Below are 144,179 nucleotides of genomic sequence, written 5' to 3'. Positions count from 1 at the left end.
TATAGGCGTAATGATGATGATGAGGTGTGTAGAGGTGTAGTGTCGATGATGATGATGATGAGGTGTGTATAGGCATAGTGATTATGATGATGATGTGTGTATAGGTGTAGTGAAGATGATGATGATGATGATATGTGTAGAGGTGTAGTGATGATGATGACGTGTGTATAGGCATAGTGATGATGATGATGATGATGAGGTGTGTATAGGCATAGTGATGATGATGATGATGATGAGGTGTGTATAGGCATAGTGATGATGATGATGATGATGAGGTGTGTGGAGGTCATACCTTGTTGTGATCAGCCTGCATTCCGAAGTCTGCACAGCGATGTTCCACAAACATGTCATACTCAACAAACGAGTCTGGATCCAGCAGCAGAACGATTCGCTCTCGAGCCGTCAGCTTCCCCTGAGGACAGATTCAAATTCACTAAACTTTATTAACATCACCAACGAAGCTCAAATCTGACACGAGTCCGTGGCGCGATCGGAGGCTCCGCCCAGGTCTCTCACACGCTCATGTCCTAAATAAGAGCCCTGAGAACATCATAGTGCCCCTCAGACTGCTTCCTGCCTACTGACCTCCTCCTGGTGGGAATATTTTGGTCAATACGACAGTGTTGTGTGTTTAAAGTCTAAAGTCATACAGTTACACATCGGATTGTAATAAAAACCTGCATAAGAACATCGTTTATACTCAAAACGTTTAGTCAATAAAAAGTTGTCAGTTTCACTGAAATGTTTCTGTTATAAAGTGAAAATGTATTTTTGTTTATTTCAGTTTTATTCATTTTACCTGCAGACTAAAGACTTCTGACAAGTGCAGAATAAACTAATATTAAAAGCCATCTTATTCTCTCCACATTGTGTTTATTAAGTGTTATGTTGCCCCTCTGTCCTGTTCTGCCCTCCCCCCTGTAGTGTGTGTGTTATTACCCGTTTATGTTGCCCCTCTGTCCTGTTCTGCCCTACCCCCTGTGGTGTGTGTGTGTTATTTCCCGGTTATGTTGCCCCTCTGTCCTGCCCCCCCAGTGTGTGTGTGTGTTATTGTGTGTGTTATTACCCGTTTATGTTGCCCCTCTGTCCTGTTCTGCCCTACCCCCTGTGGTGTGTGTGTGTGTTATTTCCCGGTTATGTTGCCCCTCTGTCCTGCCCCCCCCCCAGTGTGTGTGTGTCTGTGTGTGTGTGTTATTGTGTGTGTTATTACCCGTTTATGTTGCCCCTCTGTCCTGTTCTGCCCTACCCCCTGTGGTGTGTGTGTGTTATTACCCGTTTATGTTGCCCCTCTGTCCTGCCCCCCCCCAGTGTGTGTGTGTTATTGTGTGTGTGTTATTACCCGTTTATGTTGCCCCTCTGTCCTGTTCTGTCCTCCCCCCTGTAACGCTGCTCTCCTTTTACCCTCGATTCTGTCCTGCACAGAGAGATGTCCTGAACTCCTCCACTGTGTGATCAGTAAAGATTTACCCCCTGATAAAGCGGCACATGTCTGAGGAACACGAGCGAAAGTGTTTAAAGCTCTCAGAGCGTTTAAAAAGCCGCCGCTCCTCAGCACTGTGTACGCCGCCATTTTGACCGGCCGTCACTCGCGTCCTTCCCGAGCCGAGACTAACTGCGCACGCGCAATACGCTTCCTTATTCGGAGCCAATCAGAGTCGGGGGCGGTGTTTAACCAGCCAATCGCAGGAGCGGCGTTTAATAGCAAGAGCGCAGAAGAGACGTGTTATTACCATCTCCAGTCGCCAGAGGGAGCAATTCAGTCAGTTTCTACAATTAGTGAGTTAAGTTTATATATATATATATATATATATATATATAAAATATATATATTATTGTAAATATAGACACAAAACCTAAAAGTAAGAAGTGATGGGCTTGAATATGGAATTGTGTTGTGAATGTAAATGCATTAATTTAACAGCTCTAGTGAAACACAAGTAGAATAAAAAGTCATGGTTGTATAATGTAATATAAAAATTACTAAAAAAAGTCAGCTCCATGTCCAACATTCGCCTACCAATATACTCACTCTCCCTCCTCTGAACATGTCCAAACCATCTTAATCTGCCCACCCTAAATTTGTCCCCCAAACGTCCAACATGAGCTGTCCCCCTGATGTACTCGTTCCTAATCCTGTCCAATCTTGTCCCTCCCAAAGAGAACCTCAACATCTTTAGCTCGGCTACCTCTAGCTCTGACTCCTGTCTCTTCTTCAGTGACACTGTCTCTAAACCATACAGCATGGCCGGTCTCAGCACTGTACTGCACTCGCTTCTTTACCTCTTTCCCACTCTCCCCATTACTCTGGACTGTTGTACAGTACTTAAACTCCTGTACCTTCTTCACCTCTTTACCCTGTAACTTTACTGTTCCACTTCCCCTCCCTTTCATTCACACACATGTACTCAGTTTTACCACGACTGACTTTCATTCCTCTTCTCTCCAACGCAAACCTCCACCTCTCACTACAGATCACAATGTCCTCCACCTGCTCCCTGCTCTCACCACAGATCACAACGTCATGTAGAAAAAAAAATCAATAAATATACATTCAATCATTTTCTACCGCTTATCCGAACTTCTCGGGTCACGGGGAGCCTGTGCCTATCTCAGGCGTCATCGGGCATCAAGGCAGGATAATCAATATATATTATTAATAAATTTTTTTACTCAATTAAAAGTAGGTTACATTGCTGAAATGATACTTAATCACAAAAAAAGTGCTGGTGATAAAAATGTTATTAAGGAAAAGTACAAACTACTCAGAGTACTAGTTACTTTTTAGCAGTGTTGTATAAAGTACTAGAAAGCAATACTTGAGTAAAAGTACATGTATCGTACTAGAAAAAGACTTTAGTAGAAGTGAAAGTTACCTTTTAGAATATTACTCAAGTAAAAGTCCTAAAGTATCTGATATTTACTGTAATTATCAAAAGTCATTTTCTGATATTGAATGTAGTATTTGAAGTAAAAGTAAAAAGTAAAATTTCAGTGATTTTTGGTAGGTATAAGAGGCACTTCATCTGGTAGGCAGAATCTTTCATTCCAATGTACAGAAACATTTCTTGAAAATACGGCCACGGGTGTATAACCTTATTTTTTTTCACTCTTTTCACCGAGTTCACCACTACCCCCGGGGTGGTTGTCTACACCGTGTGGCCAACCCGCAGCTCCCTGCGGTTTCATGTAGCTCTTACGTTCATATCAAAGTTTGTATTTGTGTCTTTTTATCGTGCGTGTTCGCTTCGCTTGAGTTCAATACGGTATTTTCGTCAAACACGCATGTGAGTGGGATGAAAATACCTCAAAGTTTCCCAGTAGGAGAAAGATCATTTGAGTAAACAATTTGTGTCAAGTTCGCTCTCAAAATGGCAGGTAAAAAAGGTGTTCATGTGTGCCCATGTGTATGATGTGGCTCTTTGCGGTAACACGGTAAAAAATGTGGCTCTTGGTCTCTGACAGGTTGGCCACCCCTGGTCTACGGTAACAGGAGGTCCTCCAGTATGTGCTTCCATGGTGGTTTCAGTTGTGCTTCCGCCTCCTTTCAAAGGAGTCCTTTGGCAACATTACAGTAAAATAGAGCATGCGGAGCTGTGTAATGCAATCTAGGGGCAGTAATTCGCCAAACCTCCCTTATTACCGTCACACACATTTCTTCTGATTTTATTTTGTAGTAACGAGTAACAAAGACGCTTAGTGGGAAATATAACGGAGTAAAAGTGTACATTTTACCTAGGAAATGTAGTGGAGTAAAAGTGAAAGTTGACTTAAATAACAAAGTAAATTACAGATACATGAAATTTCTACTTAAGTACAGTAACAAAGTATTTGTACTCTGTTACATTACAACACTGCTTTTTAGCTGGTGATATTTGTTGAATTATCAGTAACTGCTAAATCAGACAAGATCCAGAAAACAGAAGGCATTTTATAAAAGACACTAAAACACTTCTGAAACTTTGTAAACAGTATTAACTCGCTATCAATCTTGTCGTGCTATTCGCATGAACCAAACTGTGGGGCGTGGTTTATATACTAATCACAGAACAGCAATAATAAATAAAACATCACACAAATAGTGTTGTATGTCTTCTTACAATAATGTGTTTTTTTAGATTAGAGGCTGAAGTTTTATAAGCCGATATCACAGCAGATAACAGACAGTGTTTACACTGCATCAGCACACTGTCACCTTTCCTCCCTCTATAGGTGAACAGCTCTATATTGTGACCCTGGACACTCCATCCTCTGTCTCGTCCACATTACTGCACTCTTTACATTCATCATCGTTGTTGTCTTGAATCTCCACGTGTCCCAAACCACCTGTCAAAAAGGTGGCAATAACCTCTTCATATCACACGCTCATATCCTCTCGCCTCCAAAAGTATTGGCACCCCAGCATACCAGGCTTTTGTTATGACAACATCAAAGTTTGTCACGACAAACTTTTCAAATCTAGATAAATTGCATTCGTACTCAGTTAAAACTCATGTTAAAAATAATGAATCAAATTATTTAGTGTAAATGTACTCATAAATATACAAATACCCCAAAAATGTACCCCAAAAATTACAGTAACGTGAGTAGATGTAATTCGTTACCTCCATCACTGTTAATAACTGCCAACTTGAAGGATTTAGGGACGTGACCAAAAGATAACGAGGAGTTAATAATATTAAGAAGAGGCTCACCAGCTTTATGTAACACTTTGTCAGAAATTTTGGAGAGCCCCCCTCCAAGTGGACATATGCCAGGGGTGAATTACAGCCAAATTAATAGTCAATAATAGTGTTTCACACTTAATGCTAATTAATTAATACAGTAAATTCTTAATTATTAATACTTAATAATACTTATTAATATTTTAATACCAATTTGTACTTAATACTATTTGAATTGGAATAATAAGGAAACTTTCCAGACCTGGATGAGAATGAGCAAAACTCTTTATTGGTGCTGAAAAAAAAAAGCAAGCAAGCAGGAGCAAGAGCGCGCCCTCCAAAGGAACCTCCTCAATATATACCCTGGCACCTCTAGATGCGTCTATACCTTCTTACGTCAATCCACCTGACCTGTCTGGGTTTTTTCCCTGACTCTACAGAATCACTCCGTGACCCCCCTCATTTCCCCGAAAACAAGTCTGCCTTTTACCGAAAATCAAGTCTGGCCTTTTGTTTTTTTCTGTTGCAGTACTTCTTCCTTATTATTAAAAAACATGCTGCATTGTCAAAACTGTTGTTAATAATGAATGTGCTCCAGAGAACGTCTTGTACTCTTCCCTGTCACGTATCACACAGAAGACACGTCCCGTGGACCAATCTCCCAATCTCACTTTATACAATTACAATGAGTGAGTTATTCTTTTTCTATGTTTTGTCTGTATATGATTTCCACTGATCATACACCTATATACGTATACACATACATACACATGAATACGACAACCGTGACATACACAAAAACCTATGTATGAGATATCCACCTATATTAATACCTACATTAATCACATCTCTACATATAAAATGATCAATGATGATACTCTATCACCTACAATCACCTATGGTATAGGAGTTCTGATTTAGTCTGATTTAGAATATGATTATGAGATACGTTTATGATCATATGTTAGGATATGGGTTTTTTGATTACAATAACATCTGGTTCAGAATCAACTGAATCAACTGGTTCAGAATCAACTAATTATATATCAGTGGTATTCGACTTATGATTATGTTTTTTATCTGATTAGTAGAAGTACTGCACTATTACTTAAGCTAAGCTTTTGCATTTTATAATATTGTTTTGCATATATGTGGAGATCTGTTTATGCTGACTCCTTAAGTTTGCTAGACTATGATCTCAATCTGTCTTGTTTGTCCAGACTGGGCCTGCACATGCATTTTATTTTAAGACTTAGTTCCTCTGTTCTCTCCTAAAGGACAGGTTCCCTTTTTTCTTGTTTTTCTCAAATTCTCAGAGTTCTGAGTACTGAGTTTTATAACTTCAATTGAGCTATATGAGTTATATGATTATAATATAATATGTGTATGTATGTATGTATGTATGTATATATATATATATATATATATATATATATATATATATATATATATATATATATATATATATATACATACATACATGCACATATATTATAATATTATCATATAACTCATATAGCTCAACACTATTAAAATATCTGGCCTACCCCCATATGTCCTACAACATCAATTGTAATAGTTCATATAATAAGAGCACATATCGAGATTTTTTCCAACAACTTCTTTCAGTAATTTAGTTGGAATGGGGTCTAGTGAACAAGTTGTTGATGTAGCTGTTAGTAATAAGTTTATTTAACTCTTCCTGTCCTGTACCTGTAAAGCTCTGTAGTTGTGAGTGTAGAGCTTTAGGTGAGACTGGGACACAAGGTGCCATCATATGTTAAACATCAACTATTTTTTTCCTGATACTTTAAATTTTATCAGTAAAGAATCTCATAAAGTCCTCACTACTGAACTGTGATGGAATAATTGTGTGTTCACATTTCTGGTTTTTAGTTAATCTAGCCACTGTGCTAAATAAAAACATGGGATTGTTCTGATTATTTTCTATGAGTTTGCTCAGGTGCTTAGCCTGATGTCTATAGCTGGACATACTGTCCTTATACGCAATTCTAGAAACCTCTAATTTAGTTTTTCTCCACTTTCGCTCGAGGTTACAGGTTTCTCTCTTGAGGGTGTGAGTATGACTATAATACCATGGTGCAGGGGTCTCATTTATAAAACTGTGCGTAGGATCCCTACTAAAAGTTTACATGTGCCCAAAAGCCAAAAATGGCGTACGGCAAAAAAAATTCTGATTTATAAAACCGTGCGTACGCACACCTGTAATTAATGTTCCCACAGATGTGCATACGTGAACCAGCCTCATATCCCACCCTCCACACACCCATTTTACACGCCCATTACACGGTCCACAAATGCACGGACACGAGAGTGGACCTCGTTATAATGAGTTTCCTCTGCGCTCTGCGGGTTTAAAAATGGGGTGAGGAGCCAGCGTCTCAGGGGTAGCCACTGTCGCCTGCAGGTTATAATTATATTAAAAGCAAAATTTTTACAGTTTATACTTTTTAATATTGTTAAACATAAGCAAATTCATTCAGATGGTGCCCTTATAGCAACATGAGTGCAGTCAATTGCGGGAAACCAGACATTGCTGGAAATTGCATTTTAATTTCGGCCTGTTCTCGCACAGTGTAGGGGAACCTGATGTATTGACTACCCATATTAAGTATACCATTCAAAACGACAGATATTATGGCACTCAGGGACGGCTGTGACATCTCAGACATATAGGGTGAGATGATAGATTCCAATAGAATTATTTCATATACAAAAAGGTCTTAGAGACAAAGTTGAGGATTACTTATAAGTTTTTTTTAATATAAATAACTTACCTATCTGCCAATTCCCGCTGGAAACAGCCGGTTGCCAAGAACCCCAGAGTGGTGAGGATTTGTATTTGGACTGTAATGGAATGGTGTGTTGCCCCCAACAGTCCCAGCAGTGCCATCATGAAGCATTACATACACGGGTCACCGGAGGATTTATATGTTTCTAGAATTAATTTGTGGGTGAAAATTTAAGACGAAAATGTTATAGTGAACACATGCTTCTTCATGACGGTTTTGTAATGAACACCGTAATAGTTAGGACCGGTGATGAGTAGCGATTGTGCTTCATGACTGTATTTGCAGACTTTGACATTTTATGATATATGTACATTAAGGAAAATATTTCGTTTTTACACTGTGTTCTGCAGTTCTCTAATAAAAGGATATTTCATGCTATTGTGAGGTTGCTTGTTTAATGTTCATTGTATTTTATCGGTTTTATTGTTTTACGTTATTTTCTATCAAGGACTTTTATTGTGATATTGAGTCCTCGAAGAGGAGGGGTTTGTTGGGGCGCGAAGTGAGGTGCTGTTTGTTCCAGTTCTAACTCGCTGCTCAATAAAAGTTATTAGCCGGTAATATTTCAAGTCCATCGTCTTTATTGCAATCAACCCATGAACAGTTAAACCCCCACGCCTTACACTATTCTGTATCACATGTAGTCGCGCCATCTCCTCCTGCGCTCCCGTTGTGGACAATGTGACTGTAAGGCAGCGCTGAGTATTATTATTATTATTTTGAATACATTTTAAATTACGTTTGGATTTTACTAGATGTATGTAGCCTAAAATAATCGGCACAAACAACACTGTTGGATTTAATCTTCATGATAATGTGGATATAACGTATTAAATGGAGCGATATTTAAATGTGATTAATTCTTATAATCTGCGATGGGTTGGCACTCCGTCCAGGGTGTATCCTGCCTCGATGCCCGATGACGCCTGAGATAGACACAGGCTCCCCGTGACCCGAGAAGTTCAGACAAGCGGTAGAAAATGAATGAATGAATGAATAATTCTTATAATTGTTCTTCTCACATTTATTTTCTATGATCTAACTACAGTTCACGACCTCTCCATCTCTGTCGCCAATTCCCTTTGTCTCCAGAATGTGCATAGGCACAGCTCAATGTTTGCTTATAGGTGCGCACGTTCTCCCGTCAAGTTTGTTTTTTATAGATCACAACCTTTGCGTGGGAACTGGCGTACGTACATTTCCAGCCCCGTTTTGTGCGTACGCACACTTTATAAATGAGACCCCAGGTGTTTTGTGTCTAACCTTCTTTAAACTGATGGGACAACAGTGTCTAATGTGCAAGTGAATATAGTGTCTATGCTGTCAGTCATTACATGTACATCTAGATTGTTTGTGTTTTAAGTATCTGAATCTGTCTTTAGTGCTCAGAATAATAGTTCTACCGAGTCGATAACGTGGTGAGACACAGTTAGTCTGTTCTACAGGTAGTGTGTACAGTATGAGGTAATGGTCTGTGATGTCATCACTTTGAGGTATGATTTCTATATCAGTGACATCTACTCTGTGTGATATTATTATATTACAATGTACTTTCTGAAAGTACATAAAGTCAACTAAAGTTTGATAGAAAACAAATAAAAAAAAGAAATAAAATTTTATAGACTGAAGTACATGAACAAATCATTAAGTAATAATTGTGGTTAACGCTTTCCAATAAATATGTACAAAACCTAACGGTAGGTGCTGCATTCGTTCAGGTGAAGAACACACAGATTTGACTATTGTAATGGAATTGTGGTCATATTTAACATTGTGGAATAATAACATTAACAATATGGAATAAAACACTTGGGACAATAGGATGCAAGGAAGAGTTACAATCCCAAATCTTTCTTTAATCCTACTTACTTTACATATTTCCTGCCTTCACAGTGTGGGCCAGGACAATATTGGCCATGAATTCTCTCATAATCAGTGTCTATAGATTATAAACATCAAATCGATTTAGAATGTATAAATATCCTGTCTAATGTATCTTGGCACAGTTGGGTAAGGCTATGGGATGTTGAATGGAGGATTGGGATTCAAGACCCAGTGTTGCCAAGATGCCACTGTTGGGCCCTTAAACAAAGCCTATGAACTTCACTACACAAGGGTTTCTATATTAAGGTTGACCCTGCACTTTGACTCCAACTTCCAAAGCTGGGATATGCAAAGAAAAGTATTTCATACGAATGATCTCTGTTCTCACCTCTTTACCCACTAACACCATTCATCACAATATACTGTAAATCTTACAGTGTAAAAAAGGATTTACAGGACAAGTGTAGATTTAAAGAGTCAGATTCATTAAAGTCTGATTTTTACAAATATCTTTCCTGTGTATTTAAATATAAAATATTTAATTGTATTGTTTCAATACAATTTTACAATTTTACAACACCAATGAATATAATATAAAGAAAAGAAAGTAAAGAAAACTCGGTTTACAAACTTTATGCCCGATTCACAGACAATATCAACCATCCTCTTCAACTTAATTCTATATAAACTATATAAAAGCATCGGCCTATTAGTTATTAGTCTAAACTGGACAGAGATACGGAGCGCCCTGTAACTCACTGACCTGCCTGAGTTCACAATTCACACGGTGCAGATGGGAGAACATCTGACTACACAGTTTATGGGAATAAATTGTGTATTTCCTCACAATTGTCACAAAAAACTCACTACACTGTCTATCTGGTCTCTCTGTGTGTTGCTTTGTGAGATCATGCAGCGCGATTTTTTTCCCTCACTGCTGCACGAGTCTGCGTGAGAATATGGGGGTGTGGACTGAGAATATGGGGGTGTGGCGTGAGACTATGGGGGTGTGGCGTGAGACTATGGGGGTGTGGACTGAGAATATGGGGGTGTGGCGTGAGACTATAGGGGAGTGGACTGAGAATATGGGGGTGTGGCATGAGACTATGGGGGGTGTGGACTGAGAATATGGGGGTGTGGCGTGAGAATATGGGGGTGTGGCTTGAGACTATGGGGGTGTGGAGTGAGAATATGGGGGTGTGGCGTGAGACTATGGGGGTGTGGAGTGAGAATATGGGGGTGTGGAGTGAGACTATTAGGGTGTGGAAAGAGAATATGGGGGTGTGGAGTGAGACTATGGGGGTGTGGCGTGAGAATATGGGGGTGTGGCATGAGAATTGGGTGAATTGCGTGAGTGATTACTATTTTATAGAAACTCCTTCATCAATCCATGAAGGAGCAAAATGAACAAAAATGTATGAATGAACAAAGAAGTACCTTTAAGAAGTAAAGAAAAAAAAACAGAAAAACAATTTAAGATGGCTTAAAAAGATCTTTATGTTCAATCACAAAAACGACTCTTCTGCTTGGTGAATCGGTTCCAAACGTTCAAGAGATGTTTTGAGCCGAATCAAAGAATCGACAATTTGCTGCTTGTATTACAATTTTTTTTTCCCGGAAGCCTTCATAACATATTACGATGTTATACCTTTTTTAAAATCCCAGGGCAAGATCAGAGGCCCCCTTGGTGGTTGATGTAGGAGACCACCGCAGTATTGTCCGTGCGGACCAATACATGGCGATCTCTCAGGTCCGGGAGGAAGTGTTTTAACCCCAAAAACACCGCCATCATCTCCAGGCAATTTATGTGCCACGAGAGACGTGGGCTGCTCCACAGACCTTGGGCGGAGTGGCCACTCATGACCGCACCCCACCCCATGAGGGAGGTGTCCATCGTTAGCGTCATGCGGCGACATGGAGCCCCCAACACGGGGCCTTGGGACAGAAAGGTTTGGTCTTTCCAAACATCCAAGGCATGCCATGAGACCTTGATGGAACGATATGGGTTTCCCCTAAGAAAAAACCCCCTGCCCTGGAGCCACCACTGGAGGGGCCTCATGTGCAGGAGGCCAAGCGGAATTACGCTGGACGCCGCAGCCATGAGCCCTAGCAGCCTCTGGAACCGCTTCACAGTGAGTGACTGGCCTTCCCGCACTCTCCTGACTGAGGTGAGGATGACTTCGACCCGAGCAGGTGACAACCGTGCCTGCATCCGGGCCGAGTCCCAGATCACCCCCAAAAAGGTGGTTCTCTGTGCTGGAGAGAGCACGCTTTTGCTGGCGTTTAGCCGAAACCCAAGCACCTTCATGCAGGCGAGGACGACATCTCGATGACGCAATGCCTGGCACTCCGACTGAGCCAGAATCAACCAGTCGTCGAGGTAGTTTAAAATGCGGATGCCCTGGAGCCGCAGCGGGGTCAGTGCTGCGTCGACGCATTTCGTGAAGGTGCGGGGCGAGAGTGCTAGGCCGAACGGGAGGACCCGATATTGGTAAGCCTCGCCCCCGAAAGCAAACCTCAGGAACCTCCTGTGTGCAGGAAGGATGGAAACGTGAAAGTATGCGTCTTCCAGATCTATTGTGACAAACCAGTCCCCTGACCTGATCTGAGCCACGACCTCCCTGAGGGTGAGCATCCTGAACCTGAGCCTCCTGAGAGAGCGGTTCAAGGAGTGTAGATCTAGAATGGGACGCAACCCGCCATCCTTCTTCGGAACGATGAAGTATGGGCTATAAAAGCCTGACTCTCGAACCGAGGGGGGGACCACCTCGATGGCTCCTTTCCTCAGGAGTGTGTGCACTTCTTGTTCCAGGACCAGAGCCTGCTCAGGTCCCACCAGGGTGGGACACATCCCGTTGAAACGGGGAGGAGAGGACACGAACTGAATCGTGTAGCCGTCGTCTATGGTCCGCAGGACCCACCGGGAGACTCCTGGCAGCTCCTCCCAAACTGACAGAAAGTTCCTCAGGGGAACTAGCCCCTCAGGGCTGGCCTCTGACCCACTCAGAGCAGCTGGGGCCAAGCCCTGCAGCTGATGGTGCCTTGCGAGAGGCGGCGGACCCTCCCCCTCCACAACGAACCTTCGGGTGGAAAGGTGGGGAGCGAACCGCTGGAGGGAAGCCGTGCCCTGAAGCACATCTTGTGGCAGGGCAGACAGCCCGGCCTCCATGACCCGAACAGCCGGAGCCACGTACTGCGGCGATTGAGACCTCCTGAGAGGCGGTGGGCCTCCCCCATCCATACAGAGACTTTGGGCGGAAGTGGAGGGAGGTGCCCGCTGGAGGGGGGCCGTGCTCTGAAGCACATCCTGTGGCAGAGCCAACGGCCTAGCGCCCCGGTGGTGCAGGGGAGGGATGGGCACAGTCACGTGAGGCATGCCCCATCCCCCCAACCGTAGATCGTCAGGATCTACGCACCACTGCCTGTTTGTCGGAGGCGAGGCCTTCCTGGGCCTAGAGCATTGCCTTGAGCCCTTAGGCCCTGCCCGCGGAGATCGGGTGGCCACGCTCTGTCTCTGGGCTTCGCGGTGCCCGGAAGGACCCGATGACGTCACGTTCCAAAGCCTATTGGTCAGATTACACACGTGGTTCAGAGCGCGGTCACGCAGAGGGCATTCCCATAGCGTTTCGACGCAGCTCGAGTTCTGAAAGGGAACTCTAAGTCAGGGCTATTCAATTAGTTTGTCATGTGGGTCAGTTCATGAAAAGCGTCCCAAAGAGGCCCGTGTTGTATTTTGAAATTGCATTAGAACATGAACTGACATTTAAATGCAAATTAATTTATTCTGAAGTCTGTCACCATATTATAAAGCATTGAGGAAGGAGTCTGAATAATTCCAGGATGCACTGTATGTTAAGTGGACTGTTAAGCATAAAATTGTTAAAGATATAAGATAATAAAGGTCTTTCACACACAGTAGGTTGTGTTTCCATCAGCAAGCAGCACAGAAAGACAGAGCAGTTTGAGTAAAGTTTATTATTTCTGAGGAGACATTGAACATTTTTATATCAACTATAATAAACCCATCCTAATAGTGCATACAGTTAAATAGTCTGTTTCTACATTCTGCATTCATTACTGTTCCAGTTTCTGGACACAAAATGTCCAGTGTAGCTCAGGGACAAATTAAATCTCACACCTCACTTATAGTTTTTATAAACACTTTTACTAACATTTTATTTTGGATCACAAATCCTCACAGATGACTTATTACTCCACATCCTAAATCCAGCGTATAGAGGCTGAGTGAATGTGGTGTGGACTCTGTGGAGGAGCCTCATGGTGTCAGAGACGCTGTAGAAGGACAGAGTTCCTGCGCTGTGATCCACATACACTCCTATTCTGGAGGATGATGGACCTTGGAGCTCAGTCTCAATGTTGTTGTGATAGAAAGAGACAGAGGAAGAAGAACACTCCAGACTCCAGGACTGACTGTTGCATCCAAACACACACTCATCGCCCCGTCCTTTCCTGCCGATCTCTTTATATGACACTGATATGTCTACATCACCACTCCTCTCCAACTCCCAGTAAAAGCGATCACACACACTATCCTTACACAACACCTGAGCACAGAAGTCAAATCTCTCTGGATGATCAAAGTATCGCTGTTTTGTCTCACTCCGTCTCACCACTCTGTTCTTCTCAGACAGAATGAGGTGATGATGTACTGTGTTTGGATCCAGAGACAGATCACAGAAATCTACAGTAATAAAATTTCCACATGTTAGATGTTAATCACAGGATTTATAATAAGTGTGTGTGAGACACCTGTCTGTGTTTCTGTCCTCCTAATGCAGCTCTATAAACATGGATCAGATAATAGATCAACAATACAGACATTTTAACTCTGTGTGTGTGTGTGTGTGTGTGTGTGTGTGTGTGTGTGTGTGTGTGTGTGTGTGTGTGTGTGTGTGTGTGTGTTTGTGTGTGTGTTTGTGTGTCTGTATGTACAGTATGTGTTTGTGTCTGTGTGTGTATGTGTGTGTGTGTTTGTCTGTGTGTGTCTTTGTGTGTCTTTTTGTATTTGTGTGTGTCTCTGTGTGTGTGTGTATGTATGTATGTGTGTTTGTGTATGTGTGTGTGTGTGTGTGTGTGTGTGTGTGTAAAACCTACATTGCAGAAAATCTTCTCTGGTCTTTGGTTCTGAAGGTAAAATCATCTGAACTGCTGCAGCTTTGAGACACAGAGACAAAATGGAGTCAGAAAAATGAGGTGGAAACAGTTTAAAGTGTGAATGTGAAAAATTTGCTTCCTCACGTTTATTTCAGACGTCAACAACGTCACCATCTCAATTTATTCATCAGCTACGATTTTCTCCACAAATGTAAAATTTGTACTTTGTTTATCTGCTAAATTGATCTTGATGTCATTTACAAGACTGATGCTAATACTGTGTGATTTTATCAAGCATCGTGTTAGTTCTGGCAGGCCACGTCGTCAAGCGTACATCAGCTGTTAATCAGCAGTCCACGACGCGCACCGATCCGGTTACAACATCCATATTACACGACCATTTAAATTCCCAATCATAGAGCCGTTCTAGCGCTTCGCTGCTGCCACAATCTAAACTCCCTCCTCCAACCCCGACTCTACCATGCCGGAACCCGTGTTCGCTGTACCAGTTTACGTCTTAAATCTCCACATATTTTTCTGTCTCTCTCTCCCTCTCTCTCTAATTATTTAATTATCTATCCATTCATTTATTACTTTCCAAAAACGCTATGCATGCTTAGTGGTTCTGTTATACAGGGAGTCTATTCTATTTTCTAGTCGCTGCTCTCCCCGCTCTGTCCATGTATGCGCATGGACGGCACGTGGATTCTTGCCCAGAACAGAACCATACCGCCAACATTGTATGCATATCATCTAATAAATTCCCTTGTGACAAAGTGGTCCTGACAGAACTGCAGTCTTGTTCCTGCTTACTTCTTATTTCTGTTAGATGAATTTTATGGCTCTTTTTACTGTGATACAGAAACAATGTTTGTTTGTTCACCTTGTGGTCTGATTTTGTTGAATTCCTCCTCACAGATTTGTTCGACTCGTTTTTTCAGATCTGAGAGAGATTTCCTCACTCCATCAAATGAGAAACGTTGATTGACAGTGAAGCTGGGTGAGTCGTCACATCCAGGAGAAACACAGAGAGACGGGAAACTCTACAGAGAGGAAACACATCATAGAGAAGAAGAAAAGTGGACGAGAGGAACGAATGAATCTCAGACTGAATCAGAACAAAGACACACTTGTGATCTCAGACAGGAACATTTCTTGTTGCTGTAATGAGATTTTAGGAGGAAACTTTGTGAGGAACAGCGCCCTCTGTAGATCAGATAGTGAATGTTACCTGGAGGAAGTGGACATCATCGTGTGTGTGTGAAAGCTGCTCCAGCCCAGTGACTCTCCTCTGAAGATCAGCAATCTCCTGCTCCAGTTGATTCAGGAGTCGTTCAACTCGACTCACTTCATCTTTCTCCTGAGCTCTGATCAGCTCCGTCACCTCTGAGCGCTTTTTCTCCATAGATCTGATCATCTCAGTAAAGATCCTCTCACTGTCATATACTGCTGCCTGTGAACGTATCTGTAAGGACACACACATACACACACACACACACACACACACACACACACACACACACACACACACACACACACACACACACACACACACAGACACATAGATCCATTTACAGATCAACTCTTCATCTCACAGTGACTCTATAATGTGTGTGTTTATGTGAATCTCTCAGTTTCCTCCTCACCTTAATAATGTTCACAGTCAGTTTCAGCTCCTGCACCTTCTTCTGCTTCTCCTGGATCCTCTGCTGGGATTTTATCTGATCCTCCTTTAACTCATTCTGAGACCAAATACAACGTGTTTAATTAATAGAAATAAAACTAAAATACAAAGAATTGTAGCTGTAATTAAATAAGAAACTACAATCATTGTCCCCAGCACACATCATCACACTCATCACCCTCTCCTTTCCTGCAGATCTCTTTATATCACACTGCTCTTAACATGGTGTCCTGTGATGATGTGGAGTCCAACCAGGGTGAACTCTCCTGGTTACCACCAGAGGCTCCTCGACCTGGATCAGGACAAATATATCTAGACCAAACTATGAGCAGAAGCTTCCCAGATCTCCGGCTCAGGGTTCTTTTTACATTTCCACAATCACTTTCACTCACTCGTTTAGTTGAAGGTGTTGTTTGTACTTGAAAATGACCTTAAACATCTTCCACTGGTATTACACCATATGTTATATGTAGATATATAGTATTTTACATTTTAAATTAATATTTTCAAATTAATTTTAAATTTAATTGTATGTGTATTCATTTATTTGTTTTTATTCTTATTTTTCTTCTTCTTTTATATATTAATTTCTTATTTTCATTTACTCTGTTTCTATACTTCTGTAAAGTTGCTTTGAGACAATATGAATTGTTAAAAGCACGATACAAATAAACTGAATTAGAATTTATATTTGAATTTGTAGTGTGTCCGCAAATCCAAATTGACGGTCATATAACCAATCAGATCACCTCAATAGAAAATAGATTAGCAATAGAATCTGTAGGTATTGACTTAAAAAAGAATAATAATATCCAGTTCTCACCTGTTTTTTAGTTCTTTCTGCTTTAGCTGAAACTGTATCATGACCTTTGTGTTCTTCCATCATACACAAGTAACAGATGAGGCTTTGGTCAGTACGACAGTAGATCTCCAACAGTTTGTCATGTTCAGAGCAGATCTTCTCTTGGAGCTCCTCACAGGCTTCAACTAACTTGTGCTTCTTAAAGGCAGGAGACAGATAGTGAGGTTTAAGATGATCTTCACAATAGGAGGCCAGACAAACCAGACAGGACTTGACGGCTTTGTGTTTTCTCCCTGTGCAGGAATCACACTCCACATCTCCAGGTCCAGCGTAACAGTGAGCAGCAGAAGCAGCTTGGAGTTCAGTCTTCTTCAGTTTCTCCACCACTTCAGCCAGCATGTTGTTTCTGCGTAGAACAGGCCTTGGAGTGAAAGTCTCTCTACACTGAGGACAGCTGTAGATGCCCTTCACATCCTCCTGATCCCAGCAGCCATTAATACACACCTTACAGAAACTGTGACCACAGGGAGTAGTCACTGGATCATTCAGGAGATCCAGACACACTGGACAGCTGAACTGATGCACAGAAAAATTATCTACTGAAATACTGGCCTCTGCCATTTTCCTGCACAGAGGGGGAGAGAGAGAGAGAGAGAGAGAGAGAGAGAGAGAGAGAGAGAGAGAGAGAGAGAGAGATCTATAAGTTTTGTTTTCTCTGAAATGAACTTCCTGGTTCAGTGTTTTATTGTGTAACAGAGAAAGGAAGTGTGGCTTTACAGAGAAAGGGAGATCAGACTTTAATCACACACACACACACACACACACACACACACACACACACACACACACACACACACACACACACACACACACACACGCGCATGCATGTGCGGGCGCGCAGATTGGGCATAGCTTTTTTTTCTGGAATCACAATGAAATGCATTGTGATTCCAGAAAAAAAAAGCTACTCCTTTGTAAATAATTCACACTTGTAACATGCCTTTGTCCAGCAAGGGGCAAAATATGATCTACCAACAAGCCACACACACACACACACACACACACACACACACACACACACACACACACACACACACACACACACACACACACACACACACGCACACACACAGAACTACACGTCATGTTTTCATATAAATTTTTTTAGGGAGTTACTTCACTGCCTTGTAGTATTGGGAAGTAAACAATACTGGGACAGACTCTTTAAGAATATTAATTGGAAATTCGACTTGCAACAATAACTATTGAATTAACAATAAAATTAGTGAAGTATATTTTAAAATTATACACCTAATTTATCCAACAAACCAATTTCTACAAAAATGTAAAAATGATATATCATATTCTGGTGCAATCTGTAATATAAATATAGAATCTGCACCTTTCTTTTGATTGTTTGTGCACTTGTTTTTTTTTTTTGTTTTTTTTTTGATTGATGTCAAACATGTTTTTGAATCATTATGTGGGACAAAAATAAATATACAGAAAAAATATGGTGCTGTGAGGTTGGCTGCCATCGCGACTGCTCTGGTTATACTTTGACTTTTTTTTGTTTATTTTATATTAGTATATATAATAAACAAAAAATATAATATAATTAGTATTATATTATATTAATTTATATTTTCTATATTGTTTATTTTACATTATTGTTTATTAGATATGACAGAGACACTCTCATATCTATTGGTGTACAACACACTTACCCTTCGCCATTTTTAACTTGGACCCATGCTGGCTGAGCGAGATCATGAGGGGGAACAAAGGACGCGACCCGCACCGGCATCCGTGAGGGAAACAAACCGGCGTCAGGAACAGGCTAAGGGGATGCGCACAACATGCTCCCTTACCCAGTATCCTGTTAGCCAATGTCCAGTCTCTGGAAAATAAGCTTGATTACCTTAGGGCAAGGGTCAAGTTCCAGAGGGACAGTCGGGACTGCAACCTTCTGTGCTTCACCGAGACATGGCTGAACCCAGCGGTACCACACCATTCACGGACACGGACACTGCAGTATGGGTCTTACACGACACACTAACGCTACACCAAACATAGCATCAGGATGCTGTGCTCATTCTGGTGGGAGACTTTAATAGTGTCAACCTCAAACCCGCTCAACCGAACTTTCAGCAGCACATCACCTGCCCACCAGGAGCGAAAGGACACTGGACCACTGCTACACACTGTTCAAAAACAGCTACAAGGCTCAATCACGTCCACCGTTTGGGAAATCGGACCATGCCGCCATCTTCCTCATGCCTGTTTACAAACAAAGGCTGAAATAGGAAGCTCCAGTTCCGAGGGAGGTCGCAGACTGAGACATGTTCTGGCGCAGCTCTGATGACGTGTTTACGGAACATGTTTATGGAAGCGGTTGTGGGATTCGTAGGGAAACTAGTGGATGATACGGTGCAGAAAACCACCATCAGAAGGTTTCCCAACCAGAAGCCATGGGTAGATAAAACCATCCTCGACGCTCTGAGATCCCGCTCCATTACCTACAACACGGATCTCGCCACCGGGGACATGTATGGGTACAAGGCTGCGTCCTACAGTGTGTGCAGAGCGGTGAAGGAAGCAAAGCGGTGCTACGGAAGGAAATTAGAGTCACAGTTCCAACATGGTGGCTCTAGGAGCCTGTGGCAGGGACTAAGGAACATTTCGGACTATAGAACACCTGGTTCTAGAATGGGGAATGCGGACGCTTCTCTAGCAGATGAGCTAAACGTCTTTTACGCTCGCTTCAAGGCTGCAGCTAACCACGCTAGTGGTGCTAACGGCACAAACAGCATGCATGCTGAGAGAACTGGAGTCGTAAACACGTTCGCCATCTCGGAGTATGTCGTGAGGAGGGCATTCAAGAGAGTGAATACCAGGAAGGCAGCAGGACCAGACAGCATCACAGGTCGGGTTCTGAAAGCCTGTGCTCACCAGCTAGCACCGGTGTTCACTGAGATATTCAACCTCTCACTGGCACAGTCTATTGTCCCCTCATGCTTCAAACAGTCCACCATTGTTCCTGACCCAAAGAAACCCCAGCCTGCCAGCCTCAACGGCTATTGCCCTGTAGCTCTTACCCCAGTAGTGATGAAGTGCTTCGAGAGACTTGTCAGAGACTTCATCACTGCATCACTACCAGACACACTAGATCTCACTGCATGCTTATGACCGTGTGGCCACTTCCAGCTCCACCACCATCATCAAGTTTGCTGATGACACTGTTGTGGTGGGCCTGATCTCCAACAATGATGAGACGGTCTTCCTACAGGAGACTAAAAACCTGGGGAGATGGTGCCAGAAGAATGGTCTTCTCCTGAATGTCAGCAAGACTAAGGAGTCGATAGTGGTCTTCAGCACAAAGCAGGAGTGGTCATACCAACCGCTAAACATCAATGGGACCCCAGTGGAGAGAGTTGACAGTTTCCGGTACCCAGGTGTTCACATCACACAGGACCTGTCTTGGTCCTGTCAAATCAACACCCTGGTGAAGAAGGCCCAGCAGTGATTGTACCTTCTAAGACGCTTAAGGGACTTCAGACTATCCTCTCAGGTGCAAAAGACCTTCTACACCTGCACCATTGAGAGCGTCCTGACGGGTAGCATCACTTCCTGGTTCAGGAACTGCACCATGCAGGACAGGCGAGCCCTCCAGTGGGTGGTGGGGTCAACAGAATGTACAATCCACACTGAGCTCCCTGACCTGCAGGATAGCTACAGCACTTGGTGCTTGACCAGAGCCAGGAAGATTGTAAAAGATTGTAAAAGATCTCAGCCATCCCAACAATGGACTCTTTTCTTTGTTGCATTCTGGGAAACGCTTCTGCTCCCTTAAAGCAAACACAGAGAGGATGAGACGAAGCTTCTTCCCACAGGCCATTTGGATCTTAAACCAGGATACACCCAGGATCTAGCACTGGACCTCTCCCTCCATTCGCACTGTTCTATGCACCCCCCCTTTTTTGGACTGTTTAATTCTGGACTGTCACTTCAAATCTGGACTTGCACAGCACAGTGCCACTTTATACACTTTATACACTATTTACACATCATACTTCACCTGAACACTTTAAGGACAATCTTTAAAAACCATACATATTTTGTAATATGTATATTTCTGTATATGTATATACATTATTTCTCCATCTTTATTTTCATATTTTTATATAGTTTTTTATATAGTTTTCTTATATAGTTTATACTTTTTATTATTCTATTTTTTTATTTTTTGCTTTTTTATACTTTTTATTCTGATACCGGACAGTTTCATAAAGCATTTCACTGCATGTCGTACCATGTATGTATATGTATGTGACAAATAAAATTTGATTTGATTTGATTTGGAACAGCACCCTCTGTAGCTCAGACAGTGAATGTTACCTGGAGGAAGTGGATGTCATATAAATATAAAAACAAATTTAAATTTGCCTTAAAGAAGCTTCAACACTTTAAGAAGTAAAACAAAATAGACTTTGAAATCAGAAAAAAGTTGCACATGACCATGATAAATATCTTCTTCATCATCATCATCATCATCATCATCATCATCATCATCATCATCATCATCATCATCATCATCATTGTCATGTCGTTGGCTGTTTAAAGTACACTGGCTGGTCTGGGGTCTCATTTATAAAACTGTCTCTAATAAAAGTTTACGTGCGCTCAAAAGCCAAAAATGCCGTACGGCAAAAAATATTTTGATTTATACAACCGTGCGTACACACACCTGTAAGCAATGTTCCCTTTATAAATCACAGATCACCCGCAGATGTGTGCACGTGAACCAGCCTCATATCCCGCCCTGTACACGCCCATTTTTAACCATAAATAGTCAATGCAAATCACTGCATGGGCATGAGAGTGGACCTCGTTATAATGAGTTTCCTCTGCACTCTGGGGGTTTAAAAATAGGGTGAGGAGCCAGCGTCTCAGGGGGTAGCCACTGTCGCCTGCAGGTTATAATTATATTAAAAGCAACATTGTTATAATTACTGTATATTAAAAACAAAATTGTTACAGTTTCTACTTTTTAGTATTGTTAAACTCAACAAGAAGCCAGCCATCATTTAGTCTGTTCCCTACACTGCTATGTGTCAAGATAAAGGAATCATGTGTTGAACCAGGCCAGCATGCCACAATGTTTGTGAGGGTCATGTTGGAGTCACATATGGTTTGCACATTAATATAATGCACATGCAGGTTTGCCGTATCATGGCTGACCCTGCACATTGACCCCTACTGCCTAAGCTGGGATATGCAAAGAAAAGTATTTCATACGAATGATCTCTGTTCTCACTTCTTTACCCACTAACACCATTCATCACAATATACAGTAAATCTTACAGTGTCAAAAGGACAAGTGTAGATTTAGAGTCAGATTCATTAAAGTCTGATTTTTACAAATATCTTTCTTGTGTATTTAAATGTATAGTTTAAAGGAACACATTCATTAAAAAAAAAACTTTTAAATGAAATTTAAATGACAGAAAGAATCCACAAAAGACTAAAGTTACTTCAGAAGGCAGTCAGTACAGACATTACTGTGAAGCAGCTCTATAGCTCTAAAAGCTTAACAAGAAGGGATTAAAGAAAGAAAGAGTAAGATCAGTCTTTATATCAGACTTTCTATCAGTCTTTATATCAGTCTTTATATCAGTTTTTGAAGGCACTGTGAATCTCAGCTAATGGATAGAAATCTATTAGAAAAAGGAGACAACACAGAGTATAAGTTTTGCTCTTTTGCTTTACTGCTTTAAAATAAAGTGCATTGATCATAAACATCTCACATACAAAAACTGTTGAAACTAGTACACTAAAATCAGGGCTGTCAGCTTGTGAGTTCAGCTTAAAGTGAGGCAAAATCCTTGCATTAGCAGAAGTGTATTAAGTATATATTGATTGTCAAAGTATTTGGTATCTGCATGAGAGTTGGCAGCCTTGCTAACATTACTATTTTATAGAAACTCCTTCATCAATCGATTATTGACCTTTTCAATAGAATGAACAAAAAAGTACAGAGTTATTTTCAAGAGTAAAGAAAAAAAGAAAGAAAACATTTTAAGATCTTTCAAAAAAAGATCTTTCTCTTCAATCACAAAAACGACTCTTCAGTTTGGTGAATCGGTTCCAAACGTTCAAGAGATGTTTTGAGCCGATCAAAGAATCAGCTTGTACTACAATATTTTTTTCCGGAAGCCTTTATAACATATTACGATGCTATACCTTTTTTTAAATCCCAGCCCACAAAAATTCCCCTGTTTAAGAACCTAAATGACTCCAAAGGTTCCAAAACTTTCTAGAGCCGATTTGAAAAATGGATTCAAAGAATCGATTCATTCCCAAACGACACACCAACACTATTTACCTCAGCAAAATCTCTAAGTCAGGGCTATTCAATTAGTTTGTCCTGTGGGTCAGTTCATGAAAAGCGTCCCAAACGAGGCATTTGTTGTATTTTGAAACTGCATTAGAACATGAACTGAAATTTAAGTGCAAATAAAATAAGTTCACAATATGGAAAATATCATTGTTTCATGGTGTTTTTCTCTCTCACAGGAGCGCGTGCTCGCGTCACTCGAACAAAGTCACGTGACTCCTGCTCTGTACTGCGACCGCGCAGAAGACTGAACTGAGAGAAAATACAGTTTATTAACAGTTTATTCTTCCACTTCTGAAGTCTGTCACCATATTATAAAGGATTGAGGAAGGAGTCTGAATAATTCCAGAGTGCACTGTATGTTACGTGGACTGTTAAGCAGAAAATTGTTAAAGATATAAGATAACAAAGGTCTTTTACACACAGTAGGTTGTGTTTCCATCAGCAAGCAGCACAGAAAGACAGAGCAGTTTGAGTAAAGTTTATTATTTCTGAGGAGACATTGAACATTTTTATATCAACTATAATAAACCCATCCTAATAGTGCATACAGTTAAATAGTCTGTTTCTACATTCTGCATTCATTACTGTTCCAGTTTCTGCACACAAAATGTCCAGTGTAGCTCAGGGACAAATTAAATCTCACACCTCACTTATAGTTTTTATAAACACTTTTACTAACATTTTATTTTGGATCACAAAACCTCACAGATGACTTATTACTCGACATCCTGAATCCAGCATATAGAGGCTGATTGAATGTTGTGTGGACTCTGTGGAGGAGCCTCATGGTGTCAGAGACGCTGTAGAAGGACAGTGTAGCGATTTTGGCTCGTGAAATAAGGTAAATATTTATAAGTAATTATAACATGTTATAGTGACTCCTAAATATTTTAACCTAAGTTGAAATTAACGGTAATGGAATTAACGTTACACTTATTTGGTCTGTTCGTCCGCCGAACAGACCGAGTAATCTTTATTAATTCTATGAAGGAGGTATCTTCCTGGACAAGAAAGATTCACTTCCCTTTTACTATATACCGTAATTGAAATTAAATTAACTTGATAGAGCATGTAGTTCAGACCAGATGTTGCAGGTACCTTAAGTTTGTGAGCGATACTAAGAGACAATCACTTGTGGCACAAAAATATGGCGTTTAATGAATGAGACAAACACAACATGAAACTAACTACACAAACAAACAAAAGAAATAGGGAAAACAAAGATGAATATAAAAATTAATATAAAAAAGGTCGCGAACTCCACCGATCTTTGAGGAGAAAATACACCATTGTTTGAAAAATTAGTAACCGATAATTTTGTGGTCATTTGGATACTAAACATGAAGGGAATGATGGTATAAAGGCAGCGGTATATTACATACACAGATCAGTAATCAAAGTGTAACTGATGTTAATACAGTGTTGTGTTCTGACACATGAATAAAATACACCCTTGTCAGGAAAGTAAGGAGCAAATAATTTTAAGTCAGGCAAGTCTTAAAGACGAAACACATTACAACAGGGTTACAAGAATAAGAATCTTTGAGTATCAGTATAATTGGGGAGGAGATACATACGAGTATGGCTTAATGCTGTGGGATGTGGGGCATCTTATTCACTCATTTTATTAGTAAAAAGAATGTCCCATTGTGTTTTGTGTGTGTGTGTGTGTGTGTGTGTGTGTGTGTGTGTGTGTGTGTGTGTGTGTGTGTGTGTGTGTGTGTGTGTGTGGGCATGGGCTTATCTGGTCTTTGTGTAGGCTCCAGTCATTCTGGAGCCAGTTGTGTGTTTGTAAAACTGGGTTGCTTATCGGTTGATTGAAGATTAGATGTCGAAGTTTAGGGTGCCTGGGACCTCAAAATCTAAATGACCTGTACCAGATGCTACAGAAGCTTCAACACTTTTAGAAGTAAAACAAAATAGACTTTGAAATCAAAATAAAGTGGCACATGACCGTGTTAAATATCATCATCATCATCATCATCATCATCATCATCATCGTTATGCCGTTGGCTGTTTAAAATAAACTGACTGGTCTGAGCTGTTCCACAAGTGTTTACAAAACACACTTTAAAAATCCACCTTACACTGAATGGCAGTAATATAACCAATCAGATCACTCACTCATTTTCTACCGAGCTACCTCGGGTCACGGGGAGCCTGTGCCTATCTCAGGCGTCATCGGGCATCAAGGCAGGATACACCGTGGATGGAGTGCCAACCCATCGCAGGGCACACACACACTCTCATACACTACAGACAATTTTCCAGAGATGCCAATCAACCTACCACGCATGTCTTTGGACCGGGGGAGGAACGGTCCAAAGAGGCACGGGGAGAACATGCAAACTCCGCACACACAAGGCGGAGGCGGGAATCGAACCCTGACCCTGGAGTTGTGAGGTGAACGCGCTACCCACTAAGCCACTGTGCCCCCCTCAATCAGATCACCTCAATAGAAATTAGATTAGAAATAGAATTTGTAGAAATTGTAGAATAATGATATCCAGTTCTCACCTGTTTTTCCATTCTTCCTGCTTTAGCTGAAACTGCATGACCTTTGTGTTCTTCCATCATACACAAGTAACAGATGAGGCTTTGGTCAGTTCGACAGTAGATCTCCATCGGTTTGTCATGTTCAGAGCAGATCTTCTCTTGGCTTCTGCACAGGCTTCAACTAACTTGTGCTTCTTAAAGGCAGGAGACTGATAGTGAGGTTTAAAATGATCTTCACAATAGGAGGCCAGACAACCCAGACAGGACTTGACGGCTTTGTGTTTTCTCCCTGTGCAGGAATCACACTCCACATCTCCAGGTCCAGTATAACAGTGCAGTTTCTCCACCACTTCAGTTAGTATGTTGTTCCTGTATAAAACAGGCCTTGGAGTGAAAGTCTCTCTACATTGAGGACACCTGTAGACACCCTTCACATCCTCCTGATCCCATTGAGCATTAATACACACCTTACAGATACTGTGACCACAGGGAATAATCACTGGATCATTCAGGAGATCCAGACACACTGGACAGCTGAAGTGATCCTGATCTGCTGAAATACTGGCCTCTGCCATTTTCCTGCACTCACACTGTGTGTGTGTGTGTGTGTGTGTGTGTGTGTGTGTGTGTGTGTGTGTGTGTGTGTGTGAGAGAAAGATTTCTATAAGTTTTGTTTTCTCTGAAATGAACTTCCTGGTTCCAGAGAGAAGGTAAATGTAAATGTAAATGTAGAGAGAAGGTGTGGGTTTACAGAGAAAAGAAGCTCAGACTTTCAAGATAAAGTGAAGTTACAGAACGGGAGATGTTTTTAATGTAAAGAAGCTCCTCTGTGATTTAAAGAGCTTTTATTAATTGAAATGATTTTTTCATGTATTTGAATAAGGTAAATCATTAAATTAGATTTAGAATATTCAGACACTTTTTACTCAGTACATTACATCTCATCACATTACATCACCTCAGTCTTGTTCATTAGGGATCGATTTTAGGGATAAATAGTAACTTAACTTAAAACTTTGTAATTATTATTATGTTTCAATACATTATTATTATATGTTTCTATACTAAAACATTATTGTCTCATTATTGGATATTGTCTCAAAGCAGCTTTACAGAAGTATGGAAATATAGAATAAAGATGATAAAGTTTGAGTTACTATTTCTCTCTAACATTTATCCCTAATGATCAAGGCTGATGTGGCGGTGGCAAGGAAAAAACTCCCTGAGAGGAACCAGGCTCTAAAGGGAACCCATCCTCATTCGGGTGACACTGGACAGTAAATGACGTAAATGTAAATAATGTCCTTTCGTCAAGTGGAATTGTACAACCAAGTCCTTCTGATGAACTAACGGTCAGCGTTATTTCTGAGTTATTATTGATGTTCCAAGATGGCGGCATGGCAGTAGCAGTCAGAGGCCACTCCGGATCCAAAATCAGGTCAAGTCACAAAGTCAAGAAGCTTTTATTGCTATTTCAGTCATATATATCTGACACAGTACACAGTGAAATGAGTGTGTGTGAGAGGTGTGTGCGGTGAAGAGTGTGTGTGAGAGGTGTGTGCGGTGAAGAGTGCAGTCAGACACAGTGGATCCACTTCAGTTCGCGTACCACCAGAACCGCTCTACTGAGGATACCATTGTTCATTTTCTCCACACTACGATGAGCCACCTGGACTGCAGAAAATGGAATTATGCAAAAATGCTGTTTGTGGACTACAGTTCAGCGTTTAAGACTATAATTCCCTCCACGCTCACCTCTAAGTTGGAGGTCCTGGGACTCAGCCTGCCGCCGTGTCAATGGATCTCCAACTTCCTGACAGACAGACCACAAGTCACACACCTCATCCACCCTCAACTTCTGCACTGGACCTCCCCAGGGTTGTGTTTTGAGCCCCCTGCTGTACTCACTGTACAGGTATGACTGTGTGGCCACTTCAAACTCCACCACCATCATCAAGTTTGCTGACGACACCATTGTGGTGGGCCTGATCTCCAACAAGAACTAGTGAAGACTAAGGAGTTGATTTTGGACTTCAGCACAAAGCAGGAGCGGTCATACCAACCGCTAAACATCAACGGGACCCCAGTGGAGAGAGTGGACAGTTTCCAGTACCTAGGTGTTCACATCACACAGGACCCGTCTTAGTCCTGTCACATAAACACCCTGGTGAAGAAGGCCCAGCAGCGTCTGTACCATCTGAGATGCTTAAGGGACTTCAGACTACCCTCTCAGGTGGTAAAGACTTTCTACACCTGCACCATTGAGAGTTACCTGAAGGGTAGCATCACTTCCTGGATCGGGAACAGCATCATGCAGGACAGGCGAACCCTCTAGAGGGTGGTGCGGTCAGGTGAACATACCATCCACACCGAGCTCCCTGACCTGCAAGACATCTAATGCAAGCGGTGCCGGACCAGAGCCAAAAAGATTGTAAAGGATCTCAGCCATCCCAACAATGGACTCTTTTCTTTGTTGCGTTCAGGGAAATGCTTCCGCTCCTTGAAAGCAAACATAGAGAGTTTGAGGAGAAGCTTCTTCCCGCAGGCCATTCAGAGTTTAAACCAGGAAACACCCAGGATCTAGTACTAGACCACTCCCTCCATCTTCACTGTTTTTCCTCACACCTTTTTTTTTGCATTGACACTTTAACTCTGGACTTGCACAACACAGTGCCACTTTATAAACTCTATACACACCATACAGCACATAGACATTTTAAGGACAATCATTAAAACCATGCACATTTAGGTATATGCATATATTTTCATATATTATATACTTTTATATAGTTTATACTTTTTTTATTTATCTACCTCCTTTTGGTTTTATTTTTATCCTTAATTCCATTCCTTTTTATGGTTGAATACCGGACAGATGTAAAAAGCATTACACTGCATGTCGTATCTGTATGTATGTGACAAATAAAAGTTGATTTGATTTTTGAATGATCTCGCACCATAGTTCCTGAGAGATCTGTTGTTTTTTTACGATCCTTCATGACTACTTTGATCAAAAGGGGCAGGCTATTTGTTGGTACCTCAAGTACAAAAGGCTACACAAAGGGGTAGAACTTTTTCTTACAGAACCCCACAGTTATGGAACAGACCTCCAATTAGTGTTCGGGATTCAGACAGTCTCAGAGTTTAAGTTCAGGCTAAAAACACATTTGTTTAGTTTAGATTTTTATGAATAGCTTTTCTTAGGTAAAGGAGTAGATCTGGAGGGTTCATGGGTATAAAGAGTTTGGTGAACTGGGATGTCTGGATTTTGTCTCCTAACCACTGTGGAGTGGTGGGACACTTTACATCCCAGGAAGCCCTCATGTCTGTCACACCTTCTGGTTCTAGCCTTTTAGTTATGATGTCATAACTAGTCAGAGTCTCTGTCTGCACTTTATACATTATTTACATTGTCCATAACCTGAACACAGTCATACCTAACAATCTCTCTCTCTCTCTCTCTCTCTCTCTCTCTCTCTCTCTCTCTCTCTCTCTCTCTCTCTCTTTATCTATACGTCTCTCCTTACGGGACTACTTCGTCAATCCTGATGTTCTACCGCTGGCTAGAGTTTCGTCGCCCGGTGGTCACCTTGCCAGGGATTGATCTGCATGGTCAGCCAGTGTCTCATGGGATTGATTTGAATGAAGCCACCCAGAAACTGTCATGCCTTCTTTTGAACCAATGTTGTGTCAGTCAGCTGTATTATCTGGTCTTTATCAGCAATTAGGTCTGTGCTGAACTCAGAGTTTACAATTTTTTACAAAAATCGTTTTACGGAAGTTTTACAAAAAACTTCCGGTTCCGGTGAGAGTACGCTGTGCACACGTTGCTGCTGCTTCTCGCTGGAACATCTTTATGAATGTAACATTGTGTCGTCTCTTCCAGCTTGTCTACTAAACTTGGAATTGAAACTGGATTATACATACCAAAGAAAACTTTCGTACAATTCTGGACGTTTCTGAGAATGCATCTCTGTTCATCGGATGCTACGCTACTGCTAGCTACTGAACGTCTGCATGGCTTCATTGAACCTCTCTACAAAGTTGACAGGTGAGTCTCCACTCCCTCGTTATCTTTTGTGGACAGTACAGTTTATTGATTGGTTACCTCCACCACTCAAGCTGAACTGATGAGGTTTTTCTCTATGCTACTGGCCACACATCACAGAAGGGATTATGATGCATTAATTGCCATCTCATGCAGTTCTGATCTTATGACCAAATGTATACAAAATTGCAGCAAGCATTTTACATTCATCATCATCATCATCATCATCAGTCAGCTGCAAATATTAGTGGTTTGCGGGTGTCAACAATCTTCTTCCATTCTGTTCTGTTTCTTGCTGCTGTTCTCATTTCGTCAACTGTTGGTGGTATATCACTGTTGATCAATTTGCCTATGTACTGTGGGTAGAGAAGCTTTGGTTTACCACACTTTCTTCGCCTGTGTCTTTCCAATGGTTGATAGAGAACGTACTTGTTGATCAGCTCGAACTCTGGTTTGCGTAGTCAATGACCGACATATCTAAGTTGCCTCCTTTGTATCTGGAGGTATAGCAGGTCAATACCGATCGTATATTATAATCACTGCATTTGAGACTTTGACCAAGCGCTGGATGTTAAGCATTAGTATGTAGCAGTTGGTGGTGAAACTGTTGAGGCTTTGTTTGAGCTTCTCTGTTATAATCCAGCTTTCGCATCCATACAGAGGTATTGGTAAACATGCTGCTTGGAAAATATTTGTTTTGAGATGGATGGGAAGGTTCTTTGAACGAAATATATCCTTCATTTTCCAGAAGGCTGCCCACGCAAGGGCCTTTCTTGTGCTGATGTCATTTTCACTCGACTTGACCATTGACCCCAGGTACTTGAAGTTGTTAACCCACTCAATCCTTTGGCTACCTAGCTTTAAGTTTTTACTCTTATCCTGGTTAGTGAATGCTTCTGTTTTCTTCACATTCACCATGAGCCCCAACTGTTCTGCTTGTTTGGCAGTTTCATTAAGTTGGGATTGAGCTCTTTCTAGGCTACCTTCCAGTATTGCGAGATCGTCTCAAAATCAAGATCAAAAATTGCCATTGCTAGTTCTCGTTGACTTTGTCTTGGTTGAGTAACAAAGCCGTTTTCGCCTTTGTTGATGCCATGGGAAAGGGTGCAAGAGGGTCTCCTTGTAGGACTCCAGTTGTTATGTCAAATTCATCTGTTAGTTTTCCTTTGACTATTACTGCGCTTTTAGAGTTGTTGTATATGGTCTTGATTGTGTTGACCAACTTGACTGGGATTCCATAATGATGCAGGATCTCAAACATTTTCCTTCTATCTATTGAGTCAAATGCCTTCTTGAAATCTAAGAAGGTTATATAGAGAGGCATGTTTTTGTCATCGGCACTTTCTATCAATCTGCGTATGATGTGTACTTGATCGGTTCAACTTCTTCCTCAACAAAAACCCACCTGATTGGGTCTTAAGATCTTATCTATAGACTATCTTATTCGGTTGAGTAGAATTTTGTTGTAGACTTTTGTTGCCAAACGACATAAGACTGATTCCTCTGTAGTTGGTCATAAGAGTATGATCACCTTTCTTGGCAAGAGGAACTATGATGTTAGTTGTTAGTTGCCTTGGTGCAGTCTCTTAGTTGTATACATCATTGCAGATTTGATGGAGAAGTTCAATTATCATGGACCTCCATATTTGAGTGCTTCAGGAGTAATTGAGAGGTCGCATCCTGGTGCTTTGCCATTTTTAAGCTGTTGTACGGCATCGAAGGTCTCTTGATATGTAATAGGACCAACGTTTATGTCCAGGTCACTTATGTGCCAGGAGTATTGACACGGCGTTCGATAAATTGGAATGAACATTGAGAAGATCTCTAAAGTAGTTACTCCACTCATCTCATAGATCCTTTTTGCTGTTAATACTACTTCCGTCTGCTCTTTTCATTTTGTGTTGATGTTTTGACATGTTCTTCTCGCCAAGTTCATTAACGATCTCCCATGTTGTTCTACGGTGACCAGAGGCTGCTGCTGATTTGAGTTGTTGTAGCTTGCCTTCGAGATGTTGAACTTGGTCTTTGCATAAGCCGATTCCAATTCTTGATTAAGGTTTTGCCAGATTTCCTTATCTCTCTCCACACGACTAGTTTTGAAGGCCTTTTTCGTTCGGTTTCTCTTCTCTATTATTCTAGTTGTTGCTTTTGAGACCCAATGCTTGGCTTTCCGAGCAGTTCGCTTGCTGTCTCCTCGATGGACCTTTCAAAGATGTCGTATTTGGTTTGTAATTCTTGACTTTGTTTTCTTCGTAGAAAGCATCAAATAGATTTCTCAAGGTTATGTTGAACTGGGCTTGAAGCTCTTGACTCGTTTTGAGCTTCTCCCAATGAAATTTAGTCCTTATACACCTGTTCTGTCGTTCAACTCGTAGTTTGATCTTGATACGAGCACTGACAATTCTGTGATCTGACCCACATTTGACCATGCTGTAAGCTCTTGTATTCTCGACTGAATTGATCCATTTCCCGTTGATTAGGATATGGTCCAACTGCGCTCTATTTCCTTCATCCTTATCTCTGTTGCTTGGATGTTGCCAAGTCCATATTCTAGATTTGGGATGCGGAAATCTTGCTTGTGTTGGTCTCATGTTGGCCATTTCAGAGAAATCGACTAGCCTCTTGCCATTATCATTACTTTCTTCATGGAAAGTGTGAGGCCCGATTGATTTTGGGTTGGTCAAGAGTCGGTCCTTGCCGATACAAGCGTTGAAATCTCCTAGTATCGGAAGGACATTGTGGATTGGGACATCTTTCTCCGAGTCGCATTTATCCTCGGTTGGTGCATAGGCTATTACTATTGTTGTTGCTGGATTGCCTACGAAGTTTGCCACCATTATTCGTTCAGAAATCTTCACCATGGAGTGTTCATTAGGATGCCTATTCCACCTTGACCCTCTGATGTTGCTGAGGAATAGTCAAAACGCCAGGTGTTTCCGTCTTCGAGCGTCTCCGTGTGCATGTAAACTTGTTGATTAGTTTGCCATCTGTCATGACTCAGCCCGGACTTTGGCCACGTGCACTTGTTTGTTTATGTTCCTCGTCACATGTCTGCCCTGCCCTCGTCTGTTCCTCCCTGTTTCCACACCTGTTCCTAATTGTATCTGATTGTCTTTTGTATTTAAGTGTGCCGCGTTGCCGATGGCAGTGCGGATTCTACTGTTGTCTTGTCCTGTCTTCAGTTCGTGTTTTGGTTTTGCTATCCTGCGTTTGGGTCCACTTTTATCCCACGTCATGACACCACCGATGTTCTTGTATAGTGACGATTTCTATTCCATTTTTGATACACCTGTGAATTATCTGATGTAGCTTGCCGATCTTCTTGAGTGTTTGAACGTTGTAAGTTGATATTATTGTGGCCAACCTTGGTGAAAACGGGGCCTTCGGGTTTGTGCTTCGTGGATGTTGATATTGTTGGTTTTGTCTTTGAATGACCGTTGCATTATCGAGAGTCTTTGCAAGCCCTGTCATAGACTGAGATCTCTGGTGGGATTTCAAGCAGCGACCAAACGAAAACGAGTTTTCTTCTTTTGTTGATTTGGGAATCGTTGCAGGTTTTTACTCAAATTCGGTTGATTAGCCCTGTGTTTGAAACCTGGTGTCAGGTGAGAACAGGGCTGTACCGGTTGCACCAACGGAAGCAGATGTAGTTCTTTAAAAATCCGACCAGACCATGAGCATTCTACATTAGCTCTGTTTAACTGTCGGTTTAACTGTCGGTCAAAGACAAAGTAACTATAATCTCCACGCTTAATAACTGAGAAAAATGTAGACGTTACTATTAACTGAAACATCGCAACTCCCAAAGGACTATTTTCATCTCAATCTCCTCACATCCTCTGGATATAGTTACCTGGCTAAACCTTGCTTAACATCTAGGAGTGGATGCCTGGCTATTATTTTTCGAAACAGCATTAAAGGGTGGGTGTACGTTGTTTGAAAGCCAATGTTGACATTTGAAATCACCAAAAGAAACACGCCCCTAACCCAAATGGGTCCCACCCCTGTATTGATAGCTCCGCCCACACATATACATACGTAAACCCAGGCAACTAATGGAAAGAAATGTGTCTATCATAGCTGAAGGAAAGAACAATACAATTGCAGATAAACAAACTAGTAAAAATGACACACAAGCATAATCATGCAAAGGATGGCATATATTAGTTCTGTGAAACAAAGCAAAACCAACGTTACTCACCTATCGAGAAGGAAAAAAGCAACCTCGGCGTCTTGGCCGCATATTCACAGATTGGAGTTTCCAGAGTCAATAACTCCTGAGCTCAATGATGTTACTTCACAAATAACACTTCTTTTCTATCGTAGTGTTGTACAGAGGCAGCTACAACCCAATTTTCCTCAAAATCAGCTTTCCTCCATGGTGGACAAAATACACAATTCTCTATGTGTGGACGACTGTTAGACAGATTCCAACCCGAAAAGCAAATACTAAAAAAAACAGTCAATAACCACTGTAATACACTGTATTGTCACCAAATTCAGCTCATACATCACTGATGTCCTGATAGTTATATTACAACATATTTGTAGGGGGAACAAACTTACAATAAGTACAACCTATTTGGGGGAAATGTCTATTTGTATCATTTTTATGATTTTTTTTATATGAAAATATGAAACTCAAATCTGTGAATATGCGGCCAACTTTACTTAAGTCCCTCGGCGTCCCATCGCAGGCCTTCCTGCTCCTTCAGTTCTCTCCAGTGCTGGAAAGCTGATCCTATATTTACATGGGTCCTACTCTTGCCTTATCGTAAGCCTTTCTTCACTTTCTTTCTTTGTTTTTTATGTCAGTGTATGAATTGGTTTCTGCTAATTTCACACATGCGCACTGAACACTCTCTCCACCCATATTGACAAGACACGCCCATTTCTGCTCATTGGCTACATGTTTGTTTTGTCTTTGATTTGTTTGGCAACCCACGTTAGTTTTATGAAGCATCTCTCAAACAACATACACCCCACCTTTAATGTTAAACCTGTCAAATTTCATGATACTGTTACTTTTGAATATATGGTTCTCAAATTTTGTGTCTCAAATACACTGATTGCGATTCTTCTGTACTGTCCGCCAAAACCATTTACCAACTTCAGTGAATCAAATGAACTACTAACACTTGCTTGTGCTATGTCCCGCTCTGTTATACTGCTTGGTGATTTCAATATACATGTTGATACTGATTGTGCAAAATAATGCAAACTTTTGTCAGTACTCCAGTGTTTAAACTGTGAACAACATGTAAAGTTTCCCACTCAATCAAAGGGTCATACACTTGAGTTGTTATGCACTGCTGGTCTACGTAATGTTTCTGTGATTGGCGCTCAAATAGGATTGTCTGACCTTTCATTTATTGATAGTAAATTGCGATTTGCCTGCTTCTAATTTGAAACGAAAATCCACAATTACATACCAAAACCTAACCTCTGTGAATCCATTACTGTTTGCTACCACCTTACAGGATAACTTGTCTGTTATTGCTGAAGACGCTAGCCCTATGGACATTCCAGCTAAATATAACATGTCGGCTACAGATACAGCTTTAGATATGCATGTCCCTATGAAAAGACGAGTATCTTCTTTGCGTACATCTCCCTGGTTCACACCTGCCCTTCGTATTATGAAGGCTACTGGTTGACGCTTTGAGCGTCTTTATAAGAAAGCTGGTTTAACTGTGCATATTCTATAACTGAACCATATTCATCTTTACAAATCTGCTCTACAGACTGCTCGTACAACCTATTACTCTGGCCTTATTAATTCTGCTATATCTCGGCCTAAAACACTGTATTCAATATTTAAGAAGCTCACCCATCAACCTCCAGCTGACATCAATAGCTCAGCTGAGCACTGCGAGTTATTTTTGCAAACTTTTCAAAATAAAATTAATAGTAAATATAATCAATTCACCTCCAGCATTTCCCCTACCCCCTCTGATGAATTTGCTTCTACTCAACATACCTTTGATAACTTTGTAATGATTTACTCATGGCTGTTGATCGTGGTTCGGTTTGTTTCTTGATTCTCCTCGACATAGCTTCAGCCTTTTACACAATATCTCACTCCATTCTCATCTCACGACTATCTGCTCTGGGCGTCTCTGCCACCGTTTTGTCATGATTTATTTCATACCTATCTGATCGTCAGGCAAAGGTGACTATTGCTCCAGTCACACATGGTGTTCCTCAGGGATCTGTTCTTGGGTCTTTACTTTTTATTATTTACATGCTTCCATTAGGTCACATCATCCGTCATCATGGGCTTATTTATCACTTATACGTGGATGACACACAACTATACATGAGCTTTAAACACACTGATCCCTTTCCTATAGATGTTATAAACTCCTTGTATCAATGAAATAAACACATGGATGACCAAGAACTAAATACTGATAATACAGTTCTGCTCTTAGTTGGCCCTCCTAAATGTACTTCATCTCTTAATATTCATAAAATTAATATCACTGGCTGTCATGTAAAACTCTTAACCACTATCAAAAACCTGGGCATAGTGTTTTCAAAGTTTTCGCATACCACCCCGCTGCTGCGATCCCTCCACTGGCTTCCGGTAGCTGCACGCATCAGATTCAAAACACTGATGCTGGCCTACAAAGTCAAAAATGGACCAGCTCTCTCTTACCTCAAAGCTCTCATCATTCCTCGCACTGCACCCCGCACCCCGCACCCTCCGATCTACCAGCACTGCTCGACTGGTCCCACCATCTCTCAGGGTAAGAGGCAAGTATACTACAAGACTCTTCTCTGTTTTTTCACCAAGGTGGTGGAATGAACTTCCCCTAGAGGTCCGGACAGCTGAGTCACTGGCTATTTTCAAGCGGCGGTTGAAGACCTATTTATTCAGGAAACACTTCAACTAGCACTTCTTTCCTTATCTTTTGCATTTAAAAAAAAAGATAAACACAACCTTTGACACTTTTACATTGTAACTTTGAACAAATGTTTTAAACTAAGTATGTAACCTAGTGAGCCAGCATTAATGATTCAACGTTAGAGATTTAAGCACTTATGTACGTCGCTCTGGATAAAGGCATCTGCCACATGCTGTAAATGTAAATGTAAATGCTTGATTCTTCTCTGTCTTTCTCTTCTCACATCTCATCTCTCACGAAATCTGCCTTCTTTCATTTACGAAATCTTGCCCGATTATGCCCAGGTTTAAATATCAATGATGCCGAGACCCTTTAACCATGGTTTCATTACTTCCTGTCTAGATTAATGCACCTTTTTATGGTTTACCATAAACTTCTTTAAAGAAACTCCAATATATCCAGAATTCAGCAGCAAGAGTGCTAACACACACAAAGAAAGACTGAACTGAGAGAAAATACAGTTTATTAACAGTTTATTCTTCCACTTCTGAAGTCTGTCACCATATTATAAAGGATTGAGGAAGGAGTCTGAATAATTCCAGAGTGCACTCTATGTTAAGTGGACTGTTAAGCAGAACATTGTTAAAGATATAAGATAATAAAAGTCTTTTACACACAGTAGGTTGTGTTTCCACCAGCAAGCAGCAGAGAAAGACAGAGCAGTTTGAGTAAAGTTTATTATTTCTGAGGAGACATTGAACATTTTTATATCAACTATAATAAACCCATCCTAATAGTGCATACAGTTAAATAGTCTGTTTCTACATTCTGCATTCATTACTGTTCCAGTTTCTGCACACAAAATGTCCAGTGTAGCTCAGGGACAAATAAAATCTCACACCTCACTTATAGTTTTTATAAACACTTTTACTAACATTTTATTTTGGATCACAAAACCTCACAGATGAGTTATTATCCATCCAGAATCCAGCGTATAGAGGCTGAGTGAATGTAGTGTGGACTCTGTGGAGGAGCCTCATGGTGTCAGAGACGCTGTAGAAGGACAGAGTTCCTGCGCTGTGATCCACATACACTCCTATTCTGGAGGATGATGGACCTCGGAGCTTAGTCTTATTGTTGTTGTGACAGAAAGAGACAGATGATGAAGAACACCACAGACTCCAGGACTGACTGCTGAGTCCAAACACACACTCATAACCCTCTCCTTTCCTGTTTATCTCTTTATATGACACTGATATGTCTACATAACCGCTCCTCTCCACCTCCCAGTAACAGCGTCCACACACACTCTCCTTACACAACACCTGAGACCAGGAGTCAAATCTCTCTGGATGATCAGAGTATCGCTGTTGTGTCTCACTCCGTGTCACCGCTCTGTTCTTCTCAGACAGAATGAGATGATTATGTACTGTGTTTGGATCCAGAGTCAGATAACAGAAATCTACAGTAATAAAATATCCACATGTTAGATGTTAATCACAGGATTTATAATAAGTGTGTGTGAGACACCTGTCTGTGTTTCTATCCTCCTAATGCAGCTCTATAAACATGGATCAGATTTAGAAAAACAAGACATTTTAAAAATGTGTGTATATGTGTGTCTGTGTGTTTTTAGGTGTGTCTGTGTGTCTCTCTGTGTGTACAGTATGTGTGTGTGTCTGTGTCTCTGTGTTTGTGTGTGTGTGTACGTCTGTGTGTATTTGTGTGTCTGTGTGTGTGTGTGTGTGTCTGTGTGTATGTGTGTGTGTGTAAAACCTACACTGCACAAAATCTTCTCTGTTCTTTGGTTCTGAAGGTAAACTCATCTGAACTCCTGCAGCTTTGGAGACACATAGACAAAATTGAGACAGAAAAATGAGGTGGAAACAGTTTAAAGTGTGAATGTGAAAAATTTGCTTCCTCACGTTTCTTTCAGATGTCAACAACGTCACCATCTCAATTTATTCATCAGCTACGATTTTCTCCACAAATGTAAGATTTGTACTTTGTTTGTCTGCTAAATTGATCTTGATGTCATTTACAAGACTGATGCTAATACTGTGTGATTTTCTGCAGTCTTGTTCCTGCTTACTTCTTATTTCTGTTAGATGAATTTTATGACTCTTTTTACTGTGATACAGAAACAATGTTTGTTTGTTCACCTTGTGGTCTGATTATGTTGAATTCCTCCTCACAGATTTGTTCAACTTGTTTTTTCAGATCTGAGAGAGATTTCCTCACTCCATCAAATGAGAGATGTTGATTGACAGTGAAGCTGGGTGAGTCGTCACATCCAGGAGAAACACAGAGAGACGGGAAACTCTACAGAGAGGAAACACATCATAGAAGAGAAGGAGAAAAGTGGACGAGAGGAACGAATGAATCTCAGACTGAATCAGACCAAAGACACACTTTTGATCTCAGACAGGAACATTTCTTGTTGCTGTAATGAGCTTTTAGGAGGAAACTTTGTGAGGAACAGCGCCCTCTGTAGATCAGACAGTGAGTGTTACCTGGAGGAAGTGGACATCATCGTGTGTGTGTGAAAGCTGCTCCAGCCCAGTGACTCTCCTCTGAAGATCAGCAATCTCCTGCTCCAGTTGATTCAGGAGTCGTTCAGCTCGACTCGCTTCATCTTTCTCCTGAGCTCTGATCAGCTCCGTCACCTCCGAGCGCTTTTTCTCCATGGAGCTGATCATCTCAGTAAAGATCCTCTCACTGTCATCTACTGCTGCCTGTGAACGTATCTGTAAGGACACACACACACACACACACACACACACACACACACACACACACACACACACACACACACACACATCCATTTAAAGATCAACTCTTTCTGTCACAGTGACTCTATAATGTGTGTTTTTATGTGAATCTCAGTTTCCTCCTCACCTTAATAATGTCCACAGTCTGTTTCAGCTCCTGCACCTTCTTCAGGTTCTCCTGGATCCTCTGCTGGGATTTTATCTGATCCTCCTTTAACTCATTCTGAGACCAAATAAAATATGTTTACTTAATAGAAATAAAAGTAAAATACAAAGAATTGTAGCTGTAATTAAATAAGAAACTACAATAATTGTCCCCAGCACACATCATCACACTCATCACCCTCTCCTTTCCTGCTGATCTCTTTATATCAGACTGCTCTTAACATGGTGCCCTGTGATGATGTGGAGTCCCACCAGGGTGAACTGTTCTGGTTACCACCAGAGGCTCCTCAACCTGGATCAGGACAAATATAACTAGACCAAACTATGAGCAGAAGCTTCCCAGATCTCCAGCTCAGGGTTCTTTTTACATTTCCACAATCACTTTCACTCACTCGTTTAGTTAAAGGTGTTTTTTGTACTCGAAAATGACCTTAAACATCTTTCACTGGTATTACAATCAATCAATCAATTTGGCTCCTGCGATGGGTAGGGGGGTGTCCCATCCCTGTGCGTTGAGCCGACCAGATGAACTAGTTGTTTCCAGCACTGACGGTCTTGTGCCAGCTGCTCTGCTTCCGCTATAGCAACTCCTTGTTGTTGAAGGTCGCCCGCAAGGACGTTGAGGCAGTCTGCTTCAGTTGCTATAAGGTTGCCATCAGAATCTTTCACCAGGGCTGTCTTAATGCGGGGGCCATTACGGGCTTGGCGCAGCAGACTGAAAACACGGCTCATGTTGTTATTATTGGCCGCGGACTCTAGGTGTTTAGCTTCTGCTTGCCAGAACTTCTCTTTATCCTCGGCTATAGCCACATTGCGTTGGCAGTTCATTCGCCGATACTCTGTCAGGTCACCTCTGAGATGGGCCTCACGTCGCCAGTCGATGATGTTAAGTGTCCTCTCCGATATCCAGGGCTTTTTCGTGGGAGGTCAAAAGTGTCCGAAGACATTGTGAGCTGACTGGATAATACTTTCCTTGAAGGTCTGCCAGTCGTTCACCTTGTCTTTAGCCAGGTTATCAAAGGTGTGGCGTATGGCGCAACTGAAGTCTGTGGCGATGTTTGGGTCACTGAGTAGGGAGAAGTCCGGGCGAGGCAGAGTCTTGGTGTGCTGGTTGGCTCGCAGCTTTAAGGCGATGGTCTGTGTTGCCAAGCTCTGCTCCTCTGTACACACGACAGTCGGTGACAATCAACTTCCAGCGTCGAGAGATGAGGATATGGTCCAGCGCTTTCCTGGTTCTATCATCTGGGCTGTACCATGTCCAGTAACGGATAAGCTTCCGGGGGAACCAGGTATCAGCGACACAGAGGTTATTATGGTGGCAGAGAAGGAGAAGGCGGTTACCGTTGTCGTTTGTGGACTTGTCAGCAAAAATTGTGCCTACAGGTGAGCCTGTGGACCGATCACTGATGGACAAAGTGGCGTTGGTATCGGTGAGGATGATGGTGATGTCATGTGGTGAGGCTAGGCCAACAGCCTGGTGGAGTTGGTCAAAGAAAGCATCCTTCGCATCCTCATCAGCAACATCGGTGGGAGCATAAGTGACGATTAATGTCATCTTGCCGTGTTGGTGGAGATAGCGGGCCGACAGTAATCTGTCGCTCAGGGGTGTCCAGCTGATTAAGGACTTGCGGAGGTTCTTTGAGATAGCAAGGGCCACACCATAAAGGCCTGTTCGTCTCTCGGGGCCACTCCAGAAGTAGCAATGGTCGCCTGCTGTTATTTCGCCATTGCCAAGCCATCGAACTTCACAGTGCCCTGGCAAGGAGATGTTATAGCGGCAGAGCTCTCGGGACAGCAGGGTGGCAGCTCCAGGGAGAGAGTGTCTGGACATTCTGGTATTACACCATATGTTATATGTAGATATATAGTATTTTACATTTTACATTAATAATTTTAAATTCATTTTAAACTTTAATTATATGTGTATTGGCCTCGATGCCCGATGATGCCTGAGATAGGCACAGGCTCCCAGTAACCCGAGAAGTTTGGATAAGCGGTAGGAAATGAGTGAGAGTGAGTGTATGTGTATTCATTAATTTATTTTTATTCTTATTCTTTTTTTCTTCTATATATTTATTTCTTTTTTCTCTCTTCTGTTTCTATACTTCTGTAAAGTTGCTTTGAGACAATATGAATTGTTAAAAGCGCGATACAAATAAACTGAATTAAAATTTATATTTGAATTTTAGTATGTGTGCAAATATAACTATAAAGTACATTTAAATGTATCTTAAAGAAGCTTCAACACTTTTAAAAGTAAAACAAAATAGACTTTGAAATCAGAATAAAGTGGCACATGATCGTGTTAAATATCATCATCATCATCATCATCATCATCATCATCATCCCGTTGGCTGTTTAAAGTACACTGACTGGTCTGAGCTGTTTCACACGTCGTTACAAAACACACTTTACAAATCCACTTTACACTGAATGACAGTCATATAACCAATCAGATCACCTCAATAGAAATTAGATTAGAAATAGAATTTGTAGAAATTGACTTAAAAAGGAATAATAATATCCAGTTCTCACCTGTTTTTTAGTTCTTTCTGCTTTAGCTGAAACTGTATCATGACCTTTGTGTTCTTCCATTGGACACAAGTAACAGATGAAGCTTTGGTCAGTACGACAGTAGATCTCCATAAGTTTGTTATGTTCAGAGCAGATCTTCTCTTGGAGATCTGCATAGGCTTTAAGTAACTTGTGCTTCTTAAAGACAGGAAACTGATAGTGAGGTTTAAGATGATCTTCACAATAGGAGGCCTGACAAACCAGACAGGACTTGACGGCTTTGTGTTTTCTCCCTGTGCAGAAATCACACTCCACATCTCCAGGTCCGGCGTAACAGTGCAGATTCCCCACCACTTCAGCCAGCATGTTGTTCCTGTATAGAACAGGCCTTGGAGTGAAAGTCTCTTTACACTGAGGACAGCTGTAGATGCCCTTCACATCCTCCTGATCCCAGTGAGCATTAATACACACCTTACAGATACTGTGACCACAGGGAATAGCCACTGGGTCATTCAGGAGATCCAGACACACTGGACAGCTGAACTGATGCACAGAAAAATGATCTACTGAAATACTGGCCTCTGCCATTTTCCTGCACTCACACTGAGAATAGAGAGAGAGAGAGAGAGAGAGAGAGAGAGAGAGAGAGAGAGAGATTTCTAAGTTTTGTGAGAGAGAGAGAGAGAGAGAGAGAGAGAGATTTCTAAGTTTTGTTTTCTCTGAAATGAACAAGAAGGTACATGTAAATGTAAATGTAAATGTAGAGAGGAGGTGTGGCTTTACAGTGAAAAGGAACTTAGACTTTCAAGATAAAGTGAAGTTACACAACAGGCGAGAGACTTGTTTTTAATGTAAAGAAGCGTGAAAAAAGTGATTTTAAAAAAGTGATTTAAAGAGCTTTAATTAATTGAAATTATTTTTTCATGTATTTGAATAAGGTAAATCATCACATTATATTTATAATATTCAGACACTTTTTACTCAGTACATTACATCTCGTCACATTGCATCACCTCAGTCTGGTTCATTAGGGATCAATTTTAGGGATAACTTATCATAGTAACTTATAATAATAATTACAAAGTTTTAAATTATGTTTTTATACTTTATTATTATTATATATATATATATATATATACTATACAAAAAACACACACTATACTTAACAATGGACATTGTCTCAAAGCAGCTTTACAGATGTATAGAAATATAGAGTAAAGATGATAAAGTTTGAGTTACTATTTCTCTCTGACATTTATCCCTAATGATCAAGGCTGATGTGACGGTGGTAAGGAAAAAACTCCTTGAGAGGAACCAGGCTCTAAAGGGAACCCATCCTCATTTGGATGACACTGGACAGTAAATGATGTAAATGTAAATAATGTCCTTTCTTCACAAGATTATAGTCAAGTGGAATTGTACAACCAAGTCCTTCTGATGAACTAACGGTCAGCATTATTTATCAGCTCATTATTGATGTTCCAAGATGGCGGCATGGCAGTAGCAGTCAGCGGCCACTCCGGATCCAAAATCAGGTCAAGTCAAGAAGTCAAGAAGCTTTTATTGTTATTTCAACCATATATATCTGACACAGTACACAGTGAAATGAGACAACGTTTCTCCAAGACTATGGAGCTACATAAAACAAAGACAAAGATAAGGAGTTAAAGTAAGTTAGTCCTATACACTGTTGAGAGCCAGTTGCATGCACAAAATGTTATCAGGCACTGGCATGTACGAGATGGAGTTACAGGACTCTACATACCTGATACTGGTTTTCTTAATACTGGTACTCAGCAAATAAATAATAATAAATATAAAGGTACACCACAACCAATTACTAACTTTTCCTTCAGTAGACAGACGGACATAGATAATACAAAGAGAAGGAGAAATAGGGAAAGAAAAGAGAAACGTAAGGTGAATAAACAAAGAAAGATTGATGTAAAAATACAAAAGGTTGAAGAGTTGGTTGAAGAGTTGAAATACTTGAATATGAGTGTTTAGAAGAAGACATCAAGCGATCAGATGCTGTACCTAGAAAGCTGGAAGAAGATTCCAAATGAAAAGATTATAATGCATTGTGTTATAATGTTTCATTTTCAGAATTTTCAAGAAAATTCTGAAATGCTTTTCTTTTTCTTATAATCATGTATTCTCATGTAATAGAGTTGATTAGATTAATATTGTTTATTTTACTGTAAACTTTCTTGTAGTGAATGCTTATAAAGCCTACTGTGTATTACTGGGAGTATCTGCACGCAAAGTGTCTCAAGGCCTGTTGTTGAAATGAAGCCTTCTGTATATTCGCAGGGAGTAATCTGTACCCGCAATATTTTATAGCTCGCTGTCAAACTCCACGGCAAGAGAAAGCTTCAGTTCTATATAATCACAGCCTGAGAAGTCGCAGGAAGTATGACTATATATAGAAATGTTAACCTTGAGAATAGAGGAAAACAGACAGTAGTAGCACACACAGAGTCGCTGGCAAGATATGTTCGGGAAACTGAGAAGTGTTTATGAAATAAGATGGTAGCCGTCTAAAAGGCACAAATAAAACCAAACCTGACAGCCAAATTCTGGCCACAGTAAAAAGTATAAAAACCCGCCTTGAATCACATTGTGCGTGCATTCTATTGTAAGCAGCATTAGTGCAAGTTATACTTTAGGTGCATCATAGGACAAACGCAGGTTTACACTTGGAGAGTGTTTCTTGGTTTGTTATAATCTTTGCATCTTAATACCTTTTACCTATTCTAGTACTGTTTGATTATTTGAAGGAGTTTTTATGTGTAATTTTCTTTTTATTTGACATATATTACACACACCTATTTGTATTACACTACTTTTAATAAAAAAGAAGACCTCCAATTGTGAGGATCCTAAAAAGACAAAAAGGTCTAAGTCTTCCTCCTTCATTTAAAGATTCAAACAATAGATAAAGTAGATTAAGTAGAAGACCTTGGAGAGGAGCCATCCATCCATCTTCTACCGCTTTGGAGAGGAGCCTTTGTTAGAAAACCGAGGGGACACCTGGTTCAAGGTAAGACCAACTTTGATCTTGTGTTTCCAACACGAACTCGTGCCAATTAAGAAACACACCTTAGCGGGAGTGTGGAAGGGTTTCCTACGCAATCCGAAAACATGTCGCTAAGGGACAAGCATGTCAGTATAATTATTTCAACACATAAAGTGCATCTGTACAACCTGATGTACACAGTGTGAGACAGAAGACAGTGCACACAAACAATACAAAACACTAAAAGACAATACACAAAAGCAGCACAGACCAGAGCACATACTATACATTCTAAAGTGCAAAATACCTTAATGAACACTTATGAGGTATTGTAATGAATTGTGCAAAACAGCAATTGACTGAAATGTGAAAGAACAGAATGTGCAAAAAGCAAAAATAGTGTCCAGAACATCATGTAAACAGTTTAGAAATGGGTGGTGCTGTAGACATGGATGTATATTTGAAGGGTGTGTATTTGGTGCAGATTAGTGCAGTCCCCACAGTTGAGTGTGTGTGTGTGCGTGCATGTGTGTGTGCATTGTGCTCGGTTGGGTTCAGTTCAATTATTGAGGGGTGATGGTTTGTAGAAAGTAACTGTTACACAGTCTGGTCATGAGGCCCGAATGCTTTGGTACTTTAGCATTCGGAGGGTAAAGAATGTGTGTGAGGGGTGTGTGGGTTGAAGAGTGTGTGTGAGGGGTGTGTGGGGTAAAGAGTGTGTGTGATGAGTGTGTGCAGTGAAGAGTGTGTCTGAGGGGTTTGTGTGGGGTGAAGAATGTGTGTGAAGGGTGTGTGGTGAAGAATGTGTGTGAGGGGTGTGTGCGGTGAAGAATGTGTGTGAGGGGTGTGTGCGGTGAAGAGTGTGTGTGAGAGGTGTGTGTGGTGAAGAGTGTGTGTGAAGGGTGTGTGTGCAGAAAAGGGAATCATGCAAAAATGCTGTTTGTGGACTACATTTCAGCGTTTAACACCTTACGTCCCTCCATGCTCACCTCTAAGTTGGAGGTCCTGGGACTCAGCCTGCCGCTGTGTCAATGGATCTCCAACTTCCTGACAGACAGACCACAAGCCATATAGGTGGGCAAACACACCTCATCCACCCTCACCCTCAATACTGGACCTCCCCAGGGTTGTGTTTTGAGCCTCCTGCTGTACTCACTGTACACGTATGACTGCGTTGCCACTTCCAACTCCACCACCATCATCAAGTTTGCTGATGACACCGTTGTGCTTGGCCTGATCTCCAACAACAACTAGGGAAGACTAAGGAATTGATTGTGGACTTCAGCAAAAAGCAGAAGTGGTCATACCAACTGCTAAATATCAACGGGACCCCAGTGGAGAGAGTGGACAGTTTCCGATACCTAGGTGTTCACATCACACAGGACCTGGCTTGGTCTTGTCACATAAACACCCTGGTGAAGAAGGCCCAGAAGCATCTGTACCATCTGAGATGCTTAAGGGACTTCAAACTACCCTCTCAGGTGATAAAGACTTTCTACACCTGCACCATTGAGAGCGTCCTGACGGGTAGCATCACTTCCTGGATTGGGAACAGCATCATGCAGGACAGGCGAACCCTCTAGTGGGTGGTGCGGTCATCCACAACGAGCTCCCTGACCTGCAAGACATCTAATGCAAGCGGTGCCGGACCAGAGCCAAAAAGATTGTAAAGGATCTCAGCCATCCCAGCAATGGACTCTTTTCTTTGTTGCATTCAGGTAAATGCTTCCGCTCCTTGTAAGCAAATATAGAGAGAATGAGGAGAAGCTTCTTCCCGCAGGCCATTCAGAGTTTAAACCAGGAAACACCCAGGATCTAGTACTAGACCACTCCCTCCATCTCCACTGTTTTTCCTCACACCTTTTTTTGCACTGACACTTTAACTCTGGACTTGCACAACACAATGCCACTTTATACACTCTATAAACACCATACAGCACATAGACAATCATTAAAACCAAAATCAAGATCAAAAAATGCTATTGCTAGTTCTCGTTGACTTTGTCTTGGTTGAGTAACAAAGCCGTTTTCGCCTTTGTTGATGCCATGGGAAAGGGTGCAAGAGTGTCTCCTTGTAGGACTCCGGTTGTTATGTCAAATTCGTCTGTTAGTTCTCCTTTGACTAAGACTGCACTTTTAGAGTTGTTGTATATGGTCTTGATTGTGTTGACCAACTTGATTGGGATTCCATAATGATGCAGGATCTCAAACATTTTCCTTCTATCTTTTGAGTCAAATGCCTTCTTGAAATCTAAGAAGGTTATATAGAGAGGCAGGTTTTTGTCATCGGCACTTTCTATCAATCTGCGTATGATGTGTACTTGATCGGTGCAACTTCTTCCTCGACGAAAGCCCACCTGATTGGGTCTTAAGATCTTATCTATAGGCTATCTTATTCGGTTGAGTAGAATTTTGTTGTAGACTTTTGTTGCCATCGACATAAGACTGATTCCTCTGTAGTTGGTCATAAGAGTATGATGTTAGTTGTTAGTTGCCTTGGTGCAGTCTCTTGGTTGTATACATCGTTGCAGATTTGATGGTGAAGTTCAATTATCACCTGGCCTCCATATTTGAGTGCTTCGGGAGTAATTGAGAGGTCGCATCCTGGTGCTTTGCCATTTTTAAGCTGTTGTACGGCATCGAAGGTCTCTTGATATGTAATAGGACCAACGTTTATGTCCAGGTCACTTGGTGCCAGGAGTATTGACTCAGCGTTCGATAAATTGGAATGAACATTGAGAAGATCTCTAAAGTAGTTACTCCACTCATCTCGTAGATCCTTTTTGTTGTTAATACTACTTCCGTCTGCTCTTTTCATTTTATGTTGATGTTTTGACATGTTCTTCTCGCCAGGTTCATTAACGATCTCCCATGTTGTTCTACGGTGACCAGAGGCTGCTGCTGATTTGAGTTGTTGTAGCTTGCCTTCGAGATGTTGAACTTGGTCTTTGCATAAGCCGATTCCAATTCTTGATTAAGGTTTTGCCAGATTTCCTTATCTCTCCACACGACTAGTTTTGAAGGCCTTTTTCGTTCGGTTTCTCTTCTCTATTATTCTAGTTGTTGCTTTTGAGACCCAATTCTTGGCTTTTCGAGCAGTTCGCTTGCTGTCTCCTCGATGGACCTTTCGAAGATGTCGTATTTGGTTTGTAAGTTGTTGACTTTGTTTTCTTCGTAGAGAGCATCGAATCGATTTCTCAATGTTATGTTGAACTGGGCTTGAAGCTCTTGACTCGTTTTGAGCTTCTCCCAATGAAATTTAGTCCTGATACACCTGTTCTGTCGTTCAACTCGTAGTTTGATCTTGATACGAGCACTGACAATTCTGTGATCTGACCCACATTCGACCATGCTGTAAGCTCTTGTATTCTCAACTGAATTGATCCATTTCCCGTTGATTAGGATATGGTCCAACTGCGCTCTATTTCCTTCATCCTTATCTCTGTTGCTTGGATGTTGCCAAGACCATATTCTAGATTTGGGATGCGGAAATCTTGCTTGTGTTGGTCTCATGTTGGCCATTTCAGAGAAATCGACTAGCCTCTTGCCATTATCATTACTTTCTTCATGGAAAGTGTGAGGCCCGATTGATTTTGGGTTGGTCAAGAGTCGGTCCTTGCCGATACAAGCGTTGAAATCTCCTAGTATCAGAAGGACATTGTGGATTGGGACATCTTTCTCTGAGTCGCATTTATCCTCGGTTGGTGCATAGGCTATTACTATTGTTGTTGCTGGATTGCCTACGAAGTTTGCCACCATTATTCGTTCAGAAATCTTCACCATGGAGCGAAACTTTTCGAAAGTCTAGTGTTCATTAGGATGCCTATTCCACCTTGACCCTCTGATGTTGCTGAGGAATAGTCAAAACGCCAGGTGTTTCCGTCTTCGAGCATCTCCGTGTGCGTGTAAACTTGTTGATTAGTTTGCCACCTGTCACGACTCAGCCCGGACTTTGGCCACGTGCACTTGTTTGTTTATGTTCCTCGTCACATGTCTGCCCTGCCCTCGTCTGTTCCTCCCTGTTTCCACACCTGTTCCTAATTGTATCTGATTGTCTTTTGTATTTAAGTGTGCCGCGTTGCTGATGGCAGTGCGGATTCTACTGTTGTCTTGTCCTGTCTTCAGTTCGTGTTTTGGTTTTGCTATCCTGCGTTTGGGTCCGCTTTTATCCCGCGTCATGACACCACCGATGTTCTTGTATGGTGACGATTTCTATTCCATTTTTGATACACCTGTGAATTATCTGATGTAGCTTGCCGATCTTCTTGAGTGTTCGAACATTGTAAGTTGATATTATTATGGCCAACCTAGGTGAAAACGGGGCCTTCGGGTTTGTGCTTTGTAGATGTTGACGTTGTTGTTTTTGTCTTCAAATGACCGTTGCGTTATCAAGAGTGTTTGCATGCCCTGTCATAGACTGAGATCTCTGGTGAGATTTCAAGCAGCGACCAAACGAAAACGAGTCTTTGTTACCCGGAATGGGTACTTCTTTTGTTGATTTCGTTGCGGGTTTTTACTCAAATTCAGTTGATTAGCCCTGTGTTTGAAACCTGGTGCGAGTTGAGAACTGGCTGTACTGGTTGCACCAAGGGAAGTGGATGTAGTTCTTTAAAAATCCGACCAGACCATGAGCATTCTACATTAGCTCTGTTTAACTGTCGGTCTTTAACAAAGACAAAGCAACTATAATCTCCACGTTTAACAACTGAGAAAAATGTAGACGGTTACTATTAACTGAAACATGGCAACTCCCAAATGACTATTTTCATCTCAATCTCCTCACTCCTTCTGGATATAGTTACCTGGCTAAACCTTGCTTAACATCTAGGAGTGGAGGCCTGGCTATTATTTTTCAAAACAGCATTAAAGGGTGGGTGTACGTTGTTTGAAATCCAATGTTGACATTTGAAATCACCAAAACAAACATGCCCCTAACCCAAATGGGTCCCACCCCTGTATTGATACCTCCGCCCACACATATACATACATAAACCCAGGCAACTAATGGAAAGAAATGTGTCTATCATAGCTGAAGGAAAGAACAATACAATTGCAGATAAACAAACTAGTAAAAATGACACACAAGCATAATCATGTAAAGGACAAAGGCATATATTAGTTCTGTATAACAAAGCAAAACCAACGTTACTCACCTATCGAGAAGGAAAAAAGCGCCTCGGCGTCTTAAGTAAAGTTGGCCAAATATTCACAGGCTGGAGTTTCCCGAGTCAATAACTCCTGAGCTAAACGCTGTTACTACACAAATAACACTTCTTTTCTATCGTAGTATTGTACAGAGGCAGCTACAACCCAATTTTCCTCAAAATCAGCTTTCCTCCATGGTGGACAAAATACACAATTCTCTATGTGTGGACGACTGTTAGACAGATTCCAACCCGAAAAGCAAATACTAAAAAAACAGTCAATAACTTCATTGTAATACACTGTACTGTCACCAAATTCAGCTCACACATCACTGATGTCCTGATAGTTATATTACAACATATTTGTAGGGGGAACAAACTTACAATAAGTAAAACCTATTTGGGGGAAATGTCTATTTGTATCATTTTTATGATTTTTTTTATATGAAAATATGAAACTCAAATCTGTGAATATGCGGGCAACTTTACTTAAGTCCCTCGGCGTCCCATTGCAGGCCTTCCTGCTCCTTCAGTTCTCTCCAGTGCTGGAAAGCTGATCCTATATTTACATGGGTCCTACTCTTGCCTTATCGTAAGCCTTTCTTCGCTTTCTTTCTTTGTTTTTATGTCAATGTATCAATCGCTTTCTGCTAATGTCACACATGCGCGCTGAGCACTCTCTCCGCCCATATTGACAAGACTTGCCCATTTCTGCTCATTGGCTACATGTTTGTTTTGTTTTTTATTTGTTTGGCAGCCCAAGTTAGTTTTATGAAGCATCTCTCAAACAACGTACACCCCACCTTTAATGATAATGATAAAAACCTGTCGAATTTCATGATACTGTTACTTTTGAATATATGGTCTCAAATACACTGATTGCGATTCTTCAGTACTGTCCGCCAAAACCATTTGCCAACTTCAAATGAACTACTAACACTTGCTTGTGCTATGTCTTGCTCTGTTATACTGCTTGGTGATTTCAATATACATGTTGATACAGAATCATGCAAACTGGAGTCTTTCACCATATTATAAAGGATTGAGGAAGGAGTCTGAATAATTCCAGAGTGCACTCTATGTTAAGTGAACAGTTTAGCAGAACATTGTTAAAGATATAAGATAATAAAAGTCTTTTACACACAGTAGGTTGTGTTTCCACCAGCAAGCAGCAGAGAAAGACAGAGCAGTTTGAGTAAAGTTTATTATTTCTGAGGAGACATTGAACATTTTTATATCAACTATAATAAACCCATCCTAATAGTGCATACAGTTAAATAGTCTGTTTCTACATTCTGTATTCATTACTGTTCCAGTTTCTGCACACAAAATGTCCAGTGTAGCTCAGGGACAAATTAAATCTCACACCTCACTTATAGTTTTTATAAACACTTTTACTAACTTTTTATTTTGGATCACAAAACCTCACAAATGAGTTATTATCTATCCAGAATCCAGCGTATAGAGGCTGAGTGAATGTGGTGTGGACTCTGTGGAGGAGCCTCATGGTATCAGAGACGCTGTAGAAGGACAGAGTTCCTGCACTGTGATCCACATACACTCCTATTCTGGAGGATGATGGACCTCGGAGCTCAGTCTGAATGCTGTTGTGCCAGACAAAGACAGAGGAAGAAGAACACTGCAGACTCCAGGACTGACTGTTGTGTCCAAACCAACTCTTCCATTCTTTCCTGCTGAAGTCTTTATATGACACTGATATGAACACACCATCACTGCTCCACTCCACCTCCCAGTAACAGCGTCCACACACACTCTCTTAACACAACACCTGAGGCCAGAAGTCAAATCTCTCTGCATGATCAGAGTATTGCTGTTGTGTCTCACTGCATGTGACCACTCTGTTCTTCTTAGACAGAATGAGTTGACAATGTGCTGAGTTTGTATCCAGAGTCAGATAACAGAAATCTACAGTAATAAAATGTCCAAATGTTAGAGGTTCAAAACAGGATTTATAATAAGTGTGTGTGAGACACCTGTCTGTGTTTCTATCCTCCTAATGCAGCTCTAAAAACATGGATCAGATCTAGATCAACAATACAGACATTTTAGCACAGTGTGTGTATGTGTGTGTGCATGTGTTTTTCTGTCTGTGTGTAAGTGTGTGTCTATGTGTGTGTGCATGTGTGTGTCTGTCTGTGTGTATGTGTGTCTGTTTGTGTGTCTCTGTATGTGTGTGTGTGTGTGTGTGTGTGTGTGTGTGTGTGTGTGTGTGTGTGTGTGTGTGTGTAAAACCTACACTGCAGAAAATCTTCTCTGGTCTTTGGTTCTGAAGGTAAAATCATCTGAACTGTTGCAGCTTTGGAGACACAGAGACAAAATGGAGACAGAAAAATGAGGTGGAAACAGTTTAAAGTGTGAATGTGAAAAATTTGCTTCCTCACGTTTATTTCAGACGTCAACAACGTCACCATCTCAAATTATTCATCAGCTACAATTTTCTCCAAAAATGTAAGATTTGTACTTTGTTTGTCTGCTAAATTGATCTTGATGTCATTTACAAGACTGATGCTAATACTGTGTGATTTTCTGCAGTCTTGTTCCTGCTTACTTCTTATTTCTGTTAGATGAATTTTATGGCTCTTTTTACTGTGATACAGAAACAATGTTTGTTTGTTCACCTTGTGGTCTGATTTTGTTGAATTCCTCCTCACAGATTTGTTCGACTCGTTTTTTCAGATCTGCGAGAGATTTCCTCACTCCATGAAATGAGAGATGTTGATTGACAGTGAAGCTGGGTGAGTCGTCACATCCAGGAGAAACACAGAGAGACGGGAAACTCTACAGAGAGGAAACACATCATAGAGAAGGAGAAAAGTGGACGAGAGGAACGAATGAATCTCAGACTGAATCAAAGAACAAAGACACATTTGTGATCTCAGACAGGAACATTTCTTGTTGCTGTAATGAGCTGTTAGGAGGAAACTTGTGAGGAACAGCGCCCTCTGTAGATCAGACAGTGAGTGTTACCTGGAGGAAGTGGATGTCATCGTGTGTGTGTGAAAGCTGCTCCAGCTCAGTGACTCTCCTCTTAAGATCAGCAATCTCCTGCTCCAGTTGATTCAGGAGTCGTTCAGCTCGACTCACTTCATCTTTCTCCTGAGCTCTGATCAGGACAAATATATCTAGACCAAACTATGAGCAGAAGCTTCCTAGATCTCCAGCTCAGGGTTCTTTTTACATTTCCACAATCACTTTCACTCACTCGTTTAGTTGAAGGTGTTTTTTCGTACTGGAAAATGAGACCTTAAACATCTTCCACTGGTATTACACCATATGTTATATATGTTGATATATTCATTGATTCATTGATTCATTCATTTTCTACCGCTTATCCGAACTTGTGAGGCACACGTGCTAACCACTAAGCCACCGTGCCCCCCTACATTATAAATTGGTATTTTAAAATTAATTTTAAACTTTAATTGTATGTATTAATTTATTTATTTTTATTCTTGTTTTTCTTCTTCTTATATATATTTATTTGTTATTTTTCTCTGTTCTGTTTCTATATTTCTGTAAAGTTGCTTTGAGACAATGGGAATTGATAAAAGCACGATACAAATAAATTGAAATAGAATTTATATTTGAATTTGTAGTGTGTGAATATATAAATATAAAGTAAATATAAATGTGTCTTAAAGAAGCTTCAACACTTTTAGACATAAAACAAAGTAGACTTTGAAATCAGAATAATCAGCTTAGAGTTCGGTCTTCTTCAGTTTCTCCACCACTTCAGCCAGCATGTTGTTCCTGCATAGAACAGGCCTTGGAGTGAAAGTCTCTCTACACTGAGGACAGCTGTAGATGCCGTTCACATCCTCCTGATCCCAGTGAGTATTAATACACACCTTACAGAAACTGTGACCACAAGGAGTAGTCACTGGATCATTCAGGAGATCTAGACACACTGGACAGCTGAACTGATCCTGATCTACTGAAATATTGGCCTCTGCCATTTTCCTGAGATGAGAGAGAGAGAGATAGAGAGAGAGAGAGAGAGAGAGAGAGAGAGAGAGAGAGAGAGAGAGAGAGACCTATAAGTTTTGTTTTCTCTGAAATGAACTTCCTGGTTCAGTGTGTTATAGTGTAACAGAGAGAGAAGGTAAATGTAAATGTAAATGTAGAGAGAAGGTGTGGCTTGACAGAGAAAAGTAGCTCAGACTTTTAAGATAAAAATAAAGTTACACAACAGTAGAGATAACTGAATTTAATGTAAAGAAAGCTCCTCTGTGATTTAAGTTTTTATTAATTGAAATGATTTTTTTTCATGTATTTGATTTTTTTCATGTTTTCATGTCCTTTCTTCAGAAGTTTATAGTCAAGTGGAATTGTACAACCATGTCCTTCTGATGAACTAACGGTCAGCGTTATTTCTGAGTTCATTATTGACGTTCCAGGTTGGCGGCATGGCAGTAGCAGTCAGCGGCCACTCCGGATCCAAAATCCAAAAGGTCAAGTCAAGAAGTCAAGAAGCTTTTATTGTTATTTAACCATATATATCTGTACAGTACACAGTGAAATGAGACAACGTTTCTCCAGGAATTTGGAGCTACATAAAACAAGAACAGAGATAAGGACTTAAAGTAAGTTATTCTTAGACACATAAAGTGCATCTGTACAACCTGGTGTACACAGTGTGAGACAGAAGTCAGAGCACACAAACAATACAAAGCACTACAAGACAATACACAAAAGCAGCACAGACCAGAGTACATACTATACATTCTATAGTACATGTGCAAAATACTTTAATGAACACGTTTGAAGTATTGTAATGACTTTTGCAAAACAGCAATTGACTGAAATGTGAAAGACAGAATGTGCAACATGCAGCAGTGTGCAGAACATCATGTAAACAGTTTGAAATGGGTGGTGCTGTAGACATGGATGTAGATCAGTGCCATCTCTACAGTTGAGTGTGTTTGTATTTGTGTGTGTGTGTGTGTGTGTGTGTGTGTGTGTATTGTTCTCAGTGCAGGTCAGTTCAGTTATTGAGGAGACTGATGGCTTGTGGAAAGAAACTGATACACAGTCTGGTTCTTCGTTCCCAGCCGATAGGACAGCGCGAACCTTCCATAGAAGAGTGCCCAACGAGACTGTCAGCTTTCAGCCTCTTGTCAGTCCAGAGATACTTCAGATTCTTAAAGTCCGTCCAGACCAGAAATGGTTGTTCCACACCCTCCAACCAGTGACACCATTCCTCCAAGGCGAGTTTGACTGTGTGAGAATTATTGTATAAAACAATCTTTTTTGATTATGTTGCAGACTTTCTTTATAGAGCACATTGTTCTCTCTCTCTCTCTCTCTCTCTCTCTCTCTCTCTCTCTCTCTCTCTCTCTCTCTCTCTCTCACACACACACACACACACACACACACACACACACACACACACACACACATACACCCCCAACACACAGACACACTCTTGTCCCTACCATAATTAGACTTACAACAGATGGCCCTGCCATAATCATTCTTTATGTTACCAGCCATGGGAACTAAAGGAAGTATAGGTTCATTTCCCTGATAAGATCTGAGAGGTCACCTAAACACAGATGCACACACATACCAACACATACACCCACAAAACCCTCCCTCTTCTTGTACAACTATATATTCCTGCTTTTCCTAATAAACTTTTGAACTTCTCTTTGAAAGACTGACGTGTGTGTGTTTCATTGAGATTTCCCCAAGTGCTTGTGGAGAACAGAAATCGAGCAGAGGTTCGAGAGGCTGAATTTTAGGTTATCCTGAACCAAGAGGAGATGAAAGAATGGTTAGCCTGTCCAGGCGGCAGATGAGAATTCCTTATAATTCTTGGGGGTTCGTCCGGGATACCAGTGTTCGGGTAAGTGCTGATTAGGTATCTTGTCATACCGATTAAAGTATAGGCACTTACTTCGTGTACTGGTATTTATATTGGGGAATATCAGAAGGATGGGCAAGTGCTGATTGGTATCTAGTCATAACGTTCAAAGTGTAGGCACTACTGTGCTGATATCCATATCCGTGTATAGCTAAATTGATATTGTCGGATGTATGCATGATGTGTAAGGGAATTCGTCACTGGTTATTGAACCAGTGAAATAGTGTGCACAGAAAACGTCTCTAGGGTTAAAGGCTATAAATTTATTTGATCGCCCTCTCTGTCTCGATCGCTGGTCTCCAATTGTGTTGTGTTAATTGTGTTGTGTTGTTTGTGTTGTGTAAATTGTGTTGTGTTAATTGTATTGTGTTGATTGTGTTGTGTTGCTTGTGTGTAATAATATTGGTTGTACCTGTAGTTGGACATGGGTAATTCAGGAATGAAATATCCTAAGCCAGACCATGAGGAAACTCCTCGTGACTGGATGAACCATTGTGGTCTAGGTTGTTATACTACCCCCTGGCTAGACAATTTAGCAGGGTGGACCGAATCACAACCTCAGATTTTGACATATCCTGGCGGTGGTATTTTTAAACATTAATATTTGGCATCTGCTTACATTCAAATTTATGACAGCTTTGGGGACCCTGATTAGGATTTTCAGTACATGACAGACGGTTATATGAAATGGCTAGAAATGAAACTGATCTGGGATAAATATCCCTCTATTCCAAACTCAAAAAAAAAAGTATTAAAATCTCTGCCGAAGTTTGATCCTGAAATTAAACCGAAATCACTAATCCTTTGTTCCTCACAACCTTCATGCATAATTGTAGATTTGAGGTGCAGAAGGTTCTTCAAGATCAGTTCACAGATCATGGCAATATGAACGTTAAAACTCTAGGGGAGAGAGTGTGCACCATAGAAGGCAAATGTATTTTAAAAAGTAGATAAGTAGAATGCCTCGCTGTGGGAGTGGCCGAGGGAGAGGCCGGGGAAGAGGAGGAATTCATACTCCCGAAGCCCTGGCGCCTGTTTTTATTGTGGTAGGAATGGGCATTGGATGAATGAATGCAAGAGAAGACTTAGAGAGATGGGAGATGTTCCCATAGGCCCCCTTCCAGCACTGCCTACCCAACCACCCAAGGCTGCACCCCGCCCTTTAACCGGGATTTACTAGACACTCTACCACCCTCATTGTGGGCTGATCATAAGAATGACATGGGTCTCGTGCAGTGTACTCCATGAGGCTAAGTTAAAACATTTAGACGCTGTGTTTGTTAAACAATATCCTTTGTCTGAAGCTAAATTGCAGGGCGTGGATGGAATTTTACAATCTCTTCTACAACAGGGAGTAGTCAAACTATGTGTAAGTTCATACAACACTTTTGTCAACTGGGACCTAAACCAGATAGTTCCTGGTGCTTCACACAAGATGTGAGGAAAATAAATGACATCATCATCCCCGTGGCACCTGTAGTGCCAGATGGGGCCTCAATTCTCACCTCAATTCCAGGTGAACATACTTTCTTTTCTGTTATTGACTTATGTTCTGCCATTTTCAGTGTTCCTGTCAAAGCCTTCAAACACAGGGTATACATGGACATGCTTACCACAAGGGTATATTGATTCCCGGCTGTGTTTTCTGCCGTTTTAAGGGATGCTTTATGTGATCTTGTTCTGCCCACTGGTTCTGTTGTCTTACAGTATGCAGATGACCTCTTAGTCTCTGCAGCCTCTGAAAAACTCCTGAACGATCCTCCCTCCACCTCCTGCGCCATCTAGCTTCAAAAGGCTTCAAGATTTTAAAACTCAAGTTGCAGTTCTGTCTGCCCATGGTGAAGTATCTGGGGTTTGAACTCTCACAAGGCAGAAAAAACTCTCTCAAGACCGTGTACAGGTAATCCTCAACACACGTCGTCCTGACACAAAACACACTCTCGTGGCTTTCCTGGGGCTGATAAACTACTGCCATCAATGGATACCTGACTGTTCTTACTATGACAAATGCCTCCATGTTCAACCAGTAATCTAGAAATTAAAGCCACCTCTTCATTAGATACGTTAGGTATTGCTGTGCTGAAATCATTCACTCTACTAGCATTCACCCTGATTTAGAGTCCACTCCATTAAATACAGGCGATTCACTATTTGTTGATGGCTCTTAAGCCACATGATGGTCACTTTCTGTGTGGGTATTCTGTGTGTGCTCTGTGTGCGTTATGCTTTTAGCGTCGCCCATGATTTCGGATGAATTTGGCAAACACGTGGCTTTTGCTCTGCAGAGGGGAAACTTATTTCCCACTCTTCACTGGTGCAGGTCGTGCACGAGTTTCACGGTTTCACATCGTGCCCGAAGAGGGGTATGGGAAGATATGAATAAACTTTATTGTGTAGGTAATTGAAAAGGTACAATAGACTCAATACTATCTAGATGTCTGACCTGTGCTCAAAATAATCCCACTAAAAGCGCAGCTAAACATGAAAATCTTTCAATACCAACTGCACCATTTTACACATATGCCACCACAGGGGCCTTCCAAATATCTCCTGGTGAAGGTAGATAAGTTCTCAAGGAGGGTAGAGGCTTTCCCCTGTCAGCAAGAAAATTCTAAGGTTGTTGCTCGTATTCTGGCCAAAGAAATCTTGCCGAGGTATGGTGTCCCACACGCTATTGACTCAGATAAACAAACACGATTTACTTGTAAAAAAAACACAAGATCTGTGTAAGTACCTGTCTCTGTCATGGTGCTTTCATATACCTTATCATCCCCAATCCTCAGGGATAGTGGAAAGAACTATTTGAACAATTAAGGATAAGTTGAATAAAGCTATGCAGGTGACAGGTAACAAAAAATGGGTCGATTTCTGTTCTAGAAGAAATGATAATTACACCGCGAAAAGATGTAAATTGGTCACCACATGAAATTATTTTTGGTCATCCCACACCCTGGAAGAAGGGTAAGCCAGCTATAGGTACAACTAATTTTTATGTGCATATCACTGAGTATTCTGCGGCCTTGATTGACTCTTTATCAAAACACTATGAAGAAATTTTAGCAGCTATACCTGTCATGTCCAAGGCGCCGACACATCCCTTTCAAGTGGGAGATATGGTCTTAATTAAATAATTAAAACCTAAACCATTGGGCGAAAGTAAATACGATGGGCCAGCGGAAATAGTTACGACTACGCGCACAGGTGTACTAACTGATCTTTTTCCACAGTGGATCCATGCTACCAGGGTGAAGGGATGTCCTTCTGTGTTCGACTCCGCTGTGAATGTATAAAAGTGTACTCTGTGTGATACCATTTTCTTTATGTTACAGAGATACAGCCTTTTAACCCTTCCATGAGTTTTCTAGAAGGTGCTTTCAATCTCCTGGCTTCTCCCACCAACACTCCACGATGCTTAGCAGTGACCCCACAGACCCTTCTATGCCGGTTCTTCGGACATCATTAAAGCTGCAGGAGGTGACAGGAAAGGCTACAGAGAACTGAACGACCACCTCTAATTGAGTACATTACACACAACCAGTGACCAATATGGCTGTCATTCTCCTCATCTTGATCATCTGCCTTGGGACAGGCTTACCCGTCCAAGCGCATCCTCATGACAACGAATTCTGAGAAGTGACTGAGGGTCTGGCCAAGGCCAGGCAACATACTAATAGTGATTACTTGTTCAGCACGGCTTCCAGAGAAAGATAGATAACCATATATGAGTTGTTTATCCATTATAAGGTTATCATGGATAAAAGAGGTAATGTTGCAGATTTTCTGTATAGAGCACATTGTTCTTTCTCTCTCTCTCTCTCTCTCTCTCTCTCTCTCTCTCTCTCTCTCTCTCTCTCTCACACACACACACACACACCCCACACAAAGCCCTTATAGTGACGTATATATGTGTTAAATCTCTAACATGGAATACATTAATGCTGCTCACTAGGTTACATATTTAAGATACCATGAGTTTAAAACATTTGTTCAAAGTTATAATGAAAAAGTGTCAAAGGTTGTATTTTTTTTATTTAAATGCAAAGGATAAGGAAAGAAGTGCTAGTTGAAGTGTTTCCTGAATAAGTAGGTCTTCAGATGCCGCTTGAAAATAGCCAGTGACTCAGCTGTCCGGACCTCTAGGGGAAGTTCATTCCACCACCTTGGTGCCAGAACAGAGAAGAGTCTTGTAGTATACTTGCCTCTTACCCTGAGAGATGGTGGAACCAGTCGAGCAGTGCTGGTAGATCGGAGGTTGCGGTGTGCAGTGTGAGGAATGATGAGAGCTTTGAGGTAAGAGGGAGATGGTCCATTTTTGGCTTTGTAGACCAGCATCAGTGTTTGGAATCTGACGCGTGCAGCTACCGGAAGCCAGTGGAGGGATCGCAGCAGCGGGGTGGTATGCGAGAACTTTGGAAGGTTGAAAACAAGCTGGGCAGCTGCATTTTAGATCATTTGCAGAGGACGGATTGCGTTCATAGGTGGACCTGCCAGCAGTGCATTGCAGTAATCCAGTCTAGAAATGACAAGAGACTGAACAAGTACCTGAGCAGCCTGTGTGGACAAAATGGCCGAATCCTTCTAATGTTGTAGAGAAGAAACCGACATGAGCGAGTCACATTAGCAACATGAGAGGAAAAGGACAGTTGATTGTCCATGGTTACCCCAAGGTTGCAAGCTGTGGCTGAAGGGGAGATCTGATCGTTGTGCAAGGATATAGCAAGATCATGACCTGGGGATGAATCACCTGGGATGAACAGCAGTTCAGTTTTGCTAGGATTGAGCTTTAACTGATGAGCAGTCATCCATGATGAAATTTCTGCCAGACATGCTGAGATCCGGTCAGAAGCTGTGGCATCTGAGGGTGGGAAAGAGATGATTAGTTGTGTATCATCAGCATAGTAGTGGTAAGAGAACCCATGTGATGAAATAACTTCACCAAGAGAGTGAGTATACAGGGAGAAAAGAAGAGGACCAAGTACTGAGCCCTGTGGGACACCAGTGGAGAGTCTGCGTGGAGCAGATGTCACTCCCCTCCATGTTACCTGATATGAGCGTCCTTCCAGGTAAGATGCAAACCATTCCCAAGCTGATCTGCAAATCCCAAGACTCTTGAGGGTGGATAAGAGAGTCTTGTGGTTGACCGTATCAAACGTTGCTGAAAGGTCAAGGAAGATAAGGACGGATGACAATTTGGCTGATCTAGCAGCATGTAGCTTCTCAGAGACATCTAAAAGGGCTGTCTCTGTGGAATGAGCTGCTTTAAAGCCAGACTGGTTGGGGTCTTGGAGGTTGTTCTGTGAGATAGACAGACAATTGATTATAGACAATGCGTTCAAGAATTTTTTAAAGAAATGAGAGAAGTGAAACCGGTCTGTAGTTACTGATGTCTGATGGATCCAGAGCAGGTTTCTTTAGGATGGGAATGACCCTTGCTCTCTTGAAAGTAGTTGGTACCTGACCAGATACTATGGATCTATTGACGATAGCGGAAATGAAGGGCAGATGGTCTTGCGAGATGGTCTGGAGCATAGTGGAAGGGAGTGGATCCAATGGGCAGGTGGTAGGATTGCAAGACTGGATGAGTTGTAAAATCTTTTCTGCTGCCACAGTTGAGAAATATGAGAATGAAGGTGTAGGGCAGGGGTCGGCAACCCGTGGCTCCGGAGCCGCAAGTGGCTCTTTCATCCCTCTGATGCGGCTCCCTGTAGATTTGGAAAATAAATATTTAATTTAAATTTTTTATTTTTGTTAGTTAGTTTTTTAAAAATGTCATTCGAATCCATCCTCTGCACCTCAGTAACTGTTTGGTTCAGCTCAGCCACCAAATTCGACCTCAGAAGACTACAGAGGGTAGTCCGGACTGCTGAGCGAATCATTGGCACAACTCTCCCCACTCTCCAAGACCTGTACTCCTCCAGAGTGAGCAAAAGAGCAAAGAAAAGCACTCTGGACCCCTCACATCCAGCACACTCCCTCTTTGAACTGTTACCATCTGGTCGGCGCTACAGAGCTCCTGAACGACCAGACATAGGAACAGTTTCTTCCCTCAAGCAATCCATCTGATGAACAATTAACACCATGGAACACACAACTCCTAATATTTGCACTATGTATACCTCAATAGCACATTTCATACTTGCACTCTGTACATACATGCATACATATCGTCTGTACTGTTTACTTCAACTGCACACTTCACAATTGCACATGTGTACATACAAATTGTGTATATTGTATACTTATTTGCATATGTATATTTCATATGTTTATTTAAACTGCACATTTTCACACCAGTAAATGTGTACATACAATTTCTTCTATACTGCATATGACATCCTGTTACACTGTGGAGATTATGTCACTAAAACAAATTCCTCGCATGTGTAAACATGCCTGGCAATAAAGCTGATTCTGATTCTGATTCTGATTCTAAGATCATGATGCTCTTGTAACGTTAAAATAAACCGTGTTTAATTTTTTTTTTGGTCGCTCAAAATATGCGTCATAACTGCCGACTTGCGAAATCTGACACACAGAAGCAGGCGCATTTTTGGTTTGCTGCAGCCGGCAAGTTAAATTTTTGATGTCATGCATGGCTGTCAAGTGTCACACATTGAGAGTGACAGTCACACATTTCGGTCTTTTCTCACACTCTCCCACCGCACATCGTATTCTCACGCAGAAAAACTATCATATATTTAATAAGCCGCAGCGCCCAAAATGTATCAGTCCGCATTGCTGTCTCTGTGGAACCGGGCAGGAATCAAGCGCATCTCAGTTCTTAGTCGAGCCTGACACTTATCAGCCAATCAAAAAGAGGCTACACAATAGCCAATCAGAAAATAGCACTATCTGGGAAAGATTTAACGCAACATCCAATGAAAAAAAGCGAGGGGTTGGAGATGTCATGCTTGCCTGTCTTCAAAATTTGAGAGCCCTGGTCATGAGGGCCCACCATTTTCTGTTTTTCTGTTTTGAATTTTCTGTGGGAAACGGGTCCAAATGGCTCTTTGAGTGTTTAAGGTTGCCGACCCCTGGTGTAGGGGAATCCATACTCTGAGATGTAAGTGAAATCGGGGCTGAAGTTAGTTAGTCTTACAACAGATGGCCCTGCCATAATCATTCTTTATGTTAAGAGAACTTGTAGAGCTTGTAGAGAATGGAAATCAAGCAGATGTTTGAGAGGCTGAATTTTAGGTTATCCTGCACCAAAAGCAAATGAAAGAATGGTTAGCCTGTCCCGGCGGCAGATGAGAATTCTTTACAGACTGCCAGTATCTTGCGTTCGCCAATAGTGTAGTTCCGTTCGGACGAGGAGAGACAATGGGAAAAGAAGGCACACAAGTGAAGTTTATTGTCCTTGGTGTCCCTTTGAGACAAAACATCCCCAACACCGGTATCTGATGCATCAACTTCCACCACAAATTGTCGAGTGGAATCCGGCAAGGTGAGGATGGGGGCAGAGGTTAAAAGCTGCTTCAGCTTCTTGAAGGCTTGCTCGGCTTGAGGTACCCAAGACTAGGGTTGGCAGGGGGAAGTTAGCGGGTTCAAGGTTGCAGCGACAGAGCTGTTGCCCCGTATGAATCACCGATAAAAATTGGCAAATCCCAAGAACTGTTGAAGCTGCCTATGTGTCCCAGGGCGGGGCCAATCTCTAACAGCTTTGATTCTGTCGGGATCCTTCCGTACACTCCCTGCTGCCAGAATGAAGCACAAGAAAGTGGTCTTGGACATGGAACTCACATTTCTCAGCTTTCACGTATAATTGGTTCTGAAAAAGCATCTGGAGCACTGTACGGACGTGACGGGTGTGTTCCTCGGATATGCAGGAAAAGATGAAGATGTCGTCAAGGTAAACAAACATGAACAGATTTAACATGTCCCGTAAAACATCATTTACCAGCACCCGGAACACCGCTGGGGCATTAGTGAGCCCTAATGGCATCACCAGATACTCATAATGACCAGTGGGGGTGTGGAATGCGGTCTTCCATTCGTCACCCTCCCGGATACAAACTAGGTGATAGGTGTTCCGAAAGATCTAGCTTGGTGAAAATGGTGGCTTCTTGGAAGAGCTCAAAAGCGGAGGCTATAAGTGGCAACGGGTAGCGATTCTTAACGTGATGGCATTAAGACCCCAATAGTCGATACAGGGCCGTAGTGTACCATCCTTCTTTTCCACAAAGAAAAATCCAGCACCGGCTGGGGATGACGATGGGCGGATAATACCTGACTCCACGGACTCTTGCATATACTTGGTCATGGTCTCCCTTTCAGGCTTGGATAGGTGGTATAAGCATCTGATGGCAGGTCCTCCTTGACTAATAATGGGCAGGGTGTCAATGTGGTCAGGCAGTGAGCCTGGCAGTAGATCCCCCAACCCAGGACCCGGCCGCTGGACCAATCCAGATGAGGGTTATGCTTCTGAAGCCAAGGCAGTCCGAACATGACTGGAGCGTTGGGTGAGGGGATAACGAAGAAGGAGCTCCACTCCGTGTTTTCATCGGTGATAGACACCAACAGGGGCTTGGTATGGAAACAAGCTTGGTGGAGGATATGGCCATCCAGGGCCCACACCTGGAGAAGAGTGGGTAGTGGTTCGGTCTTGATCCCCAGTTGACGCACTAACTCCTCATCGAGGAACTCCATGTTAGCTCCAGAGTCAACGAAAACTGCAAGATCATGTCCTTGGCTCTTGATCTGTAAACGTGCTTTGAGAAGTGGCATAGGGGAGGCTAAGCACCAGAGGAGAGCCCTGTCTTTTGCTGGACATGCGAAGGCAAAGTGTCCTGCTTTCCCACAGTACAGACAGAGGTCCTGGGCCCGACGTCGCTCCTTCTCTGCTGAGGACAGGAGATGCCATCCTATCTCCATGGGCTGAGGAGATGGAGGCATGCGTGATCTGCTAGGTTCCGAGTGGGGCCTGGCATACGGGTTTCTGGGAGGCAGGCATGATCTGCCAGGTTGTGGACGAGGCTTGGTGTACAAGGTTCTGGGAGGCCAGGAACGGGTTGGGTGTCCCTCCCCTCTTAGTTCCTGGATTTGGCGATCAAACCTTAGTTCCTGGATTCGGTGATCAAACCTTTGTTGTGCAAACACACCCATTCCCTGTGAGGTCTGGCACATTTGCATTTGTTAGCTTAAACCAAGGCAGGCCGAACCTTTGCGTGTGACATGGAAACCTTCAGAAATGCCTGCCGTATTTATACAAAAGACACACATTCACAATATATGGATACACAAGTGTTTCAAACTTTACAGCGTTTGCAGACCCAGTGTCCAACGTCCCTGCATTTGGCACAGGTGAATTTCTGTGCACAGGTAAACCTGCTGCGATTTCTGTTACAGCTGTCTTACACCTGGCACTGCGTTGTCTGTACAGTCCCTGGCACAGCAGCTGCAGCAGCTTCAACAGCCTGCCCCGTGCCAATATTTCCTTGTGCTGCATGAATCGGCAACAAAGTTCCTTAGCTAGAAGTCTCAGAAACAATCTTTTTGCCTGTTCACCCTGTACATGCCTGGTAGGTCTGCATTCACCCCGCCAGGTCCAGCATATTGTAAAAAACTGCTACTGGCCACCTGCGTGTTGCTGCTCTCACGGAATACATCTCCGCCAACACGTCTACACCACACTGTAAAAGCAGAGAGAGAGAGTCATGAGTATATGTGCTTTTTTCTATAGGCCTGTCCTGTATAGTATACATCAGAAAACATTGTAGCACTTGTGTAAAATTATACACACATTCACATACCTTCGTGTGGTTATAGTCTGTTATCGTGTTGGGTTTCCTCTTTCTGCCATCACCGATCATCATGTCTTGGTGCATGGAACTTAGAACACACACAGTCTTGTTTTTTTTAGGTGCATAAATTGTCAAGGAGACACTGTCACTTCTAAGCACCGAAGTGGAGAATACCTCTCGCTGTGCAGTGTCTTTTGCAAGTTTTGCAACTCCCCTTCTGACGACTGGGGTCCTTTCCCAAGTAAGGAGATGGATTGCAGACAAATTTGTCTGGCTTGGTTGCGATATACTGAGTGAATGGACAACGAACCTTGGTAGGGAACAGCTGTTCATCTATGGTCATGTGTTCTCCTGGAGTGAAACTCTCAGCACAGTTCTTGTTGAAGCGTATCCAGATGTCAGAGATCGCAGCAAATTTGTCTGTTTTCACCCGTTCTACCTTCGAGTCCTTGTCATCAAATCGAAGGTGTTGCATAATTGAAATGAATCCATCTTGGGGCATTGTCTCTTTGATTACTGGCACCAGAAAGCTTTCTGACCAGCAATCCACAATGGCACCAATGGGACACATGATTGCTCTTACAAACAGAATTGAAATGAATGCCATCAGTTCATGAATTGCCAAATTCCAGTTCGGCTCTGTTCTGCAGGCTTTGATGGACCGTGCACTCCCTGATGGTCTGCAGCATTCCCATAATGTGAAGAAGAAATGATTCTCTCGCCTGGGTTGGTCTGCTTTTATGCAAAGTACTGTGCTGTAGTTATGTAATGCCACTCCCTTACATACACAGCCACAATGGACAGAATCACACCTTGCAAAGCTGGAGAGATCACACGAAAACAAAATCCACTTTTGGTGTTATAATTCAGTGATGGCCAATGAAAATGAAATGACACCATTTTATTCTGTATGTGTACGAACATGTCAAAAACCATGGACCATAACTTCACTCAGCTTATGCCATTTGTGTACAAACATACATTGGAGACTGAAGTGTTAGCAAGTTTTCATTTTATTCATGTCATAGTATTAGCAACTTTTCATTTTGTTTTCACACAATTATTTATGAATAAAACAGACTATTTTGTTTAGATACAGCAGACATTTCTGAAGGTCTCCATGTCACACACAGAGGTTTGGCCTGCCTTGAGTCTGAGCTACTCTGAGTAAACAAATGCAAATGTGCCAGGCCTCATAGGTGATGGGTGTATTTGCATAACAAAAGCAGGAGGAGAATCGAGCTGAAGAATTGTGAAAATCTCATCAGGGGGGAAAAACACCTCAAGACTTAAAACGAAAATAAAAAAGTCAGTAAATCTAGTGGTAAACCCGAGTGACTTTTGAGGGTGGTAAGGTGACAGCATCCAGACATTGAAATTCACCAAACACTCTATGCCCATGAACACTAAAAATCTGTTCCTTTATCTAAGAAAAAAATTACACTGAAATCTAGACTATGTATGTAACCTAGTGAACCAGTATTAATATATCCAATGATAGATATTTCAAACAAATCAATCAAATTTTATTTGTCACATACACATACATACAGAGTACGACATGCAGTGAAAAGCTTTTTGCATCTGTCCGGTATTCAAACATAAGGAATGCAATTAGGGATAAAAAAAATATAACCAAAAGGAGGTAGATAAACAAAAAAAAACCAGAACAGATCCTGACCTCCCTGGGGCCCTAAGCAAAATTCTGCTAAGGGGCCCTTTTACCTTATTATTTAATGAGGTATGTGCATTCATGTTGACCTGGCATTATGCCCAATCCAAGGTAAATCCATTGGTTTCCATATTGCATTAACATTGTTGTAACCTTGAATGGGAGTTTGAATGGGATTGTTATTTAGGAGTGCTATCATGCTACTTTTTGTACTGGTACCAACACAGATGTTGGGTGTCATTTCGTGCACGATTGCATATGAATGCATGTTATCAGGCTGCCGTTTTTAATCACCTTTGCCCTCACGTTTATTCACGCGATTGTTCACGCAATAAATTGTTGTGTGACAGACAGGCCAAGAGATGCACTGGCAGCACTGCACAGCTAATTTAGCTAGTCAGATAGAGACTAGAGACAGAATCACATCAACTTAACTTTACTGTTATTGCTCTTGCTGACATCAAACTTGAAGAGAACACAAGTTTTACCTGATTGCTGTTCTCGCATTTCACTCTCATTTTGTTTTTTTTTTCTCTTTTCATGGCCAGATGGATAGTTCTGCTTCAAATTGTCATCTACACAGTAAACATAAACACGTGCTGTAAAATGAGGCAGGAGAAGCAGGGCATTGCGTAATTTGCCCGGCCTTATCCAACTTTTAGGGCCGATCGGCTCTGGTATAAACTATATAGAAAAACTATATAAAATATGAAAATATAAGTGAAAAATAATGTATATACATATACATAAATATACATAAATGCATATGGTTTTAATTATTGTCCTTAATGTGTCCTTGTGCAGTATGGTGTGTATAAGGTGTATAAAGTGGCACTGTGATGTGCAAGTCCAGAGTCAAGGTGACAGTCCAGAGTTAAAAAGTTAATGCTTAGGTATACTGTGTTCTAGACCATGCCTACTTTATTTGGCCACACCTCCTTGACCAGGGAATCTTACCATTACTCAGATACCTGAGTTTGTTTTTAATAAAAATATCTCACAGCTGAGGTGGAGCTCAGAGCTCACAGGTGAGTAATTGAGGATTAATGAGTCCTGCTGAAAGACACAAAAGTGGAACTCTGCAGTCATGGGATTTAAACTTTTCCAGAAATGCCCATACAGATGGAAACAGGACTCATATTGAGTTGGACAAACTTACTTTACGCATTTCCTAAGTTATGTTAGAGGAAAATCCTCATCTTTGGGGTGTAACAGTAAACTTGCTTCATCACCATGCCATGTTGTGGATTATTTTCCAATTCAGGATTTTCCAAAGATGTAATAAACATCTGCTGCCAACTAGTGGTCAATGTGCAGAATGTTTAGCATGCAGCTTCTTCATTTTCTCCATCTTTTTTTACTATCCCTTATTTTTTGCCACCTCTTTTTCATTTTAACTCCAATCAAACCCTTTGTAGCTGCCGCTAGAGGCAACTCTAATTATATATGCATATTCAGTTTGTAATATATGCACTTTACAGTTTAAGGAAATAAATAGTAAAAAATGTTCAGATAATAATTTGAATAAAACAGCAATATATTTTTGTGGATTTTATTCTATCTTATTAGTTAAAGCCATAGAAAGGTGAAAAGGAACATATAATTTTGTTTCATTGGGGAATTATTTGATTGTTGCTATCGCTTCTGGGGACTCACGAGGTAGAAAAGGTGCACGGGGTACGTGCTAGTGATGTCTGTACAAGTTGCACTTGAAAGAAGTACTAAGAAGTTCATATTGATGTTCTTTGGTTAAAGAAGAAGAAGCTGTTAACCCTCAAGTTTATCCCTCTTGAGTTAGAGAGGCGCTTGTTGAATGTGCACTTTATTTAAGTTATGTATGTCCTTCCATAGTTCTGATGACATTTGGGCATTTTGGCATTTTGGCATTACGACATTTTCGTCATTACTGGCATTGTCAGAGCATAAAGCCTACAAGACATGTCGAAGACTTGTCCAAAATAAATGTCTGTTAAAAACCAAGAACGACCTTAATTTCTGCTTTAATCATCAGAACTTTGATCATTACCTCTGGGTCTTTTAATGACTCATTAGCATGTTTATCATCTTCCTCATTCCCTTTTACTCTGACGTTATAAACACTTTTACTAACATTTTATTTTGGATCACAAAACCTCACATATGAGTTATAACTCCGTATCCTAAATCCAGCGTATAGAGGCTGAGTGAATGTGGTGTGGACTCTGTGGAGGAGCCTCATGGTGTCAGAGACGCTGTAAAAGGACAGAGTTCCTGCACTGTGGTCCACATACACTCCTATTCTGGAGGATGATGTACATCGGAGCTTAGTATAAATGTTGTTGTGATAGAAAGAGACAGAGGAAGTAGAACACCACAGACTCCAGGACTGACTGTTGTGTCCAAACAAACTCTCATTACCCCGTCCTTTTCTGCTGATCTCTTTATATGACACTGATATGTCCACATAACCGCTCCTCTCCACCTCCCAGTAACAGCGTCCACACACACTCTCCTTACACAACACCTGAGTCCAAGAGTCAAATCTCTCTGGATGATCAGAGTATCGCTGTTGTGTCTCACTCCGTCTCACCACTCTGTTCTTCTCAGACAGAATGAGTTGACGATGTGCTGTGTTTGGATCCAGAGTCAGATAACAGAAATCTACAGTAATAAAATGTCCACATGTTAGATGTTAATCACAGGATTTATAATAAGTGTGTGTGAGACACCTGTCTGTGTTTCTGTCCTCCTAATGCAGCTCTATAAACATGGATCAGATCTAGGTCAATACAGACATTTTAACACAGTGTGTGTGTGTGTGTGTGTGTGTGTGTGTGTGTGTGTGTGTGTGTGTGTGTGTGTGTGTGTGTAAGTCTGTGTGTGTGTGTGTGTGTGTGTGTGTGTGTGTGTGTGTGTGTGTGTGTGTGTGTAAAACCTACACTGCAGAAAATCTTCTCTGGCCTTTGGTTCTGAAGGTAAAATCATCTGAACTGCTGCAGCTTTGGAGACACAGAGACAAAATGGAGTCAGAAAAATGATGTGGAAACAGTTTAAAGTGTGAATGTGAAAAATTTGCTTCCTCACGTTTATTTCAGACGTCAACAACGTCACCATCTCAATTTATTCATCAGCTACGATTTTCTCCACAAATGTAAGATTTGTACTTTGTTTGTCTGCTAAATTGATCCTGATGTCATTTACAAGACTGATGCTAATACTGTGTGATTTTCTGCAGTCTTGTTCCTGCTTACTTCTTATTTCTGTTAGATGAATTTTATGGCTCTTTTTACTGTGATACAGAAACAATGTTTGTTTGTTCACCTTGTGGTCTGATTTTGTTGAATTCCTCCTCACAGATTTGTTCGACTTGGTTTTTCAGATCTGAGAGAGATTTCCTCACTCCATCAAATGAGAGATGTTGATTGACAGTGAAGCTGGGTGAGTCGTCACATCCAGGAGAAACGCAGAGAGACGGGAAACTCTACAGAGAGGAAATACATCATAGAGAAGAAAAAAAGTGGATGAGAGTAACGAATGAAACTCAGACTGTATCAGAACAAAGACACACTTGTGATCTCAGACAGGAACATTTCTTGTTGCTGTAATGAGCTTTTAGGAGGAAACTTTGTGACGAACAGCGCCCTCTGTAGATCAGATAGTGAATGTTACCTGGAGGAAGTGAATGTCATCGTGTGTGTTTGAAAGCTGCTCCAGCCCAGTGACTCTCCTCTTAAGATCAGCAATCTCCTGCTCCAGTTGATTTAGGATTCGTTCAACTCGACTCACTTCATCTTTCTCCTGAGCTCTGATCAGCTCCGTCACCTCCAAGCGCTTTTTCTCCATGGAGCTGATCATCTCAGTAAAGATCCTCTCACTGTCATCTACTGCTGCCTGTGAACGCATCTGTAAGGAAACACACACACACACGCACACGCGCGCACACACACACACACGCACACGCACACACACACACACATACATACACACACACGTGCACACACACAAACACACACACACGCACACGCACACGCACACACACACACACAGATCCATTTAAAGATCAACTCTTTCTCTCACAGTGACTCTATAATGTGTGTGTTTATGTGAATCTCTCAGTTTCCTCCTCACCTTAATAATGTCCACAGTCTGTTTCAGCTCCTGCACCTTCTTCAGGTTCTCCTGGATCCTCTGCTGGGATTTTATCTGATCCTCCTTTAACTCATTCTGAGACCAAATACAACATGTTTAATTAATAGAAATAAAACTAAAATACAAAGAATTGTAGCTGTAATTAAATAAGAAACTACAATCATTGTCCCCAGCACACATCATCACACTCATCACCCTCTCCTTTCCTGCTGATCTCTTTATATCAGACTGCTCTTAACATGGTGCCCTGTGATGATGTGGAGTCCCACCAGGGTGAACTCTCCTGGTTACCACCAGAGGCTCCTCAACCTGGATCAGGACAAATATATCTAGACCAAACTATTAGCAGAAGCTTCCCAGATCTCCAGCTCAGGGTTCTTTTTACATTTCCACAATCACTTTCACTCACTCGTTTAGTTGAAGGGTTTTTTGTACCCTTAAACATCTTCCACTGGTATTACACCATATGTTATATGTAGATATATATAGTATTTTACATTTTAAATTCATTCATTTTCTACCGCTTATCCGAACTTCTCGGGTCACGGAGAGCCTGTGCCTATCACTCTCATTCACTCACACACTCACACACTACGGACAATTTCCCAGAAATGCCGATCGACCTACCATGCATGTCTTTGGACTGGGGGAGGAAATCGGAGTACCCGGAGGAAACCCCAGAGGCACAGGGAGAACATGCAAACTCCACACACACAAGGAGGAGGCGGGAAAAGTACCCCCAACCCTGGAGGTGTGAGGCGAACGTGCTAACCACTAAGCCACCGTGTCCCCCCACATTGTACATTAATATATTTAAATACATTTTAAATTTGTATGTGTATTCATTTATTTTTATTCTTTCTTCTTCTTCTTCTTCTTCATTTATATATATGTCTTATTTTTATTTCCTCTGTTTCTATACTTCTGTAAAGTGGCTTTGAGACAATATGAATTGTTAAAACACAGTTATAAATAAACTGAATTAGAATTCAATTTTGAATTTTAGTGTGTGTGCAAATTTAAATATAAAGTAAATATAAATGTGTCTTAAAGAAGCTTCAACACTTTTAGAAGTAAAACAAAATAGACTTTGAAATCAGAATAAAGTGGCACATGACTTTGTTAAATATCTTCATCATCATCATCAGCAGCAGCAGCAGCAGTATCATCATCATCATCATTGTTTTGCCATTGGCTGTTTAAAGTACACTGACTGCTCTGAGCTGTTTTACACATCTTTACAAAACACACTTTAGAAATTCAATAATCATTTTAAGAAATTCACCTCAATAGAAATTAGATTAGAAATAGAATTTGTAGAAATTAACTTAAAAAAGGATAATAATATCCAGTTCTCACCTGTTTTTTAGTTCTTTCTGCTTTAGCTGAAACTGTATCATGACCTTTGTGTTCTTCCATCATACACAAGTAACAGATGAGGCTTTGGTCAGTACGACAGTAGATCTCCATCAGTTTGTCATGTTCAGAGCAGATCTTCTCTTGGAGCGCCTCACAGGCTTCAACTAACTTGTGCTTCTTAAAGGCAGGAGACTGATAGTGAGGTTTAAGATGATCTTCACAATAGGAGGCCTGACAAATTAGACAGGACTTGACGGCTTTGTGTTTTCTCCCTGTACAGGAATCACACTCCACATCTCCAGGTCCAGCGTACCAGTGAGCAGGAGAAGCAGCTTGGAGTTCAGTCTTCTTCAGTTTCTCCACTACTTCAGCCAGCATGTTGTTCCTGTGTAGAACAGGCCTTGGAGTGAAAGTCTCTCTACACTGAGGACACCTGTAGACGCCGTTCACATCCTCCTGATCCCAGTGAGCATTAATACACACCTTACAGAAACTGTGACCACAGGGAATAGCCACTGGGTCATTCAGGAGATCCAGACACAGTGGACAGCTGAACTGATGCACAGAAAAATGATCTACTGAAATACTGGCCTCTTCCATTTTCCTGCGATGAGAGAGATAGAGATAGAGAGATCTATAAGTTTTGTTTTCTCTGAAATGAACTTCCTGGTTCAGTGTGTTATAGTGTAACAGAGAGATGACCTAAATGTAAATGTAAATGTAAATGCAGAGAGAAGGTGCGGCTTGACGGTGAAAAGGAGCTCAGACTTTTAAGATAAAGTGAAGTTACACAACAGGAGAGGGAATTGTTTTTAATTTAAAGAATCTCCTCTGTGATTTATTAATTAAAATGATTTGTTCATGTATTTGAATAAGGTAAATCCTCATGTTATATAATATTCAGAGTTAATGATATTAAGAAGAGGCTCACCAGCTTTATGTAACACTTCTTTCAGTAGTTTAGTTGGGATGGGGTCTAGTGAACATGTTGTTGATTTAGCTGTAGTTATAAGTTTATCTAACTCTTCCTGTCCTGTACTTGTAAAGCTGTGTAAAGCCTTAGGTGAGATTGTGTCACTGGTTGCTCTCATATGTTGAGCGTCACCTATTTTATTCCTGATTCTTTTGATTTTATCAGTGAAGAATCTCATAAAGTCCTCACTACTGAACTGTGGTGGAATAGTGTGTTCAGATTTCTGATTTTTTGTTAAACTAGCCACTGTGGTAAATAAAAACCTGGGATAGTTCTGGCTTTTTTTTATGAGTTTGCTCAGGTGCTCAGCCCTAGCAGCTTTTAGAGCCTGTCTGTAGATGGACATCCTGTCCTTATACGCAATTCTAAAAACCTCTAATTTAGTTTTTCTCCATTTCCGTTCGAGGTCACGGGTCTCCCTCTTGAGGGTATGAGTATAACTATTATACCACGGTGCAAGTGTTTTATCTCTAACCTTCTGTAATCGGATTGGGGCAACAGTGTCTAATGTGCTAGTGAATATAGCGTCTATGCTGTTAGTCATTACATCTAGGTCGTTTGTGTTTAAGGGTACAGTAAGAAGTCCAGACAGATCAGGCAGGTTGTTTGTGAATCTGTCTTTAGGGGTCAGAATAATGGTTCTACCGAGTCGATAACATGGTGAGACACAGTTAGTCTGTTCTATAGGTAGTGTGTACATTATGAGGTAATGGTCTGTGATGTCATCACTTTGAGGTATGATATCTATATCAGTGACATCTATTCTGTGTGATATTATTAAATCTAGTGTGTGATTACGTCGATGAGTTGCTCTAGTGATGTTTTGTTTGAGCCCAAGTGAGTTTAGTAAGTCCATAAATGTGAGTCCTAAAGCGTCGTTTGTGTCGTCAACATGAATGTTAAAGTCTCTTACAATTAATGCTTTGTCAAAGTTAACCAATAGGTCTGAGAGAAAATCTGTGAATTCTCTAAGAAAAACTGTGTAGGGCCCTGGGGGTCTGTACACGGTCGCTAGAGCAAGAGACATCAGGGATTTCTCCGTGTGCATGTGCGATAGTGTAACATTAAGGACGAGCAATTCAAAAGAATTTAATCTATGTGTGTTCTCTGGGTAACAGTAAGGAAATCACTAAAGATAGCGGCGACACCACCTCCACGACCAGTCTGACGAGGCTCGTGCTTATAGATATATCCTGATGGTGTAGACTCATTTAGACTGATGTATTCATTTGGTTTGATCCAAGTTTCGGTAATTCAGAGTGCAGTAAGGCTATTTTCTGAGATGATTTCATTTACAATAGGTGCTTTGGGTACAAGTGATCTAACCTTAAGAACTGTTTTTGTTTGTTTATTTGGCATTTTTCTGGCCTAATTACAGTAAAATTATTTCCACAATTTCTCACGTATTTGCTTTTTGAGCTCACTGCTCGGGGAACAGACACAGTTTCTTTAGGGTGAGCTATGTGTGCATTTTTTGTGTCAGTGTGCTGATGTATAGGATGGCTATTGAAATTTAAATTTAAAGAGTAGTTTACCAGTCAGAAGGTGTCCATTTAGTCCTTAGCCCTGTGTTGTTTGTGTCTCTGTGTTGTATAGCTCGACAGAGAGAAAGACAGAGTGAGAGAAAAATCAAAATGCACTCATGGACTCTGGCAAGACTAGCTATGACATAATAACTTAAAGTGAGAGTCAGAAGGTGACACAGACATGGGGGCTTCCTGGGACATAAAGCGTCCAAACACTCCACAGTCCACTCCACACTCCACTCCACTCCACAATACACTCCACACTCCACTCCACTCCACAGTCCACTCCACAGTCCACTCCACTCCACAGTACACTCCACAGTCCACTCCACTCCACAGTCCACTCCACAGTCCAGTCCAGTCCACTCCACAGTCCACTCCACAGTCCACTCCACTCCACAGTCCAGTCCAGTCCACTCCACAGTTCACTCCACTCCACTACACAGTCCACTCCAATCCACAGTCCACTCCACTCAACTACAAAGTCCTCTTTACAGTAAACCCGAGTGACTTGTGACGGTGGTAAGGTGACAGCATCCAGACATCCTAATTCACCAAACACTTTATGCCCATTAACACTAAAAATCTGTTCCTTTACCTAAGAAAAAAATTACACTGAAATCTAGACTAAGTATGTAACCTAGTGAACCAGTATTGATATATCCGGAGTACGACATGCAGTGAAATGCTTTTTGCATCTGTCCGGTATTCAAACATAAGGAATGCAATTAGGGATAAAAAATATAACCAAAAGGAGGTAGATAAATAAAAAAGTATATAATATATAAAATAAAAACTATATAAAATATGAAAATATAAGTGAAAAATAATTTATATACATATACATAAATATACATAAATGCATATGGTTTTAATTATTGTCCTTAATGTGTCCATGTGCAGTATGGTGTGTATAAGGAGTATAAAGTGGCACTGTGCTGTGCAAGTCCAGAGTTAAGGTGACAGTCCAGAGTTAAAGAGTTAAAGAGTCATAGTGCAAGAAAGTTGAGCAGAAAACAGTGAAGGGGAGAGGTCCAGTACTAGACCCAGATCCTGGGTGTTTCCTGGTTTAAACTCCGAATGGCCAGCGAGAAGAAGCTTCTCCTCATTCTCTTTGTGTCAGCAGAAGCGTTTCCCGAAAGGCAACAAATAAAAAAGTCCATTGTTGGGATGGCTGAGATCCTTTACAATCTTCCTGGCCCTTGTCTGGCACCACATGCTGTAAATGTCCTGTAGTGCTTAAGCACTTACTGTATGTACGTCACTCTGGATAAGGGCGACTGCCAAATACTGAAAATGTAAATGTAAATGTAAATGTAAACTAAACAAATGTATTCTCAGCATGGACTTAAACACTGAGACTGTGTCTGAGACCCGAACACTAATTGGAAGTCTGTTCCATAACTGTGGGGTTCTGTAAGAAAAAGTTCTTCTCCTGGTGTAGACTTTTGTACTTGAGATACCAACAAATAGCCTGCACATTTTGATTGAAGTAGGCGTGACAGATCATAAAAAAACATAAGATCTCTCAGGTACTGTGGTGTGAGAATATTAAGTGCTTTATATGTTAATAATAGTATTTTATAATCAATGTGAAACTTGACTCGGAGCCAATGCAGTGAGGATAAGATAGGAGTGATATGGTCATATCTTCTGGTTCTAGTTAGGACTCTAGTTACTGTGTTCTGGATCAACTGGAGCTTGTTTATGTTCCTACAAGAAAATTCAGACAGTAAAACATTACAATAATCCAACCTAGAGGTCACAAATGCATGAACTAGTGTTTCTGCATCATGTAATGACATCATATTTCTTATCTTAGCAATATTTCTGAGATGAAAGAAGGCGACCCTTGTGGTATTATTTATGTGAGCTTCAAATGTGAGACCGATATCAATAATCACACTGAGGTCTTTTACTGCTGCACATGATGTAATAGAAAGACCATCCAGAGTTACTCTGTAATCAGAAAGATTACTTCTGACTGTCTGTGGTCCTGGTACAAGAACCTCTGTGTGTTAGACTGAAGCAGGAGGAAGTTAGTAAGCATCCACTTGTCATCTCTCATATGTGTGATTGTTTTGGGCTTTTTTGGGAGTCGAATTGTTTATAGTCACAACTATGGCTGTAAATCCCCGTTCTGCCCACCAGAGGGACCTGTTGGCCAAATATTGACACTTCCAGTTCCTACTTCCTGATCAGTGACTATATAAAGCATTGGTCCCAAACCTTTTTTTTTGCCATGGACCGGTCAATGTTTGATCATTTTACCGTGGCCCACTGGGGGTGGGGGGTGGCAGGTGGGTGATGGGGGTGTGTGTGTGTGGCTTCTATACAATTAAATTAAAATTAATAATTTTAATTTAATTGTATTTAAACATGCCTTTTTAAGTCACTACTCAGCTTGTTTCTTTGCAACGAGACGGTTCCATCTGGGGTAATAGGAGACAATGACACCCGAAGTGTGTTGCTTATGTCCAGTTTATTCCTCTGTTTTGTTTTGGTTGCCGTCACTGCAGAAAACCCCGCTTCACACAGATAGCATGTCGGAAATGGCAATAGGGATTTAAGCGCTGTGGTGACAATCTCAGGGTATTCCGCCATGACTTTAATCCAGAACACCGGCAGAGTTTCTTACTTTCTAACGACGTCTGTTTCGTGCTCATTTTTGCTAATTTGTGGTTTAAATTTGAGCAAACACAATATACACGTACACCAAGCACTGTTAAACATGACAAAGCTACAACGCCACTGCCGCTTGCAGCCGCTCAGCTCCAGACGTCACCTAAACCCGGCCCGATATCATGATATTTTGCGCATGGGCGGTATTGGTGCGGCTTTAGGTGACGTCTCTCAGCTCCTGGTTAACCTCTCGTCCATGGAAAGTCGCACAAACCTGAGAGAAATACACCACAGTAAATAAAATGGAAATAATTTAATGTTTCTTGGGTGGCCCGGTACCATTTGGTCCACGGACCGGTACAGGTCCGCGGCCCGGGGGTTGGGGACCACTGATATAAAGTACATGTTAACAACGTCACAGTCTGAAGTATAGTCGTCAATGTTTCTTTGTGGTACTGAGCAGTGTTATTTTCTGCTAAGTGTGTTTTGTGTAGGTCTGTTTTCTGTTTATTCCCATTTTCTCCTTTTTTTTTGCCCTTTTGTTTTTGTTTATTGGTGTTTTTTGGATTATTTTGCCTTGAACTCTTTATTAAACTCTGTTTCCCCAAACATGGATCCTGCTTCTCACTCATTATAATTATCTTGGCCTTTTTTCATAGACATGGCTGCTTGTATTTTCTTGAGAGATCTGGCAACACAAGAGGGAAAGAGCTGAACCTTTATCAACAGTTATAATGGTTATAATGGTAATAATGTTTAACTTAATAATAATTTAGTTAGAGGTTCAGTAACTAATTATTAACTGAATTAAAAGAACAAACTTGTGCCATCACCGCTCCTACCGGAAGTGAGAAAGAATGGAAGAAAAAATTGTTTACTTCCTTCATTTTTTTCTCTTTATCCATTCTATCACATTTACAGGAAGGTTTGTGTTGTGAAGATTTCACAAAAGAAAAGATTTTCCTTCTCCTTCATCTCTCTCATTACAGAGCATTAGGATGAACTAGAGGAAAAACAAAGCTATACATGAATATGTTAGATATGTCATTTATTTCTCCTTTTATTTGTTTGGGTAATTTATAAGTTTATAAAAATGAGTAAAATTAAAATATTAAATTTAATTCCAATGAGTTTCAGCTGTCGGATAAGCGGTAGAAAATGAGAGAGTGAGATAAAGTTTCAGCTGAGTGTGAATTTGTCTTTGTGTTTTTGTAAAGTTCATTTATTTTACATATAGACAATAAGGACATAATTCAGTCTAACACAACAGAGAGATTTTCTTTTTCTCTCCTCTTTTTTCAGAGGTAAAGATATAAGTGACACGATGATCTGGAATCAGTTCAAGACAAATTCACCACTTGTAAAGCAGCTTATCTGTAGGTGTGTCTCCTCATCCAGGTGTCTACTGTACAATCTGTCATTATCCCAAGCAGGAGAAATAAACCTTTTGCTGCACTGGATGTGTTTTCAGTGCTGACAGATTTCTGTAGTCTAGTATCATGTTTATCACTTTGTGAACTTACAGCTTGCAGAAAATCAAAAGTTTTTAAATCCTACTAATGCTAACTGTTAGCCACATTAGCACAAGTGACTCAAATCTATAAAATCCACATGAGTAAATGAATTTTTTTTTTCCCACGAGAAAGAAAAAAAGGAGGATAAATGTTATCATACACAGACACTATTTTATCCCCCAAAAGATATTCCTGTGGATTTGATGTCTGTATGTAGCCAGTCTGCCCTTCTGTGTTGTATCTGGCTACCGTTCTGCATTGTGTTCTTGTGCGATGTATAATAAGAGGCCAGAGACGTCTGCTGATTCAATATGTGCTTTATCCAAAATTGCTGCATAAATCAGAAACATGCAGTTATAACCGTTGCACACTCGTCGCCTGCCCCTGCTCGCTCTGCTCAGGTCTCATTCAGACTGAAGCAAGAGCATAATACAAGAGAAATTGTATTTCACAATAACAATATATAGATATAAAAGATAACAATAACAAATACCATATGTAAATTATCTAGGAGAACTCAATTACTTATTACATATATATCAGAAATAACAAAATACTCATTAACAATATGAAATACTTCAAGTCATCAACAATTTAAGATATATATATATATTTTATATATATATCTTAAATATATATATATATCGCCTGCCCCGCTAAACATTCCGACACAAACACAAAATTAGCAACCACACTTAACAGGCCAACTTCTATGCTAACGAACAACGTGACACTGCATTCCCTTAATTACAAACAACTTCCACCACAGGTAAAACACATTCGTACACAAAAACAGCGTTTTATTGTACATATATATCTCTTCTGATATGTAACAAACATGGAACCATTATTTAACAATAACATTTTATTATTTCCACATTATAAACAGGGTGCTCAAAACACCAACCTCGCTCTGCTCAGGTCTCATTCAGACTGAAGCAAGAGCGCGCAGCGCTGACATAACAGAAGAAACGCCCACAAAACGTAAAGAAATAAAATAACTTTACTGCTCCCTTTTCCCTTTTTATTTTTCGAATACCTCATTATTGATCCCAACCAAAAACAAGGATTTTGCGTGAATTAAAAAGAAATGAATTAATACACATCTCTTAACACCAGTTACATGTACTGTGCAGCACTACAGGCTCCATGTTTGTACAGTATGTGGAGTTTAGAGCCATCAAACTTTTAGAGCCACAAACAAAAGTGTGAGATCGGAGCACAAAAGGGTAAAGATCACCAAATAAGAGGATTTATTACAAACTGGACCAAAGTTGAGTGAATATTTCACGGCAGATGAGAGTTTACTGAAGCAGGATTCAGGACAAAAACAAAGATGTGGATGTGAGAAAATCTCCAAAACACAAGAGAAGAACTTCTCCAGAACACACAGGGTTTATTTAAAGAAAATAAAAAAGATGAGTTGGTACCATGAGCATGGCTGCTGTAAGACCTCGAAAGGTCTTTTATTTCAGATGTAAATTATGAGCTGATCATCAGTTAGGTAGCGATTGGGTTGAAAATCAACATGAAATGCTGCACAGATTGGACTTTTCAACTCTTCATACAGTACAAAGAAATTTGCTGTGAGGACAAACAGACAATATTCTAAAGATAAAAACATGCCTTATTGTCGTTGTTGTCATTGTCACTTTAATCTGTTGCTAATTCTCTGTGATTTATTAAAATGTTTTATAATGTGTAATATTGTCCAGTCCAAAAAAAAAATATTTGAATTGTGTGTCTGCACTTGTATGAAACCTAGTCTTATTTTGTATAACGGCTTGAATAAAACACCAACACAAAAAATATTAACCAAAATGAATAATGTATTTACTAACTTTCTTTTTTTTTTCACTTTTAAACAGTGTTGTATGTTTACTTTTTTAAATGGAACACAATGTACCCATTTAACAATAATATATATTATTCAACAATTCCAATAACAACAAAAGAGAATATAACTATCGCAAACAGTCCTTGGCCAAGTGTATAAATACCAAAGTTCCCAGTTGAGATAACATTGAAGAAAAACAATCTGCCTTTACAGTCCTGTGGGGGCGCAATCCATCCGAATAGATTCCAGAGTAACTCGTCCTACCAAAACAAAGATCAATTGGCAAGCGACCTTGAAGTCCAAACATTAAGAAGAAAGGAGACTCTCCAGTAGCATCATTCCTAGTGCAATTATACGCATGGACTAGAGGACGGACATATTTCCTCCAATGCTCTTTCTTTTTATCACACAGGGTTCCCAGGAGATCAAGAAGAGTCCGATTGAACCTCTCCTCTCTACTGGGTTACCCCGAGGGTCGTAGGGTGTAGTGTGTGATTTAACCCCAGCTATTGTGCACAACTCCTTCACCAGCTCAGACTCAAAATTGGCACCCTGATCACTGTGAATTCTCTTAGGAAACCCGAAATTGCAAATCAGATTTTCCCACAACACGGAAGCCACTGTTTTTGCTGTTTGATCTTTTGTGGGAAATGCCCACGAAAACTTTGTGAAATGGTCCATAATAACTAAAATGTTACGGGTGTCACTCGAATCTGGCTCTAAGGAAAGATAGTCAATACATACTAACTCTAAAGGAGCATACGCCTTGATGTTGACTAGCTCTGCCGCCCTTTGTGCACGAGCTTTTCTCTTCACACACCGCTCACATGTTTTGCACTTTCTTTCTACATGTTCTGCCATTTTAGGCCAATAAAATTGAGCTCTTGCTAGGTCCAAGGTCCTTTCACAGTTCCAGTTTCCAGTGCACAGTTTCATCATGGACTCCCTCAAGAGCCCTTTCCCTGAAACTATGGGGAACCACCAACTGTCCATATTTTTGGCCATACTGATCAGTTACCATACGATATAGCACACCTTCAACTAAACTCAGTTTGTGCATCTCTCTCAGCATTAAACTTACTTCTTTTGATTCTTTGAGTTTTTCCACACGAGACAAAATCCCTGCAGACTCGACCAGGTTGATTACTCTCCTAATGGAGACATCCTCTCTTTGTAACCTGTACCAATCTGCAGGAGTCATACTAGGTAAAACAGTTTGTCCAGGCCAGGGGCAAGGCTCTATCAGGCTGTCTGGGACAACATCATCATTGCAAAGAAGCATTTCAATAGCCGGGGCTGAACTGAAGTTACCTTCCGGCAGATCTTCCTCCATACCTGACTGTGTTGTATGTGTCTCGCCATAAGCCAAATGCTGTAATTGCACAGTCTTGATAGCCTCCTGATCAAACTTCTCAAACTCTGAGGACGACTAATGCCATCAGCGTCAGCATTAGTTTTGCCGGCTCTGTATTTGATATCAAAATCATACATGGACAGGGCTGAAAGCCACCTATGACCAGCTGCATCTAATTTTGCCGTAGTGAGCACATACACTAATGGGTTGTTGTCGGTTAATACTGTAAACTTTGTACCGTACAGGAAATCATGAAATTTCTCACACAGCCCATTTAAGTGCTAAACACTCTAACTTATGCAGAGGGCAATTCTTCTCGCTCTTAGAAAGACCACGGCTGGCATAGGCGATTACTCTTGTCTTTCCATTCTGAACCTGGTATAAAGCAGCACCTATGCCACTGACACTGGCGTCGGTGTGCAGGATATAAGGCAACCTCCAATCGGCAAAACCCAAAATGGGTGCTGTTGTAAGTTTCAGTATGATAGTGTCAAACGCAGCTTGACAATTATCATCCCATCTTCCAGCTAGAGATTGCACTTTACCCTTACCACGGTAAGATGAAGTCGAATGTCTAGTTGAAAACTCACCCTGCAATAAAGCGTTTAGAGGCTTAACTATCTGGGAGTAGCCCTCAACAAAATGACGGTAGTACCCCGTAAAACCTAGAAATGATCTCAACTCTCTGGCAGTTCTTAGGTCCAGCCATTCAGTTATGGCTGAAATTTTGTCTGGGTCAGGGTGTATGCCTTGAGCAGAAATAACATGCCCTAGATACTTTACAGAAGTTTGGAAGAATTTGCACTTGGAAGGTGCCAACTTCAGTCCAAAAGCTGAAATCCGTAGGAGTACCTTCATAAGCCTATCCTCATGCTCTTCAAGGGTGTCAGAAAAAATAATCAAATCATCAAGAAAAGCTATAACCTTCTGCAAATTCAGACCAGCCATGACCTTTTCCATGGTCCTTTGAAAAGTTGCGGGAGAGTTTGTCAGCCCTTGTGGCAACCGTTTGAAATGCCAGTTCCCGAACGGTGTAGTGAATGCTGTTTTATGGCGGTCACTCTCTTCTACTTCCAGCTGATAATACCCGCTCTTTAAATCTAGGACCGAGAACCACTTAGAGCCTGACAACAAGGCAAATGTCTCCTCAATCCTAGGAAGAGGGTATGCATCCTTCTTAGTCAACTTGTTAAGCTTACGGTAATCTACTACCATTCTTAAGTCACAATTTTTCTTCCTCACCAGTACCACTGGAGAAGCATAGGGACTGTTAGAATCCTCTATAATCTCACTAGCAAACAAATCCGACAAGTGTTTCCTCAGATCCTCAAAATCAGCTGGAGAGACATGCCGAGTACGCTCTTTAAAGGGTATGTGTTCAGTTAACCCGATGCGATGTGCCACTCCTGACACTCGCCCCACCTCTAAGTCATGTCTTGAAAATGCATTTGATGCTTCACAATTTACCCTTTCAGTGATGTGTGTTTTAAGCCCTTCACAAATAGGAGAGTCACCAAAATCTAAAATCACAGGGTCTGCGGACTTTGCTGATAGCATTGCCATCAGAGACGTGATCTGAGAGGTGCTAGTGTTTTCGTGAATGGGGACAGGTTTGATCCAGTCAAAAACTGAACACTGCAAGCACTCCCTTTGGCTGCAATGTCACATTGTGGTTCGAAACATTTCGAATGACTACTTTAACTTTATTTCGAGCTCTTGGTTCCACTTGTATCAATTTACATTCAACTATTAAATCTCCTGGAACACCATGCATTATTGGTTCATCAAGTATCATTGTCTTACTCTTGCCACAATCTTTGGCTCGATAAACTCCAGCTAATTCACAACTTTCTCCTTTGGCTACAGTTACTGCCATTCTGCCTGACAACCTGACTGGAGCAGTGTATTGTGCCCTATTACAGTGTGTCAAAATCTTGTCACACTCCTGATATGCAGCTATCCAATGGGTGCCGATGGGGAGTTGTTGTAAGTATTCACTTCCTCGCAGCACCTTACAATCATTTGACAGCTGACGAAGGACATTAGTGCCCACCAACAAGGGCAGATGAGCACTGTAAGTTTGATCTGGGCAGACAAGTGCTAATGCACCTACCACTACATCTGTCCCACAAGCAACTTAAGGAAACTCTACCTCTATTTCAATGAACCCCAGATAGGGAACGATTTGCCCCGCAGCTCCTTCTACTCGGAGTAAATTTCTCATGGGTGTAATAGCCTTATTTTTTAAATATTGATTGTAGAAAGATTCAGATACGCACGTTACCTGGGACCCAGTGTCGATTAGACACTTACATTCAATGCCATCTAGCCAAGCTCTACTTTCCCAAGGCTCTCCGATTAACCTCTTAATGACCAGGTTGGGATTTTCAATGGAACTTTTTACAATTCCAGCCTCTGTTCGTTCCACAACAGAGGCTACTCCATGTTTAAAGGTGCATTGGGCATTCTATTTAGAGGACTTCTTTGCTCATGCCTCTGCACTAACTTTTTCTGGACCAAAGCTGCGTTCACTGGATTAGAACATTGTTGCAAATAGTGAGAGTCTTCACCACAACAATAACAAAACACACTAGTAGACAGTGACTTAGTTTTTATTTGTGGCACAGGATGTGGTAATTTTCCTTCTTTGCCTCTTTTCTTCTTAGGCATATTTGCAGGAAGGTGATCACCTGTACACACCTCGGCTGAGGTTGGCTTTCGTGCCTTTGCTTTAACTACCTCAGCTTCAAGTTCTTTTATACGGTTTGTCAATGCCAGATAGTCTTGATCTTTTACATTATTTGCTCCAAACCCTGAGTCAACCGTTAACTGCATTTGACTTTTGGCTCTAACCGTAGGCATACGTAAGTGAAGATTCATACGGTTCTCTTTGAGCTGCTTCTCATGCTCATAAGACCTCAATTTGAATAACAAACTGGAATAGCTCAAGTCAGGTTTTGGCAAATCTGTTAGCAAATCTTTAAGGCGCAACTGTGTTATCAGAACTTCGTCCCAGCACCCTCTGATGAACTGCTTAAGAAGTAGTGTATCCAAATTTGTGTCAATCACCCCCTTCTTTTCAATAACCTCGTGCATCAGAGAATGGAGCCGCCTCAAATAATCAGAAGGCTTCTCACCCTGGTTTTGGTGTGTCTCAATAAACTGAATGTATAGTTCATCTCCACCAGTTACACTACCATAAGCTTTATCTAACTCCAGCGCGTACACTTTTGGTTTTACATTCATGCCTACGCTTAAAGCGACATTAAGAGCAGGGGGATGTAGACTATCCAAGATAAGCCTCGACATATGCCTTTCCGTCACAGCAGTATCTGCTAGCAGCTGCTTCACATACAACCGCCATGTCCTGAAGTCTACTTCACCATTAGGCTTGGGAAAATTCCCTGAGAACATTCTCAATTTATGAGGTGCGGATACGGCTTGCTTTGCCGTAGCCGTGAATTTAACAGTACTGCAGGGCGGTCACAGATTTCCCTTGGAGCGGGGGTTGATGTGCTAGGGCCCTTGTCATTTTCATCAGATTTGTGTGCGAGTTTATATGCAACCTGTAGACTTAAATTGGCTGCATCTACATGGTGTAGTTGGGCTAAACTCTCTATTTGTGCCAACAGCTGATCAGCCATATCATCCAAGGTTTGACATGAATATGTAGTCTGTGGTGCTGTCTGACTGTTAGAGGGATACTGCTTCTATTTGAACTGTCCAACATCTAAGGGAACAATTTTCCATATACTTTGGCCATCAGCGCTTAAATACTCTTCTTCTGCTATCAATAGGGTGGCAACCTCCTGAAATTCACAGATCATCTCACCTGACAATCTGTCACCTACCCACTCTTCTCATCAAGATCAAAAAATCTTCTGACATCCCTGAGAGTAGTCTTTGGGTCTACATTAGTAAGTAACACTGACCTTTCAGGATCACAGTTATACTGCTTACATAAGTCCATGTTGAAAAGAAATAAGAGAAAATATTCAAGACCGTTAGTACAAAACAACAACAAAATTAGAAAATAACTGAATTAAAGAATACTAGTTTTATCACACAAGCGCAGCCCCACGTTGGGCGCCAAAATTTTCTCTCTCTCTAGTCTGTAACCAATACGTTGGATTCACATTAAAGAAAAGGAGGAAAATATCTACTAGGTCTGAGATCACCAAACACTTAAAATAGCAATTTATCTTGATGTCTGGAGTCCCGGGTTCGGGGTCTCACTCCAAAAAAAAAAAAAAAAATTGAATTGTGTGTCTGCACTTGTATGAAACCTAGTCTTATTTTGTATAACGGCTTGACTAAAACACCAACACAAAAAAATATTAACCAAAATGAATAATGTATTTACTAACTTTCTTTTTTTTTTTCACGTTTAAACAGTGTTGTAGGTTTACTTTATTTAAATGGCACACAATGTACCCATTTAACAATAATATATATTATTCAACAATTCCAATAACAACAAAAGAGAATATAACTATCGCAAACAGTCCTTGGCCAAGTGTATAAATGCCAAAGTTCCCAGTTGAGATAACATTGAAGAAAAACAATCTGCCTTTACAGTCCTGTGGGGGCGCAATCCATCCGAATAGATTCCAGAGTAACTCGTCCTTATCGATCCGAATCCAAACCAGTTACACCGTGATGAAATAGTCCCAGCTCATAAACACACGTTGCAAAACCTGATGCAATGAAATAGTTCAGACATGTATTTAAGACAGAGATTCACGAGGATGGAAAAAAATTGAGCAGCCGCCAAAAACATGCAGCGCGCATCTTTTACCACTGCTGGCGCACAAGTGACGTCAGCAACACTCGACTCAACTTCTCTAATAATACATTCCATACCCAAAAAAAGTATACATACAGATATGTAGATATACATGTATTTTACATGACTGAACATGTTATGCATTAGATAGAAAGAGGAGGAAGAAAAAAATAAACAACAACAAAAAAAAGTGTATATAAATGCAAATAAGAAACACTTATTCTAAGTATGATGATGACAGATTTATTGGATCTAACAATTCAATTATTCGAGTGGGTTACATTTCCACCACCAACAGCAACACAGACACAGCAGTTTAAGTACGTCTTATTATTTATGAGGAAACTTTTTAAGACATTGTAGTGTTTTATATCAATATAATAAATCATCATAATAGTGCATACAGTTATGTAGTCTGTGTGAGAACATTTCTTCTTTCTAGAAACATCTTACATTCTGCATTCATTACTGTTCCAGTTTCTGCAAACAAAATGTCCAGTGTAGCTCAGGGACAAATTAAATCTCACACCTCACTTCTAGTTTTTATAAACAATTTTAAGAACATATTAATTTGGATCACAAAACCTCACAGGTGAGTTATTACTCCGTATCCAGACTCCAGCGTATAGAGGCTGAGTGAATGTGGTGTGGACTCTGTGGAGGAGCCTCATGGTGTCAGAGACGCTGTAGAAGGACAGAGTTCCTGCTATGTGGTCCACATACACTCCTATTCTGGAGGATGATGGACCTCGGATCTTAGTATAAATGTTGTTGTGCCAGAAAGAGACAGAGGAAGAACACTCCAGACTCCAGGACTGACTGTTAAATCCAAACACACACTCATTACCCCGTCCTTTCCTGCTGATCTCTTTATATGACACTGATATTAACACATAACTGCTCCACTCCACTTCCCAGTAACAGCGTCCACACACACTCTCCTTACACAACACCTGAGGGCAAGAGTCAAATCTCTCTGGATGATCAGAGTATCGCTGTTGTGTCTCACTCCGTGTCACCACTCTGTTCTTCTCAGACAGAATGAGTTGATGATGTGCTGTGTTTGGGTCCAGAGTCAGATAACAGAAATCTACAGTAATAAAATGTCCACATGTTAGATGTTAATCACAGGATTCATATTAAGTGTGTGTGAGACACCTGTCTGTGTTTCTGTCCTCCTAATGCAGCTCTATAAACAATCAGATCTAGATCAATTATACAGACATTGGGCGGCAGTCGTGGCCTAATGGTAAGAGAGTCTGACTCCTAACCCGAAGCTCGTGGGTTCTTGTTCACTCCTGTGTGTGTGCACTTTGGATGGGTTAAATGCAGAGAAAGAATTCTGAGTATGGGTCAGCGTACTTAGCCGTATGTCACATCACTTTCACTGTCATTTTAACACTGTCTGTGTGTGTCTGTGTGTGTGTGTGTGTGTGTTAAACCTACACTGCAGAAAATCTTCTCTGTTCATCTGAATTGCTGCATCTTTGGAGACACAGAGAGAAAATGGAGACAGAAAAATGATGTGGAAACAGTTTAAAGTGTGAATGTAAAAAATTTGCTTCCTTACGTTTATTTCAGACGTCAACAACGTCACCATCTCAATTTATTCATCAGCTACGATTTTCTCCACAAAAGTAAGATTTGTACTTTGTTTGTCTGCTAAATTGATCTTGATGTCATTTACAAGACTGATGCTAATACTGTGTGATTTTCTGCAGTCTTGTTCCTGCTTACTTCTTATTTCTGTTAGATGAATTTTATGGCTCTTTTTACTGTGATATAGAAACAATGTTTGTTTGTTCACCTTGTGGTCTGATTTTGTTGAATTCCTCTTCACAGATTTGTTCGACTCGTTTTTTCAGATCTGCGAGAGATTTCCTCACTCCATCAAAGGAGAGATGTTGATTGACAGTGAAGCTGGGTGAGTCGTCACATCCAGGAGAAACACAGAGAGACGGGAAACTCTACAGAGAGGAAACACATCATAGAGAAGGAGAAAAGTGGACGAGAGAATGAATCTCAGACTGAATCAGAACAAAGACACACTTGTGATCTCAGACAGGAACATTTCTTGTTGCTGTAATGAGCTTTTAGGAGGAAACTTTGTGAGGAACAGTGCCCTCTGTAGATCAGACAGTGAGTGTTACCTGGAGGAAGTGGATGTCATCGGGTGTGTGTGAAAGCTGCTCCATCTCAGTGCCTCTCCTCTTAAGATCAGCAATCTCCTGCTCCAGTTGATTCAGGAGTCGTTCAGCTCGACTCACTTCATCTTTCTCCTGAGCTCTGATCAGCTCCGTCACCTCCGAGCGCTTTTTCTCCATGGAGCTGATCATCTCAGTAAAGATCCTTTCACTGTCATCTACTGCTGCCTGTGAACGCTTCTGTAAGGACACACACACACACACACACACACACACACACACACACACACACACACACACACACACACACCCACACACAGATCCATTTAAAGATCAACTCTTTGTCTCACAGTGGCTCTATAATGTGTGTTTATGTGAATCTCTCAGTTTCCTCCTCACCTTGATAATGTCCACAGTCTGTTTCAGCTCCTGCACCTTCTTCTGCTTCTCCTGGATTCTCTGCTGGGATTTTATGTGATCCGCCTTTAACTCATTCTGAGACCAAATAAAATATGTTCAATTAATAGAAATAAAACTAAAATACAAAGCATTCAATCATTGTCCCCAGCACACATCATCACACTCATCACCCTCTCCTTTCCTGCTGATCTCTTTATATCAGACTGCTCTTAACATGGTGCCCTGTGATGATGTGGAGTCCCACCAGGGTGAACTCTCCTGGTTACCATGAGAGGCTCCTCAACCTGGATCAGGACAAATATATCTAGACCAAACTATGAGCAGAAACTTAATAATAAACTTAATAATAAACTAACACGATACACTATGTCAACAAAACACTGCAAACATGTTTCAAAAGCAAATAATTATTCAAAACACTAACACATGTTCTCTTCCAACAGGAACATTTAGTCAATCATAACACAATGACAAATAAAACACTATCATCAGCTGGAATTACAGAAACTGCATTATTTTATGTGTCAGGTCTGCCCTTATACAATAGACAGTATATTGTATTGATAATAGATTGTGTTTTGCACTGTAGTTTCTTTTGAAGCCTCTCTACATTTTTATTTTGTTGGGTTTACTGCAGAAGTTCAATACAAAAAAATGAATGACCATCTCAGAGTAGCTTTATAAAATGTACTGTTTATGTAAAAAAAATACAGACACAGAATTGCTGCACTAAAGAATTTATCTGCAAAAGGACATTACTGCAAGATATACAGACAGAAAAAGCACCGGATTTATAATAAAAAAACAAAGTAATCTGCCCGGTCATGTTCTCATCCACATCACACCTGATATCTTCTCTGGAAAAACATCGTGGGAAGAATCTTTTGGCATGCCTTATCCACCCCTGGCAGTGTTCAGCTGTGATGTCTTGACATGCAGCATCAATTGTATCCAGGAGGGAAATTTGGTCATGTGGAAGATGGTCAAAAAACCTTCCATCTCCAGGCTGAGAAAAACTCCTCAATGGGGTTGAGGAAAGGGGAGTAAGGGGCAAAGAAATGGGGCATCATCCTTGGATGGGCGTCAAACCAGGCTGTGACTGCACGGGAATAGTGGAATAGCATAACCTTACCTGGACATATTGGTGACGGAGTTCTTTGATGCGCTCACTGTTCCTTTCAAAAGGAACTTTTTATAGTTGTTTCATTCGTACTCTGTGTTTAGCTAGAGTCTGAGAAATGGATGTTATGCTGATTGCTGCAATGTTCCCAAAGACAAGGTTGTCCTCTACAACTCTGGACTGAATGTCCTATGAATGTTTTATTTCATTGTCAGCAATCACTATGTTGACTATAGCAAGTTCCTGATCTTCATTCAAGAGCTTTCCTCTGCCCCCTGAGGGAGGTAGACGTTGAATCCTTAGAGAGACAAAATACAGTTACATATTAGAGACCGGAGGATTACAGTCACTCTAATACAGTAAATGGTAACATTATTTACACTTTGCTGTAGGAGAAGCAATATCCTACCTGTTGGTTTCTCTGAAAATACAGACAATGGATGCCACTGTGTCACGGCTGAGATTTGGCAGTACTCGTTCACCAGCCTCTCTGTATGATAGCCCGTGGTTTATGATATGGTCTCTTATTTGATCAGTTACCCTCTGGTCCTTCTTTGAGCCCCACCATGCATTCTAACTCCTCTCTTGTCCTTGTCCCACTCCTCTCCCTTGTCCTGGTACTCGTCTTCCTCTCCCTCATGCAGGCATTTTTCATTCTTTCTTTCTTTCTTTCTTTCTTTCTTTCTTTCTTTCTTTCTTTCTTTCTTTCTTTCTTTCTTTCTTTCTTTCTTTCTTTCTTTCTTTCTTTCTTTCTTTCTTTCTTAGTGTTGCTCTATAGTGTTCCTTTTCCACACAAGATCAGCCCAAAGAGTCCTCTTTCAGAATATATGATCATGCGATTGAAAAAACCTCAACACCTGAGTGTGGTTCCTAGATGGGATTCAGCTGTGATTTATATATTTGCATAACTGCAATAAGCTGTTTCTCATTAGCAATGGAATAAAATACAGGGACTATATTTGTGTTTCAATTCCCAATATGAACAGTTGTTGACTTAGACTTTAGCCTATATAAGTCATGTATAGAACATGATGTTATCTGTTCTGACCTACAGTGTGAAAGCATTTGTATATATGACTGTAAAATGACATTGTTTTGGTCTTGGTTGAGCTTGTGTGTAAAAGAAGTTCAAGCATTTTAAATTCGTGTTAACTGTATGCATTTTGTATCAAAGCAACAAGAAATGTGTTAATTGTATAGCCTACAAAGACGGATGTTGTGCTAACCGTGTTAAGAGTTTAGGAAGCACGTGGACTTTGGCCACGTGCTTTTGTTCATGTTTGGTGTTCATGTGTCTGCCCCGCCCTTGTCTCTTCCTCCCTGCCTCTGCACACCTGTTCCTCATGTGTCTAATTGTTATTAGTATTTAGTTGAGCCACGTTGCCTTAAGCAGCGCGGAATCCTGTGATGTTGTCTGTTGTCTTGTCGCTAGTCTGTGTCCCTGTTTTGTGTTTTTTAAGTTATTAAACCCAGTTTATTTTATGCTATCCTGCATTTGGCTCTGTTTTTATGTCTGTGTCGCTGACAGAAGGATTCCACCAGATCAAGACCCAGCAGGATAGCATCAGCCTGGACCGTCTCTGTTGGAGCATTTTTTTTTTCTCTTGGTCTGTTCTGTGTGTGTGACATCGGTCCGCTGTTGTTCTGATGAGGGATGTCACTCCGCTTCCGGTTTCTGCAGGGTCGCCGCCTCACTTCCTGTTTGCAGTCGATGTTACAGCGCGGTTTTGTTTTGTTCGGTGCCCTGCTACATCGCCCCACACCTGTTCTGGTGGGGGACACCGCCCCACTTCTTTGTTCTCTGTGGAGGATGCCGCCCAGCTTCCTGGTTCTCTGGCACTTCAACTCGGCTGTGAACGTCGCTCGGCCTTTCAGCTCGGCTGTGGTCGTTGCTCGGCCATTCACCTCGAGGGGGGAGTCTGCCCCGCCCTTGTCTCTTCCTCCCCATTTCTGCACACCTGTTCCTCATGTGTCTAAATTTTATTCGTATTTAGCAGAATTCTCTGATGTTGTCTGTTGTCTTGTCTGTAGTCTGTGTCTCTGTTTTGTGTTTTTTAAGTTATTAAACCCAGTTTATTTTATGCTATCCTGCATTTGGGTCTGTTATTTTTTTCTGAATTGTTAAAAGCGCGATACAAATAAACTGAATTAGAATTTATATTTTAATTTGTTGTGTGTGCATATATAAATATAAAGTAAATATAAATGTGTCTTAAAGAAGCTTCAACACGTTTAGAGGTAAAACTAAACAGACTTTGATCCAGTCTGTGAACCAGTCTTTACACAGACCGTGTAATAGATCATCATCATTGTTTTGCCGTTGGCTGTTTAAAGTACACTGACCGGTCTGAGGTGTTTACACGTCTTTACAAAACATACTTTGACTTTTAATAAAAATCCACCTTACACTGAATGACAGTCATATAACCAATCAGATCACGTGAATAGAAATAGAATTTGTAGAAATTAACTTAAAAAAAAGAATAATAATATCCAGTTCTCACCTGTTTTTTAGTTCTTTCTGCTTTAGCTGAAACTGTATCATGACCTTTGTGTTCTTCCATCATACACAAGTAACAGATGAGGCTTTGGTCAGTACGACAATAGATCTCCAACAGTTTGTCATGTTCAGAGCAGATCTTCTCTTGCAGCTCTGCACAGGCTTCAACTAACTTGTGCTTCTTAAAGGCAGGAGACTGATAGTGAGGTTTAAGATGATCTTCACAATAGGAGGCCTGACAACCCAGACAGGAATGAACAGCTTTGCGTTTTCGCTCTGTGCAGGAATCACACTCCACATCTCCAGGTCCAGCATAACAGTGAGCAGGAGAAGCAGCTTGGAATTCAGTCTTCTTCAGTTTCTCCACCACTTCAGCCAGCATGTTGTTCCTGCGTAGAACAGGCCTTGGAGTTAAAGTCTCTCTACACTGAGGACAGCTGTAGATGCCGTTCACATCCTCCTGATCCCAGTGAGCATTAATACACACCTTACAGAAACTGTGACCACAGGGAATAGCCACTGGGTCATTCAGGAGATCCAGACACAGTGGACAGCTGAAGTGATCCTGATCTATTGTAATACTGGCCTCTGCCATTTTCCTGCACTCTCTCTCTCTCGCTCTCTCTCTCACACACACACACACACACACACACACACACACACACACACACACACACACACACACACACACACACACACACAGAGAGAGAGAGAGAGAGAGAGAGAGAGAGAGAGAGAGAGAGAGAGAGAGAGCTTGAGAGAGCTCTATAAGTTTTGTTTTCGCTGAAATGAACCTCCTGGATCAGTGTGTTATAGTGTAACCGAGAGAGGAGGTGTGGCTTTACAGAGAAAAGGAGCTCATACTTTAAGGAGAAAGTGAAGCTACACAACAGAAGAGGGAATTTTTATTTTATTGACAGAGTAATTATAATGTGCTTTTTTTCTCTTAAATTTGTGTATTTAAATAAGGTCGCTGACATTAAATGTATAATTTTCAGACCCGTTACTCAGTAGCTTTCATAGTAACCAGTAACTAATCAACTTTACTATTCATTTAGGGACTGAGATGAAAAGAGAAATAGTTTTTACTCTGTTGTTAATGCACAAAGCTCGAGATGTTCTCCTGATTCAATAATAATAATAATAATAATAATAATAATAATAATAATAATAATAATAGCCAGCAGCAGCATTTAATTAGAACAGCTTTTTTTTTTACAGAGTTTATTATCTCTAAATAATTTTTGTTTGGAGTTTTTTAATTCATTCATTTAATTTCATTATAATCTAAAACCAAGAATCATTAAGAAAAAAACGCCTACAAATTATAAATCCTATTTAAATATGGACTCAGTAAATAAACACTAGAATAAACAGAATAACATTAATTTATGTACAATGATCTGTCCCAGGTTTTATATCAGTGTATAATTTATTCTATATCAGTATAATAAAATCTAAAATTTATTTTAAACTCACTGAATTCCTGCTTCAGATTTTTAATAAACATTTATTTCACTCTCTGACGACACTCACAGGCTCGATCCTCTGTCACGTCAGACATGTGACACGCTCTCACAGATTAGTTTAAATCAATTTAATAAGTAAATTCACATTATAAAAGATTAGTTACAAATGATGAATTAAACAAACTAAATAACATTCAACGTCTTTCTACAACCAAATGATTTAATAAAGATTTTTCCCACATAAACACTGAATTAGTAACAAACTTAATACTGTGTAATTATCATTGCTGTAGAAAAATATTTAATGAACTAAAACTTCATTAACGTTCATTAACAAATTAAAATTTATATTAGAACATGAAGATCAAATCAATGTTTAAACAGTATTAGTTTAAAAAATGAAATAAGGTGTTTTATATTTTACATCAGAAACTCCCTGGTTTACACTCGCATGCATCTAATTTACATAAAATAAGCTGCCACTGTTGGGCCCTTGAGCATGGCCCTTATCCCTCTCTGCTCCAGGGACACTACATCATGGCTGACCATGAGCTCTGACCCCAACATCCAAAGCTGGGATATGTGAAGAGGGACTTCAACATCCTGGTGGAGACAGTTCGCAGCACAGCGCCCACGACGAGGATCATCGTGTCTGGACCACTTCCAACTTACCAGCGAGGAATTGAAAGGTTCAGTAGACTTTTCGCTTTAAATGAATGGTTACAGTCATGGTGTCAGGCTCAGAAACTACTCTTTATCGATAATTGGAATGTTTTCTGGGAGCGTCCTAGGCTATTCCGTGCTGACGGCCTGCACCCCAGCAGAGTTGGAGCGGAGATCCTCTCGGACCACATCTCCAGGGCGCTGAACACCTTCTGACTGGTAAACTACTCTTTAAATTTAAATCTTAATAGCCATCCTTCACCTCAGCACATTGACACAGAAAATGCACACATAGCTCCCCCTGTAGAAACTGTGTCTGTTCCCCGAGCAGTGAGATCCAAAAGTAAATACACGAGAAGTTCTCGAAATAATCTTACTGTAATTAGACCAGAAAAATGACAAAGAAACAAACAAAAACAGTTCTTAAGGTTTGGACTCTGAACATTAGATCTCTTGCACCCAAAGCACTTATTGTAAATGAAATGATCTTAGATAATAGCCTTACTGCACTCTGCCTCACCGAAACGTGGATTAAACCAAATGAATACATCAGTCTAAACGAGTCTACACCATCAGGATATATCTATAAGCACGAGCCTCGTCTGACTGGTCGTGGAGGTGGTGTCGCCACTATCCTTAGTGATTACCTCACCGTTACCCAGAGAACACAGCATAGATTTAGTTCTTTTGATGTGCTCGTCCTTAATGTTACACTATCGCACGTGCACACGAAGAAATCCCTGATGTCTCTTGCTCTAGCGACCGTGTACAGACCCCCAGGGCCCTACACAGTTTTTCTTAGAGAATTCACAGATTTTCTCTCCGACCTATTAGTTAACTTTGACAAAGCATTAATTGTAGGAGACTTTAACATTCATGTTGACGACACAAACGACGCTGTAGGACTCACATTTATGGACTTACTAAACTCACTTGGGCTCAAACAAAACATCACTAGTGCAACTCACCGACGTAACCACACACTAGATTTAATAATATCACACAGAATAGAAGTCACTGATATAGATATCATACCTCAAAGCGACGACATCACAGACCATTACCTCATAATGTACACACTACCTATAGAACAGACTAACTGTGTCTCACCATGTTATCGACTCGGTAGAACCATTATTTCGACCACCAAAGACAGATTCACAAATAACCTGCCTGATCTGTCTGGACTTCTTACTGTACCCTCAAACTCAAACGACCTAGATGCAATGACTAACAGCATAGACGCTATATTCACTAGCACATTAGACACTGTTGCCCCAGTCAGATTACAGAAGGTTAGAGATAAAACACTTGCACCATGGTATAATAGTCATACTCACACCCTCAAGAGGGAGACCCGTAACCTCGAACGGAAATGGAGAAAAACTAAATTAGAGGTGTTTAGAAATGCGTATAAGGACAGTATGTCCAGCTATAGACAGGCTCTAAAAGCTGCTAGGGCTGAGCACCTGAGCAAACTCATAGAAAATAACCAGAACAATCCCAGGTTTTTATTTAGCACAGTGGCTAGTTTAACAAAAAATCAGAAATCTGAACACACTATTCCATCACATTTCAGTAGTGAGGACTTTATGAGGTTCTTCACTGATAAAATCAAAAGTATCAGGAATAAAATAGGTGACGCTCAACATATGAGAGCAACCAGTGACACAATCTCACCTAAGGCTTTGCACAGCTTTACAAGTACAGGACAGGAAGAGTTAGATAAACTTATTACTACAGCTAAATCAACAACATGTTCACTAGACCCCATCCCAACTAAACTACTGAAAGAAGTGTTACATAAAGCTGGTGAGCCTCTTCTTAATATCATTAACTCCTCGTTATCTTTAGGTTACGTCCCGAAGTCTTTTAAGTTGGCAGTTATTAGGCCACTCATCAAAAAACCTAACTTAGACCCTAATGAACTATCAAATTACAGACCTATCTCACACCTTCCGTTTATGTCTAAAATACTTGAAAAGGTTGTGTCTGTTCAACTGAGCTCCTTCTTACAGGAGAGCAACATACTTGAAGAGTTTCAGTCAGGTTTCAGGCCCCATCATAGCACAGAAACTGCACTTGTTAAAGTTACAAACGACTTGTTCTTAGCTTCGGACCAAGACTGTATGTCACTATTAGTTCTACTTGACCTTAGTGCTGCATTCGACACTATAGATCACAACATTCTTCTAGATCGCTTACAATATTACACAGGTATTCATGGTCAGGCTTTAAGGTGGTTTAGATCCTACCTGTCTGACCGATACCATTTTGTAGAATTAAATGGTGAATCCTCCAGTTTACTACCAGTTAATTATGGGGTCCCTCAAGGATCAGTTCTAGGACCTCTGCTTTTCTCTATATACATGCTTCCATTAGGGAACATTATTAGAAGACATGGGATTAGTTTCCATTGTTATGCTGATGACACACAGTTATATATCTCATCAAAACCAGATGAAATAGCCACAGTGTCCAAATTAACTCAGTGCCTTAGAGAGATAAAAGACTGGATGAGCTGCAACCTTCTATTGTTAAACTCCGATAAGACAGAAATACTACTCATAGGTCCAAAAACCAGTGCACATAAACTCTCACAACTTAACTCCAATTTAGAGGGATGTACTGTTACAAGTAGCTCAACAGTGAAAGACCTCGGTGTTATATTAGACAGTAACTTGTCTTTTAAAAATCATATCGCCCATACTACCAAAACAGCCTTCTTCCACCTTAGAAACATTGCCAAGCTGAGAAACATCCTGTCTGTATCTGATGCTGAGAAGCTAGTTCATGCGTTCATGACCTCTAGACTGGACTATTGTAATGCATTACTAGGTGGTTGTCCTGCATCTTTATTAAATAGGTTACAGTTAGTCCAAAATGCAGCTGCCAGAGTTCTCACTAGGACAAGAAAGTATGACCATATAACCCCAATTTTATTATCTCTACACTGGCTACCTGTTAAGTATAGAATTGACTACAAACTGCTGCTACTTACGTACAAGGCTCTTAATGGTTTAGCTCCCATGTATCTAACTAGTCTTCTAACACGTTACAATCCTTCACGCTCTCTGAGATCACAAAACTCAGGACTTTTGGTAGTTCCCAGAATATCTAAGTCTACTAAAGGTGGTAGAGCGTTTTCTTATTTAGCTCCCAAACTTTGGAATAGTCTTCCTGATAGTGTTCGGGGCGCAGACACACTTTCCCAGTTTAAATGTAGATTAAAAACTCATCTCTTTAGTCAGGCGTACACATAATACATCCCATAATATCATGCACCAGTACATCAGACCAGCACATTTTTATGAACAGCAGATATGTTAATCCCTTTCCACTGCTTCTCTCTTTGTACCCATCCCGAGGCATCCAGACACTGTACCAGCTCCCACCGTCCTCTGTGGGACGAAGCCTTTGGACGTCCACTGAACCGAGGCCGACTCTAAGAATCCTGAGACATCTCCAGTTAGACTCTGTGGTACTCAGGAGATCAGAAGTCCTTGAACCTCACACCAATACAACATTTAACTGACTGTATATTACAATCACACCCCCAGTGTCACCCATATGAGGATGGGTTCCCCCTTGAGTCCGGTTCCTCTCAAGGTTTCTTCCTTTACCAATTCAAGGGAGTTTTTCCTTGCCACTGCTGCCTGAGTCATCTCAGACTTGCTCATAGGGGAATAAATACATACACACTGTGAACTATATACATCTAATAATAATCTAGAATTTTTATTCTGTTAATTCTTATTTCTTTTATTATTCGTTAATTCCTTTATCATTAATTATGTTTACCTTCTGCTCTGTGTTTATGTTCTGTAAAGCTGCTTTGAGACAATGTCTATTGTAAAAAGCGCTATACAAATGAACTTGAACTTGAACTTGAAGAAATTAATTCCACTAAAATAATAAAAAAGTCGTCTTCTTCTTCTTCTTCTTCTTCTTCTTCTTCTTCACTCTACTTTTACACAAAAAGACCCTCAAATACAGTTTTTCTCATTTACATGAGACATAATTTATTTTTTCTGCAAATGTAATGTAGAAAAAAAACATGTTGCTATTTATCACAATATAATGTTTATCTAATTCACATAATAAACATTGTAATGTATAATATAAGTCAAATTTACATGACACAAGCCCCAACAATTACTAATATGCATCTCATTTACATGAGACACACCCCAATGATTACTAATATGCATCTCATTTACATGACACACACCCCAATGATTACTAATATACATCTCATTTACATGAGACACGCCCCAATGATTACTAATATGCATCCCATTTACATTAGACACGGCCCAGTGATTACTAATATGCATCTCATTTATATGAGACATGTCCCAAGTTATCTGAACATACATCTCATATGACACACTTACACTCTGTAAAACACTCCTGTGAAAGTGGTTCTTGACAAAACATTGACTTCTAACTTTACCTGATTGAAACAGAATCTGTTGTAAACTTTTTAAGAGTTAAACTTTTTAATGTGTAAATGTTGAACTGGGTCTTTTTTTTTGTTAACTGCCTGAATGCACATGACATTATCCCTGTGTGAAGTTTGGATATAAATGATTTAGCTCACAGTGAGGTGATGCGGTTGGATGTACCTCAGGTCTAAACTGAAATCATATGAGATGCGTTACATCTTTAATTACTAACCTGGAGGGGACGGACGATGTAACGTTTCTGTGAAGCCGATCCTGAGGGTGGGCTGCTCTTCACATGTAAAACTCACCATTTAAAACATCATTAAAATTCATTAGCTAAAGCACGAGGACCGTGTAACGTGTTCACAGTGAAGGACGAGAACAAACACAAACTCAGCTGCTCTCAACTAGCAACACTAACACCACACCTTAGCATTGTTCCCGTTATAAGTGCCATAGGGAGATCTCATTAGAAATGGAGAGAACGGAGACTGAACACTTTTACATGATTCAAAAATATAGCTCATGATTAGCATGACTGCTCTGAGGAAATTAGCATGACTGCTCTGAGGTCTTATTAGCGTTAGCATTGTTGTAGTATCTAATGAAATTACAGCTTGTTTTAAATTATTACACCACATGAAGCTGCAGTATTTGAGTTATATTTAGTGTTGTTATGTGATGAAGTGAAAGTTTAGACCAATGTTCAGCAAAAACACAAGTAAAAAACCTGTTTATTAACAATAAGGTTAAGCAGTGGAAATGGAAAACATTCAAATCTTGTGGAAAACAGAGCAGTTGGAAAAATGAGCAGCTTCACTGAGTCACGCTCTCCAAGAACACAGTGAAGTGCTTACGCTCTGAGGTCTTGGTTTTATTCTCTTCACAATGCTTTTTAGATTGAATGACTGTGGAAGAACCAAACCTGCTTTTACTGTTTCAGCTTTGATTGTGATCATTGTGCAGACTCTTATGCAACAGATCCCTCGAAGAAACGTTTTTTTTTTTTTTTTGCTGATTCAATGTGAAATTCCCAGCAAACTTCCATCACACTGCATCTGACAATCCAAGCCAATCCAAAGTATTATGTAGGTCATGTTCCAACACTAAGAGGCATGAACTCCAGCCAAGCAGTGGGTGTGTTCGATTAAATCTCTCTCTCTCTCTCTCTCTCTCTCTCTCTCTCTCTCTCTCTCTCTCTCTCTCTCACACACACACACACACACACACACACACACACACTCTTTCCCTCTCTGTGTGTCTCTATTTCTCCCCCCTCTCCCTCTCTCAGTTTCTCTCTCTCTCTCTCTCTCTCTCTCTCTCTCTCTCTCTCTCTCTCTCTCTCTCTCACACACACACACACACACACTCTTTCCCTCTGTGTGTGTGTGTCTCTCTCTCTCTCTCTCTCTCTCTCTCTCTCTCTCTCTCTCTCTCTCTCTCTCTCTCACACACACACACACACTCTTTCCCTCTGTGTGTGTGTGTCTCTCTCTCGCCCTCTCTCTCTCTCTCTCTCTCTCTCTCTCTCTCTCTCTCTCACACACACACACACACACACACACTCTTTCCCTCTGTGTGTGTGTGTCTCTCTCTCGCCCTCTCTCTCTCTCTCTCTCTCTCTCTCTCTCTCTCTCTCTCTCTCTCTCTCTCTCTCTCTCTTCTCTCTCTGTACAGTTCAGCCAGGACAAGGAGATGTGCACAGATTAAATGAGTTTTAATCCTTTTGGACATGAGCAAGTTTAATAATGAAAATATGTTTTTACTGAAACTTCAGAAGGAGAAGAAGAGTGAAGCTGGAGATCATCAGGAGGGGAGTTCAGGTAGTTAAGACACTGTTTGTAAATCTCATCCACTCTTTTTGCAAAACTCTAAACACATTCTTACTCACTAAAACACATTTTGCACTGTGTTGCAAAATAGTAAATACATGTGGCAAAAGTTAAACACAACTACAAAATGCTGTCATGTTTACACACAACAACTCAAAATTGTTGACACTTGTTTCTAATGATGTGATCAAATCAGTTGTCTAGAACAGTGGTCCACAACCCCTGGGCTGCGGACCGGTACCGGTCCATGGACCAAATGGTACCGGGCCGCCCAAGGAACTGTGGTGCATTTCTCTCACATTTTTGCGACTTTCCATGGACGAGAGATTAACCAGAAGCACCAATACCACGCATGCACAAAATATCATGATATCGGGCCGGGTTTAGGTGACGTCTGGAGCTGAGCGGCTGCAAGCGGCAGTGCATTTTTGCAGGGCAGTGTATTTTTGGTGGAGAGAAGGTGTGTATCGTTCTTCTATCTGTTCACCGGTACTTTGTCATGTTTAACAGTGCTTGGTGTACGTGTATATTGTGTTTGCTCAAATTTAACCCACAAATTAGCAAAAATGAGTATGAAACAGACGTCGTTAAAAAGTTAGAAACTCTGCCGGTGTTCTGGATTAAAGTCATGGCGGAATACCCAGAGATTGTCACCACAGCGCTTAAATCCCTATTGCCATTTCCGACATGCTATCTGTGTGAAGCGGGGTTTTCTGCAGTGACAGCAATCAAAACAAAACAACGGAATAAACTGGACATAAGCAACACACTTCGGGTGTCATTGTCTCCTATTACCCCAGATGGAACCGTCTCGTTGCAAAGAAACAAGCTCAGGGTTCTTATTGATTTAGCGTTGTAGTGAGTTACAGTTTTTCTCGATTGCTAAAACACATTTCTTGAAACAGTCAACCATTTTCTAAGAACTGTAAACACAAAACACAAATATTCAAACTAAATTTCCAAAACCTTTGACTCTTCTGGCAAAATAAAACACTCACCCCTAAACTATTTAACCTGTCCTCAAAATCAAACTATGCTTTCAGATCATAAACACAAACCATCAATATATAAACACTACGGAGCAATCATTAGACACAACACAAAAAAAAATGGAAAACACAGAATCCAGGGCATGTAGTTAAAGAAAATGTTGTTTGTTACTGTATACACAGTATGCAAATGCCATTTGCAATAAAGAGAATATTACAGTAACCATCACTTAGTATTGTCAAAAAAAATTATAAAGGAAAAGCATAATAAACTCAAATGTTGTGCAACTGAAAAGTCTGTTCCCTTTTGAGGGAACTCGATGCTGCATCAGTGCTGATGCTATGGGAATGCTTCTTTGAGGAAGTTGTGTCTGAAGCTCTGTGTGCACACACACCATTTAATGGCTCGGAAAGGACACGTAACGGAGTAATTACTCGCCAGTAAGTCCATATAAGGGCATCACGCTGCTTCAGCTTTCTTTGTCTTCAGGAAGCGCTCTGTGTATGTGTGTCGTATGTCTGTCTGTCAAGTGCAGAAAGAAATAGGGAAAAAAAATAGGGAAAGACTAGGCAATATGTTGCAGTCAAAGCACTTTAAGAGATGCGTCATCCGTGCCCCCGCTTTATCACGGGGGGCGACATGCATTCTCTTTGCGTTGTGTGTTTTGGAGAGGAGCATGCCCGGTCGGCTCTCGAGGGAGCTAGCTGCGTGCATTGAGAGAGATTCCCTCTCCGCATGCTCCGATCCTGCCTGGCTGTATTTTCAGCTTCGGCTGCACCTCATGGTTCGGGTCCAATCATGGGGTTCCCAGGTTGAGTTAGCGGAGGAGGAGCAAGAGACAGGTGTTTCCCTTTCTCTTGCCCTCTCCCCTGACTCTGATCGCTCGGTTTCGCGTTCGACCGCTTTCTGACTTCAGGCCATCAGCCACCTGCATGTAGGCATCTGTCTTTTCGCCGGAAATCCCTATTCGGCACGTGTATTTTCTCTGGCCATGTCGGATTATTCAGCCATTATGGGGCTTGAAGACCATGGGTATGGGGCGATGCCTAGGGTTGAAGAGACGCTGGCCAGTTATCTCTCCCCTGCATCGCCCACATGGAGGAAACCTGCCCTTCCATCCAAGCCATGTAGGACCACTTCGGCCCTTGTGGATAAGGCCTATGAGGCAGCGGGTCAAGCGGGTGTGGCGCTGCACACCATGGCAGTCTTGCAGGCCTACGAGGCTGACCTGCTGGCAGAGCTGGATGGCGGTGAAGGGCTGGGATCTCAGGCGGTGTCCGAGCTCCGCCGCGCCTCTGATCTCGAGCTCCATGCAACGAGGCAGACGGCTCACTGTATAGGTTGTTCTATGGCTGCGCTGGTTGCCACGGAGAGGAACATGTGGCTCAATTTGACGGGCATAAAAGAGAAGGATAAGTCCTTTCTCCTGGATGCCCCAGTTTCACCTCAGGGTTTGTTCGGCGACGCGGTTAGTACTGTCGTCGACAGGCACCAAGAGGTGAAACACCGTCAGCGGCATTCAGGGAGTTTTTCCTCGCCGCGGGGAGCAGCCTGGGCCATCATCTAGCTGCCCCCCCTTCTAGCTCACTGAGGGCAGTGAAAAGAGCTAGTGTGGTGGCCCGTGTCCCCCCCGTCTAAGACTAGGGAGGCCGGTTCGCATGCCCGGGCCCGGACCCGTCCTTTGTGAGGGGACCTTAGGTCTGTCGTCTCAGCCAAGCAGGCCGCGAAGGAGTCCTGATGCCCGAGGGCAGGGGCTCCCGGGAGCACCATATTCAGAAACGCTCCCCCTACTGCCAGCCCTGCCGCCTTTGTCGTTTCGGGGGGCAGTGGGGCCTGTGTCCACTCCCCTTTCTTGTGCGGATCTTCCTGGGTTGGCGCCTGCCGGTGCGCTGTTTCAGGGCACCCGGGAGGTCTGCACAAGCTTGACGCCACTGTCACACAGCCTGGCAGCATGGAAACTTCTGCTAGGGGTGTCTCAGTGGGTCCTGGATACTGTAGAAAGGGGGTACAGGATCCAGTTTTCCTCCTATCCTCCGTGTTTTCAGGGTGTGTTGCCCACAATTGTGGGCGGGCACCAGGCGGTGTTCCTCCGAGAGGAACTCCTCTCGCTTCTGGAGAAAGGGGCCATAGAGCATGTTTCCCTCCCAGAGCGGGACTCCGGCTTTTACAGCCGATATTTTGATGTTCCCAATAAGGGTGGGGGGCTTCATCCGATTCTGGACCTATGGGCTCTGAACTGTACTTTGAAGACTTACAAGTTCAAGATGCTCACGCTCGAGATGATCGTGTCCCAGATCAGATCCGAGGACTGGTTTGTCACAATCGACCTCAAGGATGCTTATTTTCACATAAGCATCCTGCCAGAGCACAGGATGTTCCTCAGGTTCACTTTTTCGGGTGAAATGTACCAGTATCGTATCCTTCTTTTTGACCTAGCCCTTTCACCACGCACGTTTACGAAGTGCATGGACGCTGCCCTGGCACCGTTGCATCTCCAGGGAATCCGTGTACTTAACTACCTAGGCGACTGGCTCATTTTGGCAGCGTCGGAGGCTATGGCAGCCAGTCATCGAGATGCTGTGCTTACCCACATGAGGTCCTTAGGCCTCAGGCTGAACCCAGGAAAGTGTGTGCTTTCTCCTTCTCAGAGAACCACCTTTCTGGGGGTGGTTTGGGACTCCACCATGATGCGGGCACATCTGTCTCCCACTTGGGTGGCCTCCATCTTGTCGGCGGTGAAAGCTATTCGGCTAGGCCACGGCCTCTCTGTCACCGAGGCACAGAGGGTGCTCGGCCTCAAGTCAGCAGCAGCCAACGTTATCCCTTTGGGTCTGCTTCACATGAGGCCATTCCAGCTCTGGCTCAAGGGGGTGGGCTTTCATCCTCGCAGGCATCCCCTCAGGGTTATACGGGTTACGCGCTGTGGGCTTTGAACCCTTCTTATGTGGAAAAGACGCCGGTTCTTGGCCTTGGGTCCCATTCTAAGGTCGTGTCACCATCGCAGGACTCTTTTGACGGACGCCTCGCTCTCGGGCTGGGGCGTGGCCTTAGATGGCAGCCCGGCCCAGGGTCTATGGGAGGGCCCCTGTCTCTCATGGCATATAAATTGCCTGGAGATGAGGGCCATGTTTCTAGCGTTTAAACACTTTCACCCACACCTCAAGGGCTGCCATGTCCTAATGCAGATGGACAGCACTGCAGTGGTGTCCTATATCAATCATCAGGGTGGTCTGCATTCACGCCCCCTGTTCAGATTGGCGTAGCAGATTCTGCTCTGGGCAGAGACCAGGTTTCTTTTGCTAAGAGCGGTTTTTATCCTGGAGGCAGACTTCCTGTCGAGGCAGGTGCTGAAGCCCAGGGAGTGGCGTCTTCACCCCCACGTGGTGGAGCGAATCTGGCAGATTTTTGGCCGGGCGGAAGTGGATTTGTTCACCTCCGAGGAGTCGACCCACTGTCCGCTGTGGTTCTCCCTCTCTCACCCGGCCCCGTTGGGCCTGGATGCCCTGGTATGGACGTGGCCGAGGCTCCGTCTGTACGCCTTTCCCCCGGTAGCTCTGCTCCTGCAAGTTCTAGCCAGAGAGCCAGAGTACGCCACGACCGTCAACCTTCTCCTAGTTGCCACCCATTGGCCCTCTCGAGGTTGGTTCACGGACCTAGTCTCCCTCCTGAACGGCACTCCATGGGAGGTTCCCATCAGGAGGGATCTCCTCTCTGAGGCACAGGGAGCAATTTGTCACCCTGCCCCGAGATGTGGAAGCTTTGGGACTGGCCCCTAAGGGGGACCAGCTCCTAGACGCAGGCCTCTCAACTGAGGTGACAGAGAGTCTGCTGAATGCTAGGGCTCCCTCCACTAGGAAACTGTATGCTCTGAAGTGGAGGCTTTTTTGCCTCTGGTGTGCCGAGCACTCTCAGGATCCAGTTCACTGCCTGTTGGTACAGTGCTGGAGTTCCTTCAGTCTTGCTTTTCTCAGGGCCTGTCCCCGTCTACTCTAAAGGTGTACGTGGCCGCAGTTGCCGCGAACCACGAACCTGTCCTTGGGGCCTCCTTGGGTAGGCATCCATTGGTCTCTCGCTTTCTGCGTGGTGTCAGGCGGCTGCGACCTTCCTCTAGACCACGCCTTCCTTAATGGGACCTCTCTGTGGTCCTGGAGGGGCTGCTGGAAGCCTTCTTTGAGCCCTTGGAGTCAGCCTCTGAGAAGTTTCTGACCCTGAAGTCGGCTCTGCTTCTTGCCTTGGCCTCTTTCAGGAGAGTCTGGGATTTACAGGCTTTGTCGATCGGCCCCGCCTGCCTAGAATTTGCCTCCGGCATGTCCAAGGCTATCCTGCACCCCAGGCCAGGATATGTCCCTAAGGTGCCCAGGATGGCGGGATGTCCAATCATCCTGCAGGCCTATTGTCCCCCGCCGCATGAGTCGGCGGAACAGGAGAGGCTGCACTTGCTTTGCCCGGTAAGGGCCCTGAGGACTTACGTCCACCGGTCTAGCTCGTGGCGTAACTCCTCCAACCTTTTTGTCTGTTTTGGGGGCCGGAATAGGGGTAATCCGGTTTCCAAACAGCGCCTGGTGCACTGGGTGGTGGAGGCCATTACTCAGGCCGATGAGGTGTGCCTATATAGGTTTCGGTCATAGACCTTCCACCGCCATGCAGAGAAAAAATCCTCGATTGGGTTTAGAAAAGGGCTGCATGGTGAAAGGATAACATTTAAGGATTGCTGGTTGATATTGAATCATTCACGTACACGGACACTCTGGTGAAAGCTGACATTGTCCCAAACCACCACATACACAGCATGCACTGTCTACTGATAATCCTGGTGCTCCCGCTCAAGCAGAACATTTCAATAACCCAATAACCCAATAATCCACATAACCCAGAAAAGTTAAAAGATGTTCAATGTTGTATGTCCCCAGAGTTGCATGATGGTGGAGAACCCCACGGTTACTTATGGCTGCACAAAGGGTGACATTGCCACCATGCTGGCCAGGGACACCCACAATGGCATGTTGGCCAATTATGTTCCTGCCTCTCCCTCTCCTCTTTGCCAGATTGAACCCTGCTTCATCAACAAAAATGCATTCATGGGGCCTTTACAGTATTTACATACCTTACAGTATTTACATACCCTTCACTAGTATAAAGGGCAGTTTACAGTAACGGTTGGCTAGTAGCATAGAATTGTACTCTAAGCATCAGAGCTGAAAGTGTCTGAGTGTACACTTACTTGTACATAATGACATCATAGTTCTTTGACCCTCTAGTGATTTTGGCTCGCGAAGCACGATAAATATTTATAAGTAAATACAATGTGTTATAGTGACTCCTAAATATTTTAACCTAAGTTGAAATTAACGGTAATGGAATTAACGTTACACTTATTTGGTCTGTTCGTCCGGCGAACAGGCCGTGTAACCTTTATTAATTCTATGAAGGAGGTATCTTCCCGGCCAAGAAAGGTTCACTTCCCTTTTACTTTATACCGTAATTTAAATTAAATTAACTTACAGTTTTTTTGGATTGATTAAGCACGATTTTCAAAACAGGGCCCGTGTTTTCAAAACACTACACACAATTAGCACAACCACACACACAATTAGCAAAACACTACAGATCCCTTGCATAATTAAACACTCTTGTAAAAACTATACACTTCGATTTAAAAACCACACTTTGTTACCATATGAAACACACACGTTTCACATTACTATACTCTGTTTGCACGAGCTACACTTTGCTGTGATAAACCTAAAACACTTTTAGCACTTCTACTTCCCTATGATTAGAGTAGGCTACCATCAATAAAGTAAAAATATAATGTAAATTCACCAAACACTACACAAGACCAATGTTGCAGACTGAAGAAACTCGTTTATTTGTCAGCACGCCCAAAATGTTGTCATGTACTGTAAGTTTATGGTCAAAAATACAAAAAAAAAACTAGACATTGTCTCTTCGCCTAGCTGGATCTGGCCAGAGAATTTCATCAACATCGCAGGCAATGTTGTCATTAGCAAGACACCTTGGAAAGAAACGTCGTGAATGACGAATCCATCCTTGCATTGCTGCTACCTCCATCTGGTCACAGGCCTCCTCCATGGCTTGGATGAGGGGTACCTCAGCCTGGAGACGGAGATCATATACCTTCCACCACCATGCCGAGAAAAACTCTTCTATAGGGTTGAGGAATGGGGAGTATGGTGGAAGATATAGGATGGTGAAATGTGGATGTTGCTGAAACCAGTTCTGAACCAGAGCAGAGCGGTGGAAAGACATTGTCCCAAACAACAATATATTGCATATGATTGATTTGATTTGCTGCTGTTATCTTGTGCAATTGGTCCAAGAATATAAGTATGAGTGCTGTGTTGTAAAGGCCCATATGGACATGGCGGTGGAGGACTCCATTCTGTGTAATGGCTGCACAGAGTGTTATATTACCCCCACGCTGCCCTGGGACATTGACTATAGCCCTGAGGCTAATGATTTTTCTTCCCCTCCTTCGTGTTCTTGTCAGGTTGAACCCAGCCTCATCTACATATATGAACTCATGCTGGATCTCCTCTCCATCCATTCGTAAAACTCTCTGAAGAACAGTGTCATGCAAAATTGTGTAGTTCAGTGTAGATATGATGTTGATATGATGATATTTTTACAATACACTGTACCTAGTTTCCAGTTGAAATGTTATCACACTTGCCACTGTGTATCGGCTTAGATTTGGCTGTACTCGTAGTCCAGCCTCCCTCAGCGTCAGGCAGTGGTTGACAACGTGGTCAACCAGTGTTGCGCGGATCTCATTTGTCAGATTCGGTCCTCTTTGAGCACCTTCTTGTCTTCCTCTTCCTCTACCTCTACCTCTACCTCCAGCATAGCCTCCATCTCTTCCTCTTTCTCTGTTGATTCCTCCTCTGTTGATTCCTCTTCCTCCCCTTACTCCTCCTCCTTCTGGTTCTCCTTGTTCTCCTCCTCATCTTACTCTTTCTCTGACTCTTTACATTGTGCTTGAAGACCTATGAACTCACCTGCTGCTTTTTATATTCAATTCAAGTTCAATTCAATTCAAGTTTATTTGTATAGCACTTTTTACAATAGAAATTGTCTCAAAGCAGCTTTACAGAACATAAACATAGAGCAGAAGGTAAACATATATTATAGTGCTTATACACCTGATTGGTGTATCTACAATTAAGCAAACAAGTGTTTGCACACCTGATGACTGTGTTGAACCAATTGGTTGGACGGTGCAGTAATTTGACATTCAGTGCTTTGGTATTGCATGGAAGTGACTTCATGATAGATTTTTGTGTGTAATATATGTTAAGTGTGTTTAGTGTTTTGCAAATCACTGTGTGTAGACTTTTGCAACAAGTGTGAGGTTGACAATGTGCTTATAGTTGTGCAAATATGGGCTGATGTTTTGCCTCTTGAGTGTAAGGTTTTGCTAATAGTGTACTACTTTTAATTTTAGTGTGTAAGCAATCCAAAAAAACTGTAATAGAGCATGTAGTTCAGACCAGATGTTGCAGGTACCTTAAGTTTGTGAGCGATACTCAGAGACAATCACTTGTGGCACAAAAATATGGCATTTAATGAATGAGACAAACACAACATAAAACTACAAAAACAAACAAAAGAAATAGGGAAAACGAAGATGAAAATAAAATAACAAATAATAAATTAAAATTGGGGAAAGGGAGGAAAGGAATGGCAAGCTTAGACTCAAAAATTAATCACACCCTAACTGGGAAATCGTCAGAGAAACTTAAATTCACCTTATGATTCAATGAAAGATTCCTACTTAAAATACACATCTAAATTGATTGGTAGAGGAAACGGTTACTTGCATTGGTTTGCGGCACAAGAGTCTGGATGTAACGGAGAAATCTCAGACAGAATGGGGTCAGACGTTCTTCCTGGAGGTTCTGGAGAGTGGAGCTTGCCGGAAGTTCTATGAAGGAAGATGGAGTCGTCTCTTAGCTGTTCCGAAAGTCTGACCAAGGATTGGTGGTGTTTGTGACAATTGAAAGGTCGCGAACTCCACCCATCTTTGGGGAGATGGCCAATAATACGGCCTGAGATTTCGGAGAGAAAAACTCCCTTTGTTTCAGTTGTCTGTGGGCGTGGTTTAGCTATCAAACTTTTAGATGACTTTTTAAAGTTTTATCCAAGGTGTATTAAGACGGTATGGCGCCTTTCGTGCTCAAATAAATTACACCATTGTTTGAAAAATGAGTAACCAACAATTTTGTGGTCATTTGGATACTAAAAATGAAAGGGAATGACGGTATAAAGGCAGCGGTACATTACATACACAGATCAGTAATCAAAGTGTAACTGATGTTAATACAGTGTTCTGACACATGAATAAAATACGCCTGTAATGTGTCTGTCTGTGTTTTCCCCTTGTTTCTGTCTGCCGTCTCTCCCTGGTGTTAATTGTTGACCCTGCCCACCTATCTGTTACCATGGACACTAATTACATTCAATCTCTTCCCCAGGTGTTTTGTCTTAGTCCTTGTCTGTCTCTGTTTTGTGATTGGTTCTCGTTCACCATATATACTCTGTCTGTTCACTTCAATGTTGTTGGTCGTTTTTGGTGTTTGGTGTATGCTGTTCTCTGCTCCTGTTCTCTGCTCTCTGTTCCTGTTCTCTGTTCCTTTTCAGTGTTATGACCTGTTTTGCCTGCCTGTTTCTGTTTCGTTCCGTGTTCTGCCTTGTGTTGCCTGCCTGTTCATCTGTGTTTTGTTCATTAAACAGAAAACTGCACTTGGATCCCCACTCGCCTTTTGTCTCACTGTGTCACAGCGTGACAACGCCCCTGTCAGGAAAGTAAGGAGCAAATAATTTTAAGTCAGGCAAGCCTTAACAGAAGAAACACATTACAACAGGGTTATAAGAATAAGAATCTTAGAGTATCTTATCTACTTGTTTTATTAGTAAAAGGAATGTCTCATTGTGTTGTGTGTGTGTGTGTTCTGGTTGAGGGCCCCTATGAGTTCAATCAGAGAAGCGGCATGACTGTTGCTCGAATATCATCTGAAATGACTGCTCTTGGTCTTCCACCTCCTCGTCCTCCTCTTCTTCCTCCTCCTCCACTTACGCTTACTCTTCCTCTGCCTCTCAGATTGTTTCCCACCATTCTTACATCCACCCAACACATCTGTGCCCTCTGAACTGGCTAATATTCTGGGCAATTGGTTTAATCACATCATTAGAAACAAGTGTGTTCAATTTTGAGTCATTGTGTTTTACAACTGTGTTGTAGTTGTGTTTACTGTTTGCCGCATGTGTTTACCAATTTGCAGCACAAGTGCATCACAGTGCAAAATGTGTTTATTGAATGAGAATGTGTTTAGAGTTTTGCCAAAAGAGTGTCTGATTTGACAAATTGGTTTAGTTCACTGAACATTTGATTCAGAGAATGGGGTTTAGTGTTTTACCAATCGAGAAAAACTGTAAAAAGGCATGTTTAAATACAATTAAATTAATTAAACCCATCCTAATAGTGCATACAGTAAAATAACCACCACCACTCATCCCCAGCAGGCTGCGGTAATATAGGGTATATATATATATAGGGTTTTTGAAATGGAATCTATGGAAAGGCCCCATGAATATATTTTTGTAGATGAAGCAGGGTTCAATCTGGCAAAGAGAAGGAGAGGCTGGAACATAATTGGCCAAAATGCTATTGTGGAAGTCCCTGGCCAGCGTAGGGGTAATGTCACCCTATGTGCAGCCATAAGCAATGGGGGTATTCTCCACCATCATGCAACCCTGGGGCCATATAACACTGACCATCTTCTTAGATATCTGGGTGGTCTTCGGGATGTTTTATTTGAACGTGAGCAGCAGGATCATCAGCAGGCAGTGCATACTGTCTATGTCGTGGTTTGGGACAATGTCAGCTTTCACCGTGGTGTCAGAATACGTGAGTAGTTGAACATCAACCAGCGATTCATGAATGTTTGTTTCCACTATACAGCCCTTTCCTCAACCCAATAGAAGAGTTTTTCTCTGCATGGCGATGGAAGGTCTATGACTGTAACCCATATACAAGGGTAAATCTTTTACAGGCAGTGGAATTGGCCTGTTATGACATACTGTATGTGTGGAGTGTTGTCAAGGCTGGATCTGGCACACGAGAGGGTTCTTCCCCCATTGCCTAGGAAGGGACAACATTGCATGTGATGTGGACAAAGTCCTCTGGCCGGACCCAGCACGAACACGGGATGCTGAGGCAGAATGAATCCCTCATTGACTTTGATTTTGCAATTGAACACTATTTTGTGTAATCCACTTTTCATTTAGAGTTTGTTTATTCTTTGTTCTTACTTTATTTTTATGCTGAAAATACAGAAATTCAATACTGTACTACTTGCAGTACTTACAGTATGAAATATATTTGCTGTACTGAGTTGTGAATTATTTACTTTTATTTAGAGCAAAGTTATTTTCTAAATGCAATAAACATTTTTTCGCTGTAACTACCTGCCCTGGTTGCTGTGTTCTCAATTATTTGATGTAGTGTCTAATGAATTCTGATGAGTGTTTCTATATTGACTGGCTGGGTTTATGTTTTGAAAGCATTGTTTGATTTTGAGCACAGATCAAATGGTTTTGAGGCAAGTGTTTGATTTTGCCAAAATAGTCAGGGGTTTTCTGAATGTAGTTTAAAGACTGAGTTGTGTGTTTAAAGTTTTGAGAATATGGGTGAAGGTTTCAAGAAATGTGTTTTAGTAATTGTGAAATACTGTAACGATGGAATGAAAGATTGTAGAGAAACAGAAAGAAGGTCCGAACGTCAGGACAGTAGCAACAGTTAAAGTGTGTATGTGTGTGTCTGTGTGTGTGTATGTGTGTGTGTGTATGTGTATATATTTGTGTGTGTGTGTTTGTGTGTGTGTGTCAGAGAGAGAGAGAGAGAGAGATTTGATTGAACTTGCTGCTTGGCCGTAGTTCAAGTTTGACCACGCCCCCTTAATTACACTATGTCAGAGACCACGCCCGTTTTTGACCATAGTTTCTGTAATGTGTTGTTTAGAATATCTTGCCTGGTTGAAGATGCTCCACTAGCTAAGCTTTAAAGATCTGATTGTGAATCTGTACACATTACACATGGTTCTGGCTGCTTTTCCTCTGCACAGTGTAAATCTAGAGATATTGCAGTTCTCTTGTGGACACATTTATATAGTCTGTTGCTCTTTTTCCTATTTCTATATTGTACTGATGGATATTCTGCTGAAGCTCTTCTACCCATTTTAATATCCTCTGATCCATCTGTGAATATCTGAGTTATGTTGCTGTATGGTTGACTTAAATATTGTACAGTGAGTATAGTTATTTTCCATCTTGATTGCCTCCTTATAAATAAGCATATCAATGTCTAGCATTCCTGCTCATCTTCCTAATCATCCTCCATAACTCATTAATTCCAATCTCTTCACCAATTCTGTCACAGAATTCCCTCCAATATTTTTCTTTGCTGTACTGATGACCTGCCTCACTGATGCTTGAGCTCTTTTATAGTTAATTAAATCATTAAAATTAAATCTTCCTCTTACTTTCCTTAGAGCTTTATTTCTGATATGAACAGCCTCATTACACTCCTCCTTCCATTGTGGGAGGTGTGCAGCTCGTGTAAGTGGTGCACAAGGAAAATGAGCACACGGCATCTAGAAGAATCTTCACTAAAGTGATCAATGATGAGATTAAGGAAAGATCGAAGTAAAGGAAAGATTGATTCTTCTGCCACTCCCCGTATTGCCTCACATTTATCTTTATTAAACTTCTACATCTTTCTTTTTTCCCCAGTGACATCTTCAGTCCAAGTGCCTTTTTCTGTTGCCTATTATCTGTGTGCAATAACAACACTTTCCCGTCTCTCAACATTTTTGCACTTTCGAACTTTCCTTTAACTCATCATTGATCACTTTAGTTAAGATTCTTCTAGCTTCCATGTGCTCATCCTCCTTGTGCACCACTTACAGGAGCTGCACACCTTTCACTTCCATCTTAAGATACAGCTGTGAGAAGGAAGACATTACATACAACTGACAACAAATTAAAATAAGAAGAAAATAAACAAAATTATATGTACAGGTACAATACAACACTAACTCAACAACAGGGCAACATTTAGGTATAAAAGTCTTTCACACAGTAGGTTGTGTTTCCACCAGCAAGCAGCACAGAAAGACAGAGCAGTTTGAGTAAAGTTTATTTTTTGTCCAGTGTAGCTCAGGGACAAATTAAATATCACACCTCACTTATAGTTTTTATAAACACTTTTACTAACTTTTTATCTTGGATCACAAAACCTCACATATGAGTTATTACTCCGTATCCTAAATCCAGCGTATAGAGGCTGAGTGAATGTGGTGAGGACTCTGTGGAGGAGCCTCATGGTGTCAGAGACGCTGTAGAAGGACAGAGTTCCTACACTGTGATCCACATACACTCCTATTCTGGAGGATGATATACGTCGGAGCTTAGTATAAATGTTGTTGTGATAAAAAGAGACAGAGGAAGAAGAACACCACAGACTCCAGGACTGACTGTTGTGTCCAAACAAACTCTCATTACCCCGTCCTTTCCTGCTGATCTCTTTATATGACACTGATATGTACACATAACCGCTCCTCTCCACCTCCCAGTAACAGCGTCCACACACACTCTCCTTACACAACACCTGAGTCCAGGAGTCAAATCTCTCTGGATGATCAGAGTATTGCTGTTGTGTCTCACTCCGTGTCACCGCTCTGTTCTTCTCAGAGAGAATGAGATCAGGATGTGCTGTGTTTGGATCCAGAGTCAGATTACAGAAATCTACAGTAATAAAATGTCCACATGTTAGATGTTAATCACAGGATTTATAATAAGTGTGTGTGAGACACCTGTCTGTGTTTCTATCCTCCTAATGCAGCTCTATAAACATGAATCAGATTTAGATCAACAATACAGACATTTTAACAGTGTGTGTGTGTGTGTGTGTGTGTGTGTGTGTGTGTGTGTGTGTGTGTGTGTGTGTGTGTGTGTGTGTATGTTTGTATGTTGGTATGTGTGTGTGTGTGTGTGTGTGTGTGTGTGTGTGTGTGTGTGTGTGTGTGTGTGTGTGTGTTAAACTTACGCTGAAGAAAGTCTTCTCTGCTCTTTGGTTCTGAAGGTAAAATAATCTGAACTGCTGCAGCTTTGGAAACACAGAGACAAAATGGAGACAGAAAAATGAGGTGGAAACAGTTTAAAGTGTGAATGTGAAAAATTTGCTTCCTTACGTTTATTTCAGACGTCAACAACGTCACCATCTCAATTTATTCATCAGCTACGATTTTCTCCACAAATGTAAGATTTGTACTTTGTTTGTCTGCTAAATTGATCTTGATGTCATTTACAAGACTGATGCTAATACTGTGTGATTTTCTGCAGTCTTGTTCCTGCTTACTTCTTATTTCTGTTAGATGAATTTTATGGCTCTTTTTACTGTGATAAAGAAACAATGTTTGTTTGTTCACCTTGTGGTCTGATTTTGTTGAATTTCTCCTCACAGATTTGCTTCACTTGTTTTTTCAGATCTGAGAGAGATTTCCTCACTCCATCAAATGAGAGATGTTGATTGACAGTGAAGCTGGGTGAGTCGTCACATCCAGGAGAAACACAGAGAGACGGGAAACTCTACAGAGAGGAAACACATCATAGAGAAGGAGAAAAGTGGACGAGAGGAACGAATGAATCTCAGACTGAATCAGAACAAAGACACATTTGTGATCTCAGACAGGAACATTTCTTGTTGCTGTAATGAGCTTTTAGGAGGAAACTTTGTGATTAACAGCGCCCTCTGTAGATCAGACAGTGAGTGTTACCTGGAGGAAGTGGATGTCATCGTGTGTGTGTGAAAGCTGCTCCAGCCCAGTGACTCTCCTCTTAAGATCAGCAATCTCCTGCTCCAGTTGATTCAGGAGTCGTTCAGCTCGACTCACTTCATCTTTCTCCTGAGCTCTGATCAGCTCCGTCACCTCCGAGCGCTTTTTCTCCATGGAGCTGATCAGCTCAGTAAAGATCCTCTCACTGTCATCTACTGCTGCCTGTGAACGTATCTGTAAGGACACACACACACCCACCCCCCACCCCCCCACACACACACAAACACACACACACACACACACACACACACACACACACACACACACACACACACACACACACACACACACACACACACATCAATTTAAAGATCAACACTTCATCTCACAGTGACTCTATAATGTGTGTGTTTATGTGAATCTCTCAGTTTCCTCCTCACCTTAATAATGTCCACAGTCTGTTTCAGCTCCTGCACCTTCTTCTGCTTCTCCTGGATCCTCTGCTGGGATTTTATCTGATCCTCCTTTAAGTCATTCTGAGACCAAATACAACATGTTTAATTAATAGAAATAAAACTAAAATACAAAGAATTGTAGCTGTAATTAAATAAGAAACTACTACATTGTCCCCAGCACACATCATCACACTCATCACCCTCTCCTTTCCTGCTGATCTCTTTATATCAGACTGCTCTTAACATGGTGTCCTGTGATGATGTGGAGTCCCACCAGGGTGAACTCTCCTGGTTACCACCAGAGGCTCCTCAACCTGGATCAGGACAAATATATCTAGACCAAACTATGAGCAGAAGCTTCCCAGATCTCCGGCTCAGGGTTCTTTTCACGTTTCCACAATCACTATCACTCACTCGTTTAGTTGAAGGTGTTTTTTACTCGAAAATGACCTTAAACATCTTCCAATGGTATGAAACCTTATGTTATGTTGATATATAGTATTTTACATGTTACATTAATATTTTTTACATTTGAAATTACATATATTCATTTATATATTTATTTCTTATTTTTCTCTGTTCTATTTCTATACTTCTGTAAAGTTGCTTTGTGTCAGGATCCAGCCCGGACTTTGGCCACATGCTTTTGTTTATGTTCGGTGTTCACGTGTTTGCCCCACCCTTGTCTCTTCCTCCCCACTTCTGCACACCTCTTCCTCATGTGTCTAATTGTTAATAGTATTGTACTGTTGTCTTGTCTCTAGTCTGTGTCCCTGTTTTGTGTTTCTTAAGTTATTAAACACAGTTTATTTTATGCTATCCTGCATTTGGGTCTGTTTTTTTTTCTGAAGCGCGATACAAATAAACTGAATTAGAATTTATATTTTAATTTGTTGTGTGTGCATATATAAAGTAAATATAAATGTGTCTTAAAGAAGCTTCAACACTTTTAGAAGTAAAACTAAACAGACTTTGATCCAGTCTGTGAACCAGTCTTTACACAGACCGTGTAATAGATCATCATTATGCCGTTGGCTGTTTAAAGTACACTGACCGGTCTGAGGTGTTTACACGTCTTTACAAAACACACTTTGACTTTTAATAAAAATCCACCTTACACTGAATGACAGTGATATAACCAATCTGATCACCTCAATAAAAATTAGATTAGAAATAGAATTTGTAGAAATTAACTTAAAAAAAAAGAATAATAATAACCAGTTCTCACCTGTTTTTTAGTTCTTTCTGCTTTAACTGAAACTGTATCATGACCTTTGTGTTCTTCCATCGTACACAAGTAACAGATGAAGCTTTGGTCAGTACGACAATAGATCTCCATCAGTTTGTCATGTTCAGAGCAGATCTTCTCTTGGAGCTCTGCACAGGCTTCAACTAACTTGTGCTTCTTAAAGGCAGGAGACTGATAGTGAGGTTTAAGATGATCTGCACAATAGGAGGCCTGACAAACCAGACAGGACTTGACGGCTTTGCGTTTTCTCCCTGTGCAGGAATCACACTCTGCATCTCCAGGTCCAGCGTAACAGTGAGCAGGAGAAGCAGCTTGGAGTTCGGTCTTCTTCAGTTTCTCCACCACTTCAGCCAGCATGTTGTTCCTGCGTAGAACAGGCCTTGGAGTTAAAGTCTCTCTACACTGAGGACAGCTGTAGATGCCGTTCACATCCTCCTGATCCCAGTGAGCATTAATACACACCTTACAGAAACTGTGACCACAGGGAATAGCCACTGGGTCATTCAGGAGATCCTGACACAGTGGACAGCTGAAGTGATCCTTATCTATTGAAATACTGGCCTCTGCCATTTTCCCGCTCTCTCTCTCTCGCTCTCTCTCTCTCACACACACACACACACACACACACACACACACACACACACACACACACACACACACACACACATACACAGAGAGAAAGCTCTATAAGTTTTGTTTTCTCTGAAATGAACCTCCTGGATCAGTGTGGAGGTGTGGCTTTACAGAGAAAAGGAGCTCAGACTTTAAGGAGAAAGTGAAGTTCCACAAAAGGAGAGGGAATTTTTATTGGTAGTTTCTCTTTGATTTTAAATGACAGATTAATTATAATGTGCTTTTTTTCTCTTAAATTTGTGTATTTAAATAAGGTCGCTGACATTAAAGGTATAATTTTCAGACCCGTTACTCAGTAGCTTTCATATTTAAAAATCCCGGAGTAACTAATCAACTTTACTGACTGAGATGAAAAGAGAAATGCTTTTTACTCTGTTTTTAATGCACAAAGCTCGAGAAGTTCTCCTGATTCAATAAAATGAATAATAATAATAATAATAATAATAATAATAATAATAATAATAATAATAATAATAATAATAATAATAATAGGCAGCAGTGGCATTTAATTAGAACAGCTTTTTTTTTACAGAGTTTATTATCTCTAAATCATTTTTATTTGGAGTTTTTTAATTCATTCATTTAATTTCATTATAATCTAAAACCAAGAATCATTAATAAAAAATGCCTACAAATTATAAATCCTATTTAAATATGGACTCAGTAAATAAACACTAGAGTAAACAGAATAACATTAATTTATGTACAATTATGAAGCAGGAATTCAGTGAGTTTAAAATAAATTTTAAACTCACTGAATTCCTGCTTCAGATTTTTAATAAACATTTATTTCACTCTCTGACGACACTCACAGGCTCGATCCTCTGTCACGTCAGACATGTGACAAGCTCTCACAGATTAGTTTAAATCACTAAAACTAAAACTTCATTAACGTTCATTAACAAATTAAAATTTATATTAGAACATGAAGATCAAATCAATGTTTAAACAGTATTAGTTTAAAAAATTAAATAAGGTGTTTTATAATTTACATCAGAAACTCCCTGGTTTACACTCGCATGCATCTAATTTACATAAAATAAGCTGCCACTGTTGGGCCCTTGAGCATGGCCCTTATCCCTCTCTGCTCCAGGGACACTACATCATGGCTGACCATGAGCTCTGACCCCAACATCCAAAGCTGGGATATGTGAAGTAATTTATTCCACTAAAATAATAAAAAAGTCTTCTTCTTCTTCTTCTTCTTCTTCTTCATATACATTACATGCTCTAATTCAGTGGTCCCCAACCCCCGGGCCGCGGACCGGTACCGGGCCGCCCAAGGAACATTAAATTATTTCCATTTTATTCACTGTGGTGTATTTCTCTCGGGTTTGTGCGACTTTCCATGGACGAGAGGTTAACCGGGAGCTGAGAGACGTCACCTAAAGCCGCACCGATACCGCGCATGCGCAAAATATCATGATATCGGGCCGGGTTTAGGTGCTGAGCGGCTGCGAGCGGCAGTGGTGTTGTAGCTTTGGTGGAGAGAAGGTGTGTATCGCTCTTCTCTCTGTTCACCGGTACTTTGTCATGTTTAACAGTGCTTGGTGTACGTGTATATTGTGTTTGCTCAAATTTAACCCACAAATTTGCAAAAATGAGCACGAAACAGACATCGTAAAAAAGTTATAGTGAGTTATAAAGGCATGTTTAAATAGAATTAGATTAAACTTATTAATTTTAATTTAATTGTATAGCCGCAACCCCCCACCCCCAGCGGGCCGTGGTAAAATGATCAAACATTGACCGGTCCGCGGCGAAAAAAAGGTTGGGAACCACTGCTCTAATTCACTCTACTTTTACACTAAATGACCCTCAAATACAGATTTTCTCATTTGCATGAGACATGCCGTAATTTAATTTTGCTGCAAATGTAATGTAGAAAAATCACGTTGCTATTTATCTCAATATAATGTTTATCTAATTCACATAATAAACATTGTAATGTATCATAATATAAGTCAAATTTACATGAGACACGCCCCAATGATTACTAATATGCATCCCATTTACATGAGACACGCCCCAATGATTACTAATATGCATCTCATTTATTTGAGACACGTCCCAAGTTCTCCGAACATACATCTCATATGACACACTTACATATAGATACGAGATATATTTAGCGTTGTTATGTGATGAACATTACAACTGGTCTTTCTCACTATCTCTGTCTCTGTCTCTGTCTCTCTCTCTCTCTCTCTCTCTCTCTCTCTCTCACACACACACACACACACACACACACTCTCTCTCTCTCCCTCTCTGTGTGCCTCCCCCCCCCCACAGCTGAGGTGGAGCTCAGAGCTCAGAGGTGAGTAATTGAGGATTAATGAGTCCAGCTGAAAGACACAACAGTGGAACTCTGCAGTCAAGGGATTTAAACTTTTCCAGAAATGCCCATACAGATGGAAACAGGACTCATAATGAGAAGGACAAACTTACTTTACACATTTCCTAAGTGATGTTTCAGGAACATCCTCATCTTTGGGGTGTAACAGTAAACCTGCTTCATCACCACGCCATGTTGTGGATTATTTTCCAATTCAGCGTTTTCCAAAGGTGCATGAAAGATATCTGCTGCCATCTACTGGTCAGTGTGCAGAATGTTTAACATGCAGCTTCTTTTTCTCCATCTTTTTTCACTATCCCTTATTTTTTACCACCTCTTTTTCATTTTCTTTTTCTCTTAACCTCTGGATCCTTTAATGACTCATTAGCATGTTTATTATCTTCCTCATTCCCTTTTACTCTGACATGAGCTGGAACCCACAATTCAGAATCTTTACCCCTAAGTACTTCATGCTGTATAGTTTCTGTAATATGTTGTTTAGAATATCTTGCCTGGTTGAAGATGCTCCACAAGCTAAGCTATGAAGAGCTGATTGTGAATCTGTACATATTACACAGGGTTCAGGCTGCTTTTCGTCTGCACAGTGTAAATCTAGAAATATTGCAGTTCTCTTGTGGACACATTTATATGGTCTGTTGATCATTTTCCTATTTCTGTAGTGTACTGATGAATATTCTGCTGAAGATCTTATACCAATTTTAATATCCTCTGATCCATCTGTGAATATCTGAGTTATAAGATAAGATAAACCTTTATTCATCCCACAATGGGGACATTTCTCTGTTACAGCAGCAAAGAGAAAGAAATGCAAATATATATAAAAAGAATATAGACATACTTTGGCCACAGAGAATCATTCAGGAGATCCAGACACACTGGAAGCTGATCCACAGAAAAATAATCTACTGAAATACTGGACTCTGCCATTTTCCTGTGAGGAGAGTGAGTGTGTGTATGTGTGCGAGAGAGAGAGAGAAAGCGTTCGGTCGTTGGTTTGTTGGCTCGTTAAGTATTCTAAGTTTTGTGTTATAGTGTAACAGAGAGAGAGAAGCTGCGGCTTTACAGAAAAAAGGAGCTCAGGCTTTTTTTAATCAGAATCATAATCAGAATCAGATTTGTTGTCCAAGTGTGTTGACACACACAAGGAATTTGGTTCCAGCAGTTTGTGACTCTCAAAATTACAGACATAAATAACACTATAATACTATACAAACTATAGAAGAAAACAATACAGACAATGAGATACAATATAGACAGAATGAGTATAAAATATGAATAAAGAATTAATTAAAAATATAAAATATGAATATAGAATATGAACGATCAGTTATGTACATAAAGTGTGGGAGTGTAAATAACAATATTGTGTAATATCATGCTTTTTGTACAATTATACAGCAGCAGTAGTGTGTGTAATATATATACAGATGATGTGATGACTGACAGTCCTGATAATGCAGTACTTATAGATATGAAGCAGTGACTATAATTATGGTGAGTTGTTAATCAGGGTGATTGTCTGGGGAAAGAAACTGTTCCTGTGTCTCTCAGTATTAGTTCTGTAGTGCCTGAGAGAAGGGAGGAGCTGAAAGAGGTTGTGTCCAGGGTGCGAAGGGTCAGTAGTGATTTTTACAGCCCAGTTTCTGGTTCTTGTGTCGTACAAGTCCTGGAGAGTGAGCAGGGGGGTGCCAATTATTTTTTCTGCTGTTTTTACTGTGCGTTGCAGTCTGTTCCTATCCTGTTTTGTTGCTGCACCAAACCAGATGGTGATGAATTTGCACAGGACAGATTCAAGGACTGCAGTGTAGAACAGCACCAACAGCTCCTGCGGCAGACCAAACTTTCTTAATTAACGTAGAAAGTTGCTGGGCCTTTTTGATGATAGAGTTTATGTTGCACTCCCATTTCAGGTCTTGGGAAATGGTAGTGCCCAGAAACATGAAGGCCTCCACAGATGACACCGGGCTGTTGGATATTGTGAGGGGGAGTAGTGTTGAGGGGTTTTTCCTAAAGTCCACTATCATCTCCACAGTTTTGAGGGTGTTTAGCTCTAGACTGTTCAGACTGCACCATAGAACCAGCCGCTTCATCTCCTGCCGATATGTAGACTCATCGCCATCTTGGATGAGACCGATGAGCGTAGTATCATCTGCAATTTTCAGGAGTTTAACAGTTTTAATATAAAGAATCTCCTCTGTGATTTAATTTTTTTTAATTGAAATTATTTTTTTCATGTATTTGAATGAGGTAAATCATCACATTATATTTATAATATTCAGACACTTTTTACTCAGTACATTACATCTCGTCACATTACATTACCTCAGTCTTGTTCATTAGGGATCAATTTTAGGGATAAATAGTAACCTAACTTAAAACTTTGTAATTATTATTATATGTTTCTATACATTATTATTATATGTTTCCATATTAAAAACACTATACTTAACAATGGTCATTGTCTTGAAGCAGCTTTACAGAAATATAGAAATTTAGAAGAAAGATGATAAAGTTTGAGTTGCTATTTCTCTCTAACATTTATCCCTAATGATCAAGATTGATGTGACGGTGGCAAAAACTCTAAAGGGAACCCATCCTCATTTGGGTGACACTGGACAGTACTGTAAATGATGTAAATGTAAATAATGTCCTTTCTTCACAAGTTTATAGTCAAGTGGAATTGTACAACCTAGTCCTTCTGCTGAACTAACAGTCAGCATTATTTCTGAGTTCAAGTTTTTATTGTTATTTTAACCATATATATCTGACACAGTACACAGTGAAATGAGACGTTTCTCCAGGACTATGGAGCTACATAGAACAAGGACAGAGCTAAGGACTAAATAAGTTAATCCTAGACACATTAAGTGCATCTGTACAACCTGGTGTACACAGTGTGTGACAGAAGACAGTACACACAAAACACTACAAGACAATACACAAAAGCAGCGCCGACCAGAATACATACTATACATTCTATAGTACATGTGCAAAATACTCGAATGAACACTTGTGGGTTCGAGTCTCGGGCCGGCCACGACTGGTTTCTTTAAATGTTGTTTGAAAAAGTTTTTGTTTTATTTAAATGTGATTTCATTTTTTTGGTTTTAGCCCCTGTTGACATTCATAAGGTTTAGTGGTTATGTCAGGATTACTGTAACTGTAAGTTTCAGCAGGTTTGGTTGAGGCTTTACAGCCTCAAAGGGGGGTGTAATGTTGTGAAAAATCTTGAAACTCAAGAATGCCCCAAAGTATAGTATTATGTCTAAAGAATCAAGAATGCCAACGTAAAGTATTATGCCAATATTACAATTGGTGTCATGAGACATATTAGATTAGTTTAGATTCAACTTTATTGTCATTACACATGTGCAAGTACAAGGCAACGAAATGCAGTTTAGGTCTAGCCAGAGTGCAATAGCAGCAAGTGCATGATATACAGTTTTTACAAGATTTAAATAAGTTAAATAAATTGGTAATATAGAAGTAATTTACAGATGTGTGTACTATGAACATAATATACAGATGGCTATAATTATAACTGAAATTTACAGAAGGATGTAACAAAATATATGGCTATTACTATAAACATTAATTTACCTGAGCGGACGTGTCCGGCGCTGGTGCAGAGACCGTAAACAGAGACGTGGAAAACGTGGAGGACTTCAGGCTAAGTTAAAGCTAAACCCACATCGACCAGCGCTTCCAAGTATTTTTCTAGCCAATGTTCGGTCCCTGACGAACAAACTGGATGAGCTCAGGATCTGGACCCTCACACAGAGACTGATTACGGACTGCAATATCATGGTCTTCTCGGAAACTTGGCTTAACACCAGCATCACAAACAGCATGCTAGAGCTCGAGGGGCGCACGATTTTCTGGGCGGATAGAGATGCAGCATGCACTGGTAAGAACAGAGGAGGTGGCTTATGCATTATGTAAACAAAACATGGTGCACTGTCTCTGTCACTGTTTCTTCTCACTGCTCTGCTGATCTTGAATACCTGATCATTAAGTGTAGACCTTTTTATTTACCACGTGAGTTCACATGTGTTGTTGTGATAGCAGTGTATGTCCCCCCGGATGCTAAGGCTAGCATAGCCATGAAAGAACTAAGTTAGCTATCAACAAACTGCAGACAGTGCATCCTGATGGAGCCGTTATTGTTGCTGGGGATTTTAATCACTGCAATTTAAGATTTTTTCTGCCAAAAAGAGGTGTGGTGTGAACGTGCTAACCATGTCTGGATACTGTCATGCTCAAAACAAAGCCGTTACCAGGTGAGCAGCCACTTACACTCTCCACCTCTGAAGTGTGCTCCACCCTGGGAAGGGCGAATGCAAGGAAAGCAGCTGGCCCTGGTGGCATCCCTGGTCGTGTACTCAGAGCATGTGTGGATCAACTGGCCGAGGTCTTCACGGACATCTTTAATCTGTCCTTGGCCGAGGCAATCGTCCCCACCTGCTTCAAGTCTGCTACCATCATGTCGGTGCCAAAGCACACCACTGCAACAGAAATGGCTGACTTTCGTCCCGTGGCACTCACACCTGTCATCGCTAAGTGCTTCGAAAGGCTGGTCCTCACCCACTTTAAAACCTGTCTGCCACCCAGCCTGGACCCTTACCAATTTGCATATCACTCAAATAGATCAACTTAGGATGCCATTTCCACCGTATTTCATTCTGCCCTGACTCACTTGGATAAACCTGACACCTATGTCATGATGCTGTTTGTTGATTTCAGCTCAGCTTTTAATACAGTTAGTCCTTCCAAGCTAACCCTGAAGCTGGAACAACTTGGCATCAGCACACAACTCTGCAATTGGACTCTGGACTTCCTTACGAACATTTACATTTACATTTACAGCATTTGGCAGATGCCCTTATACAGAGCAACATACATAAGTGCTTAAATCTCTAACATTGAATACATTAATGCTGGCTCACTAGGTTACATACTTAAGATACCATGAGTTTAAAATATTTGTTAAAAGTTACAATGAAAAGTGTCAAAGGTTGTGTATTTTTTACATAAATGCAAAAGATAAGGAAAGAAGTGCTAGTTGAAGTGTTTCCTGAATAAGTAGGTCTTCAACCGCCATTTGAAAGTAGCCAGTGACTCAGCTGTCCGGACCTGTAGGAGAAGTTCATTCCACCACCTTGGTGCCAGAACAGAGAAGAGTCTTGTAGTACTGTATACTTGCCTCTGACCCTGAGAGATGGTGGGACCAGTCGAGCAGTGCTGGAATTTATGTATGTGTACAACCATTTTCATGAACGAATGTGCTTCACTGTGCTTGTAGGTGGTCGACAAAAAAGTGCAGTAAGATTTACAGCTTTGTGCAACAGCAACTTTAGTCAGCACTAGATGCATGTTTGAACCAATGTTTTCCAACACAAAATGAACATCAGTTCAGTCAGGACCACTTGAGTCAAAATAAGACAATTCTTTTAGACGTATTCGAAATATTTTATTTACAAGATTGTTAGAATTACATTTTGGTGGTATGGCTCTGTTCTGAATTCCCCATCCTTTTCATGAGCTCCAAGAAAGCTAGTCAGGGAACAGCAGCAGTTTCTGGGGACAATCTCCCATTTAACTGGGAAGCAGCAAAAAATCCCCCATTTAGAACAGAGCCTGCATCAATGACAACAACTGATTAATGACACTGATTAAGTTAAACACGAAGTTTAGGGGAGGAGGAGGGATGCAAGCAATGCAGAGGAAAACAGCCAAGCAGGCAGACAGAAATGCCTTTAAATAGGGTGCCCTGTTTGAAAGGGACCAGTTGAACGTTTAGCAATCAGATCTGCCGATAGGGCTGGGTTAGAGAATTTGACAGTCAGCTGATAGAGCTTGACTATGTGGCCTGCCTGAACTGATGGCGATCGCTACATTAGTTTAAACCAAATGGCTGCAACAGTAGTTCAAAATTTCTATGCATCAGACCCTTGGCAGTCCTCATAATTACACTACATGAAATTTAATGTCTTGATGTGATGACCTACAGCTCTTTGGAATGTTTAGATCAGGGATAGTTTACCATAACACTTGACTTTTAGCTAACTTGACAGTTTAGCTAGGATGCAAATCCTGAGCACAACAAAACTATACACAAGTTATTCCAAAAATATGATAGCATAAACTAAGCTATAGTGCCTTCCTAACCAGGATAACATTTTGGGAACAAAAAAAAAATGTCTACATTAGAAACCAAGTAATAAACCAAAGTATAGATTGAATAGTGTGTTTGATATAATTATGACTGTATTGTTATTTAAATGTTTCTAAAGTTAGTGTTTAGTTCTTAGTTATTTGGACAGTCAGTAGTGGTTTTATTAAAGATTACAGTTACAGTGTGGTTTAGTTTGCCATCTTTTGTTCCTTAGAGTATCTTGGCAACATCTAAACATCAGCCAGTTTCTGTAACAGTGGCAGACGTCCCTACAACGTTTCAGTTCATCCTCACTAAAGCATCAATGATCCAATTCCTTCACCACTACATCTAATAGATTCTCTATAGTGTTTGGACAGGGCTCTGGGAAGTGTTAAGTGCACTGTAAATATTAGATATATGCACTATATATGGTATACTGCTAATATCCATGTAATGGATGCCCAGCAGTGACAATGATGTCTGTAAATACAGTGCTGAAGATGATTAACTTCTAACTCCACACCACACACTGTAATGTCTGTCAGTGCTTTTCTGGCAATACAAAAAACCAACATCAGTCATATCTGCTCTGTGGGACACCTAGAATGGTACCTTAACACTGAAGGATGATGGTCTAAACACACTTCACAGAGTGAAATACTGACTCTAGTCAGTAACTTTACATCTGTTAAATACACATTTAAGATGAATGTACCTAATGAACATGTGCTGTTCATATTATAGCTTCACAAAGTGATGTCCAATAATGAGTTGGAAATGTGGATGCGTGTCACAGAGATGGAGAAAAAGAAACAAGCACTGGCTGTCATGCTATCGTTAACAGGGAGAGTGCGAGATGCTGCTCTGGAAATATCCGCGGATGATCTAAACAAGGATGATGGTATGAAAACCATTCTAAACAAGTTGGATTCTGTATTCCTGAAAGAAGAAAAAGATCGCCAATACGACGCGTATAATGAGTTTGATCGTATCACACTAAGTCCACGATCATCTCCACTGTCTTGAGCGTGTTCAGCTCCAGGTTGTTAAGGCTGCACCAGACAGCCAGCCATTCAACCTCCAGTCTGTAAGCAGACTCGTCACTGTCCTGGATGAGTCTGATCAGTGTGGTGTCGTATGCAAACTTCAGGAGCTTGACAGAGGGGTCATTAGAGGTGCAGTCATTCGTGTACAGGGAGAAGAGCAGTGGGGAGAGAACACAGCCCTGGGGGGTGCCAGTGCTGATGGTGCGGGTGCTAGATTTGAGTTTTCCCAGTCGCACTAGCTGCTGCCTGTCAGTCAGAAAGCTGGTGATCCACTGACATACAGAGGAGGGCACGGAGAGCTGGGTTAATTTGGGCTGAAGGAGTGATGGGATGATGGTGTTGAAAGCCACAAACAGGATCCTCACATAAGTCCTTGGTCTGTCCAGATGCTGCAGAACCTAATGCAGTCCCATATTGACCGCATCATTCACAGACCTGTTATTTTATGTAATTATTATTTACTAGTTGGATCTATTTACTGTTTGTATTATGGAGTTAATTATTTATCGAATTAAATGCCACAGTTGTGTAAAGGAGCGGCTGGAACACTTACAGAAGCGATACATTTACGGAGTGAAGACTACACCTTCATCTCCATCACAGAGTGAAGACTGCACCTTCATCTCCATCACAGAGTGAAGACTGCACCTTCATCTCCATCACAGAGTGAAGACTGCACCTTCATCTCCATCACCACAGAGTAAAGACTGCACCTTCATCTCCATCACAGAGTGAAGACTGCACCTTCATCTCCATCACAGAGTGAAGACTACACCTTCATCTCCACCACAGAGTGAAGACTGCACCTTCATCTCCATCACAGAGTGAAGACTGCACCTTCATCTCCATCACAGAGTGAAGACTGCACCTTCATCTCCATCACCACAGAGTAAAGACTGCACCTTCATCTCCATCACAGAGTGAAGACTGCACCTTCATCTCCATCACAGAGTGAAGACTGCACCTTCATCTCCATCACCACAGAGTAAAGACTGCACCTTCATCTCTATCACAGAGTGAAGACTGCACCTTCATCTCCATCACCACAGAGTGAAGACTGCACCATCATCTCCATCTCAGAGTGAAGACTGCACCTTTATCCCCATCATCACAGAGTGAAGACTGCACCTTCATCTCCATCAGATTCAATAACATATTTTTTACAATATTAATAAAACAAACTTAACTTTTAAAACAACTCTAGTCATGATATTAAATTTCATTCTCATATCTGGATTGTTACGGTGATTAATATCTTGTTTGGTGTTCACCATGATAATTAAGAGAAACCCCGCCCATGAAATGATCACATGACATGAATGACATAGATCTCAGCCAATCAGAGCGCTAATTTTAGCATTCCAGCAGCAGCCAATAAGGAGTCTCAAAATTTAACTCTGGCGATAAGCAGATGCAATACCGAGAGTTATACCGAATTCCAAGTTAACACTATGTGAACACTCTCAGGATGTTGTGGTGTAATAGGACTTCAAGAGAACATTTGACAGGGAGTTCCTCTGATATAGATGAATGCAGCCTCAGGAATAAGGAGGACAAAGAAGTCTGTCTACTAAATGAGGTCAAAACTTTTATTTTATGGTAACAGTGAACCAAAACATCTGTAACGTTTCCAAGTAGTTTCTTTAAAGATGATGGGAACACTACAGAAGACAGAGCTCTGACATCCTTGACGTCCTGACAAACCACAGATTATTAGTTTTGGCTATAGGGATCAACCTGGATACAACACACAAAATGAAACATCAGACCTAAGACAGTCTTGTTTACCATCACAAACATACAGAACACATCTGAACTAACATCTAACAAAATACAACAACAGAGCTACAGTAACATGTTCTTGTTTCTGCCACAACAAACACACAGAACACATATTAACCAAAGCATCAGAAAACTTTATACTGATTATTACTACACAACTGAATATTACTACACAACTGATTATTACTACACAACTGAATATTACTGCATTTTTCTGTATCATGCTAAATTGGGCTAGTCGGGTCAATGTGGTGATTGGAGTCAGATAGATTATTCAGTTAAAATTAGTCGGTATTCTAGTTTTTTATACCACAAGACCTACAACAACACAGTCTTGTTTCTGCCATCAGAAACACACAATAAAAATTGTGATTAAAACATTAGATTTTTTTAGTATTTGCATTTTTGGCTTTAGCGATTTTTGCCCCAAGGAAAGAAAAAAACATTTGAATTAACTTGAAAGTGTTTTTAAGCTGTGGAGGGATCTCCATATTTAAAGCATAGATCAGCCCATAAACTAAAGACGCGTCATGTGGAATGTTCTCAAGGCCAACCATGACACCCTCCAAAATAACTGCAGTCTCAGTGGCCTCCAATGGCAAACCATGTGGACAAATCTGTCTGTCCTTCCGCACCACACTGACAATTCATATTGATACTTGTGGTGGATCACAATCCTAATAAGAAAGAAAAACTATATGAAAATACATTCTGATATCACAAATGCAAACGTGTGTGTGTGTGTGTGTGTGTGTGCGTGCGTGCGGGGCGTGCGTGTGTGTGTGTTTATGTGTGTGTGTGTGTGTGTGTGTGTGTGTGTGTGTGTGTGTGTGTGTGTGTGTGTGCGATTTAAAGACCCAACCTGCTCAATGTGCTGTTACTAGTTCTTGAAGTAACACGAAAATTTGTAACAGGACTAAGCTGAGAATTACTGAGGATAATTTTGAACATTTTTCTTGGTGGTGCGAAAACCGAATACACCCCTCACATTTCTGTAAATATTTTATTATATCTTTTCATGGGACAACACTGAAGAAATGACTGCTACAATGTAGAGAAGTGAGTGTACAGCTTGTATAACATTTGCTGTCCCCTGAAAATAGTTTTAGTTATGATGTCATAGCTAGTCCAGACAGAGTCCCTGTCGGCACTTTGCACATCTATCTATCTATCTATCTATCTATCTATCTATCTATCTATCTATCTATCTATCTATCTATCTATCTATCTATCTATCTATCTATCTATCTGAATTTGTTCAACATTAAACAGTCTGGCTTTGTCAAGACAACATCAAAGTATGTCATGATAAACTTTACCTATCTACTGATTATTATTCTGAAATCTGGGGTTAGATTTTGGACAACGCTGACTTGTAAGACGTGTTATTCAAAAAAAGTATTTTAGGAGCTAAATAATAATGATTATTTCATTAAAAGGATTCATTTTATTTATCTAACAAACTAGACTGGATCCAAGTCATGATACTGTTTAGAGATTTGAGATCACTTCAGATTTCTGATATAACTAGCATGATCATGATCTACTGGATTGTATACTAAGATTTGTCAAGACATTATTGAAGAATGTTCCTCACATCATCAGCAGTCAAACGCAGCAAATGAGTGAAAAGCTGCCAGTGAGACTATATTGGATGATGAGAAGTAAACACTAAAATCCCTGCAACAGCTGAAACACACCAATGGAAAGGATAGGATTATCACCTGCACAATTACTCATGGGGAGACGTCTCAGAGACAGAAGAAACAGACGCAGTATTATGACAGGAGGGCTAAATGCTTACCTGATCTGCAACCTGGAGAAGGAATAATGATGCAAAAAGGAGATACATGGAAGCCAGATGTTCTTCTGGAAAAGCATGAACATCCACGTTCTTTTATAGTAAAGACTCCTGATGGAAAGCTGTTCAGACAAAATCACATACATTTAAGAAAAATGTCTCTTCAACATTTGAGAAAAGCATTGGCATGGATACTGATAGTCAGCAGTCGGTTGATGCATCACAAGACAATGCACTTGACAGTGAAAATGAAAATGAAAGAAATGATAATGAAAGCGTAGAGAACGAGCAAGCTTACCGTACAAGGTCTGTAAGAATTGTAATAATACCTGAAAAATACAAAGACTGAGAGTTAATACGATCTATGTGCATTGTTGGATGTGTAATAAGTTGAAATGTAATAGTTTCTGAGTATAAATGCATTTGTGAAACTGTGTTGAATAATGTTGTAGTTATGCTGAAACATTTGGTTGATGAAACTCAAATGCTGTATTTAAAAGATTGTGCAGAAATTCTATGAATCAGTATAACGGAATGTACTTAAGAAGGGGGATGTAACATATTGTATGTTATACATATATCAGGTTATGCGGACATCTAGTGGTCATCTAATACAATGACACCCAGAGACACGTGTGTATGTTTTGTTACTGAAGTCAGAAGAATAAAATTATGTGAATGAGCATGAAAAGCTGACAATGAGACTGTATTGGATAAAAATAATAAAAGAATACAATTATGTGAAGGAGCAGCAGCTCGTGGATTGTATACTATACGAGACGAGATGTAATGTACTGAGTAAAAAGTGTCTGAATATTATAAATATAATGTGATGATTTAACTTATTCAAATACATGAAAAAAACATTTCATTAATAAAGACTTAAATCACAGAGGAGATTCTTTACATTAAAAAAGTCTGAGCTCCTTTTCAAAGCCGCAGCTTCTCTCTCTGTTACATTATAACACAAAACTTAGAAAACGAAACTTAACGAACGACCGAACTAATGACCGAACTAACGACCGAACGACCGAACTAACGACCGAACTAACTGCCGAACTCTCTCTCACACACGCACGCACGCACGCACGCACGCACGCACGCACACACACACACACACACACACACACACACACACACACACACACACACACACACACACACACACACACACACTCTCTCTCAGTGCAGGAAAATGACAGAGTCCAGTATTTCAGTAGATCATTTTTCTGTGCATGAGTTCAGCTGTCCAGTGTGTCTGGATCTCCTGAATGATCCAGTGACTACTTCCTGTGGTCACAGTTTCTGTAAGGTGTGTATTAATACTCACTGGGATCAGGAGGATGTGAATGGCGTCTACAGGTGTCCTCAGTGTAGAGAGACTTTCACTCCAAGGCCTGTTCTACGCAGGAACGACATGCTGGCTGAAGTGGTGAAGAAACTGAAGAAGACTGAACTCCAAGCTGCTTCTCCTGCTCACTGTTATGCTGGACCTGGAGATGTGGAGTGTGATTCCTGCACAGGGAGAAAACACAAAGCCGTCAAGTCCTGTCTGGTTTGTCAGGCCTCCTATTGTGAAGATCATCTTAAACCTCACTATCAGTCTCCTGCCTTTAAGAAGCACAAGTTAGTTGAAGCCTGTGAGGAGCTCCAAGAGAAGATCTGCTCTGAACATGACAAACTGATGGAGATCTACTGTCGTACTGACCAAAGCCTCATCTGTTACTTGTGTATGATGGAAGAACACAAAGGTCATGATACAGTTTCAGCTAAAGCAGAAAGAACTAAAAATCAGGTGAGAACTGAATATTATTATTCTTTTTTAAGTTAATTTCTACAAATTCTATTTCTAATCTAATTTCTATTGAGGTGATCTGATTGGTTATATGACTGTCATTCAGTGTAAGGCGGATTTTTATTAAAAGTCAAAATGTGTTTTGTAAAGATGTGTGAAACAGTTCAGACCAGTCAGTGTACTTTAAACAGCCAACGGCATGAAAACGATGATGATGATGATGATGATGATGATGATGATGATGATGATGATATTTGACACGGTCATGTGCCACTTTATTCTGATTTCAAAGTCTATTTTGTTTTACTTCTAAAAGTGTTGAAGCTTCATTAAGAGATATTTATATTTACTTTATATTTATATATGCACACACACTAAAGTTCTAATTAAAAAAATTTTGAGGCTAATGAGTGTGATTGTAGTTTCTTAATTAATTACACCTGCAATTCTTTGTATTTTAGTTTTATTTCTATTAATTAAACATGTTGTATTTGGTCTCAGAATGAGTTAAAGGAGGATCAGATAAAATCCCATCAGAGGATCCAGGAGAAGCAGAAGAAGGTGGAGGAGCTGAAACAGACTGTGGACATTATTAAGGTGAGGAAGAAACTGAGAGATTCACATAAACACACACATTATAGAGTCACTGTGAGATGAGGAGTTGATCTTTAAATGGATAACTCTCTCTCTCTCTCTCTCTCTCTCTCTCTCTCTCTCTCTCTCTCTCTCTCTCTCTCTCTCTCTCTCTCTGTGTGTGTGTGTGTGTGTGTGTGTGTGTGTGTGTGTGTGTGTGTGTGTGTGTGTGTGTGTGTGTGTGTGTGTGTGTGTGTGTGTGTGTGTGTGTGTGTGTGTGTGTGTGTCCTTACAGATACGTTCACAGGCAGCAGTAGATGACAGTGAGAGGATTTTTACTGAGATGATCAACTCCATGTTCTCGGAGGTAATGGAGCTGATCAGAGCTCAGGAGAAAGATGAAGTGAGTCGAGCTGAACGACTCCTGAATCAACTGGAGCAGGAGATTACTGATCTTAAGAGGAGAGTCACTGAGCTGGAGCAGCTTTCACACACACACGATGACATCCACTTCCTCCAGGTAACACTCACTGTCTGATCTACAGAGGGCGCTGTTCCTCACAAAGTTTCCTCCTAAAAGCTCATTACAGCAACAAGAAATGTTCCTGTCTGAGATCACAAGTGTGTCTTTGTTCTGATTCAGTCTGAGATTCATTCGTTCCTCTCGTCCACTTTTCTTCTTCTCTATGATGTGTTTCCTCTCTGTAGAGTTTCCCGTCTCTCTGTGTTTCTCCTGGATGTGACGACTCACCCAGCTTCACTGTCAATCAACATCTCTCATTTGATGGAGTGAGGAAATCTCTCTCAGATCTGAAAAATCTAGTCGAACAAATCTGTGAGGAGGAATTCAACATAATCAGACCACAAGGTGAACAAACAAACATTGTTTCTGTATCACAGTAAAAAGAGCCATTAAAATTCATCTAACAGAAATAAGAAGTAAGCAGGAACAAGACTGCAGAAAATCACACAGTATTAGCATCAGTCTTGTAAATGACATCAATATCAATTTAGCAGACAAACAAAGTACAAATCTTACATTTGTGTAGAAAATCGTAGCTGATGAATAAATTGAGATGGTGACGTTGTTGACGTCTGAAATAAACGTGAGGAAGCAAATTTTTCACATTCACACTTTAAACTGTTTCCACATCATTTTTCTGTCTCCATTTTGTCTCTGTGTTTCCAAAGCTGCAGCAGTTCAGATTATTTTACCTTCAGAACCAAAGACCAGAGAAGATTTTCTGCAGTGTAGGTTTTACACACACACACACACACACACACACACACACACACACACACACACACACACACACACACACACACACACACACACACACACACACAGACAATGTTAAAATGTCTGTATTGTTGATGTAAATCTGATTCATGTTTATAGAGCTGCATTAGGAGGATAGAAACACAGACAGGTGTCTCACACACTTATTATAAATCCTGTGATTAACATCTAACATGTGGACATTCTATTACTGTAGATTTCTGTTATCTGACTCTGGATCCAAACACAGCACATCCTGAACTCATTCTGTCTGAGAAGAACAGAGTGGTGAGACAGAGTGAGACACAACAGCGATACTTTGATCATCCAGAGAGATTTGACGCCTGGACTCAGGTGTTGTGCAAGGAGAGTGTGTGTGGACGCTGTTACTGGGAGGTGGAGAGGAGAGGTGATGTTTACATATCAGTATCATATAAAGAGATCAGCAGGAAAGGACGGGTTCAGGAGTGTTTGTTTGGACACAACAGTCAGTCCTGGAGTCTGTGGTGTTCTTCATCTGTCTTTTTCTGGCATAACAGCATTCATACTAAGCTCCGAGGTCCATCATCCTCCAGAATAGGAGTGTATGTGGATCACAGTGCAGGAACTCTGTCCTTCTACAGCGTCTCTAACACCATGAGGCTCCTCCACAGAGTCCACACCACATTCACTCAGACTCTATACGCTGGATTCAGGATGTTGAGTAATAAGTCATCTGTGAGGATTTGTGATCCAAAATAAAATGTTAGTAAAAGTGTTTATAAAAACTATAAGTGAGGTGTGAGATTTAATTTGTCCCTGAGCTACACTGGACATTTTGTGTGCAGAAACTGGAACAGTAATGAATGCAGAATGTAGAAACAGACTATTTAACTGTATGCAATATTAGGATGGGTTTATTATAGTTGATATAAAAATCTTCAATGTCTCCTCAGAAATAATAAACTTTACTCAAACTGCTCTGTCTTTCTGTGCTGCTGATGGAAACACAACCTACTGTGTGTGAAAGACCTTTATTATCTTATATCTTTAACATTTCTCTGCTTAACAGTCCACTTAACATACAGTGCACTCTGGAATTATACAGAGAAGTTCCTTCCTGAATCCTTTATAATATGGTGACAGACTTCAGAAGTGGAAGAATAAACTGTTAATAAACTGTATTTTCTCCCTGTTCAGTCCTCTGCAAAGTCGCAGTACAGAGCAGGAGTCACGTGACTTTGTTTGAGTGACGCAAGCACGCGCTCCTGTGAGAGAAAAAACACCATGAAACAATGATATTTTCCATTTTGTGAACTTATTTTATTTGTACTTAAATTTCAGTTAACGTTCTAATGCAGTTTCAATATACAACATGGGCCTCGTTTGGGACGCTTTTCATAAACTGAGGTAAATAGTGTTGGTGTGTCGTTTGGGAATGAATCGATTCTTTGAATCCGTTTATCAAATCGGCTCTTGAAAGTTTTGGAACCTGTGGAGTCGTTTATGTGCTAAAACAGGGGGATTTTTGTGGGCTGTGACTTAAAAAGGTATAACATCGTAATATGCTATGAAGACTTCCGGAAAAAAATATTGTAGTGTCGATTCTTTGATTCGGCTCAAAACATATCTTGAACGTTTGGATCCGATTCACCAAACTGAAGAGTCGTTTTTGCGATCTTAAAATGCTTTCTTTCGGTTTTTTTCATTACTCCTGAAAGTAAATCAGTACTTTTTTGTTCATTCTATTGAAAAGGTCAATAATCGATTGATGAGTTTCTATTGTTAAAACACAGATATAAATAAACTGAATTTTAATTTAAATTTGAATTTGTCGTGTGTGCATATATATATATATATATATATATATATATTGTGCATATATATATATATATATATATATATATATATATATATATATATAGTAAGTAAATAAGTAAATATAAATGTGTCTTAAAGAAGCTTCAACACTTTTAGAAGTAAAACAAAATAGACTTTGAAATTAGAATAAAGTGGCACATGACCGTCTTAAATGTCTTCATCATCATCAGCAGCAGCAGCAGCATCATCATCATTATTATGCCGTTGGCTGTTCATTCATGCCCTCACAACCAGACTGTGAAACAGTTTCTTCTCTCAAGCCATCTAACTCATGGACTATTTATGCACAGACACTTTAATGCTGTTTTGCACATCAAAATTCAATGCTGTTATTGCTAGTGTACATATGTTTAAAAGAAACCTCTCACTGTTTACAAACCCTTATTTGCACAATGCCAAATACAATCTATACTCTGCTCAGTACAATATTTTTTATATCGGTATTGTAGCGTATTGGATTGTTTATGCCGTCTGACTTGCACCGTTTGCACTAGGTTGTGTGACAGATTTTAATATGAATTTAAATTCACAAAATAAATTTGTGTTTAGTTCTTCTGCATTCTATATAATAGAGATTGCTTTTGCCTGCCTGTTCACAAAGAGGAAATAAATCCGTGTTCTCTGCAAGAGGAAAACAGTAAAAATAATTTACAAATACTTTGAAGATGATTACAACTGTTTATAAAATATACCTGTCATTTGTTTGTAGTGTTAGTTCATCTGCATTCGATTACTTTTTGAAAATAAGATTGATTGCTTTTGCCTGCCGGTTCACTAGAAGGAGAAATCAAGCATCGCATTAGTTCAGGCAGGCCACCCAGTAAGCTGCATCAGCTGCTAATCAGCCGTCCACAGGCGCACTAATCCGGCACGACTTCCGTAATTTCCTTCCTATAAATCCTCGTTTGTGAGCGCTCGCTGCTGCGATCCAACCTAGCAATGCTGCTCGCCATTGTACGCATTTCTGCTACTATCAGCGCGCCACTTCTCTTAATATGTCCGATCCGAGCTCCGAAGAAGACCCGGGCCCTACGGAAAATCCTCATGGCCCATCAGTTCGCAGAAGCCCCCGCCTGGCGGCATATCGCCTCCACCGATCGTGGAATGGTCCGTCGAAAGAATCCTCGCGACCCTATTAAGCCATAATATCCAAGTGCCGCTTGGTCTCGATCACGGCCAACTGTTCCAGCATTTCCTGGAAAATATTCCAGAAGTACCTCCGACCCTACCTGCCCCTACCTCCAGCCCCAAGAAGGCAACCGCAAAAAGAAAGCACTGCTTGCACGCAAAAAACCCGTCAGCTCCAAAAAAGAGAACTGTTCGTCCCGACTTCACCCCACCGATCTCTGAAGATCCCGTGCTGACAGCCCTCCACAACATCCATTTTTCCCTCTCCAATCTCGATGCCAGGATCCAAGCCTTGGAAAAGCTGCCTCCGCCCATTCCCCCTATGGCCACCGCATCTACGGCACCTGCTCCGCCGGCCCCCGGTGCTTCCTCAACCTCCTCACCAGCTGGCATAGACCTAAGCCTCCTCCCCCGTGGCACGCTAGCGACGGCCCTTCCAGCTCATACCACCAGCGCCCTCTTCTTTCCACTTGCAGCCGCTATCTCTCCCCACCTGCGCGCCCAGATTCTCGCAGGTAACGACATTAACCTAGATAAGATCCTGCTGGGCTCCGAAGTTCAGGAAAAATGCACGGTCGACTGCGGGGACGTTTCCGTGTTCCTAAAAGATAACGACCTGAGGCTGTCCAATCGCCTAACCATGGCCGAGTTCAATGTCGCTTTCTGCGTTTTTAGAGACGTCATCTGCGACTCCTATCCGGAGCGCAGGGCGGAGCTAGACACCTACCTGGCTATCATTTCGGACCTCGCTATGACTTATGGCGGGACCCTTTTCGATGACTATCACAAATCTTTCTCGGCCAAGTCAGCTATGTACATCCAAAGGCATAACCAAAGATTAGATTGGTCGGCTGTAGACCTAGCTCTCATCAGCAGGCATTTCACCGGTCACCGCGCGCTGTCGTGCTTTCTGTGCGGCGCTTTCACGCACACCCCTCCTCTGTGACCGAGGTCCGCCAAATTCGCTATTACGGCCGAACACTCCCCTAAAGCCAAAGACGACGAACAGGTCTATCCCATGATTCATACTCCCATGTGTTATAGTTTTAATGAAAGCGTATGCACCTATCGTAACTGGAAATTTATTCACGCTTGCAGCTACTGCGGAGACGGGCATCCAAAGTCTGTCTGCCCCCGGCGAACGCACGCTCTCTCCATAAAGAGAAAGTAATACCAATGCAGGTCAATATCCCCGAACTGGACAAAGCACTCACAAAGCATCCTGACCACAGTTTCGTCCATTATCTTATCACCGGACTCACTCAAGGCTTTTCAGCTGGTCTAACTACGCGTCCCCTTAATTCCTACATCTGCAACAACCTCCAGTCCGCTCTCAAAGAACCTGAAGTGGTCGATCTTCTCCTGGCTAGAGAGGTAGATAAAGGGTACATGATTGGCCCCTTCGATATTCCCCCCTTCCCAATTTATAGGATAAATCCTCTCGGCCTGCACGTCTTCGATACCTTATCGGAAGTGCTCTGCTGGATTCTACTAAATAACTGCAGGCTGCCATTCGTCCTCCACCTTTTAGACGACTTCCTCGTCGTCGACTACCCCAATTCTCTCCCTGAGCGAAGTATCAACATCCTGAAAGAAACCTTTAAGAAATTGAGCATCCCCCTCTCAGACGAAAAAAACGTGGGTCCCTCAAATTCCTTAGAATTCCTCGGAATTAATCTAGATAGCAATCTCATGCAAGCTTCGCTGCCCCTTGATAAACTCGTCTGCATCAGGGAAATTATGACAGACACAGTGGAACATGACTCCATTTCCAAAAGAGAGCTGCTCTCTCTGCTAGGACATTTAAATTTTGCAATGCGGATCATTCCGCAAAGTCGCTCATTCATTTCTAGACTCCTAGGCATTTCAAAAACAGCCGAGCATTTGCACGATTCTATAACCTTGGACGCTGGCTGCAAGTCCGACTTGCATTTCTGGTCCCTGCTATGTGCAGGATGGAACAGAATCTCCTTCTTTTACAACAATACGATCGAGACTTCCGTCGCGCTCAAATTCTATACCGACGCCGCCCCTCAAGAGGCTTCGGAGGTCTCTTTAATAGTCAGTGGTTTGCCAGCGACTGGCCAAAAGAGTTGTCCGCCCTTCCCCCCAACGCTCTCTCTACCGCTTTATTAGAACTATATCCCAGAGTCGTGGCGTGCATCCTCTGGGGCGATCAGTGGTCCAGGAAACAAATTCTAGTGTACTGTGACAACGAAGCAACCGTCCACATCATCAACAAAGGGCGTTCCTCTGTCCCCTTGATTAACAGGTTCCTAAGGTGCCTTACGTGGACATGCGTCACCTGCAACTTCATATTGCGCGCAGCTCACATTCCCGGGCTTGCCAATAAAATAGCTGACTGTCTGTCTCGTTTTAAATTTCAGGATTTCCGAGCGCTGTGCCCAGATGCCTGATCCTCTGATCCTCAACTAAGCTCTACCCTACAGTCATACCTCTCTGCAGCCTCACTGTACATGAGATCAAGCCTAGCCAAATCCACTTTAAAAGCCTACAACTCCGCGTGGTTTCGCTTCATCAGCTTTAGCACCACTTTCTCAGCCCCCGTTCTGCCTTTCAACCTTGCCATCGTGAGCGCCTACATCGTGCACTGTATCCAAGCACAAAAAATGCACCTGCTCCTCGACGGCATCAGGAAACAGACACAGAAAGGAGCAGACAAGCGTCTCCCTCTCACCGTCCCTCTCATTAAAAAACTGGTTACTATACTGAGACAAGGGTGCTTCAGTCCTTACCAGGATCTTCTCCTGGAATGGTGTTTCTATGTGCCTTCTACGGTTTCCTCAGGTTGGGTGAATTCATGACACGTAACAACAAATTCGACACCTCCCACGACCTCATGGTGTCGGACATCACCCTAGATGAACATTATTTTTCAATTTTCCTAAAACACTTAAAATCCGACAAACATTTCAAAGGTATTCCCATTGCAATAACTCGTACTAACGCAGAGTTCTGCCCCGTTTTTTCCATGTCCCGGTATCTGGGTCTCCGCATTCACGCCCGGCCCGACGAACCGCTGTTCCTGACCGAGGAGAGCAAAGCCATGTCAAGGTCATGGTTCGCCGGCCTTCTACGCACGGCCTGCCAATCCTGTGGCATCTCACCGGAGCTCTACACGCCACATTCCTTCCGCATCGGAGCCGCGACAACCGCAGCCTCGGTCACCTCAATTCACACCATAAAAAATCTAGGACGATGGTCCTCCACGGCTTATGGACGTTACATCCGTTCGCGAACCATGGACATGTTAAAGGCCCAAAAAGCTATGGACCCCCCTGACCGCTTCTGCCTCCCATGCGCGTTCCCCTCCAACTCTCTCCTCTCCTACCTCCTACGCTCGTCACACCCCCCGCTCCGCCGTCCGCCCGTTGTGCGCCACGCCTACCGCTCCCAGCCTGCATTCCCCAGGACACGCCGCTCCACCGTCCTCCCGTAGTGCTAAGACACGTGTGCTTGGCGGGGATGCCCCGTTGCGAAGCTGCTCGTGGGATTCCAAAAATAAATAAAGAAATGAATGACTAATCTTTGGCCAGCAGCATGCTCGCCGTGCTCGCCCTGGGTGACACTTCCCTTACCGTCTCCACAATATCTTAGTGGGTATGCAACAAGCGTTGTCATATCGCGTGGCGGGGCATATGCGTTTTAGCAACAGCTGTCGCGATTACGCTGCAAGCCAGCCCAGGGCGACGCATCCTCCACATCTCCACTAGCTAGTGGACCCCAACTCCTATAGTCCATCACGTGGCGGGGCCCCCGGTCCTCCCTCTTCCCATGACCCAAGCTTAGCCCTGACTCAGCCTCGCACACCGCATACCGCCCGCTCGGCCAATACGCCCGGCCGCGTTTTGCGGTCCCGACGCCACGCATCAGTTATGTTAGGGGGTCCCCCTCTGGCTATGGTTTTGTTTTGGGGGTCTATTCATTCCCCAGCTGCTGCCTCCCCGCCCCGTACATGCATGCACACGGACAGGCGTGCGGGAAAATTCTCCCAGAACAGAACCATCCCGCCAACACTAACTGTATGCTTCATCCATCATTTACGATGTGGTCCTGACTGAAATCAAGCATCACGTTAGTTCAGGCAGGCCACGCAGTAAGCTGCATCAGCTGCTAATCAGCCGACCACGGGCGCACCAATCCGGCACGACTTCCGTAATTTCCTTCCTATAAATCCTCGCCTGCAAGCGCTCTCATGCATCGCCACTGCTGCGATCCAACACCCTCCTCCGTGTCCGACTCCTCCAGCCAGAACCTCTCTCTGGCACCGATTAACTGCTACACAAAAAACAAACAAACAAACAAAAAAACGCAATTTCGCTTCTGATTCTGAGCAGGGGGGGGGGGGGGTGTGTGTGTGTCTATTCATTCCCCAGCTGCTGCCTCCCTGCCCCATCCAGAGCCCTGCTTTGCAAAGTTATTGTAAATTGTGATAAATAAATATTTTCCCAAAAAATGTTGGCAGTGAAGAAACAGCGTGTTTATGTCATTCTTTTACATCTCCCTCTTTTCAGAGGTTTAACAGTTGCACACTATGCACTTCATGTGGCTAGGACAACATACTTTTAGTCCTTAGCTCTGTGTTGTTTATGTCTCTGTTTCGTATAGCTGGTATAGCTGATCAGCACAGATTTTCAGACAGGCTGGTGAGATGCTGGCTGGGCCTGGTGCCTTACTTCTCTTGATCTTCCTGAAGACCTGACACACATCATCGTCACTGAACTGAATTGTAGGTGTGGCAGAGTCAGGGGTAACAGAAGGTGAGAATTGGGCTTTTTCAAACCTGCAGTAGAACTCGTTCAGGTCATCTGCCAGTTGTTGATTCACCACAGTGCTGGGGATGGTGTCGTGTAATTGGTGATGGCTTTCAGACCTTTCCACACTATAACTGAGT

At 41.4% G+C, this 144,179-nt stretch overlaps 6 protein-coding genes and 1 long non-coding RNA gene across 14 annotated transcripts in view; 1 reads left to right on the top strand and 6 right to left on the bottom strand.

The window, feature by feature from the left end:
- pccb (propionyl-CoA carboxylase subunit beta) overlaps positions 1 to 1,613 on the bottom strand; it is a 9,175-nt gene extending 7,562 nt beyond the window's left edge. Inside the window, exons 1-2 of one of the 2 annotated variants that reach the window (XM_027156687.2) lie at positions 1,340 to 1,613; positions 293 to 412 (exon numbers count right to left, since the gene is read on the bottom strand). In XM_027156687.2, the coding sequence (XP_027012488.2) occupies positions 293 to 412; positions 1,340 to 1,570 (351 nt within the window). In that variant the 5' untranslated portion in view covers positions 1,571 to 1,613. Of the gene's footprint in view, positions 1 to 292; positions 413 to 939; positions 1,034 to 1,339 lie in introns of those variants that run through there. The other variant, XM_047820566.1, reaches the window with a different exon arrangement.
- An 11,642-nt stretch (positions 1,614 to 13,255) lies between these two features.
- LOC113649086 (E3 ubiquitin/ISG15 ligase TRIM25-like) lies at positions 13,256 to 17,589 on the bottom strand. Its single transcript, XM_047820595.1, has 6 exons — positions 16,921 to 17,589; positions 16,060 to 16,155; positions 15,645 to 15,878; positions 15,297 to 15,456; positions 14,414 to 14,464; positions 13,256 to 14,000 (listed from the first exon to the last, which is right to left on the bottom strand). Exons 1-6 carry the CDS (start codon positions 17,518 to 17,520, stop codon positions 13,474 to 13,476), a joined length of 1,668 nt encoding a protein of 555 aa, XP_047676551.1. The 5' UTR covers positions 17,521 to 17,589; the 3' UTR covers positions 13,256 to 13,473.
- Positions 17,590 to 37,414: 19,825 nt separating this feature from the next.
- Positions 37,415 to 94,515, bottom strand: LOC113649117 (tripartite motif-containing protein 16-like). 5 transcript variants are annotated; one of them, XM_047820568.1, is made up of 6 exons: positions 93,897 to 94,515; positions 90,252 to 90,347; positions 89,859 to 90,092; positions 89,516 to 89,675; positions 52,565 to 52,624; positions 37,415 to 38,156 (listed from the first exon to the last, which is right to left on the bottom strand). In XM_047820568.1, the coding sequence occupies exons 1-6, from the start codon at positions 94,485 to 94,487 to the stop codon at positions 37,633 to 37,635; spliced, it is 1,665 nt and encodes a 554-aa protein (XP_047676524.1). In that variant the 5' UTR covers positions 94,488 to 94,515; the 3' UTR covers positions 37,415 to 37,632. The 5 variants fall into 5 exon arrangements, with proteins under 5 accessions (XP_047676524.1, XP_047676525.1, XP_047676527.1 ...); XM_047820569.1 differs by having other exon boundaries at positions 52,565 to 52,618; XM_047820570.1 differs by lacking the exons at positions 37,415 to 38,156; positions 52,565 to 52,624 and adding exons at positions 87,396 to 88,798; positions 89,155 to 89,193 and having other exon boundaries at positions 93,897 to 94,513.
- LOC125145892 (E3 ubiquitin/ISG15 ligase TRIM25-like) lies at positions 73,025 to 73,696 on the bottom strand. Its single transcript, XM_047820588.1, has one exon. The coding sequence runs from the start codon at positions 73,694 to 73,696 to the stop codon at positions 73,061 to 73,063; it is 636 nt and encodes a 211-aa protein (XP_047676544.1). The 3' UTR covers positions 73,025 to 73,060.
- On the bottom strand, positions 87,396 to 119,493 carry LOC113649084 (E3 ubiquitin/ISG15 ligase TRIM25-like). Of its 3 annotated transcripts, XM_047820567.1 has the most exons (7): positions 118,834 to 119,492; positions 117,591 to 117,686; positions 117,151 to 117,384; positions 116,803 to 116,962; positions 116,421 to 116,480; positions 115,556 to 116,119; positions 87,396 to 88,237 (listed from the first exon to the last, which is right to left on the bottom strand). In XM_047820567.1, the coding sequence occupies exons 1-6, from the start codon at positions 119,422 to 119,424 to the stop codon at positions 115,593 to 115,595; spliced, it is 1,668 nt and encodes a 555-aa protein (XP_047676523.1). In that variant the 5' UTR covers positions 119,425 to 119,492; the 3' UTR covers positions 87,396 to 88,237; positions 115,556 to 115,592. The 3 variants fall into 3 exon arrangements, with proteins under 3 accessions (XP_047676523.1, XP_027012500.2, XP_027012499.2); XM_027156699.2 differs by lacking the exon at positions 87,396 to 88,237 and having other exon boundaries at positions 115,495 to 116,119; positions 116,421 to 116,474; positions 118,834 to 119,493; XM_027156698.2 differs by lacking the exon at positions 87,396 to 88,237 and having other exon boundaries at positions 115,495 to 116,119.
- Positions 119,494 to 123,265: 3,772 nt separating this feature from the next.
- Positions 123,266 to 132,947, bottom strand: LOC113649090. The gene is made up of 3 exons (XR_003442062.2): positions 132,928 to 132,947; positions 132,633 to 132,751; positions 123,266 to 123,992 (listed from the first exon to the last, which is right to left on the bottom strand). It is a non-coding gene; the product is annotated as an uncharacterized LOC113649090 (long non-coding RNA).
- A 763-nt stretch (positions 132,948 to 133,710) lies between these two features.
- LOC113649088 (E3 ubiquitin/ISG15 ligase TRIM25-like) lies at positions 133,711 to 137,235 on the top strand. Its single transcript, XM_047820597.1, has 6 exons — positions 133,711 to 134,424; positions 134,926 to 135,021; positions 135,293 to 135,517; positions 135,706 to 135,865; positions 136,189 to 136,248; positions 136,494 to 137,235. Exons 1-6 carry the CDS (start codon positions 133,825 to 133,827, stop codon positions 137,015 to 137,017), a joined length of 1,665 nt encoding a protein of 554 aa, XP_047676553.1. The 5' UTR covers positions 133,711 to 133,824; the 3' UTR covers positions 137,018 to 137,235.
- Positions 137,236 to 144,179: the final 6,944 nt, after the last annotated feature.

The sequence above is a fragment of the Tachysurus fulvidraco genome, chromosome 11 (genome assembly GCF_022655615.1).
Source record: "Tachysurus fulvidraco isolate hzauxx_2018 chromosome 11, HZAU_PFXX_2.0, whole genome shotgun sequence".
Lineage (NCBI taxonomy): Eukaryota > Metazoa > Chordata > Actinopteri > Siluriformes > Bagridae > Tachysurus > Tachysurus fulvidraco.
The sequence above is the reverse complement of the archived record's forward strand: the minus strand, read 5'-3'. Positions and strand labels throughout refer to the sequence as shown.

Excerpts from the sequence above, each read along its gene's own strand:
- LOC113649086 (XM_047820595.1), bottom strand. The coding sequence starts at position 17,520 with ATGGCAGAGGCCAGTATTTCAGTAGATAATTTTTCTGTGCATCAGTTC. Across the intron at positions 14,465-15,296 it reads CAACAAAATCAGACCACAAG|TTCAGATGATTTTACCTTCA; the intron begins GTGAACAAACAA and ends AAGCTGCAGCAG. Across the intron at positions 14,001-14,413 it reads CAGAGAAGATTTTCTGCAAT|ATTTCTGTGATCTGTCTCTG; the intron begins GTAGGTTTTACA and ends TTATTACTGTAG.
- LOC125145892 (XM_047820588.1), bottom strand. The coding sequence starts at position 73,696 with ATGGAAGAGGCCAGTATTTCAGTAGATCATTTTTCTGTGCATCAGTTC.
- LOC113649117 (XM_047820568.1), bottom strand. The coding sequence starts at position 94,487 with ATGGCAGAGGCCAGTATTACAATAGATCAGGATCACTTCAGCTGTCCA. Across the intron at positions 90,348-93,896 it reads CAGAAAGAACTAAAAAACAG|AATGAGTTAAAGGCGGATCA; the intron begins GTGAGAACTGGA and ends ATTTGGTCTCAG. Across the intron at positions 52,625-89,515 it reads CAACAAAATCAGACCACAAG|CTGCAACAGTTCAGATGATT; the intron begins GTGAACAAACAA and ends GTGTCTCCAAAG.
- LOC113649084 (XM_047820567.1), bottom strand. The coding sequence starts at position 119,424 with ATGGCAGAGGCCAGTATTTCAATAGATAAGGATCACTTCAGCTGTCCA. Across the intron at positions 116,481-116,802 it reads CAACAAAATCAGACCACAAG|CTGCAGCAGTTCAGATTATT; the intron begins GTGAACAAACAA and ends GTGTTTCCAAAG. Across the intron at positions 116,120-116,420 it reads CAGAGAAGACTTTCTTCAGC|ATTTCTGTAATCTGACTCTG; the intron begins GTAAGTTTAACA and ends TTATTACTGTAG.
- LOC113649088 (XM_047820597.1), top strand. The coding sequence starts at position 133,825 with ATGACAGAGTCCAGTATTTCAGTAGATCATTTTTCTGTGCATGAGTTC. Across the intron at positions 134,425-134,925 it reads CAGAAAGAACTAAAAATCAG|AATGAGTTAAAGGAGGATCA; the intron begins GTGAGAACTGAA and ends ATTTGGTCTCAG. Across the intron at positions 135,022-135,292 it reads AGACTGTGGACATTATTAAG|ATACGTTCACAGGCAGCAGT; the intron begins GTGAGGAAGAAA and ends GTGTCCTTACAG.